General features: G+C 53.0%; 3 protein-coding genes across 5 annotated transcripts; 1 reads left to right on the top strand and 2 right to left on the bottom strand.

The window, feature by feature from the left end:
- Window positions 1–245: 245 nt before the first annotated feature.
- PRPSAP1 (phosphoribosyl pyrophosphate synthetase associated protein 1) lies at window positions 246–29,002 on the bottom strand. The gene is made up of 10 exons (XM_044247374.1): window positions 28,658–29,002; window positions 23,414–23,466; window positions 20,392–20,458; window positions 13,690–13,862; window positions 12,223–12,338; window positions 11,714–11,769; window positions 11,026–11,171; window positions 2,454–2,524; window positions 1,524–1,670; window positions 246–1,004 (listed from the first exon to the last, which is right to left on the bottom strand). Exons 1-10 carry the CDS (start codon window positions 28,825–28,827, stop codon window positions 846–848), a joined length of 1,158 nt encoding a protein of 385 aa, XP_044103309.1. The 5' UTR covers window positions 28,828–29,002; the 3' UTR covers window positions 246–845.
- Window positions 29,003–54,839: 25,837 nt separating this feature from the next.
- SPHK1 (sphingosine kinase 1) lies at window positions 54,840–58,100 on the top strand. 2 transcript variants are annotated; one of them, XM_044247371.1, is made up of 5 exons: window positions 54,840–55,856; window positions 56,208–56,357; window positions 56,441–56,535; window positions 56,637–56,752; window positions 57,008–58,100. In XM_044247371.1, the coding sequence occupies exons 1-5, from the start codon at window positions 55,547–55,549 to the stop codon at window positions 57,795–57,797; spliced, it is 1,461 nt and encodes a 486-aa protein (XP_044103306.1). In that variant the 5' UTR covers window positions 54,840–55,546; the 3' UTR covers window positions 57,798–58,100. The 2 variants fall into 2 exon arrangements, with proteins under 2 accessions (XP_044103306.1, XP_044103308.1); XM_044247373.1 differs by lacking the exon at window positions 56,208–56,357.
- An 854-nt stretch (window positions 58,101–58,954) lies between these two features.
- On the bottom strand, window positions 58,955–117,274 carry UBE2O (ubiquitin conjugating enzyme E2 O). 2 transcript variants are annotated; one of them, XM_044247369.1, is made up of 18 exons: window positions 116,851–117,274; window positions 72,772–72,831; window positions 72,560–72,688; window positions 70,869–70,966; window positions 70,374–70,437; window positions 69,555–69,698; window positions 69,021–69,130; window positions 68,724–68,874; window positions 68,008–68,480; window positions 67,498–67,652; window positions 67,128–67,240; window positions 66,917–67,045; window positions 66,161–66,250; window positions 64,478–65,174; window positions 64,087–64,223; window positions 61,444–61,647; window positions 61,294–61,351; window positions 58,955–61,147 (listed from the first exon to the last, which is right to left on the bottom strand). In XM_044247369.1, the coding sequence occupies exons 1-18, from the start codon at window positions 117,247–117,249 to the stop codon at window positions 60,477–60,479; spliced, it is 3,882 nt and encodes a 1,293-aa protein (XP_044103304.1). In that variant the 5' UTR covers window positions 117,250–117,274; the 3' UTR covers window positions 58,955–60,476. The 2 variants fall into 2 exon arrangements, with proteins under 2 accessions (XP_044103304.1, XP_044103305.1); XM_044247370.1 differs by having other exon boundaries at window positions 72,560–72,670.
- Between the last annotated feature and the right edge of the window lie 1,993 nt (window positions 117,275–119,267).

Raw genomic sequence — 119,267 nt, 5'->3', positions numbered from 1 at the left:
TAGATAAAATCTTAAAAAAAAAAAAAAAATTTAGATTTCTAAATCCATTATCCCAACCAGGATTTGACTTCGATGCTTAGGAGGGGGATGGAACCTACTAGTGGAGACTCCTGTCCGGGGTTTAGGACCAGCCCTGGACCTGGACTACCCTTTATTTTGTACCTGTTGTCTCCTGCACTGTCTGGACAGGAGTCAGCCACCAGGAAGGCAGGAGAGCAGGCGGTTCTGCAATGTAGCCAACAGACTTGCAAGACAACAAACTCTTTTATTTGCCATTGAAGAGCCTCGCAGGGATCCAGAGATAGGGGGCTACGCTCTAATCTGACCTCCTCGCTGGGGTAATGCCACAAAGGCTTTGTTGTTCGGTGGCTGTAGGCACGGCAGCTTCTCAAAGAAAAACGGGGTTTTCTACAAAAGATGTACGTGAGGCTGATTGGGGAGAGGGCAACTAGACTGGAAACAGTACCAGGGCACTCAGCTTCCCTAACCAAGTTCAACGTTGACACACGTTTCCCTGCGGTGGAAATAGCCCAATATTAGAGCTCGGACCATCTGCCCTTAACTCCTTTTCAGTATCAACAAAATTTGGGAATTCTTTTCAGGAAACGAACTTTAGTTTAAGGACCAGGATGGCGATGGCAGACATTTAAGGCCATTTATCCATCAGCTCTGTCTTCCCCTTGACTATCTTAATGGCTCCTACCTACCCAACTGGGTGAGACAGACTATCTGACTTCAGGCTACTTCCAGGCCTCCCTTGAGAGGAAACACTGTGTATGTAAGTTGATGGCATGGCTCTCCACACATTTTCCTCAGGAGTTCCGCAGTCAAGGCAACGGCGACAGCTAGTCATCCACGGTGATGTTTCGGAAAAGGTACGCCATGGATTCCCCATTGTGGATTCTCCGAATTGCTTCAGAGAGAATCAGACTGATATCCACGGTCTTTATCTTGGGACACTGCAGCTTCTGCACCTCGTGAGGGACCGTGTTCGTCACCACGACCTAGTCATTGCAGCGACGGAAGATACACAGTGTTACTGATGTGTCCCCAACATGGCCACCCAGAAAAGTCTGTCCCACCTTTAGTTCCCGCAGCCCAAGTTCCAAACTACAAAACCTTATTCCACTGAGTACAGTTTTTACAAACTAAACTTAACAGACTTTATACAAGAGAAAGGTTACATGGTTCAAAACGTAAGAGTATGAAGGTCATGTTCTACTTGGGCAGAAACGGTAGGGTGAGCCCCGGCACTGTGCAAAACTGGATGAATCCAAGCTGTGAGAGGAACGCTCCCACAGCACCAAACTACACTGAAATAGGAACCACATCCAAGTAAATAAGCTGAGCCTTTATGGAAAGAGGCATCTGTTCCTGACTACGCATTTGTCGCAACACCCCGCTAGCCACCAAGGCTACCTCCGAGGTCCTCCAGAGAGGGGGTTAGGCAACACTGATGGGGTCATTTTACAATTCACAGAAAAGAGAGCAGCAAATCCCAGGCCCAGTAAGTGCAGACAGACCTCGTCGATGGAGGACTCCTCGATGAGACGGGGGGCCTCCGCAGACAGGATGCCGTGAGTGGCCATGACGTAGATCTTGTAAGCACCTCTCTCTTTCAGGATCTCCGCAGCAGCAACAAAACTTTCCACATCGTCAATAATGTCATCCTGGGGAGACACCAGAGGTGGTGTTAAAGTACTACCCCCCGTCTCTATAAACACATACCTCTCTGCTCTTCTCTGCCCATCGTTTCAGGATCTCCAACTGGAGATCAGAGCCACCTGCCTGGGCCCGAGAAGGAACATCGAGCAGTGGCAAGCCGTGTGGACCACACTTTGCGTGGCTGTCAGTACAAAGAACAGCAAAGCCTGACGGCCACGTGTGACACACGGAGCTAGAGTTCCCAACTACCAAGGCTCATCAACCTGTCCCACATTTCTGATTCATCCGACATAGCTGGTGTCCCACTTACTTTTTTTCAAGACAAAGTGAGATGACAAGAACACAGAAATAAAGCAAGCCATTGTAATCAGGCCCAGCAAAGGCATTTAGCGCTGGGAGCAAACAGCTCATGCTGAAATGCAAAGAAAAGACACTTGTTCTCACTAGTGAAAATGGAACCGCTCATCTTTGGTTCCTCTTGTGGCCCTAAAGCTGAAGGTTGAGTAGATCGGTGGCTCTGATGAAACCCAGGCCCCTTCAGATAAAGGTTATTTATTGGGGTTGAATTTTCTTATGGGAGATCCTGCACTTTTTTTTCCATCTGCAGGTCAAAATAACCCCTGTTCAACCACATAAAGATTTCTACCAGTCCTGAAGGAGTTCGGGTGAGAAAGGATAGATGGATCCATTTAACTCCCTCAGCTTTACTAGAAACATAATCCCAAAGAGGACAACCTACGAAGAGGCAGCAGGGTCATCTGTGCACACGAAGGACGACATGACCATACCACTATGATCGCGATGCGCCCGCCAACATCTCCGACTACAGTTATCGGTGGCTTCTCTTTGGCCATCATCACTAGCAAAACCAAACAAACCACAAGGCCCCAGTTAGTCACATGTCACGGAGTAAATATAATTGCAACCCTACGCCCTGGAAGTGGTGGAAAAAAGAACATTATTAAAAAGCAAAACAAAGGGCAACCCTCCTGGGTCCCCTAGCTGCTCGGGAGCTCTGTACGATCTTTTTTTTTTTTTTTTTTAAGATTCTATCTACCCACTTGACATGGAGAGAGATCACAAGAAGGCAGAGAGAGAAGGGTGAACCAGGCTCCCCACTGAGCAGAGAGCCCAATGCGGGGCTCGATCCCAGGACCCTGAGACCATGACCTGAGCTGAAGGCAGAGGCTTAACCCCCTGAGCCACCCAGGCACCCCTGTACGATCACTTTGCTAATGCTCAATAAACCTTGCTTTGCTGCCACCAAAAATAAATAAATAAATAAATAAATAAATAAATAAATAAAAGGGGGATTCTCCAAATGAACCTGGGGCTTCTCAGAAACAGACTGTCTAGAGCAGTGGTTTATTTATTTGTCAGAGAGAGAGAGCACAAGTAGGGGGAGGAGCGGCAGGCCGAGGCAGATGCAGGCTCCCCGCTGAGCAAGGAGCCTGGGATCATCACCGGAGCCGAAGGCAGATGTTCAACCAACTAAGCCATCCAGGTGCCCCAAAAATAAAATCTTAAAAAAAAAAAAAAAAAGTAAAGAGAAATGAGTGAAATTAATAGATTTTATTTTAGCCGGTATATCCAAGATATTTCAGTCCGTAACTGATATGCAAATTTATGATATATTTTACCTTTATTTTTCATACTAAGTCTTCTATACTTGGGGTGCATTTCAGAGACAGCACTTCTCAGCTCAGACTAGCCCTGCTTCAAGAGCCTAAGAGCCACATGGAAATAGATACGAGCCACCGGCCTCTGGACAGCGCAGGTCCAAAGGAAGCGGCAGAGGGAGGAGGGTCTCACCCTCCACAGAAGAAGCACCCCACCAGCCTAACACCCGCTGAGAACTATAGAGAAATGTAAACTAAATGCCACTCTGCAGGAAACCGAACAGGTAAAGGCCGGCTGGCTGCCGGCCACCTCTACTTCATTGTCTTCCAAAGTGACTTTATTTGGACAATGTAACCTTATTAGCACGTGACTACATGACTGACATCATCGGTTTCCTGAAAATTAGGGACCTGAAGACAGTAACTATGACTCCATCATGTCTTCCTGATTTTTTTTTTTAATTTTTTTTTTTTTTAAGATTTTATTTTATTTATTTGAGAGAGAGAGACAGTGAGAGAGAGCATGAGCGAGGAGAAGGTCAGAGGGAGAAGCAGACTCCCCATGGAGCTGGGAGCCTGATGTGGGACTCGATCCCGGGACTCCAGGATCACGCCCTCTGATTTTTTTTTTTAGAAGATTTTACTTATTTATTTGAGAGAGGGAGAGAGAAAGAGCCCGCGCACACGCATGCCCATGGGAGGGCAGGCAAAGGGAGAGGGGGAGCAGGCTCCCCGCTGAGCAGGGAGCCCGATGCGGGGCTCGATCCCAGGACCCTCAGACCATGACCTCAGTGGAAGGCAGACACTTAACCAACTGAGCCACCCAAGCACCCCCATTTCTTCGTGATTTGACTGGTCCTTAAAGTACAGGCTTCCTATGTCGCTACCCAGTTTATACCTGGAACAGACCCATCTGTGTACAAACCTATCTCCAGGATAGAGGAGTGAAGTAAGAATTCACCCTCAAAAATTCAGCAAACAGAGAGAGAGAGAGACAGAGGGTATTTCAGAAGAACAGGCTAAATAGTCTACTTTTAAAGCTTTTTATTATTCTGAAATATTAAACCAGTAGTGGGAGAGGGACATAAGAATAAAACTCAGAATAACTCTTGAGGTTACCAACTATTCGCAAACAAACCGTGTTAGTCCTAGCTACGGGCACTGTGAGTCTCCAAGAACAGGTGTGCCTTTCCCCATACGGCACACCGGCACACCGCTATGTAACTGACAAATTTTACTCAACGCTTCCTGATTTCCCATCCCTGAAACAAGGGCAGTTTTTTTAACCTGGGCAGTCAAAAACCTCTGCATATAAATATCACCTAAAAGAGGGAGAAGATACACCAGCATTAGGAATGGCTTCCCTAAATTCTATCTTAAATTAAGCCATGTGGGAGGGACCCGGGTGGCTCAGCCAGTTAAGCATCTGCCTTCGGGTCAGGTCATGATCCCAGGGTCCTAGGACTGAGCCCCCAAGTCCAGTTCCCTGCTCAGCGGGGGAGTCTGTTTTTCCTTCTCTCCCTCTGTGCTCCCCTCTGCCACTTGTGGTCTCTTTCAAATAAATAAAATCTTTTAAAATATTAATTAATTAATTAAACCATGTGGGTAGATGGCTGTGTTGACCTACCCACTTCTCAAAGAGATGGGGCCCGGCCCCTCCCTTTCCCTGACCATTTTCCTCTGTAAAAAGAGAAAGAGATTGCAAGCCAGTATCCCTCATTGAAGACCAATAAACATTCAGCTCTAGTCTGATGAGGGAAACATGCCACTAACGCTCTTGTTTACTTTTCTGTAACTCTGCTTCTCCCAAAAAGCTTCTATCAGTTTGGAATGTAAAAAAACACAGGTCTGGCTAGGATAGAGGCTTAAAAGGCTTTTAAAAAGCAAGCATCTCTCCTGGTATGTTCCTTCTCTGCTCATTACCGGTTTTAGGATCTGGATAAAACTGAACATACAATTTGGTAGCTACTTTAAAACAAACAAACAAACAAACAAAAAACAAACAAACAAACAAACAAACCAACCAGGCTTTATTAATAGGATCCAGGGAAATGAACAGTACCTCACAGGCTTAAAAAAAAAGTCCCCAATTTTTTAATAGTTGCCCCCCAAAATAAAACACTGAAAATTCAAAATTTTCAGTAGAAGTAAAGAACATACTGGAGATTAAGGATAAAGGGAGCTAAAACTACCCAATATCTAGGATCTGTTCCCTTTCTTCATTTTCTCAAACAAAAACCAATCTGTTTAAGAATAAAATGAATTGTGCACTATTACTTATGGCTAGAAATCACAAACCATATTAACTTACTATAGTGGAAATGTCAATTTGTCAAAAGACCTCAAATCTTGAAGTAGGAAAATATCTTCTGGGTTTCCCAGCATTTTCCACGTAAAAGAATGCTGCTTTCCCAAGCAACCGTAAGTTTCCCGCACTCTCTTTTACTCTCTCCCCAGAGGCAATCAACAAACCTTCCTCTGGTAGAACACAGGGCAGGAGAGGACCAAGAGGAATTAGTCATTCCTTATCCGTTTTGATTTTGGTCTATTTGTAGTTCAATGGAAGGCTGAACTTTACTAACAGACTGACCTTAAAAAGAGAATAAAATAACGTCTCCGTTATTTTCAAGCTCATGACTCTGCCCACACTCAAGCAAGTCAAAACGTACATTTAATGATGCTCCAGAGGAGCTAACGTCTGTTTTTACTTTAGTGGTGAAAACCACATCTTCACCTGTAAAATTAACAAGCCAGGGAAATCAAGCCCCAAAAGGTGACTTTCTCTCCTTTTTTCGATCCAAACCCTTCATTTTCACCACTGTGGCAAGCACAGAGCAGCGTTCAGAGAACCACTGACACGTAATCCTTTCAAGTTCATTAGATGCCCTTGCCATCAGGATGGAATCGATTTTATCTTCTAGAACAGAAGCCTTCATACAACTTCACTTTTAATAAATTATTCTGGGGGCATCTGGGTGGCTCAGTGGGTTAAAGCCTCTGCCTTCAGCTCAGGTCATGATCTCAGGGTCCTGGGATCAAGTCCCACATCGGGCTCTCTGCTCAGCAAGGAGCCTGCTTCCTCCTCTCTCTCTCTGCCTGCCTCTCTGCCTGCTTGTGATCTCTCTGTCAAATAAATAAATATAATCTTAAAAAAAAATTACTCTGAAGCAGGGTTTCTCAGCTGTGGCACTACTGACATTCTGGACTAGATTAACTACAAGGTACACTGGAGCGGTGTCCCCCAGCTTCTCCGGCGTCCGCTCACAAGACAGTGGTGGCACCCAGCCTCCGCCCAGTGGCGGGACCAGAAAGGCCTTCCTTCGCACATTGTGAAATATCCTCCAGGGGCTGGGGCAAAAGCATCCTGGTTGAGAACTCCTGCTGCTCTGAAAGAACGGGTTCCAGGAAGATAAAAGAGTTCATCTTTCTACAAAATGCAAAGATTCTGAGAGCGAATACTTTGATCCTGTCCTAGCACGGCAGTGTCTACAACCCCATTACTGTTTTATTGATTTTAAGAGTAAGAGATAGAGAGTGCGCATGCGTGTGGGCAAGCAGGGGGAGGGGCAGAGGGAGAGAGATTTTCAAGCGGACTCTGGGCTGAGCTGGGAGCCCAACCTGGAGCTTGATCCCATGACCTTGAGATCATGATCTGGGCCAAAACTAAGAGCCGGTATTGAGCCACCCAGGCACCTCTTCATCCCCATCACTGTTTTTTGTTTTTTTTTTTTTTTTAAAGATTTTATTTATTTATTTGTCAGAGAGAGAGGGAGAGAGAGCGAGCACAGGCACAGGCAGAGGGAGAAGCAGGCTCCCCGCCGAGCAAGGAGCCCGATGTGGGACTCGATCCCAGGACGCTGGGATCATGACCCGAGCCGAAGGCAGCTGCTTAACCAACTGAGCCACCCAGGCGTCCCACCATCACTGTTTTTTGGAAGATTTTATTTACGTATTTGAGAGAGAGCGCGTTCGCATGCACACAAGCAGGGGGAGGGCCAGAGAGAGAAGGAGAAGCAGGGACCCCGATGCAGGGCTGGATCCCAGGACTCCGGGATCATGACCTACAGGGAAGGTAGATGCTTAACCGACTGAGCCCCCCCGGGGCGCCCCTCATCCTCATTATTATGAAGTAAACTATTAAAACATACTGGAAGCAGAACTGATATATAAATATAAAGCATATTTAATTTGGAAAGTACCATTACACAAAACTAGCATTTTTTTTTTTTTTTTAAAGCATTCCCTTGGTCAAATCTGTAAGAAGGAATCAGAGAATGACCTATGGCAACTGTGCAAGTTGTAAACACACCAATGTGTCCCGGAGGGAACACACGGCTGCACACCACCTTATAAAATATTACATTAATCTGGCAATTATCTATCAAAATTACCTTTGACCCAGTGATTTTATTTCTCGGTCTTTATCTTTTAAGTTCACTGAGTCACTTATGGAAGAACGTGAGTCGAGGTTAGTCACAGGGAGTAACGTGAGGCGGCCGAGTGCACAGTCCGGGGCCGAGTCTCGGTGGTGAATATCACTTTTCACTAAAGGAACGGGGGCTGCTCGCCGGAATGACTGATTCCAGGGCTAAGGAAGTGCAAGATAAACGTGGAACATCTAGTGGTACCAGGAAGTAAGAAGTATCAAAAAATGCTAGGAACATGTCAAAAGAACACAAGGAGGGGCCTGAAGGGGCTCCCTTTGGCCAAGTCTGAGACAATTTGAACATTGCGATAAACATAGCGAAGAATGAGAACACCCTGAACAAATTAAGATTCTGACTCGACTCTGATAAGACTGAATGAATGAACAGGGAAGAAGGGGAACTGGAAACATCTCCAGTCAGTCACAGTCATAGTGGTAACTGATTCAACCTGATATGAAGAAACAAACACGCCTTAATAAGGGATATTCTGTAGAACAACTGCCCTATACTCTTCAAAGGATGAAGGTCAGGGGCGCCTGTGTGGCTCAGTGGGTTAAAGCCTCTGCCTTCGGCTCAGGTCATGATCCCAGGGTCCTGGGATTGAGCCCTGCATTGGGCTCTCTGCTTAGCAGCGAGCCTGCTTCCTCCCTTCTCTCTCTGCCTGCCTCTCTGCCCACCTGTGATCTCTCTGTCAAATAAATAAATAAATAAAAATCTTAAAAAAAAAAAAAAACAAAAGTATCAAGGTCATAAGAGACCAAGAACAGAGCAGTCGTTCCAGATTAAATGAGACTAAAGAGAACAGTCAGCTGAGCTCAGTGTGTGATCCTTACTGGGTTCCGGGCCAGAAAGAAATGATCTTCCGCTAAAGGACACAGTGGGACCACAAACAGGAATAAGGTCTGCAGGTTAGGTAATAGTACTGTAACAGTGTCAGTTTCCGGAGTCCGATAATTACACTGTGGTTATGTAAGAGAGTATCTGTTTTTTGAAATATTTACTGAAGCATTTAGGAATCAGGACATTATGTCTACAGCTCATCTCAAATGGTTCAAAAGGAAAGAATATGGACATAAATGTTAAGTCTGGGGCCTCTGAAGAGTCGAGAGGAATTCTGTCCTATTCTTTCACCTTTTCTCTGAGACTGCAATTTGTTCAAAATGAAAAGCTTCGTTCCAAACCCCAGCTTCACCCGCTCCCGGCTGGGTCTCAGTTGCCTCCCTGGCAGAATGAGGGGTAACGCAAGTACCTACAAGACTGTGTGTCTCCACGCCAAGTCCAAAGACCTACTAAAGAGCTTAGAAGAACCCTGGACACAACAAAAGATGTTTATTATTATTGGTGCTTTTTCATAGCCCAAGACTGGAGAAACTAAATGTTTGTCGACAGGGGACCAATTGAGAAAATTACTGTCTATCCATAAAATGGAACACTTAGGAAACTATGAAAGACCGAGTGATCTGTACAGACTGGCGGGGAAGGAGCTCTTGGATGAGAAAAGCAGGAGTAGCACAGTATGGTTTACTATACTACCGCTCTGTGAAAATGAGAGAAACAGAAACATGTCACTGGCTTGCACATATGCACAGAGCCTCTAAATGGTTACAAGAGGGACACCTGGGTGGCTCAGTGGGTTGAAGCCTCTGCCTTCGGCTCAGATCATGATCTCAGGGTCCTGGGATCAAGCCCCGCATCGGGCTCTCTGCTCAGTGGGGAGCCTGCTTCCCCCTCTCTCTCTGCCTGCCTCTCTGCCTACTTGTGATCTCTCTCTCTGTGTCAAATTTAAAAAAAAAAAAAAAAAAATCTTAAACGGTTACAAAGAAACCCACTGCCCTGGGAATCAGAGTAGCTGTGGCAGGTGGGGGCTGTGGGGTAGGTGGGGTAGGAAAGTTTTTTAGACTTTTAAAATTTTGTAAGAATTTTATACTTTTTAAATTTTTGAAATATGGGAATATATTGCCCATTCAAGAACTTTAATTATGAAATCCTCAAATAAAAGAAAATGCGGCAACACCAAAAATTTAAATTAAAAGGGTTTATTACTTGTTTCTCTTGTACAAAAACCTCCAGAGTTGAAAACAAAGTGATGGGAATTTGACAGGTAAAAATTTAGAATGTTTACACCTTAGACAGAGCCTGTCTGAAGTAATCTATCTGAGGTATAACCATTCTGGTGTTTTCCCATCTTATTAATAATTTCTGTATGCTTCTGAGTTATGGCAAATAGATACAAATTTTAAAAAGAAATAATCTCCTTCCTCTAAAAAAGATACTATTATCTTCTGGTGTAGAATGCCAGTTATTACCACTCAGAATCCATGGAAATGAAAAGCCTCCACACTGAATTAGTAACAACTTAGTCGGGGGCGTCTCGGGGGTTCAGCTAGTTAAGCATCTGCCTTTAGCTCAGGTCCTGACCCATCGTCCCAGGATCCAGCCCAATATCAGGGTGTATGTGTGCGTGCGTGCGTGTGTGTGTGTATGTGTCCTGGCTCGCGGGGCATCTGCTTCTCCTCCCCCCGGCCCTTTCTCCCTCTCAAATAAATAAATAATATCTTAAAAAAAAAAAACCTAGTCAGTTATCAGGTCAAAAGGTTGTATTACTAAAATAAGTGCTAAAAGTTACCCGGATCACCAAAGCCTGGTATATAATCAATGGTTGCTATCACCTACCTTACCAATATATAAAAGCTTAAGATTTCACACCTACAACTTTTTCACTGAAGCTAAAATTATTTCATACTCTCTGAATGCTAAGTGCCACCCAGATTAGTTGAACTGTCCTTACACAGTCTGTGAAGGTAACACATCTCCTCTTACAAAAGGGGAAATCAATGTCACACCATTCAATTATCTAAAAATACCAAGATGGGGCGCCTGGCTGGCTCAGTTGGAAGGGCATAGGACGCCTGATCTCAAGACTATAACTTCAAGCCCCCTGCTGGGCGTAGAGATTACTTAAAAATAAAAATCTGTAGAGGCGCTAAGTGGCTCAGTCAGTAAGTGTCTGCCTTCGGCTCAAGTCATGATCCCAGAATACTGGGATTGAGCCCCGTGTCAGGCTCCTTGCTCAAGGGGAACCTGCTTCTCCCTCTCCTATCAGCTCAGTGCTCTCTCTCTCTAATAAATATACAAAATATTAATAAAAAAATTTTAAATTAAAAAATAAATAAAAATCTTTAAAAAATTAAAATAAATTTTAAAAAAATAACCAAAATAGCATACCTCCATTTACGTATTAACTCCTAGCCATTTGTATCACTCAAGACCTTCTTCAACTTACAAGTGAAATAAAAACATAGAGCTCATCTTACACGGCAACTCCAGACCCGGATGGACAGTAGCATTTTTGACCATCGGGGGAGAATGGCGACCATCATCCATGTCCAGCTCTGTGCACTGAGCCTCTCCGTGGATCACAGCCAACCCCAGACGCAGTCTCTCAGCGTATGACTGGGCCCTGCAATGAGAAACAGGGAAGTTCACGGGTGTCACTAGCTCATCACTAATAATCATCAAATGAAAACATCATTCAAACGTTTCGGGATGCACAATGATTTAGACAAATCCAAAGACAAGGCCCAGACCAGACTATAAACGTCTCGAGAGGCAAAGGCGGCACCGGAGTTGAGACGCGGGCCAGCATCTGATGCTAGACCATTTCAGTTCTACCCTTGGCCCAGTATTGTAACACGCATCTCTAGAGGATGGAACTTTGTTCAAAAAGGTCTCTTGAAAACCACTGCCTGGAAAACACTCCATAGCCCTCTGCTTTCCTTTTCCTGAGAACGCGAAGGAAGAACTTCCTTTTCTCGCACAGGAAAACCAAGTAACGCGGGGACCGCCCTGTATTGTTCGGGGACCGGCGATAAAGCCCTGGTGGGGGAAGCTCGAGCCAATGAGCTTTTCCAGGCCACGTGACAACAGACCCTGCGTTCCAAAACAGCTCATTTTGACCAGCGAAGCACTGAGAGGCATTTTTTGAATGTCCAACTTACTTACCTTTTGGCAGCATCAGGAGACTTAGCTACAATGACTGCATTCCTGTAATTTGGAATCTAGATTTGAAGGGAAAATAAGAAAACACTGAGAAGTTATCACAAAGGAACACCTGGGTGCTGGTAGGACTCTTCTTCCTCTCATAACAATGATCCATACTAGCAAATAATGCCAGAGTTTCATGGACACGTTCAAATTTTAACACTTAACAATTTACATCATTGCCAAAGTATGGCTACTTCAAGAAGATAAAAAAATAATTACATCTTAACACCCTCATTTCAGAAAACAGAAGCAAATTGCTAAAGATACTTGGAAGAAAATCCATTTTTAATGGCGTTTAAAAATTCGCTCCTCCACGCCTATATGCTGACCCTATCTGGCTGCCTCAGGCATTGCGACTCAAGGGAAAGGTCATCTGATGTGCCTTTCAATACTGAAATCTGATACCAGAGAAAAACTACATAGGGTCTCTTTTGAGGACAAAGGGGTGTTTGCTGGTGGCTCCTCACTTCTTCCTGGATATACTGAAGCAGGAAAGGTGAGGCTCTAAGGTTGTCCACGGGAAAGCTGAAAAAGCCTTGTATTTCCTTTTGATGAAGATCCATAGTGATAATGTGAGTTAAACCTGAAATTTTAAAACAAAAAATTACAAAGTTCACCCCTACAAGTTAATGGCTACAGTGGACACAAATTAGACGCCCACTCCTGTTCCCTAACCAAAGACTGAACACGGGGAATGTATTGTGAATAAGCACGTCAGTTACAGACTTCGTTTGTAACCTTAACAATATTTAATGAACTAAAGAATGTGGTCCAGCCTCAGGTAAAAGAGCTTATAATCTTCCACATGGACAGAGAGCTCAAGCAGAGAGAAACAAGGGCTCTCCCCTACTGTCATAACTAGCTTGGTCCTGAAAATTAAGAAAAATCAGGCAGAAGCAAAAGTATGTATATGGAATTAATAACCACTGAAGAAGTAATGGATATAAAAAATAGTTAGGCCTTGATTAAAGAATCTAGAAAGACATGTTAAAGGCCCGTGGCTAGAACAAAAGGAGTTAAGAATCCAAAAACAAAGTAATTCGTATATTAGAAGAAAAATCCCTATCGAAAGGTTTGGAACAATTTCTAACTGTCATAAAAGAATGAATCAAGAAGTATTCTTATCTAACAGCAATAAAGACACACTCTTATAAACAGTCGTGAACAAAAAAAAAAAAAAAAAGGACACACATAAAAACATCGCAAATGGACAAAGGTCACTGCAAACCTTCTAGAGCAAAGAACCAGTACTACCCGTTCCTCCCCAAACACTGCGTTATCATAGTTTTAGAGAGAATAGAATCCAAATGTTTCTCAGGACTTGAACGTATATTCAAGTTTTTAAGTAAACCGCCCGGCAAATAAAATCCCAACTGCTATCAAGTGTTACCAACTGGATTCAGGCAGGCCAGAAAGTACATGACCGCCACGAACGCAGAATAAAAGCGATGAGAATGAGCTGCTGTACAGAAAGACGGCCAGAGAGTTGGGGGGGGAAGGAGGATTATATAAACCGGAGAAGCAGAAAAGAAAAACCCGGTTTCCATCTTGTGTACATAAGCAGAATCTAGCTAATAACCAAGGCCAACATGTAACTGTATCCTGACGCTCAAAAGATCCCACACGGACACCAGGATCACAGCTAAAGTTCATGAGAAGATGAGGGGGCACAGAAGGATGGAGAAGTCCAGGATTAGAGCAGAGACAACGTCACTGTCGAGTAAGACAAAGAGGAAAGGAAAACATAAGAGTTTATACCTCCGCTCACACATCCCTAACCAGGACTACCAGGAGGAAACAGGAAGAAAGGGATTAGTGAACAGCACTTAAAGAAAATAGAGGCCCCAAATTAGCTCTCGGAGGGAGGGACTAATCTCATGCAGAAAGAGTCCTGATGACAGGGCGGGAGCCCCGGGGCCCATGTGCACACGCACCTGCCTTCGCCAGCATGGACGCCAGCAGCTTGCACACGATGGAGCCCCGCTTCCTCATCTTGCTCTGCTTGCTGTAGGGGAAGTACGGGATGACCCCGATAATGTTCCTGGCACAGGCGGTCTTCAGTGCGTACGCCATGATCAGAAGCTCCATCACAGCTGTGTTCACATCTCTGAAACGGTAAAAATTGGTATTTTGGGGTCAGGTCCATTTTTTAACCCCTAAAAAAGACTGAAACATCAGCCTTTTAACCTGGGCTGCCAAGATGGGCATCACAGGTGTTTCTGTCACCGCACAAGCCAACGATGGCACCTCAGAAACCAGGGGAAAAGCTTATTAGCTCTTCCTTTGAGCTGTGGTTTCCACCGGTGGTTACGGAAATCCGCAGCCCAGCTAGCCACACTCACCTCTGCCGGGATCCTCTGTCAGTGACATGTCACTGGGGTGCCACGGAAAGCAGATGTCAGTGGCCGGCCAGAGTGAGCCAACACCTGCGGCACTGTCCCAGGGACTGTCGGCTCAGGGCAGCCCCTCGCTCCCTGTGAACGCCAAGGGAAACCCACTGCCCTGCTGAGCTGCCAGGGCCAGAAAGGATTGATTTTTCTTTGTTCTTCACGGGGGAGAGAGGAGGCGGGTGGACAGGGAAGTCCTGGATGAGGAGAGTTTTCAAAACCCTCCTCCTCTCTTTTTCTCAAGATACACAGATGCCTGACAAAGATGACCCAGAGAGACCAAGAATAAAATATGAATCTGGAAGACAGTCAAAGGAAAGTCTTCTTCCATGTTTTTGTTTTTGTTTTTTTTTTAAGATTTTATTTATTTATTTGACAGAGAGAGATCACAAGTAGGCAGAGAGGCAGGCAGAGAGAGAGAGAGGAGGAAGCAGGCTAAGCAGAGAGCCCAATTCGGGACTTGATCCCAGGACCCTAAGATCATGACCTGAGCTGAAGGCAGAGGCTTAACCCACTGAGCCACCCAGACGCTCCAAGGCTACTTCCAGTTCTTAATGAATGTGGATTACTACCCTTTGCCAAGGGTGACGGAGCCTACGGTCCCCTTAAAAAGCGCGAGAACTGGAGCACCTGGGTGGCTCAGTGGGTTAAGCCTCTGCCTTTGGCTCAGGTCATGATCCCAGGGTCCTGGGATGGAGCCCCGCATTGGGCTCTCTGCTCAGCGGGGAGCCTGCTTCCTCCCACTCTCTCTGTCTCTCTGCCTACTTGTGATCTCTGTCAAATAAATAAATAAAATCTTTAAAAGGGGGGGGCGAGAACCTTAGGGCAGAGGGAAGGTCATCGGTGGGGCCACGAGCTGAGTGCCTTGTGTCACTCTACCCCCTGTGGCCTGGGGAGGGTGAGACTAGAGCCAAAAGTGGTCCTAACAGAGGCCACCTCCAAGCGTTTCCGGGAGGTGGGTTTTCGGAGAAGGCGGCTCTCTGCTCCTGAGGGCAGGCTGGGTAGGAGACGCAGCGGACCCCAGCCCCTGAGGACGGACCTGGCATATGCCTCCTTAGCCTGACCTTGAACGGACTCACACAGCCAGTGAAGAGAGTTCAATGGCTGCGGTGAGGTACCTGCCCCTCCCGGGAAGGGGGGGTGGTGGCGCTCAACACCCAATTCAGACCACTCTCTACTACCCTCCAAAGAAAGAAGAAAATGGTGAGGGCCTTAAAGTCCTTCAGGAAACTCTCCCAATGCTCCACCTTTCCTCTCTAGCCTGTTCTCACTCCTGCCTGCAGTATCCAAGTCCTCGAACACCCCCTCTTTTGGGCCAGGAGTGTATCTCCTTCACCTGGCGGAAGCAGGATCATTTCCCAGGTCTTCGTTTGTATCTGTGTGAGGAGCAGACGCTCAGCGGTCCGTTCTGGAATCGTCCCTAGAGCGGCGAGGCTCTCTGGAGGCTTATCCCTCCCGAGCGCGGCTGCCCTCGCGGAGAGCAAAATGGAAAGCTTGCGGTGAAGGCCGCGGAGACCTGGCGGTGCGGAAGTGGTTACAACAAACTGCCGTCGTCAGACCGCTGTTTAGCCCGAAGGACAGAGAGACCATTTCCTCCCGGTCGCTTCCAATCTGCCTGCCGCGCTCTCCGAGGGTGCCATCCTGAGCGCAGCCGACTGACAAGAGCAAAGCCTTGTCCACATTCAGCTTAGAGCACTCCCAACCTCACCTTTGTCATTTGGGTTTCTGTAACTATTTCAGGCTTCTGTCACACAAGCATTTCTCCCAGAGGGTAGATAGAATTGATTCAGGACTTGACTTTAAGAAAAGGACGAGATTCCTTGCGGATTGCTGACAGGTTACACTCTTTTCCAGTTGTTTCCTTCCTCTGAAATAAGCTGGAGGATTTTTCCTCCTCGCACTCCCAAATTAATACTGCCCCAAGTTTCGCCTGGGTGGCTCAGGGGGTTAAGGCCTCTGCCTTGGGCTCGGGTCATGATCCCAGGGTCCTGGGATCCAGCCCCACATCGGGTTCTCTGCTCTGCAGGAAGCCTGCTTCCCCTCCTCTCTCTGCCTGCCTCTCTGCCTACTAGTGATCTTTGTCTGTCAAATAAATAAAATCTTAAAAAAAAAAAGTCCCAAGTTTGGCATCGAAAGGTTAGAGGACACACAATCTTTAGGAAAAATCAGGACAAGGCACTCATCAAACACTTTCAAGGTGCTTAGGAATTTTTTTTTTTTTAAGATTTTATTTATTTATTTGATAGAGCGAGATCACAAGTAGATGGAGAGGCAGGCAGAGAGAGAGAGAGAGAGAGAGATGGAAGCAGGCTCCCTGCTGAGCAGAGAGCCTGATGCGGGACTCGATCCCAGGACCCCGAGATCATGACCTGAGCCGAAGGCAGCGGCTTAACCCACTGAGTCACCCAGGTGCCCCAGGAATTTTTTTTTTTTAAAAGATTTTATTTATGTATTTGACAGAGGGACACACAGTGAGAGAGGGAACACAAGCAGGGGGACTGGGTGAGGGAGAAGCAGGCTTCCCACGGAGCAGGGAGCCCAATGCCGGGCTCGATCACAGGACCCTGGGATCATGACCTGAGCTAAAGGCAGACGCTCAACCGACTGAGCCACGCAGATGCCCCAAGAATTCTTTATACTTGGTCGATTTTAGTCCATTCATACATTCAACAAATATTTATTGAGCAACATGAACCGGGCATTGTGTTAGATGGTGGAGACAAAATGGTAAACAAGGCTGACCACATCTCAAGAAAATGCCAGAGACCCATACTGGACCACCCTTGTGGTAATCCTTTGTCCCAAAGAGCACATCTGACTCAATGTTCCCCTCCCAAAGTCTTTCATACTTGATCCCACAGAGGGGAAAGCACCCCTTCCCCCATCACATCGCCTAAACTGATGCCCTGTGGGCTCTGAATGTTCAGCTGAAGACCGCACAGTACTTGGGAGGTCGGTGTGTAAAGAACTCAGGAGTCCCCATCTAGACTGAAACCGGGCATCACATACACCACAGTAAAAGTCCTCTTCTGCATACAGACTGTGTGACAATGCTAGACATACAATCAGAGCTTTCTTAACCTTCCACTGGTGCGATAGCGTGTGGAGTACGGCACTGGCCATAGTTTCCTCCGTCAGATCTCAAGGCAACAATTTATTTAGGGTTGAAGTGAGCTGAGCAGATTCTGGAAGGAAGGGACTCTGGGTGTCTGTCCAGGCGGTGGGCTGTTAGCTGGCTTTGTGACAGCGTTTACACACAACCAAAGGCTACACCGAGGTTTCCACAGCTCACCATGAGGTGGGCCCAGACAGTAAGATGTCAACGTAACAAGATGAATGATTTCGGAAGGACCTTGATTTCAGCATAACTCTCCTTCCATTAATTACTAACTTCTGCCATGAGGTTTCATTTTCTACTTTTTCCTCTTCCTAATGACCTATGCCAAGGGATTCAACATCCTCCAGCCCAAGGCTAAGGAAAACCTCCCACACCCCACCCTTTGGGCAGGAAGGCGACAAAAGAGCCTTTGTCACACTGGCTTTCCCCGTTCACTGCCGTCACTAGATAAACTGGACACCAGGCGGTTAATCTGCGGGCTAGCGGGGTGAAGAGAAGTTGGCTGGCAGCCTCCGCTTTGTTTATCTGTTCCCTAAGACTGTTCCAACTACATCCGGGCGACTTCTTGTAGCCTTTGTATCTAAGTAGGACAATCTTAATTGTTTACCAACTGACCGGTTTTTCTTTCTCCTAAGGTAAGCACATGCTATATTAAATTCGACCCTTACTGCTCTGTCATTTTCGATAGACGACAAATGTAAGGGAACAGACAGGGTCTGTAGACATCAGCAGAACAGCGCCAACACCACAGATGGAAGCCATGACGACGCAGTGATGGGGTAGGGTTTTCCCACCCCCAACCCCAAGCTTTAATCATCTGCCGCAAATAAGTTGTAAATGTGCTTTTGGTGACCCCTCTTGCGTGACATCAACACACCAGAGCTTGTAACATAAACAGGGAAACCGTCCTTCAAAAAACACTTGGGAAGCTTCGTGTCCATTTGATTTTCCTTGCTCAGTATCACACATGGCACTCATGCGACATAATCGCTTCCTTCAGGATGGCTTTGGGCCATTTCCAAATAATTAAATTCCAACCTCAACAACCAAAAATTTACCTTGACTGGAATGGTCACAAGAAAGAGGCCACGAGCTCTGAGGGGATCCAGAAGGTGAGCCCCACACACCCGTTGCAGCAACAGGAGTGAGGACAAGGCAGCCTCACCCCTCGCCAAGGACAAAAGCCAGGGTGATAAGCAGCACACCAGAGGGCAGCCTCCCGGGTGTTCCAGTGCCCTCACTACTCGCATTTTACTCCTGGGCAAGACCTGCAAATCTTCCCCTCATTTCCAAGGTGCAGCATCAAACAAAGCACTAGGCAAGAAGGGGGCGACCAGCGTCGAACCCAAACTGCTGGAGGCCTAGACAGCGACCAACACTGCCCGGCCCACCAATACTACAAAGGCAGGGACCTTTATTCAGTTTCCTGGAATCTTCCTATGGATCTTGGATCTCCACTAACTGACCGGCATGCAGGTTTTTGCCGGAGGCAGCTCTGCATAGGCTACTGATAACTGATTCACACCCCCACCCGCCCAACACCCCCTCCGGGGGCTGAAAGTTCCAACTCAAACCCGATGGCTGGTTCCCCGGGCAACCAGCCCCCACCTCGCGGTTATCTAGGGGCTTTCCAAAAACCACCTCAGGTGCGGTTCAGAGGGGGGTTGTTAAATAACAAAAGACACCCTATACTGCTCTTATCACTTAGGAAATTCCAAGGGTTTTGGGAGCTCAGCACCAGGAAAGGAAGACAAATAGAGATCTCTTTCTTTCTTTTATTTTTTAATTAATTATTTAATTAAATAATTTAATTAATTATTTTTATTTTAAGTAGTCTCCATACCCAAAGTGGGGCTCGCCCCACAACCTTGAGATCAAGAGTTGCATATGCTCTACCGAGCCAGCCAGCTTCCCCCAAATAGACATTTCTTACAAGTCACATTGTCACTGAGGCTCCGAACAGCTTCCAAGCCCGAGGTGCTTTAAGGATGAAAGACGGGGGCGCCTGGGTGGCTCAGTGGGTTAAAGCCTCTGCCTTTGGCTCAGGTTATGATCCCAGGGTCCTGGGATCAAGCCCCCCATCGGGCTCTCTGCTCAGCAGGGAGCCTGCTTCCTCCTCTCTGCCTGCCTCTGCCTACTTGTGATCTCTGTCTGTCAAATAAATAAATAAAATCTTAAAAAAAAAAAAAAAAAGGATGAAAGACGGTCGTGTAAGTGGGCGCACACTGCTGGCGGTCAGTGCCATTCTTACTACTGACTCGGTCTCAGGAATCTAAATTAACCGAGACGTGAAGGTCTGCATTTTTCAAAGATACACATAGCCTAACTACCCCAATTCTCTGGGAGGGGATGAGAGGAGATAATCCCACATGGAAGGTCACCCTCAGGAAGGCTAGGATTTCCCTTAAGGGAAGGGGTGGCACATGCTATCTCCTATAGAGACAGCTAGAAATGCGCCACTGGGCAAAAAAAAATACGGTGCGATCAAAAGCTACTGACGTACGAGATGCTGGCTAACAAGACATAAGAGAAAATACATACATTCGTACATACACACACACAGAGCGCAAAAACGGTCTTGATGGGTACAAACCAGCATTGCACCTAACAACAAGAAAGCTTTTTAGCAGAGTGGAGCAGGCATGGACTAGGTTCAGTGCGTAAGGACTGGTAAGGAAGGTGTTTTTCCCCTCTAGTGGCTTAGGCTTGGAGAGGAAGATCCAAAGGACAACGTGACAAACAGGGCGGGAAAGTCAAAAGCCCACAAGGAGGGGGGGCAGGGGGAGCGCCTGGGTGGTTCAGTGGGTTGAGCCTCTGCCTTCCGCTCAAGTCATGATCTCAGGGTCCTGGGACCGAGCCCTGCTCCCTGCTCGGCGGGGAGCCTACTTCCCCCTCTCTCTCTCTGCCTGCCTCTCTGCCTACTTGTGATCTCTGTCTGTCAAATAAATAAACAAAATCTTTAAAAAATTTCTTTAAAAGCCTACAACTGGGTTTTGGGAAGCATTCAGTTTAACATGCAAACGCATTTACAGTGAAAGAAAACTCAATCGTTGATTATATGATAACACAGTGAATTACATCACTCAGATTTTTAGAGGAAAAGGGAGACATGAAGTAGTGGTAACTCTTACCTGGGTATTGTCTGTATAATGAAAATATCTTGGCCACGAACTGATTCTTTTATTTCCACTCTTGTTTCTGAAAAATACGGAAGTTCTATAGTTTAAGAAAAGCACTTCACGAAACAATAACCAGGCAGCGTTTGGAGGGAGTAGAGATGACACTAAACCAACATTCTACCTAGAGCGCCAAGATGAGCTCTGAATAGATCACAATGGCTAGTACGTATACAGAAAATGTGACGCTAAAGGGAAAATAAGCCAAAAATACACCAACAGGCAAAAGTAACGCCAACAGGTCCACAGGACATCTCAAGGTTCAAAAAGGAAAATCCATCACCAAAATAAAGATGAGAGGCTTGGAGAAAAGTCTATAGCAAATAAAGAGGTCAATGGTTAACATCTTTCTTTCAACAGATGCCAAGGCCGCCTCTGTGTCGGGCCCTGTCCTTGGGGTCCCGAAGTGGAGGACGTGGATCAAGCAGATGAAGACGGATCCTGGAGGACAACCCAAGGTCGAAGGCCGGCAGACTGTTCAAGCCAATGTGCCAGGAAAAGACCAACAAGAGAGCAGGCAGCTCTTGATTTCAGGATGGAGAGTTCAAGCCCAATGTTGGGCATAGACTACTTGAAAAAAAAAAAAAAAATAGGGGCGCCTGGGTGGCCCAGATGGTTCGAGGTCTGACTCTTGGTGTCAGCTCAGGTGGTGATCCCATGGGTCGGGGGAGAGAGCCCTGCATCGGGCTTCCGGCTTGGATTGCGGGGGCAGTTGAGGGGGGTCTGCTTGAGGATTCTCTCCTTCTGGCCCTCACTCCACTTCTGCACACTCTCACGTACTCTCTCTCTACTAAATAAATCTTTAAAAAAAGAAAAAGACCAGGAGAGAGAGTAATAGGGCTGGGAACAATGGCCTCATTGCCAGCTGGACCGTGTACGGTGTGCGGAGCCACAGACTGAAGGCGTAATCGGGAGTCACGGACACACGGGAGACAGGATGGACGATGGGCAGTGAGTGGGCAGAGCTCGGATCCCAAAGCCCTGCGTGAACGCGGAGGAGACCGGACCCTAGCCTGCAGGATTTCGGCAGCGGGAGTCAAAAACACTGGCGTTTTGGGAACATCTTGGTGGAGGTGAGTAGAACGGCCTAGAGAGACAAAAAATCAAGGCAGGCAGGGATGTTGGCAAACTGCTGCGACAGCAGGAGAGGGACCGAGGAGCAGGGGGAGGAAGGGAGAAGAGGCCCAGGGCAGTGCTGGAAGGATGGAGAAAAAGGTCCGCATTTTTAAAAAATGTTTTAAAGATTATTTATTTCAGAGAGAGAGAGAGCGAGCACGTGTGTGGGGGGAGAGGAGAGAGAGAATCTCAAGCAGACCCGCAGCTGAGCGGGGAGCCTGAGGGAGGGCTCAACCCCAGGACCCGGAGAGCACGACCTGAGCCAAAACCACGAGTGGGAGGCTTAAGTGACTGAGCCACACAGGCGTCCTGAAAAGGGTCTTCATTAAACCATCTTCTCCTCCTCTAGTGCTTATTTTCAGGATTCTCAAACACCATGACCATAAATTAAGATCATTATTGCTAAACAGATCAGCTCACCTATCTGCATTCACCTTTAGGGGATTTTTGTTTTTAAAGATATGAGGGGGGGGGCAGAGAGGGCAGGGGGAGGGGCAGAGGGAGAGAGTCTCAAGCAGACGCTGTGCACAGACTCGGGGCGAATCTCCCCGCCCTGAGATCCCGACCGAAGCTGGAACCAAGAGTCGGACACTTGATGGACTGAGCCACCCAGGTGCCCCCACCTTTGGGTTTTCAAGTACCAACGTCTCCTGCTTTGGCAGGAGATAAAGGGTGAATTCTAGTCACCAAGTGAAAAGTTACTAAGTAGGGAGCGCCTGGCTGGCTCAGTGAGAGAAGCGTGAGATGGCTGACACTGGGGTTATGAGTTTGAGGCTCACATGGGATGCAGAGGTTACTTAAATAAATAAAACTTGTTTTTTAAAAAAGGTACTAAGTATGGAAGCTGGCTGAAGGATATCTGGGGGTTAATTATAACAAGCATGGAACTTATAACATCCTGGGTGCAAGTGCTTTCCACTAAACCATCCATTAAATTACTTTCCCCTTTTCAAATACCTTTTTTTAGATCCCTGAACATCATTAAGTCTTAGTAATTTATCATAGACAGTTCCACCCTAGAAAGAAAAGGAAGCCCTGGGTCATAAACCGACGCTTTCAACTGTGCAAAAATAGCTCCGAATTATTTTATATTAACTTGTCTTCGCAGGGCATTATAGTCTGAAGCATGGGGCCCCACTGGGGACACTGATGATGCAGCATTCTTAGGACAATGGCCATCGACAGAGGGCTTTCGAGCATTATCGTTTAATGTTACAATTATCCACAGAAATGCAGACGGCAGCAAAAATGGGTTATCAACCCAGGAGGAGAGTCTACAAGAGACTTGGACTTGAGAGAAAAATTTGCTGATGAAAGAACTCAAAAATGGTTTTCCAATAAGTCATTACTACCTGGTACCAGACGGCTCTTGATGCCGTTTGACGTAACAAGACAGGTAAATGTAAAAGGAATTCGTCAAGTGTAGCCCAATACAGAAGAAAAAACACACGGTCTACGGGTGCCTGGGTGGCTCAGTGGGTTAAGCCGCTGCCTTCAGCTCAGGTCATGATCTCAGGGTCCTGGGATCGAGTCCCGCATCGGGCTCTCTGCTCAGCGGGGAGCCTGCTTCCTCCTCTCTCTCTCTGCCTGCCTCTCTGCCTACTTGTGATCTCTCTCTGTCAAATAAATAAATAAAATCTTAAAAAAAAAAATGTTTAAAATGACAGGACATTTGCATTATCTTGGGAAAAGGGGAAGGAAACTAAGAAAGAGAAGAAAGAAAGAAATCAAGACTAGGAGTGAAGCAGAGCGTAAGGACAGACACCTGACCTTGTGTTGCACGTAACATCTGCCTTTTAAATGCATGTGTATTGAGTAAACACAGAGAACAAAGGATGTGTAAGATCCCATTTTCGCTCACCTCCATTGGTCTCTTGATAGACCACAGATTTGCCCAATTCAGCACCAAGACGCCTATGGGGGGAAAAAGGCAATTAAAAATGCTCTTCAAAAAAACAACCCTCCAGTTCATACGGGTAATATTTGAAAGGCTAAAATAACTAGACCGGCATTCTTTCCCCAAAACAGAAAGTTCAGAAACTTAAAAGCACTGAGGACTACACACCCGCCGGCCCTCCATGGCTCCAAGTGCCCACCCCATTGTGACACACTGCTCTACGGGGTCCGCGGCCAAAGTGTCCTGTCCAGTTCATTGTTTTCTGAACTCTAACGGTCTTGCAAAATCTTTCCCAAACCCCTGGTTATCAGCACTGGTTCCAAAACCACAAGCCAGAGATAGAGGCCCCAATTGTCAAAAGCATAGGGACTTCTGTGCCATTAACCAAACACACTGTGAATCTTGTCTGGATCCTGATTAGAACCAACCAAGTGTGAGAAGCCATTTCGGAGAGAGTGAGCGAACTACAAACAAGGACTCTGATACTAAATGATATTAAGGAGGGGCACTGGGTGGCTCAGTGGGTTAAAGCCTCTGCCTTCAGCTCAGGTCATGATCCCAGGGTCCTGGGATCGAGCCCCACATTGGGCTCCCTGCTCAAGCAGGGAGACTGCTTCCCCCTCTCTCTTTGCCTGCCTCTCTGCCTACTTGTGATCTCATCTGTCAAATAAATAAAATAAAATCTTTTTTAAAAAATGATATTAAGGGGCGCCTGAGTGGCTCAGTGGGTTAAAGCCACTGCCTTCGGCTCAGGTCATGGTCTCAGGGTCCTCGGATCAAGTCCCACATTGGGCTCTCTGTTCAGCAGGGAGCCTGCTTCCCTCTCCCTCCCTCTCTCTCTCTCTGCCTGCCTCTCCATCTACTTGTGATCTCTCTCTGTCAAATAAATAAATAAAATCTTTTTTTAAAAAAAAAGATATTAAGGAATTAACAGCATCAAAGGTTTTTGTTTTGAAAGATTTTATTTTTAAGTGAGCTCTACACCCAACATGGGGCTTGAACTCATGACCTGGAGATCAAGAGCTGTATGATCCCCGGACTGAGCCAGCCATGCACCCCTGTGGCAGGCTTTTTTAAAATCAGCTGGCATTATCACTTTGATGAGTGAAACACTATGATGTAGGGTAGATCTGCTTATAAATACTCCCGCCAGCTATGCAGTGGAGCAGTGGTCAAGGACACGGGGACTGAGGACGACGGGGGCTTTCAGGGCTCTGAGGGCACATCAGTGGCAAGGACTTCCGGGTCACTCTCTGCCATTTCCGAGGTTGGGCATTCTTGTACCCCGGCAGGTTGCCGCTCTCTCTTAAGTCCGCTGTGGCTAAACCAAGAAAGGAGACATGTGCAGATTTCCAAAGAAATGATGATTCCGTGACAGGTTTTGAGATGAAGGAGGATGGGATCTTGCAGAGTACAAAGTGATGTCGGGATGCAAAGAATTTCTTTCCATTGAAGTTTGTCACCGACCTGTGTCCCCCAACTATGAAACATGAATGCTGGGGTATGCAATATTTCTCTTGATAAACAATTAAGAAATAGTGTGCACAGTATAAATAAGTAAATAAGTAAACTTTTTGCGGTCAGCCTTGGAATACTATTCACCCTTAGAAATGGAATGAGGGGGGCGCCTGGGTGGCTCAGTGGGTTAAAGCCTCTGCCTTCAGCTCAGGTCATGGTCACAGGGTCCTGGGATCTGGCCCCATATCGGGCTGTCTGCTCAGAGGGGAACCTGCTTCCCCTTCTCTCTCTGCCTGCCTCTCTGCCTACTTGTGATCTCTCGCTGTCAAAATAAATGAATAAAATTAAAAAAAAAAAGAAAGAAAGAAAGAAATGGAATGAGGGGTGCCTGGGTGGCTCAGTCAGTTAAGGGTCCTGGGATGGAGTCCCACATCGGGCTCCCTGCTCAGCGGGGAGTCAGCTTCTCCTTCTCCCTTTGCCTGCTGGGCCCCCCCTCACCGCTTGCACTCATGTTCTCTCTAACAAATAAATAAAATCTTAAAAAAGAAATGGAATGAACTTCTGATACATGCTGTAATACGAACCCTGAAAAAATTATTCCAAGTAAAAAGGTCAGACACAAAAAGACAAAGGTTGCATGATTCCATTTATAAGAGGTACTTAGGGGGTGCCTGGGTGGCTCAGTGGGTTAAGCCTCTGCCTTTGGCTCAGGTCATGATCCCAGGGTCCTGGGATCGAGCCCCGCATCGGGCTCTCTGCTCAGCAGGGAGCCTGCTTCCTCCTCTCTCTCCGCCTGCCTCTGTGACTACTTGTGATCTCTGTCTGTCAAATAAATAAAATCTTTAAATATATATATGTACATATATATGCATATTATATATATATTTGCCCATTCTAAGTACCTCTTTTATATATATATTTAATATATATATTTATATATAATACTTATATGTTATATATAAATTATATATAGTATTCATTATTATATATATTATATATATATAATATTTAATATATATATAAAAGAGGTACTTAGAATGGGCAAATTCAGACACAGAAAGTAGAAAAGAAATTACCAGGGACTGGGAGGGAAGGAACTGGGAGTTAGTTGGATATGGAATTTCTGTTCGGCATGATGAGAAAGTTCTGGAAATAGATCCCAGTAACAAATATACAACACCGTACAGGTACTTAATGCCACCAAATTATACACTTAAAAATGGTTAAACGGTACATATTATGTTATGAAAATTCTACCACATTAAAAAAGAAAAAAAACCTCCTGGGGCGCCTGCATGGCTCAGTTGGCTAAGCAACTGCCTTCAGCTCAGGTCATGATCCCAGGGTCATGGGATTGAGCCCCACATCATGCTCTCTGTTCAGTGGGGAGTTTGCTTCTCCCTCTCCCTCTGCCTGTGCTCTCCGTCAAATAAATAAAAATAAAATCTAAAAAAAATACTCCTTAGGGTACCTGGCTGGCTCAGTCAGTAGAGCATGTAACTCTTGCTCTCCTGGTCACGAGTTCAAGCCCCATGCTGGGTACAGAGCTCACTTAAACAAAACAAACCTCCAGCCAAAAAAAGGTGAAAGATGGGTAAAGTAAATGAAGTAAGATGAACAAAAAGTTTCTAAATTAAAGCTGGATAAAGGATACAGGAGGTTAATTCTAACACATGTGTAACTTATCCTGGGAAGGTAACCCACCTAACTTCTTATTGATTAAAGTGCATAACCAGAAAAGTTTGAAAATCCTTGCTTGGAAGTTCAGATTCAAAAGCAATCATGTAAATAAAATATAACCTCAGGGGCCTTCAACGTTTGTTTAGTGGTAAAGGCCTTTCTTTCAAAATTTTACTCGGAAACTCCAGATATGAAACGGATGAAGTATTTACAAATATTATTTACAGTAATTTAAAACATTTCTGGAACAAGGTATGGAAGAACCTAATATTTTAAAAAAGCAAAACCAGGGGCACCTGGGTGGCTCAGTGGGTTAAAGCCTCTGCCTTCGGCTCAGGTCATGATCTCAGGGTCCTGGGATCGAGCCCCGCATCGGGCTCTCTGTTCAGCAGTGGGCCTGCTTCCCTTTCTCTCTCTTTCTCTGCCTGCCTCTCTGCCTACTTGTGATCTCTGTCTGTCAAATAAATAAATAAATAAAATCTTTAAAAATAAATAAATAAGCAAAACCACTGACCTTTTAAATGTGCCCTCCTCCCTCAGCAAGGTCACTGTGGTAAAAATCTGACCCAAAATAAACAAATATGAGCTTTATATTTGAAGTTAGCATTTTAGTTGGCCTCAAAAGCCAGACATTTATCAAGGATTAGAAACAAACTTGGTAGTAGATTGCAAAAGGATTTACTCTTCTTATCTCACTTAAAACTCCAACTGAAAAGAACATAGGTCTTACTAAGAAAATCTGTCCAAAGTTTCCCTCTCACATTTCCATCTAGGATCTAAAAACAGGTTCTTAGAATTATTTATCAACTCTGAAAAATCCAGAGGGATGCTAATGTAAATTGTTTAAATACAAAAATGACTTTTTTTTTTTTTTTTGGACAGAGAGAGAGATCCCAGGCAGGCAGAGAGGCAGGCAGAGAGAGAAGGGGAAGCAGACTCCCCGATGAGCAGAGAGCCCGATGCGGGGTTCGATCTCAGGACCCTGAGATCATGACCTGAGCCAAAGGCAGAGGCTTAACCCACTGAGCCACCCAAGTGACCCCAAAAATGACTTCAAATGTTGAAAAACAAGCTATTCATTTTATATCTTACGCCTGTCACAAGTTGATCCGGAAGGGGTTCCTAAGGCCCTTCCTTTACATTAGAGCTCTGGGACTCTCCAACAGAGCCAGCTAGAAAAGAAGTATTATTCAGAGGCCCACTGTGAGCCTCTGCTCTGCTACAGGCTTTACCTACATTATTTTCTTCATGCTTAGGGTGTTCCTGCCCCGCAGACAGCACGGTCCTTATCTCACCAATGGAAGTCACCAAAATCAAGTCTCTTGCCCAGCGCCACAGAGCTAGTAAGGGGCAAGACCCAAAAGGCATCTCAGAGCTGTCAGACTCCAGAAGCCACTTGAGATCGCACGCTTCTTTGGGTTAAAAACACAAGAAAAGGCAGACTTGACCTCAGATGATTGAATCTAAAGTCGAGTTAGGAAACACAGACTTACTTCTACCACTAACTCCGACAAATCCGCCTTGTCCTCTGCCCTCCCTTCCACCTCTGCTTCCTTGGTGCATCCCACACCCTCGACCTGCAAGGCCTTACAGCTGCCCCCGTAATGCCGCCGCCCCCCAAGGGTGGCAGTTCCCCTGGCACCGCCAGGCCCGGTCGTGCGTGTCCCAGCGCCCGGACCTGCGGGCCTCGGGCCCACCGACGAGACCTGGGAGTGGCGACGACGGGTCTCCGAGGTCAACTTCCACCGTGAGGCAGGGAGCCGCACTCGGAGCCCCCCACCCCCCGCCCGGTCCAAGCGTCCCCTCCGGGGGTGATGACAACCTCCCCCTTCCCCAGCCCGGGAAGCGGGAGTCGGGGGGAGGGAGGGAGGGCGAGCCGTGCAAGGAAGCCGGCGCGGGCAGAAGTCAGAGAGTCGGCGGAACGCGTCCCCGCCGCAGAAGGGCCACCCGCAAGGGTCGGTCCAGCCCAGAACCCGCAGGCCCGCGGCTCGACGGCCCCAGGTGCAGGACTACGCGCAGGAAGGGGCGCCCGGGACGCCCCCGGCCGGGGCCCCGCCCCCGCTCCCTTACTCGGTGATGCGCTTGGCCAGCTCGGTGCAGGCGGCCGTGGAGTTGGCCGAGAAGACTCGGTAGCCGGTGCGGGCGGCGTTCATGGCCGGGCGGGCGGCGGGGCGGGCTCGCGGGGCGCGGAGGGTCGAGGACGCGGAGAGCGGGGGCAGCAGCAGCAGCTTCTTGGGCATCGTCCGGCCCGAGGCGCGGTTACGGCCGGCCGGCGCCCGGGGCGGCTCTGCTCGAGGCGGCCGCGAGGCGCGGGATCCGGCCGCGGAAGGCGCCGAGACCCCAGGCACCGCAGGGGAGAGGCCCGAGACCCTCACGGTCCTCCCACCCGAGGCCGCCAAGGGCTGGGGCGGAACCCACGCTCGCCGCGACCGGCGTATCAGCCACCTCCGAGCCAGCGGCGAGGACACCGCCCCCTCTCGGACTCAGAGAGGCGTCGGCTAGAGCGTCCCCGGGGCTGCCATTTCAGATGAGGGCAGGGCCGTGGGCACCTCTTCTAAAGCTTGTCCTGCTCGGGGAAGCCTCACGAACCGCTCCGCCGCTTGCTTTTGTCGCTCCTACTGGAGCTCTTCTGTTCTCACATTCTTGGGCGGTGCGACCTGGTTTGATAGTGGTCTCAGCCGCGGCCAGCTTTTCTGCCAGGATCCAAAATGTCTGCGTCCGAGGAGGCTGACGCTCTAGCTCTGCGCCTCTATGCTCACACAGCCCGAGCGCCTGGCGAGGCTGAAGCGCTGAGCAGGGATTGATTGGAAAAGTGGAGGCGGGGTGGTTTTCCGCGGGTTACCGCGCAGCCCCAGAAGTGGTGCGTGGACCCGAGTCTCATCTTTATGCCCCAAACAGCCTCTAACCTCGTATCTGCACCGGAGGCAAAGTTCCTTGAGCAGGTCTAAGGACTCGTGCCAGTTGCTGCTCCGCTCTCCATCATGGAAGCCCTTCCTCCTCCTCCACGTGCTCTCGTCCCTCGAAGACCTATTCGGAGTAGCATCTGCTCCTCAGGGTCTTGCTAGATCGCCTCAATCACAGTAACCCCCCCCCCCCCCTCTGCCCCCGGACTGTACCGCGTATGCTGCCACGCACAGCGGCTTGTGTTTTATTTACCATCATGAACCATCTGTCTCTCCAACTAGGACGTAAACCCTCTTGGGGCAAGACTGTGTATATTTTGGGGTTCCGATTGCCCAGGGCCCAGGGCAGACAGGGGTCTAGAGGCGCGCAGTCAATGCATGTTGAGCGAGACCCAAGAAGTGGAAGGAGGGGAACCTTTGGGCCACCAGTGACCAGCTGCCCCAGGATCGGGGACGGAGGCTTGTGTCGCGCTTCTCAACACACCCAGTACCATCTGATACAAATAACTTCTAGGGGCTCTGCCTGCCGTGACATTGGGCCTGAGGGAATAATAGATTGTGACTCATGACCTCAGGAAGGCTCACAGTTCCGAAGCTTCAGGATCTGGAAACTGAACCACCCTGGGGCCCATAGCTGCCTGATCTGCATTCTGTTGGCTTTCCAGAATGACTGCCCAACCCACCCCCTCCCTCCCCTTGGGACAGGTTAAATAAAAATAAAATAAAATGAAATGAACAAGTTTTTAAAAGCCCATGAGCTAAAACAGCCTAAGCCAAATTATTATTATTGTTGTTTAAAGATTTTGTGTATTTATTTTAGAGAGAGAAAGAGAGTGCTTGAGTGTAGATTGAGTGGGGTTGGGGGTGGCAAGGGGCAGAGGGAGAGAGAGAGAAAATCTTAAGCAGGCTCCTTGCGGAGCACGGAGCCCAATGTGGGGCTCCATCCCACATCCTGAGATCACGACCTGAGCCAAAACTAAGAGCTGGATGCTTAACCAATTGGGCCTCCCAGGTGTCCCCAAATTATTTAACCATAAACCTTGTCACCTTTTTTTTTAAAGATTTTATTTATTTATTTGACAGAGAGAGCAATCACAAGTAGGCAGAGAGGCAGACAGAGAGAGAGGGGGAAGCAGGCTCCCTACTGAGCAGAGAGCCCAATGTGGGGCTCGATCCCAGGACCCTGAGATCATGACCTGAGCCGAAGGCAGAGGCTTTAACCCACTGAGTCACCCAAAGTGCCCCTCACCTTTTTTTTTTTTTTGAGCTTTTTTTTTTTTTAAGCAATCTCTACACCAAACATGCGACTCAAACTCACAACCCTGAGGCCAAGAGTCACAAACTCTACTGACTGAACTCGCAAGGCGCCCCAAGCCTCAGTCCCTTCTAAAACAAAAGGAAACCACTTCCCTTCACATTTTCCTATCTGTGTCCCCCAGAACCCCTGTACCATGTTCATGTCCTCAAGTCTCCTTAAACTGTAGCTCCTCCTCTATTTCCTCTGTGCATGAACATCACCATGAGGTTCCCAGCCAATAAATCCCACAATTTATCATCTTTTACTCTTTTCTTTCCCTCACTTTCTACATCTATCCACTTACCCATGTGTTAACATTTACTCAACACCTGCTATTTGCCAGGCCTGTTTTAGGTGTTTGGGATACTTTAGGGGAAAAAAAAAAAAAAAGACAAAAACTCCTACCCTGGAGGGATACAATCTATCAGAAGAGAGATTTTTTAAAAAAATGAACAAACATAATAAATGAATAACTTAGGTAATCTGATAGCAGGTGCATTTTTCCCCTCTTGCTGCCGTTACAAACTGCCACAAACAGAGTGGCCTAAAACAACACAAATGTAGGACCTTCCGGTCCTGGAGGCCATAAACCCTAAAATCAAGGTGTTGGCAGGGCTGCGTTCTTTCTGGAGGTTCAGGAGGAAAATCTGTTTCCTTGTCTTTTTTGCTCTCCAGCGGCCACGTGCATTTGTAGCTTGTGGCCCCTGTCTTGAAAACCAGCATCTTCAAACCTCTCTGTGTCTCTGTTCTGTGCTCCCATGGTCATGTGCTTCCCCACTCTGACACTCCTGTCTCTGATAAGGACCCTTGTGATTTCACTGGACCCAACAGGATATGCCTTATCATCTCCCCTGTAGAGGGCCTTCACGTCACATCTGTGAAGTCCCTATCACCAATCAAAGTAACCTCTTTACAGGTCCTGGGGAGAGGATGTCAGCATCTTTCAGGGGCTCTTATTCTGCCTACTGCAGAGGGCAAAAAGCAACCCTGCGGGTTCCTTTGCATTGACCTCTTTCTCATCGGGGACATCCTCCACTTAACCTGTCCTGAGAATCATCTGATGGATGGGAGTCTATGCTTCCTTCTGCTGCTTCTGATTCAACAAGTTTGGAAAAGACTAAGTAATGGATTCTGCACATAAACTGGAGCAAACTTTGCATATATAGGTGTGCTAGCGACTTCCCTCAAAACCTATCTGTGGCTGCCTGGCACTTTTAGGATAAAGACACGCCTCCTTGTGACCGTGCCCATTTCCGTGTCTTCAGTTTTATCCTCTTATTCTTCCAGTCAGCATCACCCTGATTGGTCTCATCTAGCTCGGCATTGGCCTTGTCCCCTGCTGCCACAGGGCTTTTGCACGTGCTGTTCTCTCCCCTCCTTACCACCTGCTCTGCTCTTATTTGTCCTCGGCCCTAGAGCACCTTCTCAGACCTCTCTGACCAGGTCAAAGTCCCCTGGCATTGGCTCTCCCAGCAATATGTGCTTCTCTCTTAGTCGCTGGTCACACTGGCAAATTTATATTTTGTAAAGACCACCAGTTGTGACCCTGTATCCTTTCTCCCTTCTTCCTTTTACCAGCCCAGCTGGGGTCCTGGCCCAGCCTTCCTGATACAAGTCCCTTGACCACGTTGGGCCAGTCGAAGGAGAACAGAAGTGATGTGTGCTATGCCCTGGCCTCTCCCTCCCCCTGGTCTTCCACTGTCAGGAAATGACAACCCCAGGGACATCCACTGTGCATCCCGAGACAGAAGATGTCACTGGTTGACCTGGCCAGCCTTAGACCACCCACCCCTGCTCTGTTACACACGCAGGTGAGGACAGGACGGCTGGGAGAGCAGCTCAGCCTGTCCCCGACTGGTCCCCACTGGTTGGGTGATTGTTTATCTCCCTCCTAGATTTTACTCCAGCGGCAGGGACAGCTCTGTTCATCCTTGAGTCCCTATCTGTGAACTGGATCCGTCTGAATCCAGCAGGTGTGGCCAGCCCATCTTGGTTGTAGGCGTCTCTGATAAGAAATCACAGAGTGTAAGATTGCGAAGTGCTCACCTTCCCAAGCCCAGTGCCAAAGTTCCTACAGACACCCCTTGTCCTCCACTGATGAGATGGGGAGGAAAGGCCACAAAGATGAATTTGGGATAGCCATTTGTGAGCCATCTCACGGTCCCCAGAAACAGCCACGCTCCCAGACTGTCCCAGGATGAAAACTGAGATTTGGGCACCTGCTGTCACCAGAAGCACCCTCAGGCGAGGTGGTTAATCTCAGCCTGGGATCAAGAAGAGCAGAGCCGTGTTCTGCTTTAATGTGATGCTTCATGAAAAATGAACATTTGGGGGCGCCTGGGTGGCTCAGTTGGTTGAGCATCTGGGTGTTGATTTCACCTTGGGTTGTGATCTTAAGGTCATGAGATCAAGCCCTACATTGGACTCCATGCCGAGCGGGGAGCCTACTGGAGATTCTCCCTCTGCCTCTGCCTCTGCCCCTCCCCGCCACTGCGTGTGTGTGTTCTCTCTCTTTAAAAAAAATAAAATAAAATAAAAAATAAAAATTAAATTAAATTTAAACCAAAAAAGGCAATCTCTATGCCTGATATGAGGCTCGAACTCACAACCCCGGAATCAAGAGTCGCACACTCCACCAACTGAGCCAGCCAGGTGCCCCCCCAACTTTATTTTCTATGTGAATAATTAATGTGGCATCCAGATGTCTCCCAAAATCTGTCGGGGAGAAGTTATCCCCAGTGCCTATCCCAGGGCCTGGCACATAGTAGGTGCTCAACATGTATTTGTAGACTCGGTGAGTGATACTGGCTGATAGCTGTTGGTCTCTCATTTTGGCCATCGGTCCCCTTGCTTCCACCTTCCATCCTTCTCCTCCTCCAGTAATTTGCGTCCACCTGCCACATCTGTGCCCCAGATCCCCCGGTTAAAGGCCTCTAGGGCTTTCCACTTGCCTACGAGCCCAAACGCATCAGCCTGACCTGGCCTAAGTCTCCCTGCCCATCTTGTTTCCCACCTTGGGCCTCACGCTGGGTGTGTGGCTTCCGGAACAGTTTGCCGTTTGTTGAAAATAACACAGTTTCGTGGTTTCTTGTAGGTGAACATCTTCGTCATTGCCACTGTGATTTCTTCTTTGTTCTGTTTGTAGAAGCGTGTCATGTGATTTTCAAACTTGGGGAAATTTCTAGTGATCTATTGCTGACTTCTCACATAATCCCATTTGGTGAGGGAGCTCCGAGTGTTTCCTCTGCGGAGGTGCATGGACTTTCTGGAGCCTGTGATTTGATGTCTTTCAACAGCTTTGAAAATTCTTGGCCGAGTTTCTTCAAAGATTGCTTCTGTCTCATTCTCTCTTCTTCCGGGATTCCCTTTTCATCCTGTCCCATGTGTCTCCTGCTAGTCTCTGCCCGGTTACCTGGAGTCCTGCCCGGGATAGGCACCGTTTAAGAGTCAGTCGGCAACTGGAAAATAATTTGTTCATGGATTTGGGCAGTTGTGACCTCTCGAAGGACTTTGACCCCTAAGGTCAGGGTGATGCGTTTAAAGTCCCAGGCACTTTGGTGGCCCAGATTCTGACAGCTGTCTGTCGTTTTAGTTAAAACTGCTGCTTTCTGCTTGGACATTACCAGCCCCCATGCCCAGCGTGGACATGAAGATGCCCTCAGGGAAGAGGCTGGGTAACTGGAAATTTCGGTTACTTTGCTCCCCTGTGATGGTGCATCCGTCACAGTTCTCAAGCTTGCTCTCCAGGTCCAAATATTTAACAGATTCGTCCCAATTTTCTCCAGTGGGGGCAGCAGCTTCTGCTTCTCTATCACGGTGGACCCGGAAGTCCTGACTGTCTTTGGACGTGATGTCTGGGCTGAGAAGGCCTGTTCTCAGGGTCAACCAGCTGGAAAGCTCCTTCTTATGCTTGAACACTCTGCTTCAGCTTTTCCTTTCCTTGGCTGGTCCTGGCTCCTGTCCCCAGCCTCTGTAGGACTGCAGGGAGGACCCTCCCAGCTCCCAGGGCAGCTAACCTGCACCGGCTTTGGCCAGTGGGGGGTGCTGGCAGGAGGTTGGAGGTAGAAGGAAGGAAGAAGTGGGGTCTGTCTTTCCTTGCTGGCTGCTCCGCCGGGGTTCTTACCATCAGCTGCTCCTTCTCCAAGACTCCAGGGCCCATTAGACATGAACTCCATGCTTTTGGCCTTGACCTTCACTCCTGCCCAGGGCTCTGCCCGTCATCTCCCCTGGCTCAGGTCATGATCTCAGGCTGTCACTCTGCACCAGATTGCCTCACAGCCCCCTGGTTGGCTTCTCAGCCTCTTCCTACATCTCTGTCACCTGTCGGCTACGTGCAGCTCCCTCACTCCCTCCGTTTTGAACCTTCAGAATGGTTTCTCTTTTCCCAGTTGGACCCTAGCCCTCACCCTCACCCTCCTCACGCTCCCGTGTGGCCCTTGCATTGGAACAGTTTGCCTGCCTGAGTCGTTGTTAAGGCAGAGGGTGAGCTGCAGGGATGGAAGGGACCCCAGAAGACAGCAAGGGGTTAAAGTTTCTCGTCTCTCTTGGTAATGGTGCACTAAGGTCAGGCAGACTCTGCTCCACAAAGTCATCCAGGGACCCCGGTGAGCCGGTGGCCCTGCCAATCTCATTATCGGGCTTGCCAGGTGCTCTGGGCAGACCCTCTCCCATCCCTCGGGAGGAGTGGGCGAAAGTCCAGGCCGAGGCAATTTCTTTTAGACAGCTGTTGGGAAAGTTCCACATGTAAATCTTCACAATCAACTTTTTTCTTTTTAAAGGATTTTATTTATTTGTCTCACAGACAGAGATCACAAGTAGGCAGAGAGGCAGGCAGAGAGAGAGGAAGGGAAGCAGGCTCCCTGCTGAGCAGAGAGCCCCATGAGGGGCTCGATCCCAGGACCCTGAGATCATGACCTGAGCTGAAGGCAGAAGCTTTAACCCACTGAGCCACCCAGGCGCCCCTTCTTCACATTCCATTAGCAAAACTCAGTCCTGGGGTGACCCCAGCTGCAAAGGAGGCAGGAGTCGGTCACTTCTAGCTGGGCAGCCCTGTGCTCTGGAAAAGGGGAGACAAGGTCTCTGGTTAACCAGTTAGTCCCTCCATAGTGCCCCCTACTGTCCTTGAGCTCCCAGAGCGGTTGCTGCCACGTGGTCCCATTACTGGGTCCTGCTGGGTTAGCACAGCCCCTGGTGCACAGTGTTTGATAAAGGCTTTGTCGGAGAAGGGAGAGCCAAATGCTCCTGGGGACCCATCTCCCAGCCCTGCCTGGGCTTTGCAGCAATTCCAGGATGCCTTGGGGCAGCTGGTGATCCGGCCCTCGGTCGGTGGTCGTGCCTCAGCATCATGTCCAGGGGGCCGTCTTGGCCTTGGTCTGGTTTATCGTCCCCTCTTTCCCAGGTAGGCGTGTCTTCCTGCTGAGGGGCGGGGATGCTCACATCGCCTCCCGCTATTCGCCCCTTGCGGCCCCCAGGCTGGTGTCACATCTCAGGGGCTTCCCTGAGGGGAGGAGGGAAGTGACAGCACGGCCCGGCCCTCTTCTCAGTGCCCAGAGAAAGAACTCAGAACTGAGAGCAGCCACTCCCTTTAGCCGCAGGGAGGTGCAAGCGACCCGAGTGCCCCGACAGCCCACTGAGACTGAGCGATGGCCCCTCCACGCGGTGGACTGTTGGCAGCCCTCCAAAAGTCGTCTTCTTAAGGAACTCCTGATGATCTGCGGCTTGAACGATGTGGCAAGAAACCCATTCACAGAGGGACATCGGGGAGGGGGCACCCGGGAGGCTCAGCCGGTTGAGTGCTGAGCTCCCCACTGGGGGTCTCATGGTTGCGAGATGGAGCTCAGCGCTAGGCAGGGAGCCTGCTTGAGACTCTCTCCTTCTCCCTCTGCCACTCCCCCCCTCCATAAAATAAATAAATCTTAAAAAAAGAAGAAGAAGAAAAGAAATGATCTGTGGCAGGGGTGCTCCTGGGTGGTTCAGTCAGTTAAGCATCTGACTCTTAATCTTGGCTCAGGTCTCGATCTTGGGCCATGAGTTCAAGCCCCCCTTTGGGCTCCACACTGGGCATGGAGCCTACTTTAAAAAAAAAAAAGAAAGAAAGAGAGAGAGAAAAGAAAAATGACCTGTGTGTATTTTTGTGGAGACAAAGTGAGCGCTGACAGATCTCCCCCGTGTTTCAAAGTGGCCCATGTCGAGGGCTTCCCCCCCCGCGGGCTCTCTCAGGGGCTTCAGACTCCAGCCCCCACAGGCCTGGGTCCAGCGAGTCACAGGGCAGCCCAGAGAGAGCCCGGGAGTGAAAGCCCAGCCCCTCGCCACTCCCTGGGGACAACTCTGAGGGCTCCCCTGCTGTCCTGGGCTATAACCTGCTCAGTCACACAGCATCCCCCCCCCCACCCTGTGCTGCTTCTCACTACTCCCTGGTTTCAATCCCCACATAAACTCCACACATTCTTGTCACGGTGCCTGCTGCTGGGGGACCTCAAGCTGAGACAGGGTTGTACCTACTAAGCTTCTGCTTATTTCTTTTCCTTGTGTGAATTCCTGGGGGTCTACATTGGTTCATCTGATGTGTCCACTTGGCTGGGCCACTGTGTCCAGGCATTTGGTTAAACATCTTTCTAGACAGTTCTGAGAAGGGTTTTTTTTCCTTTAAAGATTGTATTTATTTATTTGAGAGAGAGAGCATGAGAGAGGAGAAGGTCAGAGGGAGAAGCAAACTCCCCGTGGAGCTGGGAGCCCAATGTGGGGCTCGATCCCAGGACCACGGGATCATGACCTGAGCCTAAGGCAGACACTTAACCAACTAAACCACCCAGGGAAACTTTTTTTTTTTTTAAAGACTTTATTTTTAATTAATCTTTACACCCAGCGTGGGTCTCAAACTCACAACCCTGAGATCAAGAGTCACCCATTCTACCAACTGAGCCAGCCAGGTGCCCCAGATGAAGGTAATTTTGGATCAAACATTTATTTATTTATTTATTTAATTTTTAAAGAAGATTTTATTTATTTATTTGACAGAGAGAGACAGTGAGAGAGGGAACACAAGCAGGGGGAGTGGGAGAGGGAGAAGCAGACTTCCCGCTGAGCAGGGAGCCCAATGTGGGGCTCAATCCCAGGACCCCAGAATCATGACCCGAGCTGCAGGCAGATGCTTAATCTGCTAAGCCATGCAGGTGCCCCTCAGATTGACATTTAAACTGGTGGATTTTTGAGATTACCTTCTGTAATGTGGGTGGGCCACATCTAATCAGCTGAAGGCCTACAATAGAACAGAGATGACCTCCCAGAACAAGAGGAATTCTGCCAGCAGACTATCTTTGGATTCAGACTGCATCTCTTCCCTGAGTCTCCAGTTAGCCACCTTACCCCATCAGATTTTGCATGTCAATCTACATACAATGATATACATACAATGTTTATATTATATATAATGTTGGTTCTATTTCTCTGGAAAACTCTGACTGGTACAGGATCTGAAATTAGAAGAAAGGTGTCTCTCTCTCTCTCTCTTTTTTTTAGAGAGAGAGAGTGAGCCGTAGTGGAGGTGGGCACAGGCAGAGGGAAAGGGACTGAAAATCTTAAGCAGGCTCCATACCCAGCATGGAGCCCAACATGGAGTTGGATCTCAGAACCCTAAGGTCATGACCTGAGCTGAAGTTAAGAGTCCGATGCTTAACTGACTGAGCCACCCAGGCGCCCCCCTCTGCTCATTTTGTAAAGAAGGTCTTCTGAAGTTGAAGTGAGGCTTCTTCCCTTGACCAGTTTCAGTCTTTCTGTTTCTCTGTAAGAGCCCTGTGATCCTTGAGGTGCCAGAGCCTCCGATGTGTTCCCACAAGAACAAAACCACTCTGCTCACCACAAGGTGACATTTTCCATATTCAACCTAATTTCAGTCCTCAAGTGTAAAACAACGACCATGCTGTTAGCGCACTGCCGATTCAGCACGAACAGCAGAAACAGGATCTCCTCTGTTCTAAAAACGTGAAGACGAGGTGGGTGCTGGACAGGTTCAGGTCAGGCTGGGAAAAGTGTCCAAGAAGGGTCTGAGTAAGACAAAGGGAGGATTGCTCAGCCTCGTCCCCCGATGGATGAATGATTTGGAAGACAAGGTCATCTTTGGAACAAAAGAGAACAGTTCAGGCAATGATTCAGGAATTTTGCCTCCACAATGCACCACTCCAACTTGAACTTTGGAAAAATATGAAGCCGCTCTCTGTTTTCTTTCTCCGAACAGGCCTCAGCAAGCTGAGACGGAATGATCTTTATTTCTAAAAATAATACCAACTTGGATCTCGGAGCTGATTCTCTCTATAGGACACCAGAAACCATGCTGGGGGCAAGAGCGAAATACTGAGCAGACAGAGCCAAGCACGCAGGGAGTGACCCTTCCCAACTTTGGCAAGGACAGTGGTAGGGAGCAGCTGCGGGAATGGCCGCTGGAAAACCTGAAATGGAATCACCGTGAAGCGTCCTCAGTAGGACCGAACCCACCTCTCGCGGGGTTTTCAGTAACTCTTGCTGGAGGCCTTTGGAGGTACGACAAAGTCTCACAAATATCCATACGTCGTTGAAGACTTAGGTTCGAGGAGAAACCTTCTGGTGCTTTCTAGTGCCTTCTAGAGCTTCTGAGGAAGCTCCTTCCAAACAAGAGATGATTCCTTGCCCATATCACCACGTTTCTAGCAGCACTGGCAAGAGGGGATCAAAGAGAAAGACATGGAAGGAGGAAGAAAGCCGGAGGAGGCGGAAGAGCCTGAGAAGGTAGGAGATGAACATTAAGGGCACAGGTTATAACAAGTCATGAACCAAATAATTGAGAAAGTCACGAGGTGCCTGACTCAAGTGTGCCACATTTCAGGTCCGAGAGGGTCTAGGCTCTTTAACAGCGAAAACCCCCAAACAGTACAAACACCCAGCGATAGCTACGGTCCATTCCCACACTGAGACGTTATGGGGAGTGGAGCCTCTTGTGGCCCCAGGGACTGTCCCAGAGGCGGCCGGTCGCATAGAATGGGCGTGGTCTTGGAACCCAGATTCTGGGAGCCAACTCTTATCAGCTGTACGACCTTGAGCAAATAATTATATCTTCCTTTGCCTCCTTTTTTCTCCTATATGGCCGCGGTAGTAGTAACTCCTACTAGAAGGGTTTGCGATGGGTAAGCTTGTTCATACATGTCAGGCAGTTAGAACAGGGTCTGGCTCATATGAGCTATTAAGTGAAGGGAGGTGGGACATGTTTATATGTATTTATTTGTCAGGAGGCCATCGGGAAAAGGAACCACATTCGTTACATTATTTTTATTTATTTATTTTTAAAGATTTTATTTATTTTTTTGAGAGAGCGAGAGCAAGAGAGCACAAGCAGGGGGAGCGGCAGAGGCAGAGGGAGAAGCAGACGCCCCCCTGAGCAGGGAGCCCGATGCCAGACTCGATCCTAGGACCCTGAGATCATCGCCTCAGCCAAAGGCAGAGGCTTAACCCATTGAACCACCCAGGCGCCCCCCACATCCATTGCTTTAGATTTATCTATTTATTTATTGAGACATGGGGAGGGGCAGAGGGAGAGAGAGAAGACTTCAGTGCAGACTTCTCTGAGCCCAGAGCCTGACTTGGGTTTCGATCTCATGACCCTGAGATGGAGACCTGAGCCAAAATTGTGTCAGACACTTAACCCACTGAGCTCCCCCCAGGTGCCCCAACATTCAAAACTGAGTACAGAGAATCAGTGAAATGCATATCACACGACAAAAATGGGAGAAAACAGACCCTGAGGGGGTGAAGGGAGAGAGAGGAAAGCCAGGAAACTGGCCTCAGCCGGGTGACGGGTGACGGTGGATTGGCTGGTTGGGGGATGAGGGCGCTGCCTGAAGCCAGAGGAGTGGGACTCAGCAGATGGCTTGAAGATAGGCCAAGGTCGGGGGCAGCGCGCGCCTGGGTGGCTCAGTCAGTGAAGCATCTGCCTCGGGCTCAGGTTGTCATCTCCAGGTCCTGGGATCGAGTCCCTCAGGGCGCTCCCTGCTCAGCGGGGAGTCTGCTTCTCCCTCTCCCTCGGCCACGCCCCCCCTGCTTTGTGTGCGCCTGCACGCTCTCTTCTTTCAAATAAATACAATCTTAAAAAAAAAAAAAAAGGCCGATGGGTGCCTGGCTGGCTCAGTCAGTAGAGTCTGTGCCTCTTGATCTCAGGGTTGTGAGTTTGAGCCCCAGGTTGGGTGTAGAGATTATTTAAAAGAAAGAAACTTTTAAAAACTAAAATAAAAAAGATGGGCGCCTGGGTGGCTCAGTGGGTTAAGCCGCTGCCTTCGGCTCAGGTCATGATCTCGGGGTCCTGGGATCGAGTCCCGCATCGGGCTCCCTGCTCAGCAGGGAGCCTGCTTCCTCCTCTCTCTCTCTGCCTGCCTCTCTGCCTATTTGTGATCTCTCTCTGTCAAATAAATAAATAAATAATATTTAAAAAAAAAAAAAAAAAAAAAAAACTAAAATAAAAAAGAAAGGTAGGGCTGAATGAAAGTGTGGCCATAGGAGGGAGGAGACAGGACAGATGGGCATAATGGACTTCACCATAGGAGAAACGGTGTAGTCTAGCCCCAGCCCTGAGAGTGGGGGCTGAGGTCAGCTGAGGAAGCAGAATGTTCTAGGCCAGGGAGAGATGGTGACAGGGGTCCAGTTCTCAGATTCCAAGGTCCTCCCTGTTCTCAGAAGGAGTGGGAGCCGAGAAGATTGGAATTAGAGAGCAGAGCTGTCCCAGATGAGAACAGGAGAGCCTCTCCCGCCCACAGGACGGCATCAGAACTGGGAGGGCTTTGCAGGAGGAAGACCGGTGTTTGGGGAGGCTGTGTGGGGAGCTGGGGGAATGAGGGCACTGTGCTCCTCAGGGCAGGAGTCAGGGCTTCCCGGTCCATGAGGGGGCAGCTCTGGGGTCTGATGCACCTGCAGTCCGTCTGGGTTCTGCTGGATCACCTGGGGCATTCCCTGTGTTTCTTCATCCGTAAAACAGTGACCACGACAACACCTGCTCAGAGTTATGAGGTGGTGCGTGTATGACCAGCTGGAGGGAGGTGCCCAGTGAGGTCTTTCCTGTCTTCGAAGAATGACCTACCAGACCCCACTACCAAGAATAAAATGCATCCCATTTAAAAAAAAAAAAAAAAAGATTTTATTTATTTATTTGACAGACAGAGATCACAAGTAGGCAGAGAGGCAGGCAGAGAGAGAGAGGAGGAAGCAGGCTCCCCGCAGAGCAGAGATCCTGATGTGGGGCTCGATCCCAGGACCCTGGCATCACGACCCGAGCTGAAGGCAGAGGCTTTAACCCACTGAGCCACCCAGGCGCCCCGTATCCCACATTTTAAGTTCAGAGGACTACCAGCTGATGGGCTGGCTGGAAGGTCACTCAGCACTGACGCTGCAAAGCCTTCGTGTAATCAAGAACTTGGCTGGCTTTTGTCCCCGGGGCCTGAGAGGTCACCTCTAAATCCTTGGAATTTCCCAAGTGACAGGAATGTCTGCTATTCATGGTGGGCTCCCCCAGCCCTCCCCCGCCAGATCACTGATGATAAACCATGTGATTTGAGCTCGATCTGCAGGGAACAGAGGGGGCTGGAGATTGCATTCAACTGGTGGCCGGTGATTTAATCAAGGGGCCTACACAGTGAAACCCCAATAAAACTCGTAGATCCCAAAGCTCAGGTGAGCCTTGCTGGGTGGCAGCGCTCTGCGTGTTGTCACAGAGTGATGGGCAAGAATGTGTAACTCAGGGAAGCCCTTTGGGAGAGCCCTTTGTCTCGTGGGGCCCCTGCTGGTCCACATCACGTCTACAAGGCACTGGCTCTGAACCAGGTCGTTTGACCCCCAAGGGACATTTGGCAATGCCTGTAGACACTTTGGGTTACAAAGCTGGGGAGGAGCTTCAGGCATCCAGTGGCCAGATGCTAGGGATATTGCTAAATTATGCCCAGGCCAGGCCCCCAGGACAAAGAATGATCCAGCCCCCCAAATGTCAATAGCGCTGAGGACGGGGAACTCCGCTCTAGAGACTGAGCTAGATCAGCAGTGAGTGAAGACCCAGAGCCGGGGACAACCACATCACAGCCACTGGCCAGGCACCAGAGGGAACACTTCTGGTTTCCTTCTCTCTTCTCGGCCTCAACCTCCTAGAAGCAAGCACAGAAGGGGGGGGGGCACAGAGATAGCAGAGACATACGTGTCCCATACGCTTCTTCCCACTGGGGCCTCAGGCCTGGGGAGGGGAAGGATGGGGAGCAATCTGAGAAAACTTTGACTTTTTAAAAAGAACAAGTGTTCAACACCAGAGGGAGTCTGCTGTTAGCATCCAAAGATGGCGGGAAGGCAGACTGAGGTGCCTTAACCGGGTGCTTTCTGCCCGGTGAGGACGGGGATTTTGACACAACACAGCTGGTGGCAGCTATTAGAAAAAAATAAAACCTTTTGCTCTTATGCAGGTCAACAAGACGTTTCCTTAGTGAAAGTGGCTCTTTAGTGAAAGTCAGCACACACTGCCTGGCACTGATTCCGAGCTGAATAAAAGTGAACCACTTGTGTTAAGAGGAGAGTGGAAAGTCGGCAGCCCCCAGCAGAGAGAGCGCGTGAAGGATAAGTAGTTGTCACACAGAGACCGCTGGTTTCAGTTCAAGCACAAAGACCAAGGAAGCCGGGGCCTTCATTATCAAGGCACCTGAGTTCCTGAAAACATTCTGGAAAGAGTCTGTTCTTTTTTTTTTTAAGATTTTTATTTTTAAGTAATCTCGACACCCAATTTGGGGTTCGAATTTATAACCCCCGAGATCAAGAATCCCATGCTCCACTGACTGAGCTGGCTGGGGCGGGGGTGGCGGAAGGAGTCCACTTTTAAGCCACAAATCAGTTTCCTTAAGGGCAAAGCAGTTCTCTAAAGTCTCACCAACTCTGGGGCAATGGGGTGGCTCAGTCGGTTGAGTGTCTGCCTTGGGCTCAGGTCATGATTCCCAGGGTCCTGGGATCAAGCCCCACGTTGGGGCTCCCTGCTCAGCGGGGAGTCTGCTTCTCCCTCTGCCTCTGCCCACCCCTACTTGTGCTCCCTCTCTCTCTCTCTCAAATAAATAAATAAAATCTTAAAATAAAGTTGCACCAATTTTTTTTTAAAAGATTTTATTTATTTATTTGACAGAGAGAGATCACAAGTAGGCAGAGAGGCAAGCAGAGAGAGAGTGGAGGAAGCAGGCTCCCTGCTGAGCAGAGAGCCCGATATGGGACTCGATCCCAGGACCCCGAGATCATGACCTGAGCCGAAGGCAGCGGCTTAACCCACTGAGCCACCCAGGCGCCCAAGTTGTACCAATTTTTACTTCCTGAGGTAAGTAACCAAGACTTTCCAAAATGGCCGCCCTCAATTCCTTCTCTATCTAGAAGCTGATGCGGCTCCTCACGCTGTGGAATAGGGGCCCTGATCCCCTCCCCTGGAATCTGAGCAGGACTCAGTGATTTGTTTGAGCCCTAGCATGTGGCACAGGTGAGGTTCTGGGACTTCCAAGGCTGGGGCACGGGAAGCCCCGCCAGCTTCTGCCTGGGTCTCCCGGAATGGTTGCTCCTCAGACACTCCCCCCTGTAACCCAGCGGCCGCGTCACACGGAGAGACCCAGGGAGCTGCTCTGGCCCACACGTCCAGCTGGACTCTTCCCTAGCACCAGCCACAGCTGTCACCACACGGGAGGGCCATCTCGGACAGTGAGCCCCGGTGCGGCTGTAACCACAGGAGTCCCCAAGTGTGAATCAGCCATCTGAGCCTCGTCAATCCACGGTGAACCCAGTAAGTCCCTGCTTCAAGCCACCATGATTTGGGGCGATGTATTACTCAGACACAGATAAGTGGAACACTTCCCTAGGGCATCAGTGCTTTCAGACACATATGCTCCTTTCTTGGATGAAACATTAACCGTCTTTCCGGTGATTGCCCGGGAAGGTTCACACAAGTGGGCTCTCAGCGCTGGTGCAAAGACAGAAGACACACACCAACACACGCTTCCCAGCTCACAAGCCGGGTCACCTTTGATGAGGCAGCATTTCAGCACCTCCCTTCCCTTCCCCACCTGACAGTGTCTTCCTCCTTTCCATTCCTCCATAGATGCAGGGAGCCGGGAAATTCAAGGCTGGCATCCGAGGCTTAGCCACAGGGTGAAGTCTTGAAGTCCTAAGGGAAAGGCAACTTTATCTCTCATGGACACACAAGGGAGAATAGAATCCCCTGGTAATTAAATACCAATTAGATATTAAGAAAAAGCATTTGTAAAATTGTATCACCATTCAACAGGGAAATAATTTTAATTGAACTTTTTAATTCACGAGCGCTCCTGCCAACACCACCTGGTGAGGGCAACCGTAATAGCTCCAGAGACCCCGTCCTTTTCTTTCTTTTTTTTTTTTTTTAAGATTTTTTAATTTATATATTTGACAGAGAGACGGTGAAAGAGGGAACACAAGCAGGGGGAGTGGGAGAGGGAGAAGCAGGCTTCCCACCAAGCAGGGAGGCTGGGCTCCATCCCGGGACCTTGGGATCATGACCTGAGGCAAAGGCAGAGGCTTAACGACTGAGCCACCCAGGCACCGCCCGGACCCTTGGGCAGCCAGCTTCCTCACCGTCCCACATTCCCACGCCAGTGTCTTGGAGGATGTGGGGAGAGACTGTGATAGTACGCATCATTTCTGCACTCCGCCTGATCATCCCCAGACAAGCTCAAGTTCTTTGAGCTTGCCCACCTGCTTGGAAAACAGGCTACAGATCTCCCTTTCATGCTAAGTCAGCGGTTCCCAAATTTCTCTGCACCTTAGGAATCCCCAGAGGGTTCCCATGTGTGCCCCATTGGAGAGCCTGAGTGCTGGTGACCCAGGGCATTAGCTCGGGCCATCCGCAGACCTGAAGGCTATTGTCTCTTGCTTCCTCTCTGCTTTCCATTAGGAATATCCCAAGACCAAACCCAGTTAGAAACCTCGTAGCACTTACGTCTGTGCCAGCTGGTAGAGCCTTCACGGAGTAATAAAAATTCTGGATTTAAGATTCTTCCTTCTCTAGGCGTGCCTGGCTGGCTCAGTCAGTGGAGCATGCGACCCTTGACCTTGGGGTCGTGAATTCAAGCCCCGAGTTGGGTGTGAAGCCTACTTAAAAAATTTCTCCCCTGTGTCCAACATATTTTTACTTTGGTTAAATTTTAAGTATTTTTTTTCCAAATATAATAAAAATATATCCTGGACGTAGTTATCCCTGGGGCGTTGGGGAGCAGGGCTAGAAGGGGACACGAGGAGTTTCTAGGATGTATTTGTTTTAACCATTATGGGTACACTGGCTCATAAATTCAGTGTTTATGATCTTTGCGCTCTTCTGAGGGTATTTATACTTCAGTAAGGGACCCAGCACACTCACTGCAGACCTGTTGGGAGAAACACAGAGAAGTAAAAAGCTATAGGAGTGTGGGAACGCCAGAGATCGGCACTGAGGGCCTTTTTACTGGTGACACTGCTTTTTACATGAGGCAAAATCCTTCCCACTAATACCACCGTGATGCTGACTGTACCCTTCATCCTTGTAAGAAGAGGGAAGCTGCCCCTGGGAGTTACATGAGGCTTAAGGACAGGGCTTCAGTAACTCCATGCCCAGGGGGACTGGTTGGAGAAGACAGCGGGGTTGCCATACTTTCTTGCCGGCCAAGACTCTCTCTCCCTGATCTGATCAGGCTCACCTGAGTTCTCCTTTTGCTCAAGCCTCCCACCCTGGGCTCCCTGTGCCTCCCCTCACACGGTCAGGTTCCAGCAAGAATCCTGCTAGGTCGGTTTCGTCGGAATGACCCACCCTCCATGTCTGCTGGGGTCCCCCGCCCTCCTCCACCCCCCGGGGTGGTGTCTGATCACTCTGGCTCCCCCACAAGCTCCTTGGCTACAAATCCCCACTTCTTGTATTTGGAGTTGACTGTTGATCTCATGGTCATGAATTCAAGCCCTGCACTGGGTGTGAACCCCACTTAAACGAAAGTTCAGATTTGCCCATTCTAGACATTTCAAATAAATGAAATCACACGATGGATGGCCTTTGCACCTGGCTTTTTTCATGTCATATTCTTTTTTTAAAAGATTTGATTTATGTATTTATTATTTGAGAGAGAGAGAGAGCATGCGAGCACAAGTTGGGGGGAGGGGCAGAGGGGGTGGCAGAGGGACAAACAGACTCCATGTGGAGTCCAGACCCCCATGCGGGACTCGATTTCAGGACCCTGGGATCAAGACCTGAGCCGAAGGCAGAGGCTTTAACCCACTGAGCCACCCAGGCGCCCCAAGGAACCTCATTTTTAAAGATACTTTTCTCAAAGGCCGATGGGTAATCCTAGCTTTATTTTCCATCTCTGTTAGGTCCATTTTTTTCATGGTTGACGGGCTGGTCTTTATTGAGCGCCTGCAACACTAGGGTCTTGGTCTAGAATTAAAAGTAGCCCCTCCCCCCACCACTGCCCTTCACTCAGGCCCCAGACTGCAGGGACATGGCCCTCCCTCGGTGTCCTGGGGTTTGCTGTGGATCCCCGCTCCCAGTCTTGCCCGAGCCCGTATGGCTCCCGCAACGCTGAAGGCTGCACCTCGGAGGAAGAGATCTACCCCCAGGACACAACACGCCTCTCCCCTTGTGAATTTCACTCGTCCCTGCCGAGAGCGGGAGGAGGCCGACCCACCCCCCACCCCACCCCCGGCTAACCACACTCCGCAGCTATCGAGTTCTCCCTCCCTAAGTGCTCCGTGTCCTCAGTCTGAGAACCGAGTAGTCCCAGATCCGTGTCCGTGGCACCTGGAACTCAGCCAAAAATGATAGGATCTTTGTGCTTCTTTGCAAATGCCAAGTTCGGATGCTCTGGATTTTCCCAGGCCATCCGAGTTAGGAAGACTGATGCACCATTTTGACTCCGCGTCGGGACCATCTGTCCCTGGCTCCCGGGATCCGCCGGCCTGCTGGGCCCCGCCAGGAGGAGGTGGAGTGTCGGGCCGTGCCCTTCCTGGCTCTCAGCATCAGCGCAGCAGCCACCTGGCACCCAGGTGCGGCTCCTCCTCCGGGCCATCCTGCTGCATCCGCCAGGGGCCTGCGGTTGGCAGAGGTCAGCCTGCAAGCCCTTCTTGAGGACTTCCGTGCACAGACCCGTGACGACTGCAGTGTGGGGAAGGAGACAAGAAGACCAAAGAAAAGAGGTGTTCTGCAGCGTTTTACAAGCTCCTCACAGCTCAGAGGCACTCGCCCGGCCCGGCCCATTTTTTTGGTTGGCTTCCAGTAAACAATGTCACTTAACTAATTAGTCTGTGAGCTTTGACAGGTGATCACTTGGTTCCCCATTCCATTTTGAAAGTGAGTTCTGGCGAAGGTTGCTGGGATTACCTGAGGATGCCCTGAAGGAGAAATGACATCTTAACTCATTTTCAAGATGCTGGTCATGTGGCCGTGGCCAGGACCTCAGGGCGGTGAGCAGAGACAACCAGGAACTCTGCTTTGGTTATGGGCTCTCCTGTCGGATGCGCGAATCACACCCCTTGATGCCCGGAGACTTAGGGGCACACGTGCGCAATTAGGTTACAGTGTCCCTGTCCCCTCGCCCCCAGCTCCCCTCCTCCGCCCCAGCTGTCCGTTGCTTAGATAACTAGGGTTGTGTCTGGTAAAAAATCGAAGGGTTTGACCTTCAACAGGCAAGCCTCCAGGAAAGGGGAATTTCTATTTTTAGGATGTGGATAATGAGCAGCAGGGGTGAGCGAGGCCCCCTCCAGCACCCGCGTCTTCGTGCAGCTGGACGAAGTAGAGCGTCCGTGCCCTTCTTTTGCCCCCTAAGCTACTCCCCCGCCCCATCCACCCCCACAAGGGGCATCCATCTAGGGAGGAGGAAGCCTAAGCCGCTTCAGGGTTTGGATGAAAGAGGACAGGGGCACATCCCCCCAGGTGGCCACCAGGGGTCAGTGGGGCGCCTCCGGTGGCCGTTCCCAGAGGCCGCGTGTGCTTTCTCTAGGGTCTGGGTAAGAAGGCCCTTCACCTTCCCCTGGCAGACGCGGTCCACCCCCAGGTAGGAGGAACAGCCCCGGACCCCCAGCGCAAACGAGATGTCCAGCTTGGGAGTGTGTCCAGCCCACTGCCTGTTTGCTTTGGGAACAACCCAAGGACACATCTCGCTGGTTGAGAGATGTGAAAGTGGAAAACATTGCACAACAAAAAGCCCCCGGAAAACTGTGGACACACCCATCCCCTTGGCCTGGAAGCTGCCTGCTCCGCGTGCCTGCTCCCCCACGCCGAAGTGCCAGGGCCCTCATCCTGACTCCCATAAGTTTTCCTTTGGGCGACTTGCCTAAGGTGGTTCAACATGGTTCCTCTTCCCTCGGATGCCCCAGGTCTCTAAACCAGGACAAATGAGCAAGGGGGCAGAGCTGGGTGGGGTGGAGGGCTGGCTGCAGCCTCAGAAAGGGACATTCTCTCCCCTTGCAAGTATCCAGGATGTGGGGTTGGGCACTGGACATCAGGCCAGAGGCTGCTTTAGGCCCAGACCGGAGCTGATGTCAGCGACAGCCTGTGGAATGTTCCTAGCCACGATTTTCTGTGCGGCTGGCTGGTCTGGGGCAGCTTCACCACAGAGGATCGACTGCCAGATCACATGATGCGAGCTGAGAGGGCCACACGTTTCCTTTGGGCACCCAGGGGGGCCGGGGCCCTGGGGCAAACCCTTCCTGCAAAGCTGAGTGGGGAATTCTGCCAGGCCCAAAGAGGATGGGTTGGTCCACTTCCCAACCCTTCCTCAGGTGAAAAGTTGGGGTTTTGGAATCCTGGATTACTATGTTGAGCCAAGATGCCAATTTCTCTCTTGGGTGATTTTCAAAATTGGAAACCAGTGTGGTTTTTTTTGTTGTTTTTTTTTTCCCGTAGGGCCCTCTACTCACAAAGTCGACAGAGTCACGTGTTGATGCTAGCAAAAATATTTTCACCTCCACATGACAGGTGCTGATTTGGGGGAAAGCAAGGTCCGGTTTGCGTTCACTTGGTAGGGCTCGGGAGGTGGGGAGGGTCAGAAAGTTCTGTGGCCCAGGTGCCTGGGTGGATGGAGGCCCTGCTCAGCGGGGAGACTGCTTCTGCCTCTCCCTCTGCCCTGCCCCCACTTGTATGCTCTCTATCTCAAATAAATAAAATCTTTTTTTTTTCAAATAAATAAAATCTTAAATAAAATAAAATAAAGTTCTGTAGCCAAGAAAGGACACAGTTTCTAGCCTTCATTTCCCCATCTGTGGCTGGCAGAGTAACAGCCCCTCAAATGTCCAGGTCATAATTCCTGGCACCAGTGAATTGGTGACCTTATATGGCAAAGGGGACTTTGAGGAGGTTTAGGAAGCCCTACATTAAAACTCTAGAAGGGTGAGATTACCCTGGATTATCTGTGTGGGGCCAGTGCAATCAAGGGTTCCTAAGAGGAAGAGAGAGGTAAGAAAATCAGTCAGAGAGACAACGGTGGAAGTAAAAGTCAGACAGATCTGAAGTCCCGTGCTGCTGACTTTGGAACGAAGGAAGGGTCCTGAGCCAAACAACCCAGGTTGTCTCCAGAGGTGGAGCAGGTGGGGCAGTGCAGCTCCGCTGGTCCATCTGAAACTTGTGACCTCTGGAGCGGTAAGATAAACTCTGGGCATCAATGGGAACCTAATACCCTAACACACAAGTTGGTTTTGTTCTTCCAAGGGCTGGGGAACAAACCCATCTTCTCAGAGAGCCAAAGACACCATAAGTCAAGGTGCGAGGTGAGATCTGAAAGTCGAGGGAGCGGTGTGCAAGCCTGGGCATGCAAGGAAGTGTGGCAGCGGGTGCAGACATAAACAGCTCCCCCCAACAGACTGCACCCTGACAACGCAGGGAGGAGGGTAGGTGCGCCTTCTTGACACCCCTCTCCTCCAACACCCGCATGAACATGTCTCTTTTTTAGGACACCTCGTATCAGCACATTTTTAAAAATTGAAAACGTGAAACATTAAAAAAAAAAAAAGTAATACATTAATTCACACTAGAGTCCTAATGACTCCTTGGTTTTTCCTCCTAGAGCAATTTGCATTTGCAAAACACCAGTCCCACAGAAGATCATGCAGACCCTAAGGGACAGATTCAGCCAGATCTTCCACAGGGAGAAGGCCACAGGCTGATGAAAGCAGACGTGGGGTGGTGCAGGGTCTAGCCAAGGAACAGCAAAGTTTGCCGGCCAACAGTCAGGGCGGGGACAGAGGCCTGGGCCAGATCCTCCCCCACAGCCCCAGACCCCACCACCATACTGGTCCTAGACTTGGGCCTCCAGGTCCGGGAGACCGTAGGTTTCTGGGAAGCCCTCATTACAATGACGCCAAGAAACTAACAGGATGGCCTTCAGCGGCTGGGCAGGCATCAGAAGTGAGTGGACGGCTGGTGGCCCGAGGGCTGCTCCCTGGAGGGGGCTCTGGGAGGCTAAGCTAGAATCAGCAGCTAGAATGGGCAGGCCTGCAGGTGAGGGAGGAAGGCAGAGCCCAGATAAGCCGCAGCAAGGAAACCCAGGAGGACGAGGAGGCCATGCAGAAGGCAGAGCGAAGCGGACCGCATCACACGCCCAGAATCGATGAGCCACAGCAGAAACAGAAACTCCGAACACTCCCTGCGAGCAGCCAAGAATCCTGCGTGACCAGTCTACCCTCCTGGATCGCCACCAGCGGCACACCCCGCCCCCTAGCCTCCCCCCATCCCCCCCACCCCCCCCACCCCCCCGCCCCGCCAGATGCCTGGCAGGGTCATCAGCATCTAGGAAACTCTCAGAATGGAAAGCCTCACCCGGGGCTGTCCGAGAACATGAGTCTGCAGAGCAGTTGGCAGGCCGGTCACCTCCCTTCCCTGCTCTGACAGCCTCCCGGGGAGAAAGGAGTCAAGGTCAAGAGAGGCCTGGAGGCTCTGGAATTCGGCTTGGGAGCTGAAACCTCCGGGGAGGGGGTGGGGTGGGTGGAGACTGCTTCGGGGACCGGTGGGATGGCGGGAATCCTATCCTAATAAAAGCCAGTTACTTGCCATCTGGCGGCCTTGGCTCCAAGTTTCCAGAGAGCTGGTGCCAGGCACTGTCGATTATTGCTTTTTCGCTCTGAAGAAGTAAAGGGGTTCTCAGGTGTGTCTCCCTGGGGAGGGGGCTGTCCCTGGGGAGGAAGGGGGTGGCTGAGAGAGACGGAAAGGTGGGCTTTTCCACCTGTGAGACAGGTATTACCTTCAGACTGAGCTACCCAGTGGCAATCAGGTCCGGTTCAGGCCTGAGGCCAGATCAGCGGTTGACGGACCTGCTGGGCATGGGGGCTGATGCTTAATCAGGACTTGGGGGAGGAAGCCTGGAGACGGCTTCAAGTTGTTTCCTCTTTCTCTGGGAGACCCTGCACAGCCGGACCATTGGGGCAGCTCTGTGGCAAGCCACCTACCGGGTCAAGGGCTACTCAAACATCAGTGAGAAGCTAGGGTGGGCTCAGTCTCCCAGGCGGCGGGGCAGCCCTCCCTGGTCTGCCGGGAACTGGTTGGCAGATTGGGCAAGACCCTTCACCTCCCCAGGGTTTCGGTTCCCCCAACTGTCAAAGGGCCACAAACGTCCTGTTCTTGCCCAGTTCCTTCTCTTGGGCCTCCCATACTGATGCGTGACTTGCTGGAGACAGATACGGTTCTTTAGAGAGAGAGGCTGGAGGTCAGTGCGTGCCTGGAGAGACAGAGCCTGGGAACCAGGAGGCCAATGACAAGAATGAAGGCGGGCAGAGCAGTGACCGTGGAGGTGAGGGGGGCAGGGGAAGAGGCGGAAGGAGCACAGAGGAACCATTGTGCGCACTGGAACCGGGGCCAGAGGGCTTTGCCCTTCACCTCCCTCCCACTGGGCCCCGGAGGCTGGATAAAGACGCCAGCAGGCTGCCCCCCCTCCCCTTGCCCCCAGGCTTTCTGGTCAGTCCCGCCCCCCCGCCGGGCCCTGCGCCTCCAGCGGCTCCAGCCTGGGGCGCTGGGAGAAAGAGAGGGACTCTGGAGCAGGCGAGATTTCTCACCACGCACTCCTGCACGGCCAGGTCTTCCCTTCCCTGTGCCTCAGTTTCCCACCAGACTCCAAGGTTTAAAGCGGCGGCTCTTCGGGCCTGATTGCTCTCCCGAGCGGGGGCAAGGGAGGCTGCCCTGGCCTTCTCCGCAGCTACCTCCCTCCAAGGCTGAGCTCTCGGGGAGCACCGCCCCGCGTCCCGCGTTTTCCAGGCGCCTAATCCAGGCTTCGACCGCAGCCTTCACGGGAAGGAGGAGGAGGGGAGGGTGGGCTGGATCCGGCCCTCGCGCTCCCGCACGGAGCCTCCTCCGCCCGCCGCAGCTCGCGTCCCCGCATCGCGTGACCACGGCACTGCGGCTGCAGCGCTGCAAATCCCCTCCCTGTGCCGGATTCCTGGGGAGTGGGGGCTGGGGGCCCGGAGGTTCCAGACCGCGGCCGCGGCGCTGCGAGAGGGTGATGACGCCCCAGCTCCTTCCCACCTCGTTCTTAGTTTTGCGGAGTTTCTCGACCCTGGAGCGCGTAGCTGAGTCACCTTTCCGGAACGCGCTCGGGACGCTCAGGACCCAGCCTGGGCCGCCCGGGGGCCGCGCCAGACGGGAGCGCGCACCACTGTGACGCGCGCCGAGCCCCGGGGCCCCGCGCCCGCGCGTCCCAATCCCGCGCCGCCCCCCTGGCGGAGGACCTCGGACTCCGCCCCCCAGGTGCGGGGTAACCGCGCTGCACTGCCCGCGTCCCCCGGAAGAGACCCCACGGAGGCGTGCCCCAGTCCTGGCGCCGCGGGAACTGCCTCTTGTGGATTTTCAGGGGTGTTGGGAAGGGCGAGGTGTGTGGGGCTGGTGGCGGCAGGTGTGGGCGCGCGAGCACGCGGCGGTCTGGGCCCGGACCACCCCCGCCCCTGCAGGCGGTTCGGCCTTTTCTCACTTGGGCCCCACCTGGTCAGGTCACCCAGTCGGCTTGGGCAACTCCCTCCTCCGGGTCTCCGCAAACAACCCCCCAGGGACTTAACTCGAGTTGGTCGCGGACACGTTCAGGTCAGACCCTTGCCCGTGACTCTCTCTCTCTCTCTCACACACACACACACACACACACACACACACACACTGACACACGCGTCTCCGTTTGTCTGCGTCGGGGTGAAGACTCCCGGGACGCCTGCCTCCTCCCGCTGAGCCAGTGCAAGCGGCGGGGGCCACTCCCCGGTGGTGTGGCTCTCCGATCCCGCCAGGGACCCTCTACACCTTGTTTACACCTCCAGGCTCCCCTCTGGCGGGTGAGGGGCGCGGGCCTGGGTCGCCCGCTGCGGGGCAGCTTCTCTCGCCCAGGTGAACCTCGATCGTTTCCTCTGGGGAAAAGACCCAACTTTTAAGGTTCTTGACAAGGCCCCCTCCTCCGGACCGCAGTCCCCCGGCGGGTCACCTGCCTTCCCGGGGTAGGGTACGGAGGGGGCGCCTGGCTGCCTCGGGCTCTGTGGCTGCGCTGCGGAGCTGCGGCTCCGCAAAGCCAAAAATAACCCTCCCGGGGAGAACGGGCGCGGCGGGAGAGACGCCGCGGCGCAGAGGAGGGGTACCCAGGCGGGTCCGGGCCTCCGGTTCCGGCGGACTGGGGCTGGGGCGCGCAGCCTCCCGAGGCGGGAGGTCGCGGCGCCCAGTGGCAGCCTGGGGTCCGCCCCCGGCGTGCAGCTTCGACTCTGGGCGCCGCGGCGAGTTCGCCCTCGCGTGCCCGGGACGCTGAGCTCGCGGCGCGCCGCTCGCGGCCGGACCCGGGGCCCCGCGGCGGCGTCGCCCCCTCCTCGCGGGTCGCCCAGTCCGAGCGGCGGGCGCGCGTGGCCGCGTCCCGGGACCCCGCCGAGCGTCTGCGCGTGGCCGAGCCGCGGGCGCTGAGCGTGCGGGAGGCGGCGCGGTGATGCCGGGGGCGGGCGGGCCCAGGCCGCGCCAGGCGCCGGTTCCACCCTCGCGAGCGCGGGGAGCGCGGGGTGTGGCCAGGCCGGGGCCGAGGCACAGCGCCCTCCCCGCACCGCGGCGCCTGGCGGCGAAGTTGAGCTCAAAGTTTGAGGCCAGAGGCGGAGAGGCCGCGCAGCCAGCATCAGTCCGGCGCCCCGGCCGTCGCTCAGACGTGGGGCCGAGCGCGGGGCGAGCCGAGTTCCGCCCTAGGCCGCTGTAGGAACGGAGGTGCCGCCTCCCCGGCAAACCGGACCGACTGGGTAGGGCCGCCCGCCCTGCCTTCTCGCCGCTCGTGGCTCCTGGGCGCCCACTCGGCGCTCCGCTGAGGGAGGCGGCGACCGGCGGCGGGGCTCGGGCGCAGGACCCGCGCGACCCCGACGCTGCTCCCACGAGCGAAGGGCGCGTCCCGGCGGCGCTGCCGGGCTTTGGGACCGCCGCCGCTCTGGAGCTCGGGGTGGTGGCCCCAGCCACCCGGCCGGCTCCGGGCGGCGATCGCTTAGCGCCGAACTTTGTGCCCCGCGATGTCCGCTCCAGTTCTGGCATTTTTACGCCACTGGACCCCCCTCCCCCTGGCAGTCCCGGGCCGGGTGAGGAGCTGGTGCGACCGAGAGAGCCACGGGGTTCTGACTCATCGTCGGGCCGGAACCCGACGCCCCTGAGAGGAGAGCCCCCAGGAAGAGACCTCTCGGCCCTGCGGGTGGGGGCTCAGTTCTAGGACGGGAGCGCCCTTGGTGGCACCAGACCTCGGCTCTCGGGACCCCTCGGAGGACTAGGCGATGCCGGAGCGCGCGGCTCCCCGAGCGTGGTCCGAGGATCTAGCTGGGCGCTCCCCAGCTCAGGGGGCTGCTCCGGACTCCGCCAGCGCCGTCTCCTCTCCCTCAGATCCCGCAGCCGCAGGGGATGACGCGGATGCGTCCACGGCCCCGGCTCCGGGCGGGGAGGGCGAGCCCCTCAGCCGGCATCGCGACGCGCGCCTGGGCAGCACCGATAAGGAGCTGAAAGCAGGAGCCGCCGCCACGGGCAGCTCCCCGACAGCGCCGGGGCCGCCCTGGCAGCGGGAGCCGCGGGTCGAGGTTATGAATCCAGGTTTGTGGGGTTCCGGTGGGGAAGGTCTGGGTGGTGGTGGTGGGGTCCCCTTCCTCCCTTGCCAGGAAGAATGGCCGGAGTCAGCTGGGCAAAAGAGGGGCTGGGACAGTAGAAACACTTTTTCCCTAGGAGGCCAGAAGGGGGCCCGGCCCCAGCCAGGGATTGGGGCGTCAAGGGCACGGTGCTCCTCCCCGGAGCTCCCCACTGGAGGCCGCAGCCTCCTGCCAGGCTTGGTTGGCTCGCTTACCGGGGGATTTCAGGCCCCACGTTTCCACCCCGGTACCCCCGTTGTGATCCGCGGCCCCCTAGCGGCCGTTTGGGGACGTGGCCTTTTGGGGCTTGTTTTTCCAGCGTGCGGCGCCTGGAGCCTGCCCCGGCCCTGCCGCGTGCTGGTCCTGTTAAACCCGCGCGGGGGCAAGGGCAAGGCGCTCCAGCTCTTCCGCAGTCACGTGCAGCCCCTACTGGCTCGGGCCGATGTCTCCTTCACGCTGATGCTCACTGGTGAGTGCCTCCCCGAGGGGTAGCGGGGAGCATCCCCTGCCAGGGCCCCTCAGATGCCCCGTGGCCACCCTCTGTCTCCGCAGAGCATCGGAACCACGCCCGGGAGCTGGTGCGGGTTGAGGAGCTGGGGCGCTGGGATGCGCTGGTGGTCATGTCTGGGGACGGGCTGATGCATGAGGTGAGGCCCCCCCCCCCCCCCGGTTGGGGCTGGGTGTGTGGGGGGGCGTGCTACCTAGGCTGGCCCCCTGCCCCTCACACCCCCTCCCCATGTTCCAACAGGTGGTGAACGGGCTCATGGAGCGGCCGGACTGGGAGACCGCCATCTGCAAGCCCCTGTGTAGCCTCCCTGCTGGCTCCGGCAATGCCCTGGCGGCTTCTCTGAACCATTATGCGGGGTGAGAGCCCAGGGTCAGAGTGGGCCTCGGTTTCCCCTCAGAGCCACTCTCCTGCCAGGTTTTCTAAGTCACCGGGTACTGGCGTACCCTTCACCGTCGGTTCTGGGGTCCTCTCCGGGTGACTCCAGCTGGCTGCCTCCACCTTCTCCATCTAGGGACCCAGTGTTCCTCTGCACGCCTCAAGTCCCCAGGCAGAGGAAGGGGAGGACGGGTGAGGCCTCCTGCCCGGCTCCCTCTGACCTCTCTCCCCTGCAGCTATGAACAGGTGACAAATGAGGACCTCTTGACCAACTGCACGCTGCTGCTGTGCCGCCGGCTGCTGGCGCCCATGAACCTGCTGTCACTGCAGACGGCCTCGGGGCTTCGGCTCTTCTCTGTGCTGAGCCTGGCGTGGGGCTTCATCGCCGACGTGGATCTGGAGAGCGAGAGGTTTCGGCGTCTAGGGGAGATGCGCTTCACTCTGGGCACCTTCCTGCGCCTGGCGGCCCTGCGTGTCTACAAGGGCACGCTAGCCTACCTCCCCGTGGAACGGGTGGTCTCCCAGGGGCCCACCCCCGCTGTTGTGGCGCGGCAGAACCGGCAGGGTCCCATGGACGCCCACCTCGTACCCCTGCATGAACCAGTGCCCCCACACTGGACTGTGGTCCCGGAGCAGGACTTCGTGCTGGTGCTGGCGCTGCTGCACACCCACCTGAGCAGCGAGATGTTCGCAGCCCCCATGGGCCGGTGTCCGGCAGGCACCATGCACCTGTTCTACGTGCGGGCCGGCGTGTCTCGGGCCATGCTGCTGCGCCTCTTCCTGGCTATGGAGAAGGGGAAGCACATGGACTACGACTGTCCCTACTTGGTGTACGTGCCTGTGGTTGCCTTCCGCCTGGAGCCCAAGGACGGGAAGGGTGTGTTTGCCGTGGATGGCGAGTTGATGATCAGCGAGGCGGTGCAAGGCCAGGTGCACCCAGACTACATCTGGATGGTCAGTGGCTGCGTGGAGCCCCAACCCAGGCAGAAGCCACGGCAGGGAGCCCCTCAAAGAGAACACTTATGACTGTGGGCCTCGCCGTGCCTTAGCCTCCTGGTCAACTTGGAGCTCAGAGCGCTCCACCTTTTCCCAGGCCTGGAGGGCCTGTCCACAGCTCGTGTGGTGGGAAGGAGGACCCCTGAAGACGGTGCGAAGGTGGAGGCTGTGCTTTGGAAGGACAGGCTCTGCCTACCAAGGGCCAGAATGAGGCTCTGGGCCAGAAGCCTGGCTGGCTGGCCGGCCCTCCCTGCCTGTGGAAGCCACTCCCATTTTGTTTCAGGGAGCCCAACCCCATGAATCAGATCCAAATAAAGTGACATTCCCAGCGTACTGGTCTTATCCTAGGCGTTGGGGAGGTAGTGGGGTCTCACTCCTGCCAGGGTTCTACAACTTCCCATTAGCAACGCCCAGTGGTGGGCACTGGACTTGGGCTGCCTCCGTTTGTTGTCGTTGTCATCTGTTTTAGCAGGGATTGGGGTCCTGCCCCAATGATTAAACCACCTGTGGCCTGGGAGAAACTGGGGGACTCAGCCAACGGCCTACCCTATGTGGAAGACAAACTCGGAGCCAGGATGTCTTACCTAGGGCCGCACAGCCAGCTGGCCTCAGTGAAGGGGGAAAAGGTCTGATTTCAGGGGCATTAGGGAAATGAGCAACAAAACCACAATGGAGGCAGTTGTTCCCTCCTGAAAGGAGTCTGTTGTCCCTCCAGTGAGGGCTCTAGGGTTCCCGCAGCCTCCTCTACCCGACCCTGCCAGGTCCTTGGTGGTGGTGGTGTTGGGGGGTGGAAGTTAAAAGGAGAAAGCAGGGAGGGGCCGATACCAGGTCCCCAAACTGGAAACCATTTTGGCTTAAAGGCTAGGCCAGGTGCTTGGATGCGGGCTCCCCCAGAGCCTAGAAGGCCCCGGGGACCACAGCCTCTGCTGGCAGATAATGCTGGAAACCAGTGCTGGAAAGATGGAACACAGGCCGTCCCCACAGACAAGAGCGCTGACCCAGTGAACGAGACCCCGTTCTCCCAAGCCCCGGGACACCCACGACTGCCAAGGCGGACGGCGCATGCGCAGACCGGGCAGCTAGAAGGTGTTGGTGGCGTGAACCTTCTCGGCCACGGGTCTTGCCACGCCCTGGGGAGGGATGTATGGGGTGCCCCAGAGGGGAAGAAAGGCGACGGAACCCAGAAGAATGGCAGAGGCAGGTTTAATGGTGCCACCTAGTCTTTTTTTGTACATTGTAATGAGCCAAACAAAAAAAAAAAAATGCAAGTAAAAAAAAAAAAGTTTAATCACACAGCACTTTATACAGACATCTTAAGCAGTAGGCATTCACATCTCCACGTGAACAACGCACCGGGAAGCACAGCCCCACCCGTCACTCTGGATGTTTCTCAAACAAGATACTGACTCGGGGCTCCAAATGCCGCGGCCCGTGGCGCGGCTCCGTCCTCACGCGCCGGGCGGTTAGGGCACAGCGCGGACGCGGAGCCAGCTTAAGGCGGACAAGACGCATCATGCTTTGGCTTCTTTTTTTTTTTTGTCTTTTTTTTCTAATAAGAGTTAATATCTTTGCTTTTGAGATTTTCTTTCAACCTTAAATATTACATACATACACCAAAAATTACATAGCTGCGATGTGCTCAACAGCAACCTCTTAACCTGGAGCTTCACATTATCAAAAGCTTAGAAAACCTGTAAACCTCTGGGCCTGTCTGCGAGGGCGGAGAACCCCTGCTGGCCGCCCCCCTCCCCTCAGATCGAGCCTGCAGTTTGTAAGCGACCAGAGGCCGCATGGGGCTCGCTCCTTCCTTCCATGTTCAGTGAGCTATGGCCGCCTCCCAGGGTTAGCATTTGACAGTGGGGGGGCCAGAGTGTGCGGAAGAGGCCCCGCACTGGCCCCGGCCTCGTCTGCGCTGCTCCTCTGCCTTCTGGGGCCCTGGGGTGCAGCGGAGGCCGGAATGCCAGAGCAAGGCACCTACCGCGGTTTTTCCAGCAGCTCCCCAGTCCTCATTCCGTGTCACATGTGAGGGGCGCCGCCTTTCCTGGGTATCCCCCTGAACCCAGCCTGGTCCCAACCTCTCTTAGAGAGCAAGTTCAACAGGCCTGAGAGTTATCCTGGGGTCTAAATGGTCCAGAGCAGAGCCAGGAGTCGGTGACAGCAGCTACAGCTCCCCAGCTGGGGGGACAAGGGAGGGCCGGTGGCGGTGACAGCAGGGGGCCTGGGAACAGGGAAGCTACGGGGGCACGGGAGAGGTTGACAGGGGCGGAGTGGGGGGGACTTCTGGCGCAACCCACACTTCATGCAAGGCACGGCCACTCGTCCTGCTGCTGGGCTATGCGACACGTGGACCCCCACGGAGCCCTCGTGTCAGGCCCTAGGAAGACCCCACCTCCGACCCGAGAAGGGGGTGGCAAGGGAGCTAGTGCCGGGACCCTCTGCCTGGGTGGCAAGTGGAAAGTCAGCAACAGGTTTCAGATCCTCTTTGCCACTGGGGGCCGGCCTGTTGAAAGATTGCTTCGGGAAAGAAACGGCAGCATCTCAAGAAACTTCTTGCACTTCAGCGTCAAACTCACCTTGGGGAGAGGGCAACGAGGGGCTTCTGCATTGGGGACAAAGGAAAAATTGGGAAGACGGGCGATTCCAGGGGAGGGAGTGAGCAGGCAGCAGCTGACCTCTCCCCACGAGACGTTCCTTGCTCGAGGCGGGCGGCTACTTGTCCTCTGTGCTCTCAGGCATGCCCGCCTCTAGCAGAGCGGCCCGGAACTGCGTCAGGACACCCCGGATGCTCTTGATGAAACCCTTGGAAAGCGGGAAGAGCGGGAAGCCGATGTCGGGGTAGCCGCTCTTCTCGGGCAAGAAGCTCCGGTAGCTCTTTCTCCGCTTCTTTGGTTTGACGCTGGGTGGCACCGGGGCGTCAGGCGCTGCCTCCGAAGTCTGGTCTGTGCGGTCCCTGCTAGCTGAGGCCAGGCCCTGGGCGCCGCCCTCCGAGTCTGAGCCCTGGGAGGCCTCTCCGGGGCCCAGCCCTCCATCCTCAGGTTCTTCTCGGCCGTAGTCAGAGAGCTCGGCCACGGCCGGCGGCTCTGGGGAGCTGCTGTCCTTGGGGATTCCATTGGGCAGCGCCTGGGCCCTCTCCAGCAGGGCGTGGGTCTCCAGCCAGGACTCGATGCGGTTCACCAGCCGCCAGCCACCAGTGCGGAAGTGCTGCCGGATCTCCTGCTCGAACACCTCCGGGGGCCGCCGCACCAGCTGGGTCATGGACTGCACCACGCGGATGAGCGCCATTTCGTTGTAGCAACGACTGTTCTCGTACCCCTCCTGCAGGCCCCGGTCGCTGTCGAAGCCCGCTTCATTGTAGTAGGGTTCATTCACCAGGATCAGACCTGTGGGGGTGGGGAGCCCATAAGAGCTGGCCTGGGGATCCCCCGAGGGCGGCCAGAGCAACAGGCGGAGGTGGAGGACATAAAGGCCAGAGTCACTGGACCCTCTAGCAGTTTCCCCACTGCCGCTCCCATCCTGCGCACTGTACCTTGGATGGAGATGAGCACCTGGAGAAGACTGGACTTGCTTGTCCACCTCTCTGTCCCCTGAAACACACACACAGCATGATCACCTCTGCCCCAGACACCCACCCCCGACCCGCTGTCCTTCCACCCTGGCTGGCTGGCGCCGGACTCACCTTTCCGATCCAGGTGCCCAGGAGGCTGACGCACACCTTCCCGTTGTCATACAGGTTGGGGTTCAGGCGGCCACTGCACTGGGAGAGGTAGCAGAAGTGGGGGGGCACGGCTGGGTAGATGTTGGGGAGCTGGATGTCGAACAAGTAGAGGCCATCCTCGTAGGGGGTGCGAGTGGGACCCTTGATTAGGGCCGAGAAGAGGTCCTATAGGGAGGGAAGGCTGAGGTCGGTGGGCGCTTCTGCACATGGTGCCTGCTTGGATCGGGGGGTAGGGGTGTGTGCATGGTGGGGAGAACAGCACCCAGGGACTCCAGACACCACCAGCTACGGAGAAGCTAAAGGGAAACACCCCCGTGTGGGCCTACGCAGCATCTTTCCACTCTGCGGTATTAATGGAATTATCCCAACTTGTTTTTACTTCGCCAGGTGTTTTTCATCGTAAGTCATTACTTTCAATCTGACTCCTTAAAACACCTGCCCTGAGCCCCGCCCCCACCCAGGCCAGCAACAATTACAACTAGTTAGAAGATGAAAGAACATTCCAGGGTGGCAAGGCTTCACTTGCTTTTAGGGAACCAGAGGGGCAAGGGGATCTGGAACTCCTGTGGCAATGCTGGCAGACCACCAAAGAAACTCAGGTCATTCAGTCATCGGGGAGACTCCCCACAGATGTTCGAGATCTGTGTCAAGTGTGGGGGGGGCGCCAACTGCAAGCAGTGAGCCATGTGACACTGTAGGACGTACAGACAGCGAAGGCGGAGGACCGACTGGAAGGACAGAATCCTCTCTGCATGGTTTTTTTTTTTTTAAATTTTTTTTTTTTAAGATTTTTATTTATTTATTTGACAGAGAGAGATCACAAGTAGGCAGAGAGGCAGGCAGAGAGAGAGAGAGAGAGAGGAGGAAGCAGGCTCCCTGCTGAGCAGAGAGCCCGATGCGGGACTCGATCCCAGGGCCCTGAGATCATGACCTGAGCCGAAGGCAGCGAGCGGCTTAATCCACTGAGCCACCCAGGTGCCCTCTCTGCATGTTTTTATCGGTGTCACCCTGCGGGCCTCTAGATAATGCACTACTTCCCTGTCCCTCCGAGTGAGACTTGGAAAAAATGCCATTCCCTTCTCTCGGCAGAGTTAAGACAGGCTGGAATTTTCAAAAGTTTTACTAAAACTCAAGAAAAAGCGAAAGTGTCATTAAGAACCCTGAGTAGCCAGGGTGGGGGTGTGGGGGGATGGGGGGATGGGGTGCCTGGGTGCCCGGCATTCAGGAGGGCCCGTGATGGTGAGCACCGGGTTACATACAACTGATGAGTCACTGACCTCCGCCTCTGAAACTCATAGCGTAGCCTATGTTAACGGAATTTATTCATTTATTCATTTACTTACTTATTTTTTTAAAGACTGTATTTATTTATTTGACAGACAGAGATCACAAGTATGCAGAGAGGCGGGCAGAGAAAGGAGGAAGCAGCCTCCCCGTCGAGCAGAGAGCCCGATGTGGGGCTCGATCCCAGGACCCCGGGATCATGACCTAAGCCAAAGGCAGAAGCTTCACTCCACTGAGCCACCCAGGCATCGTTAACTGAATTTAAATAAAATCAAGGGGGCGCCTGGGTGGCTCAGTCATTAAACGTCTGCCTTCGGCTCAGGTCATGATCCCAGGTCCTGGGATCGAGCCCCACGTTGGGCTCCCTGCTCGGCGAGAAACCTGCTTCTTCCTCTCCCACTCACCCTGCTTGTGTTCCCTCTCTCACTGTCAAATAAAAAAAAAAAAAAACCTAAAATGAAGAGAAAAAAGAAAAAAGACCCTGAGCAGTCCCACCCTGGGGCCTCCAGCCTGCTGCAGGCAGGGCCAAGCAGCGCCTCTCTTCCATTCTGTGGCCCCTCTGACCAGGGCTGGGCGGCAGCTGGGGCCGGGGTCAGACTCAAGTTCAGTGTCTTGCACAACGCGCAGCGCCCAGCAGGGGCCCGGTGCAGGTGTTGAATGAATGAGGAGACGGGCCGGGCTTGCCTGTGCCTGGGCCGCAGAGAGAGGAGTGGAGAAGGCAGTGGGACATGGCCACGTTGGGGAGGACTAGCCTGTAGCCAAAAGAGAAGGAACCAGGTCACGAGGCACCCACATCAATAGGGCTCAAAAACGAGCCCACTGAGCAAGAAAAGCAAACTGCAGACGATGTGGACAGTGCTGGACCGCTCACGTGAGGTAAGTCACAAAACGATGCTTCTGGTGACACAGGACAGCGTGAACATATATAAGGTCTTCTGCAGGGAGACCCACAAACTCCTGAAGTCATGACACTGAGGGGCTGGGTGAGGACTGGTCAAAGGCAACGTTAGCTTTTTCTGTGATGTTCTAGTATTTCAAAAGAATGGTACTCAGGTAATAACTGTGTACTTTAAAACTAACTTTTAGAAGGAGGGGGAAAAGAACACACCGTGTGGTCTAGACACGGGCCGGGGAGTCCTGCCCCCGGCCCTCGCCCCAGCTGAGCCGGGCTCCCAGCCCTGTAAGGAAGGGGTGTGGGCGGCCTCTCGGGCTGCGCAGTCCCGGGGCTCCAGGTGCCCAGAGCCGGCCGCCTCCGCGGCACCAAGCGCCCGCGCCAGCAGCCCGCACCCGCCTGCACCGAGCCCACTCCAGGCTACTTGCCATTCTATCCTCAAAGGTCTTGACCATGATGCCGTCAGGCAGCGAGGTCGCCAGCAGGGCCATCTCCTTCCGTACCGTGCTGAAGAACTTCTTGGCTTCCGGAGGCTGGAACTCAATTTTCTTAAAAGAGTGATTTGCTAGAAGGGGAACAAAGAGGGGTCAGTCCGTCATGGCAAGCCCTGAGCGCTCTAGCTGGCTGCCGCCCTTGGGACGCGTGGGCCCGGAGGGAGCAGCCGCTGGGGGCGCTCCCCGGACAGGCGAGTGTAAGCCCACAGGCTGCGCACCCACTAGCCTGGCATCCGCACCAGTGGCCGCACCAGGGAAATGGCTTCCTCCCCTCAGGCGGCAGCTGGGAGCAGGGAGGGGACCGGCGCAGAGAAGGTGAACTCACAGGGCGCGAACTCCAGCACTGAGAACACCTCGCCCTTAGCGCTGGTGAAGGTGACACCAGGCTTGCCGCCACACTGCTGGCACAGCACCGGGGTCTCGCTGGGCCACTCGGCCTTCACAGGTGACTGCCCTTCGGGTTTGTCCTCCTTGCGCTCTGTGTCCGGCATTGCCTCCATCTTCTCCTCCTCCGCAATGGCCACATTGTCCAGCGTCTTCTTGAGATTTTCCTGCAGTTTCTTGATGTCATCTAGAAACTTCTTCTCCCGAGTGGGTTTCTCAGGCTCCACTGTGGGGGAGGTGGGGGAGCCCGTCAGAAGCTGCTCCACGGTCATGTTCTTGAGGCTCTCCAGGATCTTGATGGCCTCTTTCAACTCCCGGAAGCTCTTTGGGGGCCCGTCCTTGCCAGCCTTCTCCATCAGCCCCGCCACGGGGGCAGCCATGGCCACAGCCCCCTGAATGGCGGCTGTGGCAGCCTCTTCGCTGATCACCACCCCCTTGTCCTCCTCGGGGGCTGCCGGCTGCTCAGTGGGTGGGATGGGGGGCTCCTCGATCTTGGGGTGCTCGTCCTCCACCAGCCCGTTGTCAGTCTCCCAGCTGTCGCTGTCATCCTCCCACTCATCCGACGACGCCCCGCTGCTGCTGCCTTCCACCGAGTCATAGTCTGACTCCTCGATCTCAGACTCGATGTTGTACAAGTGCTGGGGGCAGAGGGGGCGCAGGCAGCTCAGAGAGGCTCTGCCGGGCTCTAGGGCAGACCCCGACCCGCAGAGCTGGTGGTGCCGGGCTGCACTGAGGCCTCAGTGGGCCCCCTCCAGCCTTTCCCTGCTTCCTGCTCTGGACTCTGCTGTTGGGCCTCTCCGTGTCCCTGGGTCTCTGGGAGGGGCCTCTGCCTGCCCTACACCCGCCCGCAGGGCTTGAAGCCCCAGCCCGCAGCCAAGGGCTGTTCTGGGCTCCTCTGCCCCTGTGTATACTGGCCACCATTAGCCCTCAGTGGCAAATCCAACCCCACCCCCAGAGGGTTCGGGGCAGCCCCCTCTGTGGCTACTAACATGCACTAGCAGTGGGAGGTTCAGCAGAGCTGGACTGTGTCACATCCTGTTCCGTGTTCCTGGAACAGCTGCCCAGACCAAGGGGTGAGCCACTCCCTCCCGTACCCCATAAAGGGGCCAGGAGAGGGGGGCTGGGAAGGGAGGATCAGCTCAAAGAGGCAAAGAAACAGTAAAGAGACCAGTTGAGCTGGGACTGGGATGCCACCTCTGTTCCGTTCTCTTTCTGATCTGAGGAAGTTTTCCTAGAAATGTTGGTGGGAAAGGCTCTGTCCTAGAGCAAGCAAGCTGTACTTCTTAGCATGGGGAGAGGGGGACGCAGCAAATGCAGAAGGTTTGTGACAATCTGCACACACCCGGCAACCTGGGGAGCCCTCCAGGTGGGGCAAGACTCGGGCCAGCTGTGGGCGGCCCCCCTGCTCTCCTGCCTCCCGCCCCCACCCCAGCATGCGGCATGTGATGCCCCCTTCTTCTGAGGCTCTCCCTGAGACCCAGACACCCAAAAGAAGAGACCCTCACCGGGAAGATCTGTGAGACTGTCCTCCTGTTCCTTGAGAAGGGACAGAGGACAGGCCAGGACTCCCAGCCCAGCTGCCACAGCTGTGAGCCAACTGGTATGGGTCCGGGCCGGGGCTCACCTGGGGCAGGATGATTGTCTTTGAGTTGTCGGCCCACACCACCTCCACCTTGCTGCTGACGTCCACACGGGCCACTTGACCAACCGACGGCTGTGGGGCAAATGGGAAAGGGTCAAGGGAGGAGCTCTCTGAGGGGGCAGGGAGGGCCAGAGCACCTCCAAAAGGGAGCTCTGGCGATGGGTGACAAGGGTGAGGCGATGAGAAGGGAAGCGACGTGGGTGCCAGCCAGAGGCCACACGTGGTTGAGCAGCTCAAGCGTGGGACCCTCTGCTTCCAACGTGGGTAGTCACGGGCACAGACCCCTATTAACGCCCTTCCTACTCGCAACATCTGCTCTCACCAGATTTCCGGACACTCTCAGGATGGGGTTCCTGCCACGGGACTTTTGTTTCTACTCTTCCTCTGCTTGGCCCCAGGCAATGTTCCTACCCCCTCACCAAGGCCCCTGGTGAGGCCATGGACGCCCCCTCCCCCAGCCACTCCCGTGCCCCTACGGCACTCAGGACCAGAAGTTGGAGCCACCGGGGCTCAGGGAGCAGCTACATGAAGTCTGACCCTGACCCTGACTGGCAGGAGAAATCCTGGGGAGGCCGTCAGGCAGCAGTCCTTCTGGGAAGACACTGAAGGCAGACCGGGAGCCCAGAGGACTTCCAGATCTGGTCTCCTGGGGCCACCTGGTGGCACCTCCAGGGACTGCAGATGCTGGACGGGACGTGGAGAGACAACCCCCCACCCCGCACTGGCGGGCAGCCCTACCTCATCCTCCTTGTGAGGAGCTCCGTCCTCGGTATTGCCAATGCGGATGACGATGTCGGTGGTGCGGAACCGGAAGTCAGGGTGGTCAGCAATGTCGTAGACGCTCACGTCCTCCTCTTCTCCGATCAGCTGGAGGACAGGATGGGTTGTCACGAGTGCAGGGGCCACGCCCAGTGCACCCCGAAGGCACAGGGGGGCTGCACACACTCACCTCCACGTCATCCCCGCTGGGCCGCAGCTTGAACCACTTCACCATGCAGGTGCGGCCCACGTGGTCGCCAGACTGCACCACACCGTAGACAGCGGGATCCGGACAGCTCTGCACTGGGGAACCAGGGCAGAGAATGTCTCAGGAGCTGCGCTGGTGCTGCCCACCACCCCTGACATCCCAACCGCAGCAGGGCACAGAGCCCCGATGCTCCCTGGCTAGGCTGGGGGAGGCCAGAAAAGGCTGTCCCAGTCCTTGAAAAAGTGAGTCACCTTCCAAGAGGGAGTCTCCTCCCTGCCCTGAGACCTCCGGCCCATCCTTCCCAAGCCCGGCCCAGGCCCTTGGCCAGGCAGCCTTCTAGAGCCGGCACTACCTCGCTTATCCACCACGAAGTCTCCGGGGCAGAACTCGTTGTTGTCCAGGTGGTGCACAGGAAAGAGGTCGTTGGAGCGAATGTTGCACTCCACGGAGCCGTCCTGCCACATGACGTCTGCCGAGGTCATGGTGGTCACCACCTCCACGGCCACCCTGCGGGCGCACGGCATAGCCAGCCAGGCCGCACGAAACAGGCGGGAAGGAAGACAAACAGGTCCCTATGTGCTCACCTACCCCTTCCTCTGAGAAAGGTCTCACTTGGGAGAGCTCAGCGAATGTGGTCCCAGAGGCCAGACTCGGGGCCAGGGCCACTACGCTACCTGCCATCCCTGCTCCCAGATCTCTCCTTTCCACCCAGGCCAACCCTGGGCACCGACGTCGCCTCGGCTGGGCACCCCCGAGCCTGCAGAGGGCTCGCAGCCCGTGTGCGTGTGTGTGTACAGGTGCCAAAGGGACAGCCTCAGGCTGGACCCTCGGCCAGGAGGGAGAGGGTGCCCACCAGGTTTACCTGTCCCCTGGCTTGAAGTCACGAGTGATTTTATTCTTCTTCCGCTTGTGTTTTCGCTTTAAGTTCTTGATCGACAAGGGGATGCTCTTCTTTCTGCTCGTGCCGCTGCCGCTCTGGGAGGAGGTGGTGGAGCTGGCCGAGGAGGTCACCGAGCTGGTGTCGTCCGTGTCGTCAGCAGCCTCGTCATCCGCGTCCTGCTCTGCCGAGTGCAGCCTGTCGTCCCCGCCCTCCTTCAGCAGGAAGGGGGGCAGCGGCTCACCCACATCCTGGGCCTCCTCCGAGCCCTCGTCCTGCATCTCCACCGGGCTGGCGGACCCATCGGGGGTCTCCTCGGGGCTGACGGACCCTGCTTCGCTCTTGGCTCTGGCCCCTCCTTTCTTTCCTGGGTCCTCCATGGAATGGTCTCTGGGGCACTGCGCGTCCGGGGGGCAGGACATGATCCTCACAACCTGCTTCTTCAACAGGCGCTTCACCTGGGAGGGCAGACCAGGGAGGACGGGCGCTGTGGAGCTGCAGGGCCGGCACGGCCCCACCCCGGGCATGGGGGACACCCAGGCGGCTTGGGGCGGGGGGGGCAGCTATACACACCTAGGTGGCCTGCAAGGGTGATCAGGGCTGCCCCCCAAGGCCTAAAGCACAGACTGTCCTTCCTGGCTGTGGAAATAGCTCAAGGCCAGTTCCTCAAATGCCCACCGATCCCAACCCCAAGGACATACCTTCTTGGCCATAGAGCCCTCCCCCTGGGCGCAGTGTTTTTCTGGACATTCACAGGCAATCTTGGCCGGCTCTACCTTGGCTGGGAAGACATACAGACAGCGCTCCCCCAGCTGCCGCTGAGCATGGTCAAAGCATCCGAGACGCTTCACCCTGGGAGGGAGAGAAGTGGGGACTGGGCCACGGCTGATGTCAGCGCCCCGCACGCCACCCTCAACCTCAGCTCCCCTACGACTCTGGCCCAGAGACCTGCTTGGGCGTGCCACTGGGGCTGCTGGGGGCACACTGGGGCCACTCACCTGCCTAGGTTTTCCTGAGTAATGACAGAGGGCGGGGGGCTGACGCTGTCCGTGCCCCCTGGACAGAAACTCTTGGTAATCCATGTGACCTTCAGCTCTACAACCTGCACCTGGGGACGGTGGGTGGGACAGGGCCTTAGTCAGCAGCTGAACAGCTCTCGGTCAAGCAGCTGCCCAGAGCCCTCCTGACCTCCAGAGCAGGAAGTGGGTGGTCAGAGTACAGCGCCCCAAGCAGGACACCCCCAGAGCAGGCTCCACTGGGAACTACCACAGCCTCACCCCGGGGACCCCCACCATGTCAGGGCCCAGCAGATCTGCCACTCGCCACCTTGCTCTGGCGGGGTCGGTCAGGCTGGGGGTCACGTGCCTAGCAGTCACCCCATGAGCACACCCTGGCTTCCCTTTACTTAGAGCCCTTTCCCATCAAAGGGCTAAGGAGTAGGGCTTAGCCCTCGGAGCAGACAAGGAGGGAGCGGGCTGCAGCTCAGCTCTGGGGCACGGAGGCTGAGGAGGTGGCCCCACCCCAGCCCCTACCTCTTCCACCACCACTCGGAATTTGCTCTTGGTGCTGAGCACAGGCTTGACCCCCGACAGCCACTGGACGCTGGAGAAGATCTTGGCGGGGCCGATGAGCACCTGGCCCGGGTAGAAGCCGTAGGAGTCATCGAAGAAGAGACCCTGCAGAGTTTGGGGCCAGAGGAAAAGTCCTTGTGAGCGGGACTTCCTCGAGGGCCGGCGCTGTCCACATCCATCCCTTCTCTTGCCTCACCCCTGCAGGCTCCCCTGCCCCCCCAAGCTGGACAGACCCTTGGGCTCCAGAGCAGCAGCTCTCAAACCAAAGTGCACATAAGTCAGCTGGCGGGCTTGAGAGAAGGCACATCTGACTCGCTGTAACACACTCTCAAGGCCGTGTCCACGCTGTCGGTCGGGAGACACTTCGAGGACTCTTGAGGGCAGCAGTCCCCAAACCTGTCTGCTCTTGTAACCCCCACACTGCCGTACTTATTTATAAAGCAAGGTCACATACGACTGTTCTAGAATATCCCAGCGAAAGAACAAGTGTACAGACTCACTACTATAGATATTTTTTTAAAGAGAGAGCTCGAGTTAACAAAACGCAAAGAAAAGTCCCAACACCTCCTGCCCGCGCCCAACTTCTGGACGTTCTGGGGCGCACGCACTCCTTTTGTCGGAAACCACTCGGCCCAGAGGCAGCACCTGCTTAGCCTGGGCTACCTCCAAGCTGGCTGCTAAGCAGTCCTCCTTCCCGTGCAGCCCAGGGGGCAAAGGAACATGAATCCTGCCCCCCCAAGCCCACCCCCCAAGAAGCCTGCATGGGCGGGGCACACGTACAGAGTCGCTGACGTGTGGGCAGACATCGTAGAGCTTGGCGCCATCTTCTGTGTTCATGGAGCACCTGAAATGGCGAACAGGGATTTGGTTCATGGGGCACAATGACAGAGCCCCAGGGGAGGCGTGGCCGCAGGAGACACAGCGGGGCTGACCAGTATCACAAGGAGTTACCCGGAGGCACTGATATGCTGGCAGGCCCTGCGATGGCGTGATTTACCCCTACCCACAGCTCGGCTCCCACATCTGCACAAGTAACTCCCTCAAAACCAACCAGACCCTAACCCGTACGGGAGAGCTCGCTACCATTAAAGAGTGTCTAAAATAAAGCATCAACCCCTAGCAGATACTCTAAATGAGGCCAGGGTGACAGGAGACCATGGTCAGGCCCTGAGCGCTTGCAGCACAGGTCCTCACGGGCCCCGGGAGAAAACACACTTGGCTCCTTGTCCCCGGGCGGCCCCTTCCCAGCGTGGCCCCGTGTGGTGAGCCGCGTACCTGGCACCGTTGGACAGCTTCAGGATGATCTGGTTCTTTAAGTCATAGACCTTCCCCAACCAACAGTCATAGGCAATGTAGTCCCCATACATGAAAGGCTGCAGATGGAGGGAACGGGGCGTGAGAGGCGGCAGGTGGCACTGGGGTGCAGCATACCTGTCCCTCTCTGTACCCTGAGACACAGGGGGAGCGATCCAGAGGGCTTCCTGCCTGGGCCAGTTGGCCATGGCCTAAGGGGTTGGCTCCCCGCTGGGAGTTCCGGGCCACAGCCCAGCTCCCCTTCCCAGGGTGGAGGAGGCCTCGGTGGGCAGCTGCCTCGTGGCAATGAGACAATACCAGAATACCATTCTCCTCTGAAAGGAACCAAGGCTCTTTGGACAAATGATCCAGGGCTGGATCAGGAAAGGTAGAAAGTCAGAAAGTGCTTAAAAAGGAAAGAAAAAAAAGAGAGAGAGAGAGAGGGTATAAAGGACACTGATGTCAGCTCGAAGGGGCTCTTACTGGCCAAGTCTGGGATAATTTAAGCAACAAAAGAAACTATGGTAGTCAGGAATTACAGCCGATTGGACAAAACAGGAATCTGAGTCCACCAAGATACAAAAAACAAATGAATAAATCCACAAATGAGGCTGAAGGCACAGCCGTTCTGCACAGAATGCCGACTTCTCAACATGAGGAAGAACACGGGCTTCACACAGCCCCCCAGAGACCGTCAGAGGCCGTCGGAGCCCTGGCTGCCGGGGCGGGGGAGGCTCACAGAGCCCAGGGCCAGCAGACTGGGGTTTCACAAGCGACAGGTTATTGCCGCCATCTCAGAGCACCTCGTCACAAAGCAGAATCACTAGCAAAGGCATGAGAGGGGACCTCGTGGGGAGGTGCGGCAGACACGGCTAGGATCAGAGTCATAACCTCCGCCCCCGGCTGCGGCCCCTGGATACATGGGGCTAGGCAGAGCTCAGGGGTCACTGGGCGGCCCTGCCGAGGATACAGGTGCCTGATTCTGGTCAGGAGGCGACGGCACAGAGCTCCACGCTCAGGGTCTGCCAGCAGAAGGTGCCAGGGGGCGGACGACAAAGCGAGACTGGGGAGCCGTTCCAGATGAGGAATCGAAGAGCTGACAGCTACAAGCAGCGTGTGCTCCTGAATGGAATCGTGGATCGGACGGGGAGAAAGGGTACGGGAGGGACGGCTGCACAGAGTCTGGGGACAGGATAGCCACGCCCCAGTGCTGACTTCCTAAACTGGGGGCCAGGGGCCACGGGGCATTCTACCCGTAGCCGGCTTCCCAAGGCTTCAGAGAGAAGAGCAGGCAGCGAGAAGGAGACGTGGGCACGGGAGAAGGAAGGTCATGATGGGGCAAGTGGAGGGAAAGGCTCACAGCCAAGGAGCCTGAGGACGCAGGGAGCACAGAACTCACAGCTTCTCCTGAGTCTGAAATCACTTAAAAAAGAAATGAACGAAGAAATTTGTTTTTCAAAAAGGAAGCAACAGAGAGGAGCGGCAGCGAGGTAAAGAGACCAACAGCAGCCAGCCACGCTGGAGGCACAGGGATGTGCCCGACCTCACGGGGCTAGCAGCCCGAGGCACTGCCCTGGGCACACACAAGCGGGCTGCCCCCTGCCTGAGTGCCGGGCGGGTGCGGCAGGGGTGCGGGGGCCGCGGGAGGAGGGCTGTCAGGCGGGGCCTCTCACCCAGATGTGCTGGAGGTCCTTGCTGTTGACGGGGTAGATGATGCAGTTGGTGCCGATCAGCTTGACCGCACAGTCGATGCTGACGTCGATCACGGTGCCGCACTGACTGTCCTGGGGAGGAGAAGGCATCTAGGCGTGAGGAGGTGCACGGTCCCCGCCACCAGGGCAGACCCGGCCCAGACCACCCCCAGGCCAGCCCCGCAAAGACTCACGGTGGATCGCATATGCCGGACCACATCCCGGGGCACCACGGAGCGGTCCTCGAGCTTCAGCTGAGGAGAAGAGCACAGAGTGACACAAGGGCCTCTGGCGTCCGCAGAAGCTGCATCTTTCTCCCAACTTCTCGCCCACGTGGTCACACGCGTCCAGCTGGCCGCACAGATCCCGGGGGCGGCTTTGGCATGTGCCACAGCCCACTCTGATCGCACCCAGCCAGAGAGGCCGACCCTCAGATGCCACCTCCCCCACCCTGCAGGGGCAAGCGCGATGGTGACGGGCGGCCACTGCGACCGGACAGAGAAGCCGCGTGAAGCGGCAGGTGGCAGAAGGGCCTCGCTCTCATGAAGGGGTCAGCAGCCCCTCACACGGCAAAGCACTCTGCTGGGAGCGAAATCCTTTTTCTCCTTCCTCCAAGCGCCTGCCCGGCCCCTGCTGCTGAGCGCTGAGCAGAGGGGGCGGAGGGCGAGTGTGTCACGGAGCTGAGCAGGTCACCCCGAGGCCTGCTGTCACCCGACACGACCTTCTAATCTGGGCTATCCTCTCCGGCCAGCCGCAGCCCGGTCCTTATCTTGTGTGCTGCGGAGGCCGCGGGCCTGGGCTAACTCAGGACAGCAGGCTCCGGAGCCCGGCCACGTGCACGGCGAGCACCTGACCCCTCCAGCTGCAAACACCCCGCGGCAGCGGCCTCCGAGGACAGCTGGGCCTCTCGAGAGCCCTCCCCTCCCTCTGCCAGGCCAAGGGACGCCCTCCAACGGCGCAGGCGGAAGACGGTCCTCCGCCAGGCCAGCGTGTCTGCCTTGCTGGCTCCGCTAACCCGGGGCGCTGCTCCGGAGTTCTCCATGGAGCCAAGGGTGAGGCTCTGCAGCTGCCCATCTCCTCGGGACGGGCACCTCCAACACCCCAAACCACAGGGAAGCGAGAGCTGCTCTCTCAAACAACGCCCAACCCAAGACCCCTAAGTTCACTACCCTCACTCCAAGACCTGGGGCATGGAAAGGTGACTGCCATGGAACGAGAATGGACACATTAAAAAGAAGACCCTGGCTCAAGGTCCCCGAAACTGCGGGGATGACGGCTAAGACGAGCCTGCCATCAGGAGGATCGGACTTTCAAAAACCAAAGGGGAGGGGTGCCTGGTGGGCTCAGTCAGAAGAGCGTGGGACTCTTGATCTCGGGGTCTCGGGGTCATGAGCTCAAGCCCCATGCTGGGTGTAGAGGCAACTTAAATAAAACTTAAAAAAAACCCCAAGAAGTAAAGGGGGAAGCAATGGGCTCCACCATCAACAGGTGATAGAGGTTTTTCCTACGTGGGAATATAGGCCACGAGCCAGACAAGGGTGAGCCCAGGTGTTAACCTCCAGGGTCCCTGAGCCAACCCGGAGATGTGCCCACTCCGAAACCTCGGGCAGATCGCTTGTGCCCAGCTGTGCAGGGGGGGTGGGGGCAGCCATCTCACAGCGGGTCAGGGATTAACAAGGCAACGAAAGCACAGATGGGCCCAGGGCACCTGGCACACAGGACGCACTCAGCAAAGGCCACATGGGACCGCTCCTCCTGAGGCCACTGGCCCCCAACCACAGGCGGAGACCCTCTGAGTTCAGGCTCTTCCGCACGCTGCGCACAGACGCCGGGAGTCGGGGGCGGCGCACACGGAACTCTGCTAAGGCTCTGCTGGGGTGATGGTGCCACTTTTCTGACTCAAAGAACTTCCTGTCCTGTGACCCTCCGCGCCCATAGCTCTGGTCTGGGACATGGTATTTTCAGTGCTACCCCAACCTACCTCAAACCTCTGCTCCCAGTTTAGACTTTAAAAAGCCACAATTGCAAGTCTCTCCAAGTTGCCATAGAAACCAAAGTTGCCAGGAAATCCAGTGGGAGAAGGACTGCTGTGCAGGGCAAGGGGGTGCCATCCTCGCGGGGACCTGTGGCCTCGGGCACAGGCTGCCTCGTCTGCTCAGGCATCCCTGAGAAAAGCCCCCAAGTTGAGGCTGTAGATTGTGTCCCCACCTGGGGGTCTGCGTGGGTCCCTGACAGAGCTGCAGGGAAGGGAGCAGCCCAGGCACAGATCCTGAACCGTCGGCACACTGCCCAGCCTCACGGCACCCTGGCCACGGGACACTGCTCCTGAATGCACAGGGGAAACTGAGGCTCCCACGTGGATGCTGATGCGGGAACAAGGCAGGAGTGATGGCTGGCATCACCGCAAGGCCAGAGGCAGGGTGAGGGGGCCTGGTTAGCAAACACTGTCCTCCGGACGGGGCCCTCTGCACCTGTGCCTGGCCTTTTGCCAGAGTCCACTCCAGGGTGAGGCCTGGTCTCCAGGCTCTACTCACAACCTTCCGTGACAAGGAGGGACATTTCTCCAAAGCCCTGACAGTGCTGAGAGCGGAGCAGAGTGAAGCAACAAGGAGGAGAGAGGGGCATGGCGGACACTCTTCTGATGAATTCCCCCTGGGAATTCCAGAAAAATGACAAGAGCGTCTAGAAGGGCTTTGGACAACGTGCAAGGCTCCCCCTTCTCTTTCAGCATTTTCCTTCCCAACTCCCTATGTCCCCCCCACGCAGGGCGCTACCTTCACCCAAACAAGCCAGTCCTCTCCCATCCGTGTGCCTCTCCACCGCGCAGTTCCTTCCCAACGCCCCCTTCCTCTCCCTGCGCCCACCATGTGCTACCCACATCACAAAGGCTCCCCATGTCCCCACTCGGCAGGCACCGCTGCACTCCTGGGGGCTTGGGAGCTCGGTGTCCTCTGCCTACAGGAACTGGTGCTTATACTATGTCTCAAGCAGTCTACTTGCACTTGGTGTGTTTTATCCATAGTGCTGTGAAGGACGTACTATTACTGTACGTACTAAATCATCCCCATTTTACAGATGAACGAACTGACATGGAGAGAAAATGAGGAAGTTGTTCATGGTCCCATAGCTCCGCTTGTGGACCTTGACTTGAACTCTGATGGGCTGCAGAAGCCATTCTCTTAACCACACGACAAGCTCATCCGTCCCCAAGCTGCAGAGATAAGAGCAGAGTAAAACCTATTCCTGGCAGGAATTCCTGTAACAGACAGTGATTCTTCTCCTGATTATAAAGGCATTCAACGCCCTATTCCTTTCTGGGGCTGAAGAGGAAGACATCAAGCATCCAGACGGCAGGTGCCAGAGGCTAGAGGCTACCCCCTAGAGGGCGCTGTGCCTGCTGGCGTAACACGCCAGGCTCTGGAGCTCAACTAGTCTGCATACAAAGCCATGTGTGTCTCACTGCCAAAAGGCAAGGGAAGCCAGGGCAAACATGAACTATTAGGACTTCATCAAGTTTGGAAGCTTTCGCACAGCAAAGGAAACAGTCAACAAAACCAAAAGACAACTGACAGAATGGAAGAAGGTATTCGCAAATGATGTATCAGATGAAGGGCTAGTATCCAAAATCTTTAAAGAACTTATCAAACTCAACACCCAAAGAACAGATAGTGCAATCAAGAAATGGGCAGAAGAGGGGCACCTGGGTGGCTCAGTAGGTTAAAGCCTCTGCCTTCAGCTCAGGTTGTGATCCCAGGGTCCTGGGATCGAGCACCACTTTGGGCTGTCTGCAGCAAGGAGCCTGCTTCCCTTTCTCTCTCTCTCTCTCTGCCTGCTTCTCTGCCAACTTGTGATCTCTGTCTGTCAAATAAATAAATAAAATCTTAAAAAAAAAAAACAAACAAACAAGAAATGGGCAGAAGACATGAACAGACATTTCTGCAAAGAAGACATCCAGATGGCCAAAAGACACATGAAAAAGTGCTCCACGTCACTTGGCATCAGGGAAATACAAATGAAAACCACAATGAGATACCACCTCACACCACTCAGAATGGCTAAAATTAACCAGTCAGGAAACGACAGATGCTGGCGAGGATGCGGAGAAAGGGAAACCCTCCTACACTGCTGGTGGGAATGCAAGCTGGGGCAGCCACTCTGGAAGGCAGAGTGGAGGCTCCTTTAAAAGTTGAAAACAGGGGCACCTGGGTGGCTCAGTGGGTTAAGCCGCTGCCTTCGGCTCAGGTCATGATTTCAGGGTCCTGGGATCGAGCCCTGCATCGGGCTCTCTGCTCAGCGGGGAGCCTGCTTCCTCCTCTCTCTCTGCCTGCCTCTCTGCCTACTTGTGATCTCTGTCTGTCAAATAAATAAATAAAATCTTTAAAAAATAAAAAAAATAAAAATAAAAAATAAATAAAAGTTGAAAACAGGGGTGCCTGGGTGGCTCAGTGGGTTAAGCTTCTGCCTTCAGCTCAGGTCATGATCTCAGGGTCCTGGGATCGAGCCCTGCATCAGCTCTCTGCTCAGCAGGGAGCCTGTCTCCTCCTCTCTCTGTAAGCCTGCCTACTTGTGATCTCTCTCCCTCTCCTCTCTCTGTCAAATAAATAAATAAATATATAAAATCTTTAAAAAAAAAAAAAAAATAGAGCTACCCTACAACCCAGCAATCGCACTACTGAGTATTTACCCTAAAGATACAAATGCAGTGATCTGAAGGGGCATGTGTACCCCAATGTTTATAGCAGCAATGTCCGCAACAACCAACCTATGGAAAGAGCCCAGATGTCCATCAACAGATGAATGGATAAGGAAGATGTGGAATATATATACAATGGAATACTATGCAGCCATCAAACCCCCAAATCCTGCCATTTATAATGAAGTGGATGGAACCAGAGGGTATTATGCGGAGCGAAATAACTCAATCAGAGAAAGATAATTATCATATCTCTCTGATATGAGGAATTTGAGAGGCAGGGCGGGGAGGGGGGATAGGGGGATAGAGAAGGAAAAAATGAAACAAGATGGAATCAGGAGGGAGACAAACCATAAGAGACTCTTAATCTCACAAAACAAACTGAGGGTTGCTGGGGGGAGGTGGGGTAGAGATGGGGCGGCTGGTGATGGACACTGGGGAGGGTATGTGCTATGGTGAGTGCTGTGAAGTGTGTAAGCCTGACGATCCACAGACCTGTACCCCTGGGGCTAATAATACATTATATGTTAATAAAAATAATTAATAAATAAAATAAATGAGGTGAATGACTTCGAACAAGGCCATGTGTTTCTGTTAGGTGCACCCCAATGGCAGTTAAAAAAAAAACACGAAAACAAATGAAACGGTTACCAGGGTGGGATCTGAGGTGGCGGATGGGTAGATTTCAGGGGTCATTACTGGCTCTACCACAATGAACCACCTCTAAGGCGGTGACCATCAACATTTCTGGAGGCAGAGTGTAGCTGTCCGAGGATTCTGAATAGAAACAAACAAGATACCAAGACAAAGCGTTCACGTGTCTCTGTGAGAAGGAACCATGGCTGGCTTTTAAAGGGGGCATGCGTGGGGGCACCTGGGGGGCTTAGTCCCTAAGCGCCTGCCTTCGGCTCAGGTCATGATCTCGGGGTCCTGGGACCGAGTCCCGCATCGGCCCCCTGCTCAGCGGGAGGTCCACTCCCCTCGCATGTGTTCCCTCCCTCGCTGTGTCTCTCTGTCAAACAAATAAATAAAATCTTTAAAGGGGGTATGGGTTACTTCAGACAATTTGGGGACAGAACTGCGGGACATCCTTTGCTGCTCCTGCCTGTTCTGGAAACAAGTGTCCGACAACACTTCTGCCCCCAGGGACAGGGGCGCTGGCACAGCTCTGGAGGAGGTGACTCCTCTGAACAATGATGACTGGCACCTCCTGTGTGCCTGGCCTCACAAAGCTTGTGTTCCAGTGTGGCAGAGGAGACGCACACAACGTACGTGTGCACGCGCGCACACACACGTGTACGGGACACACACGCACGCGCAGGTCAGGTGGTGGTAAGTGCCATTCAGAAAAACAAGGCAACGCGAGGGCCGGGGTGAGAGGCAGAGCGGGAGGAAGCAAGGGTGAGTTATTTTACACGGCTGGTGAGGAAGGCCACTCCAAGGTGACATCTGACCAGAGATCTGGGTTCAAGAGGGGAGTGAGCTTTCCAAGCAGAGAGAGGGCTGCCTTAGAGACCCGTGTGCCCGGTGCACTGGACGACCGGAGAGGAGGGCAGCGGAGGTGAGGCTGGAACGGAGGGCAGGAAGGACTTGGGGTTCCATCCTCATGGAGATGGAAGCCCCTGCAGGCTCAGAACAGAGAACACACAGGACAAGGATAGTAAAAGGATCCTCTGGCTGTTGAGGGAGAACACACTGTAGGGAGGGGTGGGGAGACCAATGAACCCGCTGGTTCTCGGGGCGGAGGGGTGGGCAAGCTTGCCTCCCAGACAGCATTTGGAGTGTCTGGACGAGTTTGTGGCTGTCAGCCGCTGGGGAAGGGGGTTTCTGGGAGGTGGTAGATATGGATGCAGCTGACCCTCCAACAGGGAACAGGACGGCCCCCCACCCTGCCCCTGGTGCCACGACAAAGAACCATCCAGCCCAAAACATCAGCAGCCTTGAGGCCAAAAGCCCTGAGGCTGCCCCCAGAATGGTGGTGCGGGGACCAGAGCGGTGGGGAAAAGGATCACCCCAGACGTGTTGGAAGACAGGGCTCTTGAGGCGCCTCACACCGTTGGGAAGCAATAAGGGCACAGGGAAAAGGCGACCTGGCAGCGGGCCAGGCGGTTCCACTGCACCCCCAGATCAGCTTCAGGAGGACCAGGAGGGCCACTCCCCTCTCCCTGCCCTCACCCTCGGTGCCCGCTGCTCCCCTCAGCCGCCACCTCGAGGCCCAGCACTGACAGCACAGCAGGAATGAGACCAGGTCCAGGCCGTCCCCCGTAACACCGCTGCTCGCTGACCTAGAGGAACCCAAATTCGCTGTGCAGAGACGTTCCATGAATAGAAAAAGGCAGCCGAGGCTGATCAATAGGTTGAAAATACAAGGAAGCAGATATAAGAAGCAATTTTCAAATGGATCTGAACATCACATTCATAGGACTTGGCGGGGCCTACGCGCTGGCCTCCTCAGCAGAGGCCAAGCACCCCCTCTTGAAAAGCTGGCACCGCACTGGGCTCCGTGTGAGAGGGGAAGGGGCAGAAATCCCCAACAAAAGCAAAGAGGGGCTTAAAGGTGCCCAAGCGTTTGTGTCAAGGCTAGAATGCACGCACCGACCACTGCCATTGCCCGGCGGACTCCAGGGAAGGCCAGACGGGAGATGTCAGTGTTCTCCTTCCGTCCCACCGGCGGAAAACCAAGCAGGTCGTTCCTGGGAGTTAGTGATGTTCTCAACGCCACACCCTCAACTTACAACCGGGAACAGCTTCAAACTCAAAACCTCAAAAGGCTCATCGTGCCGAGCACCCGGCGGACTTTGTGAAGTCTCCGCTCTCGCAAGGCCAGCTGAGGGCCAGCCCTACCCTGCACCCCTGGTGAGCGAGTGGAAAACTGGGGACAGCCTACAGCGGCCCCGGTTTGGCTGTGTATTCCGAGGGAGGCTTTACTAAACTTGGCCGGACTGAGCCAGGCCGCAGGCCTCGGGCAGACCTCTCCGAAGCCTCACGGTGCTCAGCGAGGAGACCAGATCTTTCTCGGGAGAAGAAAAACCAGCCGCCCTGCTGCTTGGCCTGGGGAGGGGGAAAGTGGCCCCGCAGACACACGGAGGAAGGAGGCTGTTTACCTGGGCCAGCACTCCGAGAACAGAGTCCTGAAAGGAGTATGAGGTCAGACCAGCACTGGAAATTTCCGAGGGTTGACAACGTCCATGGGGTAGGAGCAAGCTGGGCGAAACCATCCCTCCCACCCACCGGACGGCCTGAGTGGGCTCTGAGTCCAAGGCAAACCGGAGAACGGTGGAACAGGTCAACGGAGCTTCCACTTGTGTTGGGGACCCCGGGGCCTCCTAACCAGACCCCCGTCCCTTCAGCGGAGGTCACAGACACTTTTGTGCTGCCCGTGGGTCCGTGGTGAGCGCCACACTGGGAGGGCCCTGCGGTAGAAGGTGGGGGTCTGGGGCGCCTGGGTGGCTTAGTGGGTTAAGCCTCTGCCTTTAGCTCAGGTCATGATCTCAGGGTCCTGGGATCGAGCCCTACATCAGGCTCTCTGCTCAGTGGGGAGCCTGCTTCCTGCCCCATCTCTGCCTGCCTCTCTGCCTACTTGTGATCTCTCTGTCAAATAAATAAATAACACCTAAAAAAAAAAAAGAAAAGAAAAAAGAAGGCGGGGGTCTGGCTGCACATACAAGAGCTCCTTCGTCTGAGAAGCCCCGCAGCCCGGCTCTGTGAGTGGGGATAAGGACAGAGGAAACAACTGCATACAAACTTTGCTGAAACCTAGAATGGAGGTCAATTAATTTCTCTAGCACTTCCTGCAGATTGAGGGCTAGCGAGGAACATACAAATACAAAACAAGGAGTGCACACTGCTTTTAAAGAATTTACACGGACCTGGTACAGAGACCTTAACCCTTTCCCCTCCAGTGCCAATGCAACCGGGTGGGCAGAGAGGCTACTCAGGTCCGCCTGAAATATGCCGGCGGTGAGGAATTCTGGAGAAGCTTCGGAAGTCCTAGAATGGAACGCTCCCTCGAGCAGTATTTTTCAAACTGTGGCTGTGACTCATTAGTGGGTTATGAAATCAATTTAGGGGTTCATGGCCAATACCGGGAAGGGGGAGAAAGGGAAGTATTTATGACATGACAAAGTGGCACGGTATCGTTCAGAGAAAACCTTTCCAGCTGCGTCCAGCTGACGCACGTGTCCTTGGTCATGATGTAAAACGCACATTCTAGGGCGCCTGGGTGGCTCAGTGGGTTAAGCTGCTGCCTTCGGCTCAGGTCATAATCTCAGGGTCCTGGGATCGAGTCCCGCATCGGGCTCTCTGCTCAGCAGGGAGCCTGCTTCCTCCTCTCTCTCTGCCTGCCTCTCTGCCTACTTGTGATCTCTGTCAAATAAATAAATAAAATCTTAAAAAAAAATGCACATTCTACGGCCGCTCACTTTCGAGAAGTCTGAGAGTCCCACCCCACCTTCCTATCTGCGCCCCCACCACCCCCCCCCTTGACCAGCTCGGCCGGTTCTCGGGCTAGGGCTTTGGCCAGCTACATCAAGGGAAGAGAAACTCCTCTTCCCATCAAAAGTTGGTCTGGAGCCAAAAATTAGCAAACAAACAAAAATCCCAGGATCTGTATGTTCACACATAGACACCGTGGGGGTGGGCCACCTTGAACTCTTTTCACATCGTTTCCAGATGTCAGTGTGGGGGCTTCCAGAACAGGAAAGCTGGAGGGGGCAGGAAGTGGCACCGTAGGTAAAGCCAGGCTCCTCTGCTGGCTCCTTCTTAAGCCTGAGTCCCCAGTTCACACTGGGCCCGGGGGTATGACTGGTCAGGGATTCCAGCGTGTGCCCGGGTAAGGACTTTCTCAGAGCAGTTGACCGTCACGTGGCCGGCCCCTGACAACGCCCGACAACCATCAGCGAGCCGCCCACCTGAGGATAGAAGGTTTTACCAGCAAAACACAAATGACCAGAGGGCATCACATGCCTGGGGAGGAGAGAGGACTGCTGGAAATGTCTGGGCAGTATGGAAGAAAGACAAAGGTCAGTGCCCCGAACTAGAACATTCTGTCAATCATGTGCTACAGAAACCATTCACCAGAAGTTCTGCTAAAACTGTAGACTCAGGTCAATTAATTCCATAATTTTTTAGTGTTTCCTACAGATTCAAATGAAAACAAGAATAAAAAATCTGTAGGAATGTGCCTTGTATTTAAGGAATAGACATTTGGGTAGAGGGACAAAATGAAAATATGTGAAAACATTTATACACGAGTACGGGTACTGCTTCGCTGGGTGAGGAGACAAAAGTTCCTGCTTCTGGATGGTTGGTGGGGGACGGTGGGAAGGGCCAGGCTGCACAGGAACTAAGGGCAAGGGATGTCCACCACCTCCTCAGCTTCAATGAAAACTGGCCAGGCCTCTGTACTCTCCGGCCCCAGGGGCAGCATGTCCCCAGCGAACCCCCTCTCTGATCACACATCCTAGGCCAGCAGCTGCGGTGGGGCTGCGCAACGCAGCATCACTGCATCATGGCCTGGAAAATGCAGCTGCAGCCTGCCGGCCTGCGGGAACATCCTGGAGGTGCAGCCTGCCCCAGGGGACAGAACGAGGGGCCGGAGTCCCACTGCTGCTAAGTGACGGGGCAGGCCCAGGGTGCCGCGGCTGGCGGCAGGTCAGCAGGCGCCTGGACAGCGGAACTGGGTCTCTGCAGATGCCGCAATCTTCGGGGGGCGCGGTTCGTGCATTCGGCGGCCAGAGTGGCCTGGAGAAGGACACTGTCCCCCTTGTCTTGGCCCCAGGCTTTTCGATCTGACTCAGAAAGAAAAAAACAACCTGGGGCCTCCTGAATTGGAAGGGAAGGTACAAATGGGAAGCTGTAGGAGGAAAGCTCCCTCCTCAAGAAGTATGACTAGAAGGTAGAAAAGGAAACAGTAAACACGACTGTGTGGACCTGTGCTCTGTTCTCGGGGCCAGGCCACTGTCCTGGGGCTGCGGGCATGCCTGGGAGGAAGCAGGCAGCAGGCCAACTGTCCAGGCGCAGAGAGGGCTCAGGGCCTCACCGCCTTCTAGACCTTCAACCTTCCCTTACATGGCCTGGCGTCAGGTGAGCTCAGGGAGCCATGACAGACCTTCACTGCGCGTGCACGGGACAGGGGAGGAGCCGCCGAGCTCTGCCTCCTCCACACCTCGCAGCCTCCGCAGGGGCCCCTCTCCCCGTGCTCTCACTCTGCACCGGGGTCCAAGGGCTCGCAGAGGTGGCGGAGCTGCCCAAGGCCACCCTGGCCATATCACTCCACAGGTCTGGCTCTGCTAGCTTGTCCTTCCTCACTGGGCACGCACCGCCCACGGCATGGCCTGCGGGCACAGCCCCGGAGCGCTGAGAGCCGGGCGGACACTCACAGGGTGGCCTGACGCCAGCCCCACCATCTCCCCAGAGCTCCCTGAAATGCAGGCTCTCGGGCCCTACCCCAGCCCTGCGGCCTGGGAATCCATACGGGAACAAAGTCTCCGGTCTCGGGGTGACCCGTCTGCATAACAGACGGTCTTAACCTGGTGCATAACAGAGGGTCTTAACAGAGAGGTTATCAGGATAGAGGAAGGGAGGGCCCTGTCCCCGTCCAGTCCCTAGGAGGTCATTCCGAAAAGACGACCCCAACCCTGGCTATTCTAACTGTCCTCTGAAAACGCAACAAGGGAGGAAGAGTAGCTCAAAGGGACGGTCTCTGAGTCCTGTGGCTGCAGGCCAGGCCCACCCTCAACTACGAGGGACCCCACGCGGGAGAAACACAACCTCCCTGAGCCCACAGCAGCCCCGCTTGTTTCTCCAACACCTGCGGTCACCATCTCAAGGCAGATGACACGAAAACACATCCTGGGCTACTGCACATCCCCTGGGCGCCAATGGCCTGGCGACTGTGGCACAGACGGAAGGGCTCCTGGGGTTTGGTCATTAATCAGAAGAACACTGACTGCCCACCGCTCTGATACCAATTACCCAGAGCTCACCCACAGCACCTCGGGTCGGGATGCGATGGTTCACCAGACTGGGGCTGCAAATGCGCGTGAATGGACAGGACAATGGCTGAGCCACCATCCTGTCACAGCCTGGGAGCAAGCCCCAGCCCATGCCCTGAGGACACGCTCTTGCCTCCCTGGGCCCGAGACGCCTCACCCGGAAGGCAGCCCTGGGCTGGACGAGGTCTGGTAAGCACGCTCCCGGCATCATGTCCGGGGGCCCAGCCACCACCACTGGGGGGCTGCACGGGTGGCCTGTCTGGAGTGTGCATCCCCCCGGACCCCCGAGGAGGCAGGCTGAACGCAAAGATGTCCCCAGTCCACCCGGTGTCCGAGGAAGCCCGTGCCGGGCGCACCAGCGCACAGCCAGAACCAGGCTCCTGACAGTTTCTCCTCTGAGAAACTTATGGCTCAGCTGGAAAAAGCAATCACATGGTGTTTACCAAGACTGAACCGAGGCAAAAATTACCATAACAGTGCATCTTGATTTAGATGTCATCACTAAAAAGTCTTTTATAAATTGAAGGGATTTTAGGTACACCGGGGGAGCTATTTCAAGAACACCGACAGGAAATCTTACAGTATGCGAATAGCCATGTTCCTGTTCACATGGTCAAAATTCTCCCCGCCTTTTAATGTGTGCGGACTCACCAACCCACGGTGATGAAGAGACCCCACCGAGCGCGAATCAGAGTGTGGGACGGCGTGCTCTCAGCTGGGTCCGCAGGGACCGCGCTAACACCGCCACGTTGTGCCTCGCAGGCGTGTCTAGGTGCTTCACAGACCTCATTCACCCCCCACTGCCGCCTCAGGGGGAAGGGCCTCACCCCACTTCAGGAAATGTGCAGAGACAGCCACAGAGCTGTCCCACCCCCCGGACAGAAGAGCCTCCCCACCCCACGCTGTCCCTGCGGGGTCAGGGAAGGGTAACTAGTGGGCAGACACCTAGGCCTCCCAGTGATCTTTTCTATACAACCAGGCATGAAACTTCCTTCCCTCCTCTGGACCCCTCTAGGTTTCATGGAGGAAGGACCTCTCAGTTAGAATTCATATCATCACAGACCTGAAGGAGGACACGGTCCCTGAGAGCAAGAGATCACAATTATTTGCACTACAGGACACCTACTTTTAGACGCCGGGCCTTCCCATCACCAGGTGCAAGGTGGTGTTCTGGCGGACCTCACTCCACCGTGCTGGTCTTTGAAGGGCCACTGGTGGAAACCAACAAATGGCCCCATAAAAATAGAGTGGAAGAAGTCTACATATTTAATTTAGCTGTGTTGAAATAGCAAAAGATTATGAGCAAAGACAGAGGCAGCCTCTCAGCACATCTCGTGGGAGGAGGACTAAGTTCTAAGGCAGGTAACTCCTCAGTGCTCTGTAAAACAGATTCTAGGGCGCCTGGGAGGCTCAGTCGGTTAAGGTCCAATTCTTGATTTTGGCTCAGGTCACGATCTTGGGGTTGTGAGATGAAGCCCTGAGTTGGGCTATGCTGGGCGTGGAGACTGCTTGGGATTCTCTCCCTTTCCCTCTGCCTCTCCCCTCATCCAAATAAACACACACACAGACACACACACCAGTCTTAATTTTTTTTTTTTTTTAAAACCCAAAACCTACCGGATAAATCTCTGAGTGAAGCCAGAAATGTACTTAACATTCCCTTGGTAAATCTGATAATCAGCGTGGTTAAAACACTTCTGCTCCAACCAATAAGTTTCCCTTTCTCCTACAACAAAACAGAACCCCAACGACTTAGGATGTTTGTTTTTTAATTAAAACAGTATTTGAAACATACAAATCTGAGGATGCAAGAACAAGGTGATTAAAACAATTAACAAAGCGAGTTCTGCCTGGAGGCGGCTCCTCCCCCTGGCTTTCCCGGACACACCCATTGTTCAGGCCTTGAACAGACTCAGTTACCAGGTCATATAAGCATGAGCGACCTCTGCTCAGGTGGTCTAGGCCGGTTACCAGACAGATGCCAAGAACAAAGCCCTAGGCTCTGTGACAGTGATTAGCGCGCGATCCCCCACGGACCAGAGACAAGGGACCTGACCCAGGCCAGCGGCTATGACTGCAGCGAAAGCAAATTCTGCCAATGCGCCCTCGGACACCTGGGGGACACAGTTTTGCCTCCTTAAAAGACTTTCAGGCAGGAAGGCAGCCAAGATAACCAGATTTTTAGGCCGCACTTTCAGATGGCACAAGCTGGTACAGAAAACGTGGCTCTGTCCACATGTAAGAGCCCCAAGTCTGAGAAAGAACAGCCCTGGCGTGAAGGGCGCATCGCTGTCCCATGCAAATCTTCCAAGACGGTCACCAGGACCTCAGCTCACAGATGCCCCTGCTCCCTTTCTTCGCCTTCCCTTCCTCGAGCCCACAGGAACATGACGTCATCTTCAAGATGATGTAATCTGCAGTCCGCAAAGAGCCGACACCTCACCTCCACAGCGGCCTGTGACATCCACCTTTACCTCCACCCCTGACACCCGCATCCCCTTCGGGCCACGCTCCCGAACACCGAGAACAGCCACACTCTGCAACACGCATCCCACCTTCTGAAGCAGACTCCGACTGAAAGGGATCCACTCAGCGCTGCTATTTTAAAAAATGCAAATACGGTAGGAGAGGCGGTAAAAATAACACATCAGGGCCCTGATCCAAGGCTGCTTTTTCGCTGAGGGGCCAGGTTCTCACCAAGTAGGGGTGGAGTGTGTGGGGCTCTGGGTGGCCGATCTTCCCACAGAGTTTTGTTTTTTATCGGCCCTGGGAGCGCAGAGCCGAGAAGACCACGCGGACGCCCCTCCCCCACCCGTCTCTCCCCAGACACACAGCTGAGCCGCCCTGCAGCAGGTAAGCTGGCAGGAGGGGCAGGCAGCCTTCTCGGTCCTTCCCAGAATGACTGCGCCAAACACGGATGGCTCTCCGCTTTCCTCAATTCTACAACGACACCTTTCTGAGACAAACTGGGGTGGGGTGTTGCAAACAGCCCCAAGCACCCAGGAAGCAGGAGCTCCGTAAAGGCGCAGCGAGCCAGGGAGGAAGACACACAGGACGCTGGCGGGAAAGCAAGCTGGCTCCTGCATCGATCAGCGATGGTCCTGACCGCCGGATGGTCCCAACTATGGACCGCCGTCCGAACTGATGCACACAGCCATCGCCGTGGCCACAGACGGCCCCGCAGACAGGCGGACCCCGCTGCTGGGAGTCAGCAGACACGGCCTCGTCAAGGCAGTGCCAACCACAACAACCGAGCCTTCCTTTCCTCAGCACCCCATGTTACCAGAATTAGGAGAGAAGCAGGTAGCTTGCCTCTGAGCAAGGATGTCTAACAAAATTGAGCACAAATACTTAGCAGCTGGGTTCTGGGCAGAATTCATCGTCAACTGGCACGGCTGGGAGAGGGGGAAGGACTCACCAGCCTGCACTGGAAGAAGGCGCCAGGGGGAAACATGTGCTGGTACTGTAGACGCCTTTCATACAGGCCCTTCGACCCCTCTACGGGGAAACGGAAGGGTCACAGCTGCAAGTACCCCGAGCCACGCCCAAGGGTCTGCATGGGCTAGACACTTTCCGGGGTATGCGTTACAGCTTCTATGGAACAAACACTCAGCTCTCCTACTCCCCTACCTGGGCTGCCTGTTTCCCTCAGTCCCCGGGGTCCTGGCAGCTGGCCAACAGGCTGCGGAGTCTGAAGAAGAACCAGAAGGCAAGGCCAGGCTGGCCTCAGAAGAATCCTTCGCTCTCTAGCAAGCTGTACCCAGACCTTCTCAAGGACCACCAGTTCTAAGTGGAGGAAGACAGGGACAGGTAGACGAAGGCATCTCAAGGGCCCGGCTACGGCCCTGCACGGGCCAACGAAGCCACGTGAGAGCAGAGGCAGGCCTGTGGCGGCGACTCTAAGGTCGCATGTGGAGTAAGCCATGGGAGGCAAAGGACACGGGTGGCAGGCAGTGAGTAATCAAAAACGATTTCCCTCTCGCACCCCCTGCCCGGGCTTTCCCAGCCACTTCCGAGTTTACTCCAGTGATCAGGAGTCTGAGTTGTCCCCCAACAGCAGACAGCGTACAGAAGCTGCTGGCGAGCTACACAGGGAGAGGGGCGATGGGGGCGTCTCATGTTGACCCACTTTCCTCGGGGCCGCAGCTCCAGTCCCGTCTCTCCCCTCGCAGGGGCGGGGCAGGCGGGACGGACGGGATGACCTGTCCCCTCAGCCACTAATGCAGCCATCCGAGCCACTACGGGGCTGCTGGACGCGGTGTCTGATGCCGGTGGAACACTGGGAAGCAAGAGAGAGTTGGTGCCGGCAGAGCCAGGAGAAGCGCGGGGAGCAGAGGTAGTGCCACAAGCAGTTACGCCGTGACAAGGGCCAGGCTGGGGGTCCTAGAAGCTGCCACGGCAACGATCGCGGCGTTTATGTTTACCCAGATGCCAGATGGCTGCACTCGTCTCTGCTCGGACGTCGCCTACTCAGAACGGCCTCCTCTGGCCGCCCGTCCGGACGGGCTCCTGCTCGCTCCGTACGCTGTCCACACCCCCCGCCTCGACGGCACTCGCCAGTCCCTGCATCTGCCACGATCCGTCTGCCTCGGCAGAACGGGAACCCCACGAGGGCAGGCGGGGCTCCCCACTGCACCCCCAGCACGGCGCCAGGAACGCCCACGGGGGTGACAGGGTGCACCCAAGGAGCAGCGGTGGAGGGAGAATCTGAAGATTCAGGCCCGAGAGGGGAGCCACGGGGGCAGCCCGCCCGCAGCACAGCACCTACGAAGGAACGAGAGCCCAGCGCCCCGCTCAGCGGAGGCTCTGCTCAGAAACCCCGCTAGCTCTGGAAGGTTGGGCTTCCCAAACAGCAAGCCTGAGTCCATTTCCTGGGACCACCGCCGCCTTCTCTTGGTGGTGGGCAGTGCTGAAGGGCCCCACCCGTGCTCATGAGCCTGGCCCAGCTCCCCACCCCCAACACCAGCGGCCTTCTGGTCTACCGCGACCGGCCAGACGGGTGTCCGCACCGGAAGAATCACAATACAGGTGACCACGACCTGAGAAGCGGCACTCGCGCTTGAACAGGCCGGAGCCACAGGAAAAGAGGCGCCCCTGGAAGGGCAAGGCGGCCTCACTGCCTGCGGCCCATCAACAACATTTTAAGCCCAGTTTTGATTATTACGCTCATGGAACGTACAGAATTTTGAGAAGATTCAGAGCGGCCCTAGAAACACGATCTATGAGAAAAGAGGGAAATACATTCTAGGACACGCAAGAGAAGCCCAGGACTGTTTCTGTCTTTGAGGCTAGAGCGTCCATGACGCATGACGACTCCAAACGTCTGCGGAGAAACTGAAGAAGGGATGGTCGTGCCGAAGACGGACCCCGGGCTCAGGAGCTACGCGCCAGATGGGGTCCTGCACCGTTCCTGGGTCAGACCTGCACTGTCCCACAGGCAAGCCACTGGCCACCTCTGGGTACGGAGCACCTGACACGGGACCCAGCGTGGGAGAAGGTGTGCTGGGGCACAGACCGGAGTCAGAGACGGAGTACGAAGAAGGCAAACCCCCTGGGGAGTAGGTTCCATCCTGTCTGCGCGGAGATGACATCCTGGATCTACACGAGCTTGAACAAAACCTCGAGATTAATTATACCCGCTCATTTTCTGCTTTTTCTGATGTGGCCACTGAAAACAATCTCAAATGACAAATGTAGGCTTATACTGTATTTCTCCTCCTCCTTTTTTTTTAGAGAAGGGGGAAGGGGGAGAGAATCCCAAGCAGGCTCCACGCCCAACACAGAGCCGGATGTGGGACTTGATCTCACGACCCTGAGATCATGACCTGAGCCGAAATCAAGCGTTGGGCGCTTCACTCACGGAGCCCTCCACGCGCCCTGGCTTGTACTGTATTGCTACTGAACAATGTTGGTTTAAACCAGTAAATTCTTAAGAGCAACAACAACAGCGTACCAAAGGCGTAACACAGAAGAGCAGTTTTTACTGTTCCAACAATGTGCCCCTGAGGCAACCACTTTCTACTTTCTCAACGGGAAGAATATTCGGCCACATCTACGAACAGTATGCCTGCGTCTCTAATTCCTACCTCGTTAACAGCAGACCTTACTACAGACCGTTCCCCAACCCCCTCCGACAGCCCCAGACCCCGATGCCCGTCCTTCGACAGTGCTGCTGCTCTGACGGAAACCGCACAGACATGCCAGCAGAGGGCACAGAGCAGAGCTGATCCAAGGCGCACTCTGCCAACACACACGACCCGCGCGTCTGCTGGTGATTCTGCCGAAAACCTATCCCTAACTTCTCCAAACACGCTCAAGGAATCTGTCAGGCGTTTTCTGGGTTTCGCCTCTCTTGGAAACCGTCCTCCTGTGGAATCCTACCCTGCCTCGCCAACACGGACTTCCCTCTGCAGCAAGGAAACAAGGGATCTCTCGTTTCCCAGATCGCAGAAAACCCCCTTGGTTGGGGGAAGCACACCTCCCACCAGCTTCTGGGGAAAGGGTCCATGGGAAAGCGCTCCCCCCCCCCCAGTCCTCTTTTGCCTGAAAAAAACTTGCTGGGTAACCTGCCTAGACTCGGAATGCCCTCAGAAAGTTGAGGGCTTCGCTCTACTGCCCTCCTACCTGTCCTAACTGCCATGTTTACTCTGTTTATACTCACGGTGACCATGTGGATTTATTCCTATTACCTTTAGGGCCTTCTACCTACCGTATATTTTCTTTGCTCTCTTTTTTCTAGAGGAATGACCTAGTTTTTATAATTCTGAGTATTTTGCCTCTATTGGTTTGAAAGCTTGTAGGCCTATTTCTACTTTTTTAATGGTTACCCTTAATATCTTAATACCTCTACTTGACTCGGAGCACCCCTCCTACTCTTTCCAAACAGGTCAAAGATTTCAGGATGTGTTCATTAATGCTCACGGTTTCCCAAGTTCATGCTTATTTAGATCCGCCCACGCATTCCCCCAACGTCCTGATACACCTTTTTTTTTTTTTTTAAAGATTTTATTTATTTATTTGACAGAGAGAAATCACAAGTAGGCAGAGAGGCAGGCAGAGAGAGAGAGAGGGAAGCAGGCTCCCTGCTGAGCAGAGAGCCCGATGCGGAGCCCGATGCGGGACTCGATCCCAGGACTCTGAGATCACGACCTGAGCCGAAGGCAGCGGCTTAACCCACTGAGCCACCCAGGCGCCCCACACCTATTTTTTTTTTTTAAGATTTTATTTATTTGACAGATAGATCACAAGTAAGCAGAGAAGCAGGCAGGAGAGAGGAGGAAGCAGGCTCCCTGCTGAGCAGAGAGCCCAATGCAGGGCTGGATCCCAGGACCCTGAAATCATGACTTGAGCTGAAGGCAGAGGCTTTAACCCACTGAGCCACCCAGGTGCCCCACACCTTTCTTTTTTGTCCCCCTCCTCTCTCCTGGGTTTAGTTTCCCTCTTCCTGAAGTATAGCAAAGGTCTTCTAGGGAATAAACTCCATTTTTTTCTTTCTGTGAAAATGCCTCTATTTGGTTTTCACTATTGAATAAAAGGGGGTTACTGAAAACTAAGTTAACAACGTATTTTCCTTAGCAAGCTAAAGAGGTTATTTCATTCCAGTCTGGCCTCTAAAGCTGCTACTTTTAGACCTCTGCTGGACCTCACTGTTGAGCCCTGGGAGTAATCTGTATTTTCCCCTCCAAACTGCTTTTCAGATGCTCTTCTTCCCCAGAGGAACTCCCATTAGACACAGGTCTCTTCCTGTGCTCTCACTGGTTACTTCTCTTCCCTGGGCGCTGCCCTCTTCCTGTCTCTCAGCTGAAATTCACTTCATTTCTTCAGATCTCTTTCCCAGTTCACGTGATTCTCTCTCGGGGTGTGTCTACTTCCCCTGACTTTTAAATTCAATTATGATTTTTCATTCTGGAGGTTTTTGGGGTTAAAAAAAAAAAAAGCCCTTTTAGATGTATTGTCTTATGCTTTCCTTCAGCCCTTCATGCACTTTAAACATCTGCAGCGTAACGTCTCCGGTTACCTGGAGTTTTAAAACGTTGGAAATCCTGTTGTTGTGGCAGCTCACCCCTGCTTATAATTTCTGTATATTTAGTAAGCTCCTGGCATGAGCTCCTCATCTGCGGAGGCGGCAGGATGAACGGTCATTCGGCTCAAGTTTTCCTCCTCCTTCTGCAAGGACCTCCAACAGCATCAACAGTCTAATGCCAGGCCCGTGCGAGCGCAGGGGTTCCTCAGACACGGGGAATTATACATACAGAATTCAAACCTGGATGTTTCAACTGCTCGTGGGAGACCCCCCCACACCTCAGAGTGTGAGGCCATGCCCAACCTCCTTGCTGGGCTCCTGGCTGGCTTGGTTGAAGAGCATGTGACTCTTGATGTCGGGGTCATGAATTCAAGCCCCACAATGCATCTAGCATTTAAATAAATAAAACTTTGCAAAATTAAAAATGAATGAATGGGGGCGCCTGGGTGGCTCAGTGGGTTAAAGCCTCTGCCTTCGGCTCAGGTCATGATCCCGGGGTCCTGGGATCGAGCCCCGCATCAGGCTCTCTGCTTCCCTTCCTCTCTCTCTGCCTGCCTCTGCCTACTTGTGATCTCTGTCTGTCAAATAAATAAATAAAATCTTTAAAAAAAAAAAAAAATGAATGAATGAATGAATGAACTTCCTCTCCATTTCTCAGCCCCACAGGGGAGACCTTCTTGAATTCCTTTTATTCCTCCTACCAGGGAATAGCCCTTTGAGGGGATTTCTATTTCAATTCTACACACGATCATTAAAATCCAAACCTCGATGATTGCGACAGTCTGTTTTAAGGGCCAATGAACAGCCCCCAGAGATGCCACAACTGCTCTGGTTTTAAATTCCCTTGTTGATTCTGGTTTCTTGCTACCACTTTTCTTTCTTCTTTTTTTTTTTTTTAAAGATTTTATTTATTTATTTCAGAGAGAGACAGTGAGAGAGAACATGAGCGAGGAGAAGGTCAGAGGGAGAAGCAGACTCCCCATGGAGCCGGGAGCCCGATATGGGACTCGATCCTGGGACTCCAGGATCATGACCTGAGCCGAAGGCAGTCGTCCAACCAACTGAGCCACCCAGGCACCCCTCTTTCTTCTAAGCTTAGTTCCAGATCTGCAGTCTTTATTGTATTTGCTATGGCGTTACTAAGCGAGCGAGCGGGAGCGGTTCTACATGAGCTCCAGCCACCACGTGAGATTAGAAATCCTCTCCAACGCCTTCCAGCTTCCCATGATGTTGAAAAATCGGGATGTATCTTCACTGCCGATCTTTTGTATGTGACCTGTTTTCTCTCTGTGGAAGCTTCATCCCCAGTATTCTGGAATAACACAATGTGCCAACTGGAACTTTTTCCATTCACCATCCTGGAACCTTGTGATCATCAATTCTGGAAACATTCCTGATTTCTTTGCTACATTTCTGTCCTTCATTTTTCCTTTGTTTACAGACCTTGTAGATGGCAGATATTTCCATTCTATTTCCTGTGAGTCTTTGACAATGCTTTTCTCTCTCCTAACACTGTGTTTTAATACCAAGAACTCTTCCTTGTTCTGAGTTTTATAGCATTCTGTTTTATTTCATTAACAAATGCCAGCCCTTATTTCTGGGAAGATGTTCGTGGTGTTCTGAGGGTTTCTTCTGGTCTACCTTTCTCTCTGCTTGGTCTATCCTCTACCTTTCATGTTGGGAGGGTTTTTAATCCACTCAGTGACCCCTGGATGTCCACCCCTATTTGAAATGAGTCAACAGATCTTTATGGTAAGGGAACAGTTCTGTATCTTTTTTTTTTTTTTTTTTAAGATTTTATTTATGTGTTTGACAGACAGAAATCACAAGTAGGCAGAGAGGCAGGCAGGGGGTCGGGGGAGCAGGCTCCCTGTTTAGCAGAAAGCCTGAAGCGGGGCTCGATCCCAGGACCCTGAGATCATGACCTGAGCTGAAGGCAGAGGCTTAACCCACTAAGCAATCCAGGCGCCCCAGTTCTGTATCTTTTTAAAAAATATATTATTTATTTACGAGAGAGAGAGAGAATGAGTAGGGGAAGATGGAGACCTAGACTCCCCCACTGAGCAGGGAGCCCGATGGGAGGCCCGATTCCAGGACCCGGGATCATGACCTGAGCTGAAGGCAAACGCTTTAGCCGACTGGGCCCCTCAGGTCCCCCCAACAGTCCTGTACCCTGACTGCCGTGGCAGGTGACAGAATGGCAGAGAACTGCACACGTATCGGGTGTGCACCAAAGTCGATTTCCTGACTCGGATGCTGTGGTTGTGTAAGTTGTAACCACGGGGCACACTGGTGAAAGGTGCAGGGGATCTCTCTGTACTGTTTTGCAACTTCCTATGAATCTCTAATTATCTCAAGATAAAAAGTGAAAATAAAAAAAAGTTGTGTCAATAATAAGATGACGGAAGCTTTGCAAATACAAGCAAGGCTGTGGATTGGTACGGATCACGTTGTCTAGCTTCTGTTCTGAGCGACTGCCAAACCCTACCAACGGCAGGTCTGTCTCCCACACTGTTCACTTTTTTCCAGAGAGGAATCCTCCAATCCCACGCCTCCTGTCTGGTTGCAGCACTCAGGGAGCAGGCAGGGAACTCAGCTGAGACTTCCCCTTTCAGGGCAGAGACTTTCCTGAGTCCCTGTTCCATCTCAGCGTGACATTGCCCTTTGCTCCGTCTGAGCTCTCACTCCCACGCCGGCTCACCGTCTCCAGAGCACAAACCTCTGCGCTCTGGGGCGGGGCTCACGCAGGCGCAGAGGCTGACCTTCCAACTCCTCCCTCTGTCTTTGGCCCGCACCTCACTTGTGCCTGGGGAGGTGCCTCCATCCCTGAGACCTTCTGCAGGGCTGCTCCTCTGCCACAACAAAGGGCACCGACTTCTTAGCTTCCTCTGCTCTGTGCACTCTCTGTCCCCCTTCCATCCTCTAAAACTCGAAATCTTTGTCTACTGTCTTCCCTCCCATTCTCCATATAAACGAATGTGTTCAATCCACCATTTTCACCTGAAGGATGCCAACCAGAGATCTTTAACCTTAATTTTGCAAAATACTTACCTACAACCATGGGACATATCTGAAGATGGAAAAATGGTAAGGTTACAAAAACAAGAAATCACAAATTCAAAAATTAGAAATCCGGGGTGTCTGGGGGGCCAGTCGGTTGAGCATCTGACTCTTGGTTTCGGCTCTGGTCATGATCTCGGGGTCAAGAGAGTGAGTCCCATGACGAGCTCCTTGCTCAACGCAGCATCGGCTTGAGACCCTCTCTCCCTCCCCCTGCTCCCCTCCCTCAGGCCCCCCACTGTCCCGCTCTGGCACACTGTCTCTCTCTCAAAAAAAAAAAATAGGGGCGCCTGGGTGGCTCAGTGGGTTAAGCCACTGCCTTCGGCTCAGGTCATGATCTCAGGGTCCTGGGATCGAGTCCCGCATCGGGCTCTCTGCTCAGCAGGGGGCCTGCTTTCCTTCCTCTCTCTCTGCCTGCCTCTCTGCCTACTTGTCCTACTTGTGATTTCTCTCTGTCAAACAAATAAATAAAATCTTTTAAAAAAAATAAAAAAATAAAATAAAATAAAATAAAATAAAAGGTAATGTAAGCAATTAGAAATCCTTAGTTCTGACATTCACCTATTTAACTCAGAGACCAGTTAATTTCTGAGGGGCTCTCCCGGTCCTGCTGTTCTAAAATGCACAATGATGGGGAGGGAAAAGAAAGCTCAACTCTATCAGAAACCCCCCAGTCGCCCGCAGGGGCCTCCGGTCCGTGCAGACACGTGGCTCTCTGTGGCCAACGTCGAAGAAACTTTCCACTGCACAGACTGCCGGGATCTGGGTGGAAGAGAGTGTCAGCGTCATACGGCAGGCCTGGGGAACCGACACTTCACACACTTATGAAATTAAATTAGATTCTTAAATGCCAAACCAGAAACAATCACTGAGAAAGTCACCGAACATAAACAGCACGTGTGCCCGTCGGCAGACAGCCGAGCGCCGGGAGCGGAGATGCACTCGGCCGGCCGTGGCCTCTGTTACCAGGCGCCACGTGTCACCCGCATGGCACCCTCTCCCGCGGCTCGGCCCAGCCGTGTCCTGGACCTGCCTCACGGCCACAGACACGAGGCGGTTACCAAGGTGCATTCACGTCAGGCAAGGGGCACGCCGCCAGCTGCGGCACGAGAAGGACCGCAATCCGCGCTACCGGAGGGCAGGAGAGGAGCCTAGACGGTCCAGGCTCTGCCTTGCAGACCAGCGGTGGCTGGCAGCCAGTGCAGGATTCCCGAGACCAGTGAACACCTGAGAGCTTGCCCCACTGCGACAAAGTCCTACTGAGCAGCCCCTTTCTTATTCCCGGGGGTAGAGGAGCTGCAGATGTAAAACAATGAAACTTAGTTCTAGAAAGTTTTTAGAATTAACAGCCCTTTCTTTTTCCTTTTTTTTTTTTTTAAAGATTTTAAAGATTTTTTTTTTAAAGATTTTATTTATTTATTTGACAGACACAGATCACAAGTAGGCAGAGAGGCAGGCAGAGAGGAGGAAGCAGACCCCCCACTGAGAAGAGAGCCTGATGCAGGGCTTGATTCCAGGACCCTGAGATCATGACCTGATCTTAACCCACTGAGCCACCCAGGCGCCCCTAGAATTAAGAGCCCTTTCAGTTTAAAAGGATATCAAATCCTCAGGAGTATATTTAAATAGGAACGAAAGTTAGATCCCAATGTAATGTAAGACGCCTGGCAGAGACCCCAGTGACACAGATGCACCTCCCACGACAAGCGGCCCACCTGTCCCACTCCGGACAGAGAGCAGACTCAAAGGCACCACCTACTAGACAAGCCAAAAAGTAAGTCAATTAAGAAGTGGGCAGATGATTTTCTGGAAAAGACATTTCTCCAGAGCAGGTTTACAAATGGCTACTAGGCACGTGAGAAGCCTCTCAAGGTCACCGGTCGCCAAGGAAAAGCCCATCATGCCCCAATGTGGTCCCACCCACTCCACACCACCCCCTTCCTGGGGCCTCAGGTCCCAGACTGCCTTCGGCTCGGGGCGTGATCCTGGAGTCCCGGGATCGAGTCCCGCATCGGGCTCCCAGCTCCATGGGGAGTCTGCTTCGCTCTCTGACCTTCTCCTCGCTCATGCTCTCTCTCACTGTCTCTCTCTCTCAAATAAATAAATAAATAAATAAATAAATAAATAAAGAAGTCAAACCAAACCCTCCTAGTTCCAGCACTGCGGGCCCAGACACACCCTCAAACCCAGTATCCGGCCAACACCCATCATCTGGGAGGCTCCTGGAGACCCCGCCTCGCTGCCGGAGAGAAGCCACTGGAAGCCTCTCGCACTGCAGTCCAGGTCCAACAACGAGTCACCATACGACCCAGCAATTCCACTGCCCGGCACCGCATCTAGGAGAACCGGAAACTTACACCACCCCCACAAACCTGTACAGAAATGCTCGCGGCAACATCATTCAAAATAGCCCCGAAGGGGAAACAGCCCAAGTGCCCACCAGCCGATGCACCATCAGCAGGAAGGGCCGATCCACACCCAGGCGGCCGCGAGAAGCAGGGACACATAGATCTGAGCCACAACCCAAAGGAAACCAGGGAACACGCTCAGCGAGGGAGGCCAGACCCCAAGAGGTCACATACTACATGTTTTCCTATGACATATATAGAATATGCAAACTCACAAAGACAAAACCCCAAATACACCAAAACAGAATGTGGTTTCCAGGGCCTGGAAAGTGGGGGGAATTCAGCGCAACGGCCAGGGGCTAGAGGCTGTCCTTCACGGCTAGAGATGCTGAAACTGCTCTAAGTTTGCATAGTAGGGCACAGACCTCTGAATATACTAAAAGGCATTTGCACTGTTTAATCTAAAAGGGTGAATTTTACGGTATGTAATTATATCTCCCCAATGCTGGTGTTGTTTTTTTGTTTTTTGTTTTTTAAAGGCAAGCCAAAGGTTACGCTGCAATTAGGGACTCTGGCTGGTTCCTCTCTTGAGCATGTCTCCTGACTCCTGGTGTGTGTAAATCCTCTATATCCTCTGTGTTACAGATTTTACTTTTTAAGTCAAGTACCAGGCCCAGTCTCAACTGTAACTAAGTCACCAGAAAGCTAAAAGCAGCACTGCTACAACCCTCTACGTCTACACCTAGAAATCAGACGGCTGTCCTCCTGCAAACTTTTCTTTGCTCAAGTCTGAGTGTCTCTGTCCATTTGCGGCTTCCACCAGCCTTAACCTGAACCGTTCAGCCTCCTGGGGCCTCAGGTCCCAGACTATAAAGGAGTCAAACCAAACCCTCCTAGTTCCAGCACTGCGGGCCCAGACACACCCTCAAACCCAGTATATGGCCGATGCCCATCATCTCGGAGGCTCCTGGAGACCCCGCCTTCACTGGACACCTGATAACCAGAAATTCCTGATGTCACCAGCACAGGAGAGCTTGAGGTGCCGGGGTCTACAGGAGAGACGGAAAGGATAGAAACCCCAACATACCTCAGGTATCGCCGTACAGGACACGTCATTGTCCCGCTATGAGCTATGTCATCAGAAATGCCTCAGTGGAACCACATGAAAGAGACACAGAGGCCCTCTAGAGCCTGACCTCCACCACTGTCAGCCCATGTCTGCACCACCCCTGCCCCCCGGCTTTCTTACTAGGCCCCAGGCCAGCTCTCTGTTCAGGGAACAAATGCAGGCCTGAGCTAAGGCATGAGAGACTGGCCAGAGGTCCTGCGGAGCTCACGGACACCCCCTGGCCACAAGAAGGGCTTGTTTTTTGGCAAGAGCGGAGTACAGAGAGAAGAACGCCTCGCCGACTGACCTGAGTTCTAGCCCTCCAGATGCTGCCAGGGAGTTGGGACTCCTGCCGCTGTCACCATCACGCTGGGAAAACAGGCATTTTTTTTTTTTAAGATTTTATTTATTTGACAGAGATAGAAAGAGAGAACAAGCAGAGGGAGCAGCAGAGGGAGGGGGAAGCAGGCTCTGCACTGAGCAGGGAGACTGATGTGGGGCTCGATCCCAGGATCCTGGGATCATGACCTAAGCCGAAGGCAGACGCTTCACTGACGGAGCCACCCAGGTGTCCCCTAAACAAGTTCTGGTTATTGGTGTTCTCTCGCTCTCTCCTCAAAGATTTACTTCTTCATTTGAGAGAGAGAGAGAGCGTGCATGAGCTGGGGGTAGACAGAGGAAGAAAATCTGAAGCACACTCCCTGCTGAGCCTGGGGCCCCACGGAGGGGCTCAATTTCACCACCTGGGCTGAAACCACAGGTTGGATGCTCCGCCGACAGAGCCACGCATGCACCCCTGGTGTCATCTGTTCTCAAAACACAATCCCAGGGGCACCTGGGTGGCTCAGTGGGTTAAGTCTCTGCCTTCGGCTCAGGTCATGATCTCAGGGTCCTGGGATCGAGCCCCATATCAGGCTCTGCTCAGCAGGGAGCCTGCTTCCCCCCTCTCTCTCTGCCTGCCTCTCTGCCTACTTGTGATCTCTCTCTCTCTGTCAAATAAACAAAATCTTTAAAAATAAATAAATAAATAATAAACTATAATCCGAGAACAATTCTTTAGGTTTGAGATTCAGCATAACATTGAAGTGAGGGAAAATGTCTGATAGCTCAAGAAGTTTCTAGAACAGGGGAGCCTGGGTGGCTCAGTGGGTTAAAGCCTCTGCCTTCAGCTCCAGTCATGATCCCAGGGTGTTGGGATCGAGCCCCAAGTCAGGCTCTCAGCTCAGCAGGGAGACTACTTCCTCCTCTCTCTCTCCCTACTTGTGATCTGTCAAATAAATAAATAAAATCTTTAAAAAAAATAAAATAAAATAAAAAAGTAGTAGTTGTTTCTTAGAACACCTGCAAAGGTTGTCAAGGAAGGATCACCTGCATAGCAACAGATCTGATTAAGCTGCAATCAGGAAAATAAAACAAAACTATAAAGCTAAGACAAGAAAATAATCCCATCACTTCTCAATGTGAGATCATCAGGGACTGAAGAAGCCCCCGAGCCTGCAGACTTTCCCTACTTCCCTGACCTACACGCCCACGCTCCCATGCCCCCCACTCCCCGAATTCACCCGTCCACCTGCTGCTCTGGCTGCCAGCCGCCGTCCCTTTACTCCGACCTGTCCGTGACGGGTCACTTCCAGACTGCCTCATGTTAGAGAGCACCTTGCTTGACTTCTACTCTCTGGCATCAAAAGCTGTTAATAAAATTCTTCAGAAAGATAACTCATAGGGCAGAGGATGAATTGAGGATTACATCAAGTGAGAGCTCAATTAGAAGGGTTTTTCCCGACATTCAAAGGCAATTATGCGAAATGCAATTTAGCATCGTGAATTGGAGACTGAAACAGAAAAAGGACTCAGAGGAAAACTAATCTAACTGAAAGCGTGCAGTCGAGTTTATCGAGTAAAACCAATGTTAATTTCTTGCTTTTGAAAAACATACCGTGTTACGTAAGATGCTAACATTAGAGGAAGCTGGGGCACTTGGGTGGCCCACTCAGTTAAGTGTCCCCCTTCGGCTCAGGTCATGATCTCAGGGTCCTGGGATCAAGTCCCGCATCGGGCTCCCTGCTTACTGGGGAGCCTGCTTCTCCCTCTCCCCCTTCTCCTCTGCTTGTGCTCTCTCTCTCTCAAATAAAACCTCTACTAAATAAAAAACATTAGAGGAAGCTGGCGAAGGGTATACTAGGATCTTTGCAACTTTTCTGTAAATCTTCAAAGTGTTTATTTTAAAAATGTAATGATGAGGGCATGAAATAGGACAACAATAAGAATAAAAGAAAGATGGGGACAGACTGCACATGTTTCCAAAGTAGGCCTCTCTCTTCCCATGGATGCTGCCGGCCATCTAAGACTCTGAGCTTCCAAAACTGAATCTCCCTCACATGTCCCAGTCTGCGCTACAAAGGGCCAGACTGTCACCTGGGCGTGCATTCCAGAAGTCTCTGCCCAGCTTCCTGCCCTGACTCCCGGGACAACAGGAGACCCCATGTCTGTAGTGAACATTGGTTACTTGCCTAAAAGGTTACTGTTTAATGGGGACAGAGCGTCAGTTAGGAAAGAGGAAGACGTTCTGGAGACGGACGATGGGGATGATCGCATCAGAGTGTGAAGGCGCTTCGTGCCACCGAACTGCACACTTCAAAATGGTGAGTTTTGTTCTAGTTTACCACCATCAAAAAACAAACATACCAGGGGTGCCTGGGTGGCTCAGGGGGTTAAGCCTTTGCCTTCAGCTCAGGTCATGATACCAGGGTCCTGGGATCGAGCCCCACATAGGGCTCTCTGCTCAGCAGGGAGCCTGCTTTACCCCCGCACCCCCCGCCTGCCTCTCTGCCTACTTGTGATCTCTAAAGTAATTAATTAATTAATTAAATTTTAAAAATAAATAAAATCTTAAAAAAACACACCCTCCCGATCGTCTGAGCACTCTGGGTGTGCAGACACCCACGGCTCCAGCCCCGTCAATGTTACACCTGCTTTCCCTGCACCCCCCAGATGGCCCTCAAGGCTTGTGCCTGCCATCCTCCACGACCACCCTCCCTACTGCTCGAACTCAAGGAAGCGCCAGCCCTGCTGATTCAACGGTCTCAGCTCTACTTGGGCGTCTGGTCCCAGGGCCAAATGCGGCATCATCAAAACTATCCTTAAAAAAGCCCCTAAAGCCATCACTAAGCCCAACACGCCCGTCCTCCCCGGACTGGAACTCATCGCTGCTTTGTCCACTGGATTCTGGTGGAGCTGTCGGTTCACAGGCAGGGGCCGCTTTTTTCTTTTATTTAAGACTATTTATTTGAGAGAGAGTGAAAGCGAGATCACAGAGGCAGAGAGAGCAGACTCACCACTGATCAGGGAGCCCGACACGGGACTCGACCTCAGAACCCTGGGATCGTGACCTGAGCCAAAGGCAGACGCTTAACCAACTGAGTCACCCAGGTGCCACACGCAGGGGCCATTCTGTATGAAAACAGAGCACTTTCAACTCTCTTGTGCCGTGTGTGTGTGTGTGTGTGTGTCTGGTGTCACTCATATTAGATGCTCAAAAATATACCTCACCTGCCCTGAAAAAGCCTCCTAACTGGCCCCCGGCTTTCCAGCGCCCCCACCTCCTCCGGTGTATGAACTACTGCCAGGGCCAAGTTCAAAGTGGCTCCTCATTACAGGGAAAAACAACAACACAAACCCCAACTCCTTTACACCACAGAACCAGCGCGATACGAAGTCCCTCGGGGGGCAGGAGACCATGCGGCTGTGGGGGCGGCTGCCTGGGTTTCACCCACTCTTCCCTTAGCACGTGACCTTGGGCAGCCTCATCTGTAAGACACACTAAATAGTAACACCTGCTCCACAGGGCTCTCCCAGAGAGAGCTGAAGAGCCCCCCTGGTGAAATGCTTCCCATAGGCCCAGATCCAGACCAGCCAAAGGGTCCCCTCTCTCGCCCACCTTTTCCTCATGCCCTGCCTGTCAGGAGGTTCAGAGCCAAACATTTCCACAGTCCTACTGGCTGGAATCTGCCTTTCCTGCTCTCATCCTCTCCAGAGTCTCCCCTGGATCTTCCCAGAGGCTCCCTGGGGTAATGAGATTGTTGCTCTGAGAGGCAGGGCGCCCGCCTGCTTGTTCGGCGGGGGGGCGGGGTTTTTCTGGTTCTTTTTTTTTTTTTTTTTTAATATTTTATTTATTTATTTGAGAGGTAGAGAGAGACAATGAAAGAGAGAGAGCAGGAGAGTAGAGAGGTCAGTGGGAGAAGCAGACTTCCCGCTGAGCAGGGAGCCCGATGTGGGACTCGATCCCAGGACCCCAGGGTCATGACCTGAGCCGAAGGCAGTCGCTTAACCAACTGAGCCACCCAGGCACCCCTTGTTCTTGGGTTTTAAGTTTTGTTTCGATTTCTTACCTATAAATACTGATACACATAATAAAAGCTCACCAGGACCTTCGATTACATGTAAGCGTAAGGGAGTTCTAAGGCCTCAGGCAACTTTTTCTCCCAAATGTCATGCAAACCTCCTGCATCTGGCTTCGCTCATGCTGTTCCTCCTGCTCAGGACACCCTTCCGTCCCGCCACCGCTGTTCCAAATTCTTCTCCCTTTCCAGGCCTAGCTCAAAAGCTACCTGCATAGAAACTTTTCCTAATGCTCTCTCACCAACCCCCTCAGAAATGTGGTCTGTGCCTCCCAGACAGGACTCAGCACTTTCTGCCTCATGAAGACCCCATTAGCTCATCAAACAGGGAGCCCCAGGCACCAGCTCTGGGCCCAGCTCTGTTCAGGCATGGAGAGCAGTGAACAGTTCGTCCTGCCCTCTTACCTCCTGGTCAGGGAGACCGTAAACAAGGACAGGAAGCAATGAGATCTCGAATAACGCTGCTCTGAAGAAAACAAAGCTGAGTGAGGGGCTGGAGAGGGGTTTTCTCTCCCACCAGACTAAGTTTCTGAAGCAGCACTGGCTAACACACAAGCCATTACAGAAAGAAGACTGTAAAATATTTCACTCACAATTTTTAGGGGCGCCTGGCTGCCTCAGTCGGGAGAATGTGCAACTCCTGATCTCGGGGTCATAAGTTCGAGCCCCACACTGGGCATGGGGCCTACTTTAAAAATAAATAAATAGGGACGCCTGGGTGGCGCAGTTGGTTGGACGACTGCCTTCGGCTCAGGGCGTGATCCTGGAGTCCCGGGATCGAGTCCCACATCAGGCTCCCAGCTCCATGGGGAGTCTGCTTCGCTCTCTGACCTTCTCCTCGCTCATGCTCTCTCTCACTGTCTCTCTCAAATAAATAAAATCTTAAAAAATAAATAAATAAATAAATAAATAAATAAATAAAACTAAATAAACAGAATCTGTAAAACACAACAATAACTTTTATAGTGATGACACACATATATGGCATCTTACATCTTGGATGTAATGAGTCAAGTTTTTCCTTTCCCTTTTTTTTTTTTTTTTTAAGATTTTATTTATTTATTTCACAGAGATCACAAGCAGGCAGAGAGGCAGGCAGAGAGGAGGAAGCAGGCTCCCCGCTGAGCAGAGAGCCCGATGCGGGGCTCGATCCCAGGACCCTGAGATCATGACTTGGGCCGAAGGCAGAGGCTTTAACCCACTGGGCCACCCAGGTGCCCTGTTTTTCCTTTTTCAAAAGTGGCTCCTGTCAAGTCTGAAATTACAGATATGGCTCACCTCCTATTTGCACTGAGCAGGACTCTTCTAGAGTTGAGATTGGCAAACTATGGCCTGCAGGCCAGACCCAGCCTGCTGCCTGTTTGAAGTAAGATTTTACTGGAAACACCCGTCCGTTCACTTGTTGTCTCTAAATATTTTCACGCTACAACGGCAGAGCTGACTGGCTGTGAAGGAGAGAGTACAGCCTGCTAAGCCTCCACTATTTACTTTCTGGCCCTTTCCAGAAAGAATGCTGGCTCGAATCGAGGGTGCTCTCTGGAGGCCCACAGCGCCCCGCCGGGGGCCTGGGGCGGCGGTGCAGCCTGGGGAGCGAGCGTGTGCGTGGGCAGCACAGACCGCAGGCTCTGGCCCTCGCTGGCCGGCCGGCCTCACGGCTCTGGGCGGGTTACAGGCCTTCTCCAGGTTGCAGGCTCTCCCTCTCTTAAATGGGGACACAGGCTGCTCTAGGGAAGACGTAAGATGATAATGCAAAGCATGTGTTATACCGCCTGGCACACAGCAGGAATCCGCTGATGTGGATGGATAAAAAATAGCAAATTTCAATCATTTTCCTCTTGGACCGGCTGCACTACACTCATAACAATTCCTGTATTTTCCTCCTAGAAGACATGAAAGCCCATGGAAGTCTCAGCAGCGACTGGGTATTAATGCCAGTCTGCAGGCCATGGGGGGCGGAGGGAAGCAGGTCTTTCTAACAGGAACACTATGATCTGAAACCTGGTTATTAGGGGCACTTAATGTCCCTTCCCTCCTGTCACCCCCTCTTTGGATCATTTCTGGCATTAACACTGCTACCAGAAGACGAAGGCAGAGGGGAGACGAAAACCTCAAACCAGGGACACCTAATAAAACTGGGGGGGGCACACACACACAGAACCTACTGACATCAGTGGGGTTTCTGAAGGACCCACAGGTCAGTCCCAGCCAGTGAACTGGCCTCCCGGGAGCTCGTAAGACATGCAGGCCCACCCCAGCTCTTTTGCAAGAGCCCCAGATGGCGCCACACACACTGGCCTTTCAAAGTTCGGGTCTGGATTCCACGCCCCTGTGCTCTCCCCACCCTCCTGCTGCCCCTGATGAGCAGTGTTGAGTCGAGGGTGCCCGACTCCTTCGGAGAAGCGGGCCGGGCATATGCACGCCAACTCCAGGCTGTGGGCAGGACGCCCCCCACGCAGCGCGGTGGCCAGCAGAGCACCAGGCCTCGAGCGTGTGCCCTGCTGCCGTGCAGCTGGGGCGGCCCCGTCTCCAGCGGAGGGGCCTCGCACCCAAGACGCCGGCATCTCCACTCCCGAGCTCACACGTGTGAACGAACGCGCGTCTGGCCAGTGCTTCCACCTGGGTGGTCAGAGCTGCTCCTCGTGAGAGCCTCGAGCGATGGGCGTGACCCCCATTTCAGAATCTGAGAAACTGAGGCTCAGAGAGACCGAGTGCTTCCACCAAGGTCTTAAAGCTCCTATGGACACAAACGTGGACGGCTCCTAAAGGCTGGACTGGTGTTTTTCTTCCAGATCATTCAGAGCTTGCTCTGAGGACGGGAAGGAAAGCCAGAATGGCACCTACCAGGGGGCCTTTTCACCGGCTTCACGAGACACAGCCTGAGCTCCCCTCCCAGCCCAGGCTCCCGGAGAGCCTGCGGCTCCATTTCTGCTAGGGTTTAGCCCCAGACACAGCTACATTTGGGCCACAGCTGACACTGGCTCTGACCAGCTTTACCCTTGCCTACTGGGCTCCTACTCTACCTGGAGAGCTTCACGATGGAAGTTGCTGGAACAGTCAACTACTGTTGATAAATCTGCCCTCCTAGTGTCTGGACGCCCACGTGTCTCAGTCCTGGAGCAGTTACTCCCGGTGCTCTCAGAAGAGCCCAACTTGGGCAATAAGCGACACAGTCAACTTACCTAGAACCCTAAGGGGAAGTGTCAGCCAGCCAGGTGCCCACACGGCTCTGCACCCGCCACAAAATGCCTGGGCAAAGGCGCAGAACACTCTCTGGGGGCGAGTTAACTCCAACACCTCCCATGAAACTACACGTGAGCCATTCAGAATATAAGCTTTCACCGAACGGAAGGACACACTGTCTCGGTTTCTCAAGAAGCTTCCAAGCCAGGGAGAGAGAACTCACGTGTGTCATGTAAGTGCCGTGGGGCGTGAGAGGCAGAGAAGAGCGACAGGGTGGGGGGAGCCCATGAGACGCAGGCTACGCGAGGGGCAGGAGACCGCGCACGCAGTGTGGGCGAGGAGCCTCAAGTGACAGGCTAGGGCAAGTCAGGAGGCTGGGTCCGGACACAGTCCAAGCGGTCTTCTGGAAGGTCAGCCGGTGGCGCCGCGCGCTGGGCTGAAGGAGGGCCCAGAGGCAGCGAGACCGGGAGAGGTCAGCCCAGGCACGAGACCGTCGGAGAGCGAGCCCGTGCCGCGGGACGGAAATGCAGAGGATGTGAGAGGCATTCTGAACAAAGATCTGATGACAAAACAGAACGGGAGCCGGGAGTCGGGAGCCAAAGGCACAGGCAACAAAGGAAGAGAAAAACCGGACTCATGGAAATCCACAGAACAGGAGAGAACACCCGCAAATCGTATGGCTGACACGGGACTGATGTCCAGCATAGAGACCGCGCCTACAGCTCAGCAACAACCACCCCGGAGCAGCCCGGTTCAGAACTGGGCGAAGGACTTAAACATTTCTTTTCTTTTTTTTTAAGATTTTATTTATTTATTTGACGGGGGGGCGGGCAGCGAGAGAGGGAACACAAGCAGGGGCAGTGGGAGAGGGGGAAGCAGGCTTCCCACCAAGCAGGGAGCCTGACGCGGGGCTCGATCCCAGGACTCCAGGTTCATGACCTGAGCCGAAGGCAGACGCTTAATGACTGAGCCACCCAAGCGCCCCTAGGACTTAAATATTTCTCCAAAGCAGGTATTTAAACTACGAAGCAGCACATGAAAAGATGCCCAATATCACCAGTCATTAAGGAAACACAAATCAAGACCACGGGGAGATACGACCTCACACCCATTAGGATGACTACCACGAAAAAGTCAGGAAATAACACATGTCGGCCAGAATGTGGAGAAAGCGGGATCCCTGCACACTGCTGGGGGGGACGGGCATAGGGTGCAGCTGCTGTGGAAAAGAGAATGGCAGTTTTTCAAATAAAAGAAAGAATACATTTACCATATGATCCAGCAAGTCCACTTCTGGGGATATACCCAAGAGAACTGCAAGTAGGATCTCGAAGAGATCTTGTACCCCACGGTCACAAGCTGGGTCGTACACGACAGCTGAGACGGGACAGCTCCCCAAGTGTCCAGACGGAAGGATATGCCAGAAGCTGTACATACAGCTTTTGGCCTTTAAAACGAGGGACTTTCTGTCCTATACTACCGCATGGATGAACCTTAAGGCTGTCACATTAAAGGAAGTAATATGTCACATGAGAAAGGAGAATGGTGGTGGCCAGCGGCTGGCGTGGGGGAGTCGGGGCACTACTGTTCAGCGGGCATCAAGGTTCAGTTTTACAAGACGACAAGCGGTCTGGGGACAGGGGACGGGGGTGGCTGCCGTCACGAGCATGTTACCACCGCAGAGCCGCACGCTTGCATCAGCATGCGGGCCTGAGATCCTACATGTAAAACGATCCTAAATATTCCGAATTTCAGAAGATGCGAGCTTAAGTACTTAGAGGCGTCTGCCATCGTGCCTGCTTCTAACTTTGTAAATGGCTCGGGAGAAGATGTATTTACACACGCTCACACGTACGGGGAAAGCACAGATGACAGAATGCTAACCGCTGACTCACGATGGTTGGTAATCAGTACTCACCGGCCCTGTCTTTCAACTTCTCTGTATGTGTGAAGATTTTTCATGATCCAAAGTTGGAAAAAAGACTTTTTTAAATGCCACGCATCTGGGGGTGGGAAGGACAGTTACGCTCATCAGACTTCACAGCCAGAAGGTCCTCAGCTGGGAGAGGACAGGAGGGTGCTGTCAGGCCAGGGGCGGGGACGTGGTGCGGGTGGAAGCCACCGGACTGGCAGCGGCCACGCCGGTGAACCACAGCGCTGAGACAGGACAGCAAGGCGGTGAGGGGAGCGGGAACATCATGCGGGAAGAAGTCTCACGGAGAGAAGAGGAAAGAGACTAAAGGCTAAGGAGGAAAATTCACAGGACTCTGGTCTAAGGAACCCAGCGAAGGAAGTTTCTGGTACGAGGTCAGGACTGACCACAATCAACAAAGGACAAGGACAAGGGAAAGGTGGGTAAAGCAGAAACCGGGAATGCACCAGCCCTCTGTGACCTTCAGGAGAGCCCCTGGCACCAGTGGGGAGAGTGGCCAGGGAGACGCTAAGGGGCTGGTGGGTTGTGAGGAAATGGGGCAGACACCCCTGGCGACCAGCAGAGGACAGGGGTGCCCCCAAGCAAGCTGCGTGTAGGGAGAGTCGCTCTTTCTTCCTGGGCTTGAGGATATCATCAACCTTCAGCGCCCTAAGCTCCCTTAAGTAATTAAACAAGCAGAGCAGACGAACAAGGGGATGCTTTCAGCACGGAGTAGGAGTACGTCTGCTCCCGACGCTTCCGGAAGCCACGCAAGACACAGAAGTGTGTGTCTGCTTCTTCCCACCTGCACCTACGAGGGCCAGCAAGTTGTCCTGCGAACACGCCAGTCACAACGGCGTCACCGACCATCACCACAGCAGCAGCTCCCACAAAAAAGGATCAAAATTCAAGAAGGGGGAAGGGCCTCCTCAGAGCTGCGGAGTGGGCAAGGCTCTCGCTTGCAGGATGCAAATGAAGAACGCTCTTTTTAAGACTGCAGGAAATCTCTCCTGCTAGCTGGGGGCTTTCATTTCATTACTGGATAGGATTGACGACTTATTCTTTCTTTTTCCTTTTTTTTTTTTTTTTTTCCTGAAAGCACCACTCAGTACCTTAAATTTGAAGATTTTTAAATTGCCATAGCTAGAATGAATCTTCACCAGATACAGCTTTGTTACTGATTTAAGCCAAAAGTGATCTAGTCTTATTCCTTTGATCCAACTACAAAAAATTTAATATGTCAGTCTTGGAATACACAAAGCCCCCGACCAGTCAACCAGCTTTGACCCCAAAAGGCCATTCATTCCAGTACATACCATCATGCTGAATACTTCTGGACAGTGAGTGTATCATTTGCCTTAATGTTAATTTTATTTTTTAAGAGGATTTTACTTAGGGGCGCTCAGGGGGCTCAGTTGTTAAGCGTCTGCCTTCGGCTCAGGTTGTGATCCCAGGGTCCTGGGATTGAGCCCCTCATTGGGCTCTCTGCTCTGAGGGAAGCAGGCTCCTCCCACTCCCACTGTTGTGTTCCCTCTCTCGCTGGGTCTCTCTCTGTCAAATAAATAAATAAATACAATCTTAAAAAAAAGATTTTATTTATTTGAGAGTGGGCAAGCAAGCGTAAGCGTGTAAGCACAGGGAGGGAGAGAGGGAGAGGGAGAAGCAGATTCCCCACCGAGTAGGGAGCCCCAAAGGACCCGGGGATCATGACCTGAACCTAAGGCACATGCCTAACTGACTGAGCCACCCACGTGCCCCTGCAAAATGTTTAAATGGAATACTTGTTTTCCCAATCCTGCTTCAGAAGAACAGAGTATATCAAGTGTAGGCAGAACTGACCAAAGGACCCATCCAACTCGGTGAGCCCCAGACTGAAGGCAGGCCATCACCCCTTAGCCTCAGAGCGCAGCTGAAAAGCAAAACGAGGGCAAACAGCCTTGGAGTACGTGAGTTCAGAGGACTACCCCCTAACATGATTCAATTTTATTCTGAACTACAAAAATTTCCAAAGAAAGCGTTCTGCTGCTCCCTGTCTGCAACCACAGATAATATGTCAGGGGGTTCCTAATACGGCCCCCGAGGCCGGCAGAAATGTCAGACACAGGAGCGGTTCTGACCGCGCGCCCTGCTCACTGGAGCCTCGAGCGCTGGAAAGCGCGACCCTCTGTGGCCTGGCGCCGGGCCACTGGGCAGGTGGGGCCGCGGAAGGAGCTGCAGCTAAACACATCCAAATCCTAGTAGCTGGAAGTGAGAGCATCTTGTAAATGAAAAGGCACATTTCCCTCTTTCGAGCATCCATTTGAATCAGCACACCCTCCCTCCCCCACGCAGAAGCAGACTAAGCTCTGGGCAGGGAAACGGAAAACTGCCGGCAGTCACACTGGCTCAGCAGCAGAGATCAGTCCTCCCTGCTAGAACTCCAGGATGGCTCTTAAAAGAGATGGCCCCACAGCCAACTCCGAGGGGACCACCAGGGGCAGCTGAAACCGCGCCTGGGCCCAGCACTGTTGTGATGGAGATTCAGGTCACACACTACAACCACGCCCCTCTCGCAAAACCCTGGCCCCACGGAGGTTCTACTGGACAACATGAGGCCTGGGGATCAAGAAGTAAAAAAGCAAAATTTCTCTAGATGGAACAGGAAAATTTAAAAAAAAAGAAAGAAAGAAAGAAAAGCAGGGCTAACAATTTAGTGGGGATGGGGAGGGCACAAAAGGGCCTTTCATGTCCTACAACAAAACCAAGGTGGAGAGCACAGTCAAGTTCGGGGCAACTAAAGGGGAAGGAACGGAGTGGCACTCAGCCTCTCTCCCAAGAGTCCTTCAGAACCTGTCTCATGACTCAGCATTCCCAGTGGGAGGGTGACAACAGCAGCAAGAGAGGGGACAGGTCTTTAGGGGCAGGAGGTGAAGCGGGATTTCCTAATACTGACCGGTTCTGAGACAACACCGACCCAGTTCCTCGGGCTTTGGGGGGGTGGGTTGAGAGGGGGGATGAACCAGAGCTGGAACGAGTCACGCTTACAGAGACTGCTTTCATTCAACATCTAGGGGCACTCACAGGTTCTCTAGAAATAAAATGCACTTTTTGACCATTACTTTGAGAATGAGTGCGGGGCCATAGAATGAAAGGTGCAGAACAGAAGCTCACGGCCATTGGCCCGCTCCCCTGCCGGCTCCCCAGTGTGATTTCCCTCTCTCCTCCCACCCATGCCGACACCCTGCTCCTTCCTCTCTCCTCACCTGTGGTTACAACCTCTCCTAGTAAGACTTTCAAGTGTTTGAAGACTGGATGATTAATGCCAGGCACAGGGTCTGTGACTCATGTTTAATCAGGGTGCTTGATACAGTAATGATCTATGAATCCTGAACTTAAACATTCTCAGGTGAGAGCAAACTATATCTACTTCAACCTGTAGTCAGGTTCCTCCACTTATTAGCAGTACGACATTGGACAAGTGCTCCTCCTCTGAGATACACGGGTAACAGTAGCACCTAATTCACAGGGTTGCTCGGAGCACCGAGTAACACACGTAAAGCATCAGTGCCCGGCACACAGTAACACTACATAATGCTTGTCCTTATTACTGTTATTATTTTAAAACACAAAAGCAATACTCTACCATCCTTGTAATTCATTCTTTTGGAAATTTCAAAAGATGTCTTCCAAATTCTGGAAAATATATACACATATATATTCATTCCACGTCCCCCTCTACCCCAGAGGTTAGTGGACTTTGGCAGGTGTTTCTTTTCCTTTTTCTTTCTTTCTTTCTTTCTTTTTTTTTTTTTTTAAAGATTTTATTCATTCATCTGACAAGAGATCACAAGTAGGCAGAGAGGCAGGCAGAGAGAGGGGGGAAAGCAGGCTCCCCGCTGAGCAGGACCCTGAAATCATGACCCGAGCCGAGGGCAGAGGCTTTAACCCACTGAGCCACCCAGGCACCCCAAGATAGGTGTTTCTTTAAACGCGTATAAGTAACAGAGGGGGGAAGTTCACGAGTGTTTCTAGAAGAGGCTCAATAAGAAGTCGTATCTATAATCTACCAGGTCATAAGCAACAACGTGATCGATCAGGAGGACTCCTCCAGCACTGAAACTAAGTCCTCTGGGGCACCTTAGGCCTCTGGAGACACAGCACTCTGTGATGCACAGAAGTGATGTCCCGAAGGGGTGGGGCTGGCTCCGTGAGATGGACATCGGGATGGGGACTGCCAACAGCCCAGCGGCCGTACCACCCACCTTCGCTTCTGCTTCAGGCTCGTTCTAGGGGCTAGAAAAGACAGACCTTGCCTTTTATCGCGGAAAGAAATGAGGCAGTGACTAGGCCAAGGTCATTCAGAGTAGGTGACGGTTGGGAAGAGCACCCAAGGCTTCTGGCTTCCAATCACAGGACACAAACACACGTCCCGCATCTGGTGAAAGTGCCCTTGAGCGAAGGGGCAAGTCAGATGGAGACGCCTTCAAGGCACTGAGTCCCCAGAGTTAGAAGGAGGAACCAAAGGACAAAGAATAAAATCACACAACAGCTGTGTGAGCCTGCAAGTGCTGTGATCCTATCTGAATAAAATGCAATTAGATGCACTCAGTTCTGCATCTTGGTTAACCTTACATAACTCCTTCCTATTACATCACTAAGAACAATGGTTTTTAATGGGCCCACACCTGGACAAGCGAGGCAAGCACCCTTCACTTCACATGCTATGATGCCTTAGCTGAAGAGTTTTCCCCAAGGAAATGCTGGCTTGAGTAGAAGCCAAAAATAAACCGAAAAGCCCATTCCTAAGGGACCTGTCATGAGGGATGCTACACACACACACACAGCCTTAAAAAAGCAGAGTGACCCAGACATAGCTTTGATTTAGAGACATTAAACCTCAAATCAGGAGTGGCTCTGGATGTTGCGGCAATTTGAAGCAAAAGACCGTGCACACGATGGGAAAACTAAAGCATAAACAGGAAGCCCCCGAACTTGGACTGACAGACAGTCTGTTCTCTTCTGAACAGGGGCCATTCTGTCCAACCATGACAGGTGGAGACCGGAAGGACCCACCATGTCTAGCCAGTGCTCAAGAAGGCAAAGAGTATGCTGGCGTTTGGCTTTATTCACACAAAATGCTACTCAAGGATGGCCACTGATGGGGAAGGGGCAAGTCTCATAGAAGATCTGCGGCCAAATGGGAAAAGTCGCACGTGGGTAGGTCAGCTGCCACGCTGAAGGGGACAAAAGATTGAGGAAAGGAAGGAACACAAGGCATGTGCTTGTTTTAAGTCCTAAAAAAGCTTAACTGTGGCTGCTGGAAGCCTTGGGAACTGGACCATAAATTCTGCAGTTTCAAGGGAAGAGCTACTTTTTTTCTCTCTTTCTTTCTTTTTAAGATTTTATTTATTTGACAGAGAGAGAGCTAGAGAATGAGTACAAGTAGGGGGAGCAGCAGGCAGAGGGAGAAGCAGGCTCCCAACTGAGCAGGGAGCCTGCTGCACTCGATCCCAGGACCCAGCGATGCGATCATAACCTGAGCCACACAGGGGCCCCTACTTATTTTACTTCTGTTGATAATTTTCACCGAAGTGGCCAGGAGAGGGTAGACCTATTGGCCAGCCTCTTCATCTCTCTTTATGAATTCGTTCATTAAAAACTTGAGACTAGTATTAGGCCTTTACTCATTGCCTAACAAATTAACCTGAAAACTACAAAGACAGTCCACAGCCTACTAAACACTCTACATTAAAAGGGTACTATTTAAAAAAAAAAAATCCAAGAGGTGGCAGCTTTAAAAAGAATTATGTTTCTCGATATTGTCACCACATTATACTATTCAGTAACTGGGTTCTCAAATCTCATAACCAAATTAGTGATGGAGAATCAGAACCTAAATGCTCAGCCTTGGTCTAGTGGCCTTTCCTTTACCGCACACTGTCACCTCCTTGGATTTATAAGGGGTGAGAGGTGGGAAGAAAAAAAATCTTCCTACCACTTCCTAAACTGCAAGGTCCCACTCAGCACCCTAGTTGGGGTCATCTATGCCTAGGATTCAGGGTGACCCACAGCTACCTATCAGGTATACAGCCCCAAACATACTCTTTTTTTTTTTTAAGATTTATTTATTTGACAGAGAGAGAGAGATCATAAGTAGACAGAGAGGCAGGCAGAGAGAGAGGAGGAAGCAGGCTCCCCGCTAAGCAGAGAGCCCGAAGACTCTGGGCTCAATCCCAGGACCCTGAGATCATGACTTGAGTCGAGGACAGAGGCCCAACCCACTGAGCTACCCAGGCGCCCCCCAAACTTACTCTTAATTCCTAAAAGGATTGGGTCTTGCCATCCACACATGGACACTACATGCCACTACTTCCTAGAGTTCCTACGCCCCTTAGCCTTCCCTAAGCTCAGAAGCTACAGACACTCCAGTGGCAAAGAAAACAGCGGCAGTGGAGCCACAAGAGAGTTCAACAAATTCAAAGCAAATCACAAGAGGGCAGCTTTCAAACATGTTCACACTGGTGCCTTACGATTACTTTCTATTTAATTCCTAGACAAGTATTTTAAGTCAAACTTGGGATAAGTACACACGGTGGCAGGAGGCAGACTTAGAACGTAACTGTAAACAAAGTTAACCCCCAAAGTCAAGATGAACAGGAACAACTGATAAACATGGCAGCTCCCGGCAGTGGAGCGGGGCTGGCCTGCTGAGTCCCAGGGCAGGGAGGCCATGACACAGGGAAATGAGTTGCATTCTAAAAGTCACCAACCTTTGGAGAAGATGGTTAGGGAAAAACATTTTTCAAAAACCCACAGAAAGACATAAGCAGCCGTTCGTTAGTCCAGACAATGCAGAAACACTATATAAAGAGCAAAAATCTTCTCCTTCAAATGTAATGACACTGGTGGTAATTTTTAACAAGCATTCCGCTATAAAAAGTACGATTTTCCACATACTTTTGCACATGAACTTGTAATCTTTCCTGAGTCAGAGCAGCTAATGCCTGATTTGCATTTTTCTGAGGGGAAGCCAGGGGTCCTGTATGCAGATTTCTCTGTCTGTGGATGCCTGCACACTGGCAAGGAGAAAGGCCCTGCTGGGTGCGCCTGGGTGGTTCAGTGGGTTAAAGCCTCTGCCTTCATCTCAGGTCATGATCTCAGGGTCCTGGGACCGAGCCCTGCATCGGGCTCTCTGCTCAGCAGAGAGCCTGCTTCCCCCTCTCTCTCTCTGCCTGCTTGTGATCCTTCTCTATCTGTGTCAAATACATAAAAATCTTAAAAGAAAAGAAAGACCCTGCTGGTATCAAGTCACTTCTGCCGCTAAGAAGTAGATCACAGGCTCTTCTTGGGAATGGGTCCTTTCCCCTGCCAAGAGTCATTACCACAGAACCCCTTTGTAGCATGGTAAGGAGCCCTATTCCTATATGGCCTTTGTCTCCCAGTGTGTGAGAAACCCAGATTAACTTCTCAAGTGCCCTCCCCTGAAATCAGACCTGTCAACAGCCCAGGCCTGATTCCTGCTTAGAAATGTTTTTCTCAAGGGGCAAAGGAGAAGCAGACGAAGAAGGGGTGAGAGATACAGGGGTGTGTGCCTGCGAGTGTGAATCACTGATAGGAATTCGCACTCAGGAAAACAAGACAGAAGCAGCAGCCACCAAACCAACCCCGGTTCAAGGTTTTAGGTTTAAGATGATAAACCCCTTTGTCTACAGGACTGCAATATTCACCAGCCTTACCCCAATACCTTAAAGGAGTCTGATGTTTGCATGACAGCCTCAGGTCAGGAAAAAACCTTGGGTTTCCCAATGGGTGGCTGGTCTCCATCCATGGTTCCATAGTCATTTTTTTTTTTTCTTCAAGAAGTCCCACTGCACTTGGGAGTCCTCGGTCCCAGTCGCAGCTGTCCCATCTCCCCCACCCTGTACTATTAATATCAGGGCTCTGATTGTTAATGATTTTACTCACAAAGTTCCCTGCAGCAATTAAAACGAGGCAACAAGGTAAAAAAAAAAGGGGGGGTGGTGGGAGGAGGGTGGGTTTCTTTACCCATAATAACGCATTCTGCCATCTAGGGAACTTCTTGGGTTTTTATACTGCCCGAGATTTCCCCTCCTATCTTTGTTTTGGAACGCCCACAGCCCTGCCCCGCACGGACCCGGCCCGGCCTTCCTTTCTGGATGCACAATGCAGTGTGTAGCTCCTCGGGGGTCAGCAAAACGCCGCACTGGTGTCAGGCCGAGCGTGCCTCAGCGCCCAAGGAGTTCCCCACCGTAGTGGGTCCACGTACAGGATCTCGAGGCCGACACCCCGGCACCGCAAGGCTCGGGCGTCCCTTCGCGTGGGGAAGCCCGGGGCCCGGTGGCCCGCGGCTGGTGCAATGACTTTGCACCGGGGCGTCCCCTCCGCGGAGGCTCGTCCTCCCGCCTCGGCCCACTGCAGTTGCACCATTCCGGCCAGCGCCACGCGCGCCTCCCCTCCCCGGCCTAGGGCTCCCGCAGCAACTCCGTCCCTGCGTCGGCCCCCGGCCCCCGGCCCCCGACCCCCTGTCCCCGGCCCGGCCCGGCCCGGCCCGCCGCACCTTGGTCTCCTTCACGTGCTGCTTGACGCCCTCCGGGTACCACTGGACGCGCACGTAGCCGCGGCGCAGCGGGCTGGCCCGGCCCTCCTCGTGGCCCGCGCCCCCCGCCTCGGAGCAGCCCGAGCTCCCGCGGCCCTCCTCCTCGCCCTCCGAGTCCGAGTCCTCGCCGTGGATGAGGCGCACCAGCCCGAAGTGCACCGAGCCGCGGTAACGGCCCGACACCAGGTCGTGAGAGAACAGCAGCCGCTGCGAGCCGGCTTCGGGGCCGGAGTCCGAGGACGGCCCGGAGGCCGAGTCCGGGGCGGGCGCCGCGGCGGGGGCCGCGTCCGGGGTCGGGGGCGCGTCCGGGGCCTGGACAGGAGCCGGAGCTGCGGGCGCGGGCGCTGCGGGATCCGCCATAACTGCTCTGCGCGAGTCTCGGGCGGCGGCGGCGGCGCTGCTGGCGGTGGCGGCGGCGGCGGCGGTGGCGGCGGCGGCGAACGCGGCACGGGGAGGCGGGGCCAGCAGGCGCGGGGGCGGGGCCGCGGCGCGCTGACGTGGCCCTGCGTGCCGCCGTCGTCAGGGAACCGAGATGCGGTTGCTAGGAGCTCCTGCCTCGTCGCTAGGGGACGCTGGAGATGCTGCCGGGGGCGGGGGAAGAGTGGACGCCGGGAGGGAGGGGCGGGGCCGGAGGGGGTACAAGTTAGGGGAGCAGGACTGGGTGGGGGACCCGGGAAGAGGAAGCGCAGTGGGCAAGAGGGAAAGGGGAGTGGCCGAGGTGGGGCGGAGGATGGTCCCGAGACTGTCAACAACCTTTAATGAGCCTCCTCGGCGTCTCCAGCCCAGTCCTACGCGCTGGGAGGGGTGGGGAAGAGCCGGACACCGTTCCTGTCCTCTAGGTGTTTACAGCCTAGCCGGAGAGACGACACATATGCATATTAAATAGCTAAAGCCAACTCCAGGGCAGCTTGTAAGCAAAGCTATAAAAGATTTAGAGAGCGAGCCTATCTGGAGTGTATTGTATTAAGAAATTACACACAAAGTTTGGAAGGTCATGACCCCGAAGGATCAGAAAGATAAGCAAGCATTAGTGGCCTCTCTGGTTTGGGTTTCAGAGGGCCTCAGAGCTCCATGAGGCTTAGTATACATGGCGAGAGGTGGGATAGTGAGGTAGTTAGGGGTGGGGGCCGTGGATTCCAATCCTTGCTGCTGCCACTTAACTAATCTTATAAAGGCAGGTAAGCTGGTAAACTTCTTTTCACCTGAATTTTCTCATCGGTAGAAGAGGGGTGGTAATACCCAACACGTCGCTTCCGGCAACTGAGAGAAACAAAGGAAACAGAACCGTGCCTGACGTAGTTCCCTCCGTGAAGCTTAACCATTGCTGGAACATTTCAACCCTCCTTCCTAGACCAAAATTCTAGACAGGCAGAACTGTTAAACTTACGGTTTGCTCCATATTGCCATTTTAAAATATAAAAAGTAATTATACTAATGTGTCCCTTAAGTAAGTTCCAAAAGATTTAGATAACATTCTCAGAGGACAGATTCATAATGGGTTGTTAGAAGGAAATTAAGAATACTCAGGCGATGGCCCTCATCTTTCTCAGTCAAAATCATTTTTTTCCACATTTTTCTGTAAGACCATCAAAGATACACTGGTAGGATGGTTCAATATTACAATATTGGGTTCTTTTTAAAAGGCGGGATCCCATTCTTTGAGTAGTTTACGGACTGCCAAGGCTACAGACGACACTCCTGGAAAAGTCTCAAGAACATACATGAAGCACGCGTGGCAGGCTGAGTATATGATGGGTCCTGAGCCAAGCACCTCAAGGATCTTGATGTAATATTGGGGTTGGGGTGGTTGTCAATGCATCCAGATCTTAGAAAGCTCACATGCTAAGGTATAGAAAAAACAGTGGCTAAATGAGCTGAAAGGGAATTAGGATACAATTTCGGGGCAAAGCTTGGCTTACAAACCACAGCCTTTCCATCCCAGACCACTGTGCAGAGTGGCCATCTGGAGTCACCACTGGGAGGACTCCGTTCCCCACTCCGTCCCCCATAAAGACCTGGCAGGCTGAACAGCAATCATGTAGTAGCTTCAGTTCCACTTACCCTGCCCCTGTCTCCTTGGCCCCATAACCTAACACCTCTAATTGACCGGGTACTGTGCCAGACACATTCACATATATTATCTTATTACCACAATTGTTGATACAGGTGTACGTTTTTGTTCTGGGGGAGTTTTTTAGTTTGTTTGTTTTTTTGCTCTTTTGTTTTTAAGTAACCTCTAGGCCCTACTTGGGGCTTGAACTCATGACCCCAAGATCAAGAGTTGGAGGCTACACTCACTGAGCCAGCCAAGCGCCCCGGATATAGGTGTGCGTAGTAACCCCATTTTATCAATGAGGAAACAGGATCCAGGAATTCAG

The sequence above is a fragment of the Neovison vison genome, chromosome 5, assembly GCF_020171115.1.
Source record: "Neovison vison isolate M4711 chromosome 5, ASM_NN_V1, whole genome shotgun sequence".
NCBI classification, from domain to species: domain Eukaryota; kingdom Metazoa; phylum Chordata; class Mammalia; order Carnivora; family Mustelidae; genus Neogale; species Neogale vison.
This window is presented reverse-complemented; position numbering and strand designations above follow the sequence as displayed.

What these genes read in the sequence shown, in the direction of transcription:
- PRPSAP1 (XM_044247374.1), bottom strand. Translation starts at nt 28,827, where the DNA reads ATGCCCAAGAAGCTGCTGCTGCTGCCCCCGCTCTCCGCGTCCTCGACC. An exon ending in GTCCATGCTGGCGAAGGCAG is followed by an intron (nt 12,339 to 13,689) that starts GTGCGTGTGCAC and finishes TTAAAATTTCAG; the next exon opens with GTTTAACTCACATTATCACT. An exon ending in AGGAGTCCTCCATCGACGAG is followed by an intron (nt 1,005 to 1,523) that starts GTCTGTCTGCAC and finishes TGCAATGACTAG; the next exon opens with GTCGTGGTGACGAACACGGT.
- SPHK1 (XM_044247371.1), top strand. Translation starts at nt 55,547, where the DNA reads ATGCCGGAGCGCGCGGCTCCCCGAGCGTGGTCCGAGGATCTAGCTGGG. An exon ending in CTTCACGCTGATGCTCACTG is followed by an intron (nt 56,358 to 56,440) that starts GTGAGTGCCTCC and finishes CTGTCTCCGCAG; the next exon opens with AGCATCGGAACCACGCCCGG. An exon ending in TCTCTGAACCATTATGCGGG is followed by an intron (nt 56,753 to 57,007) that starts GTGAGAGCCCAG and finishes TCTCCCCTGCAG; the next exon opens with CTATGAACAGGTGACAAATG.
- UBE2O (XM_044247369.1), bottom strand. Translation starts at nt 117,249, where the DNA reads ATGGCGGATCCCGCAGCGCCCGCGCCCGCAGCTCCGGCTCCTGTCCAG. An exon ending in GACTTCAAGCCAGGGGACAG is followed by an intron (nt 67,653 to 68,007) that starts GTAAACCTGGTG and finishes GTGCGCCCGCAG; the next exon opens with GGTGGCCGTGGAGGTGGTGA. An exon ending in CTTCGTGGTGGATAAGCGAG is followed by an intron (nt 67,241 to 67,497) that starts GTAGTGCCGGCT and finishes CTGGTTCCCCAG; the next exon opens with TGCAGAGCTGTCCGGATCCC.